Genomic DNA, 144,179 nt, shown 5'->3' on the forward strand with positions numbered 1-144,179 from the left:
AACTAAAGGCATAAAGTCAATTAATATCAATAATAAGGTAGTATTTTAAATTGTAACTGGATTGTGCACTGCTAAGTCTAACAAACCTGATGTACTTCATATTAAAATGTAAGACATAAATCAGCAATAAAAGTATTAATTGCACTGTCAATGACTGTGTTTCATTTTCCTGAGCATTCTGAAGAGACCAGAAGCCATTGCGGCTAAATGGAAGTTAGTGAAGGTGGTCCAAACACTATAGATTTGTGGAAGGGATCCAAGCAGCTATAAAGGGAAGAAGAGGTAGATGGAGAACTGCCAACCAATTAAATTGACATCTGCAGTGAAACTATTGGAATCTATTACACAGCATGTGATATTGGATATTTAGAATTTAAGAGCAACAATGAAGAGAATCAATATGTATCTCTGATAGATGTCTAACTCGATGTGCTATGAGTTGTTAGACCCCATCTACCACCCCCTGAGAAGAGAAACAGGAAGTGACTTTGCCATAGGAAATAACATTACTACAGGAAATGACATCAACAACCCAAAGAAACTCAAACATATAAATAGAAAACAGGAATTTTAAGCATTGTTTCGCATGGGGTCAACTGAAGATGTTACCTAGTAAGGTAACGAAACATCTGGAAAGGAACCTTCCAGCTCAGCGAGCAAACGTGCATCCATTGAGTAACGTGCTGGTTACCAAATCTGAGAAAGAAGATACTTACCACAAAAAACGTGCAATGGACATTCTCCAGATTAATCCCTCAGATGGGGAGATTTCCTGATGAGGAAACTTTGTCTATGTTCTCTACAGTTTCAAAGAATGAGTGGTAGGTCACATTGAAATTTGGAAAATTCACAAAACATATGACAAGTTGGAAATAAACAGTATGCTTCCCTTGCTGTCTAATTCACATTCAGGGTAAATAATGGCAAGATACGTGATTGACCACTTAAGACCGTAATAATGAGGAAATCCATCACTCTGTGAAAACTGCCTAAAACAGGGGCATAGAAACCCGCTGGCAGGCTAAGATTAGGGAGAATCCCAAAATATTCTGCAAGCAGAAAAGAATAACAAGCGAACAGGTAGGAGTCATTCACGACTTGCCGAGTTGCATTCAAATCAACTTCGTGTTAGGAGACAAAGGGTAGTGGTTGAAGGCTGTTAGTGTGACTGGAGACCAGTGTACAATGGTGTATCACAGGAATCAGTGCTGTGTCCCTTATTATTTGTGATTCGGAGGTGCTGGTGTTGGACTGGGGTGGTCAAATCTAAAAATCACATAACACCAGGTTATAGTCCAGCAGGTTTATTCAGAGGCACGAGCTTTCAAAGCGCAGAACACCTGATGAAGAAGCAGCATTTTGAAACTAGTGCCACCGAATAAACTGTTTGGACTATAACCTGGTGTTGTGTCATCATTAACCTTATTATTTGTGGTATTCATAAATGATGCAGTTGTGAATATAGACGGGGGTGGCGGGAGTGTGACAACGAAGGTTGTGTTTGGCACAAATATTGGCCGGGTGGTTCGCAGTGAGGAGAAATGCCTTACGTTACAGGAAGATGCAGATGGAATGGTCAGATGGGCAGAGCAATGGCAGATGGAATGTAACCCTGATAAATATGAGGTGATACACTTAGGAAGTAGGAGCCAAACAGAGGAGTACTTAATGAACAGCAGCACACGAGGAAGCTCAGAGTTTTTCCCTGAATGTGACTAAACAGGTGAATGCACAATTTGAGCAAACACAGGGGACGTAAACATAACCTTTATTCATCAAGGCATAGATTATAAGAGCTATGTGGAACTTTGGTTTGGCCAAGGTGGAATTCTGATTGTAGTTCTGGGAGCCACATTCCAGGAAGGATCTGATTGTAGTGGAGGGGGTTCAGTGGAGATTTACCAGGATGTTCCCTGGGATGGAGCATATCAGCTTTGGAGAAAGGCTGGATAAGCTCGGGCTGTTTAGTTTCGAGGAGAGAAGGCAGAGTGGGCCGTGATTCAGAAGGATAGGATTCCGAGGGACATGGACAGGGTAGATTGACAGCAGCTGATCCTTTTAGTCAAAGGACCAAGAGCAAAGGAGCACAATTTAAAGTGAAAGGTTTGAGATTTGGAGAGGAACTGTGGATGCTTTGTCACCCACTTCCTGAGAGAGGAGTTGTCATGGTAACTTCACAATCATTAGAAATTGCATGCCTGTGCAATTGAAATGCCATAAGATTCACAGCTACAGGCCTTGTGTCAGAAAGTGGGACTAATGTAGACCGTGCTGTATTTATGATGGAACAAAGTCTGTGCTTCTGTGTTTGTATGGCTGTGGAAAGTCAATCATTTGGTAGCTTAATCTAGGAATTGATGGGTTTCTGAAGAATATATTAACATGGGTTTTAAGGTTAAACTTGTAATGTCTTCTGAAAATATGTCAATGTCAAAATTATGGGGGGAAAGGTGCAGCTTTCTTACAGTTTGATAGCAGAGAATTGAGGACAGGGCAAAGGCAGAACTATGGAGCAAATACTTCAGTTATGTCTTCACAGAATAAATTAAAGCCAAAAAGAAAACTTCCCAATAATACTAGCCAACATTAGTCTGTAGAACAAAACGGATTAGAATGAAATTAGCAACCAAACAGTTTTAGAGGACGTACTGGAACTGAAGGTAATGAGCACAGACAAAGTCAACAGAGATTTATCAAATGGGAATCATATTTGAGAAAGTGACTTTGAGCATAATTATGGAGAAGCAATCAATGCAATATGATTGGATTTTCAGAAGGATTTTTGATCAAGCCCCAAGCCTATTATGCAAATTCAAATCCAATGGAGCTGGGTCTAATATGGTTTTAGAATGGGAGTGCTGGCAGGAAGCAGAGATTAGGATTGAAACGTTTTTCTATAGAGGATATAGCAAGATTGGGGCCTGGGGCCCAGCTATTCCTAACATACATCATATATTTGGTTAAGGGGATCAAATACAATATTTCCAAGTTTGCTGATGGCACGAAACAATATCGGATTGTGAGTCGGTGAGCAGGATGTCAAAACACTGCAAGGTGATTGAGACAAGTGGAGAGTCTGGGTAAATACGTGGCAGATGGAAAGCAATTGGGGGGTGAGGTGACGCAGGGGATATGTGATGTTGTGACCTTTGATGGGAAAAACAGAACGGGAGCCTATCATTTGAAAAGGGATTGGTTGAAAAATGTTGATCTATAAAGGAACTTAAGCTGCATTTTTGTTTCCTTCAGTGCAGCCCTCCAAGGTCAGTGCAGGGCAGTGAGATCTGAATCCAGAAGTCAATACTGGGAATGGCATTGGCATGCAGTGTATATAGACCCAACAAGTGTGGGCCAGTAACATTGAAAAGGATCTGGAACTCCCTGTGCACCAGTTACTGAAAGCAATATTGCAGGAGCAGAAAGCAGGGAGGCAGATATATCGTGTATTCACATTCATTTCAGGACGATTTGAATACAGGAGAAAAGATGTTTTACTGCAGCTGTACAGGGCCTTGGTGAAACCCCATCTTGAACACTGTGCATTACTGTGTGCAGTTTTGGTCTCCTTATCCTAATACAGGAGAAACCTGACATTGAGGGAGAGCAGCGAAAGATGATCAGACTGATCTCTGGGATGACTGGCTTGTTCTGGGAGCAGAGTCTGGGGCGGCTGTGCATGTATTCCATGGGCTTTGGAAACTTAGCGGAGATCTCTGTGAAATACATAAAACTCTGTCAGGACGATACACAATAGAAGCAGGAGTGATAATCCCCCTGGCTGGGACATCATAAACAAGGGGCCACAATATTAGATACAGAGGGGCGACTCTGCATTGAGATGAGAATAAATGTCCACACTCAGAGACGGTTGAACCTGGGGAATTCTCTCCCAGATCAGGCTGTGGAAACCAAGGCACTGAATATAAATAAGAATTTCTATACAGTAAAGGGATAGGGAGAGAGCATGTTTATGGTATGAAGATAGAGGATCAGATATCTTTACAGGTTGTTCCCCAATATCACTGCAATTGTGTTCCTGTGCAACACTGTGTAGCAGATAATCATGCAATATCAATAAAGGGGCCAATGGGGAAAAAGGAGTAAGGGGTGAATCACAAAATGTCAGTAACAAACAAAAATTAAAGTTCGCCTAACACACGCACTAGCACAGTGTAAGTAAACCCTTAAATCATATATTGCAATGAAATAGTGCTGTAAATGTAACACTTTCACATTACCGTCACTGACTGCAGCCCTGTACCTTCTACCAAGCTCTTCTCCAGAAAGCACGCAGGGCTGACTGACCACGTGATGCTGAGGCAGAATCTCAATTTTCCCCAAGACTCTCCCCCGCTTTGAAATAACATTATTTCTAAATATAGGCTAATATTCCCAGTTTCGGGCTCAGTTTCAAGGCTTGAAGAGCGAATTACATTCCCGTTTTAGCTGAACACATTGATTGTGCATTTTGCAGGCAGAGTGATCACGAAGCTGGGTTTTGTTGTTCAGCTGGTGCTGGGCAAAGAATCGCGTCACAGTGAATGGGAATTCACTTTATAGAAAAAAAAGTTGCACAATTCACGAATCGCATTGCAGCGAAATACGATTTAATAAACATTGCTATCAGAGAACTGCCTGTATATTGAATCGAGGAACAAAATTAATGGACTGAAGGGACTACAGCAGTTCTTATTTTATATTTCACAATGTTTAAACATATTAAGGGATGTGTACACTGTGTTGGGAAAACTGCATTGAGGAGATTTTCTCCATGAACTAGAGTGGGGGCAGTTCAATTGTTGAATGGTCTACTCCTTTCCCGATGTTTCTGTGCAGTCTATGGGAAAGCTCTATAAATGTTGTCACAAGCTCTCAGATGTGAGGTCTCTGCAGGGTCAACAGGTCTGTTTCCCGTTCCCTTTTCTGGTAACGAGACTGGGGCCGGATATTCTGTCCAGTTTTATCCTTTAAGACCTCGGAGCATTTTGATACAATAGCGTGTCTTGCTTGGCTGTTTCAGAGACCATAGAAGAGTTTATCACTTGTCTGTGTGTCTGGAGTCACATTTAGGCCAGACCAGGAAAGCACCGGAGATTCACTTCCTGAAAGTTCATTGGGGAAGGAGATCGAAGTTTACAATCATCATTGGATGCAAAGTCACTGTTACCATTACCAGATTCTAGACCTTGATATTTTAATAATTATTTTTAACTTCAACCAGCTGCCAGATCATTATGCTGTACTTAATTAATCATTCAGTGGCATTTCCGCAGCAGCACGATCACTACGTAGGAACCTACCGGAAACCATACTGCGCGGGTTATTTCTGTGCTGCTTGACAGCTCTGTCACAAAGAACTCCCACCAATTTGACTATCGTAAAGGGACTGAGGGAGTGTTAAATGGTCTGAATGTAATTATTCACCTATTAGGGGACGGGACATAGTTGAGTAATTTTCCGCATTGTCAGGGAGATGTCAGAGTTGGAGCTGGAATGAAACAGTTTCCGGAGGACACGGCTTGTTGTGCAACACAAATCTTCAGTCCTATTGCAGGAATGGGGACAGGACCCATTGCCTTTGTGGTATCTACTGTGTTCAGCTGTTTCTTCATGTCACGTGGAACGAATCAGATTGGTTGAAGGCTGGCATCTGCGATACTGTGGTTATCATGGCGAGGGTGAGGTGGATCATTCATTCAACATTTGTGGCGGAGGATGGTGCAGTTACATCCTTGTCTTTTTCGCTGATGTGCAGGGCTGTTCCATTATTTAGGATTGGGATATTTCTGAAGTCGTCTCCTCCAGTAAGTTTTTTTTAATAGTACACCGACATTATGTTTGGATGTGGCAGGACTGCAGAGCTTAGATGTGATCTGTTACTCTTGGGATCATTTTGGCATCTCCATCAGATGTTAGTTCTGCTGTTTGGAATGAAACCACTCAAGTGCGGTAGCTTTAATGATTTGTCATCTGCTTTAGGTACATCTGGTTCTGACCTTGGCATGCTCACCCACACTCGTCACTGAACCATCACTCGGCTTGATGGTAATGGTAGACTGATGGAATATTCTGGGGAAAATGTTGCAGATTATGTTTGAATATAATCCTGTTTCTGTTGCTGCTGTTGTCTACATCATCACATGATAGCCCAGTTTGAGCTGCAATACCTGCAAGTCAATTCTACTGACTGTTCACCCAGAGACCCAATCACCCATCAGCCGTGTACTCAGTGACCTCACCTGATTTCTGATGCGGTAGTACTTTCAATTTCATATTCACATTCTGTTAAGGGTTCTCATTGGTGTCATGCTTCCATTTTTGTTACATTGCTCAAATCCTTTAACATATTCATCTGAATATTTTCCTTGCAAAGTAAAGCCATCTTCTGCGTTTGCATTGAATGTGTTTCTCTCTGGTTTTCTCCCTGACCAAGATTAAGAGCTCGGTGGTGTCAGTGATGACAGCCGAATGGAGTTTCAGTGCCAATGAATGTGTGCACTTTGGGCTATCGTTCAATTCCCAGTGCACAGCGCACCGTGTTGGACAGGGCGTTTGAGCAGCTTTCACACACGTCATTGGAACTTGTTCAAAAGCAGAAATTGCTGAAGAAACCAAACAGCTCCAACAGCATCTTCTGTAGTGAATGTAGAGTTAATCTTTTGGGTCCAGTGACCCTCTACAAAGCTCGCAGTTTCTCCAGTAATTTTTGAATTTTTATTTCCAGTATCCATAGTTATTTGTTTAATTGAAAAGTTGAGCTGTGTCTATTCGTTTCTGGAGAAACTCAATAGGTCTGGCAGAATCTGCAGAGACAGAGAAACAGATTTAGTGTTCCAAATCCAGCGTGACTTGTTCAGAACTGAAAAGGGTTGGAAACTGGGCTTTTTAATCCCTTGCTGGAGTTGGGGGATGGTTGACTTGGAAAAGAGGGCGTGACAAAAGATAAAACCGCTATTAGAAGTGGTGAACGCGAAGATGATGCAAAATGGGTTTAAATTAATAGTGTGAAAGGGGGAAAGGGGTTCTCTCTAACTGAGTGTAAGATAAAGAAGACACATCCATACAAGTTCATAGGGAGAACAGGAGTTAGAATGTTGACCATGTGGTATTAAATAGATCTAGATCTATACGTTTTCACAGTTTACATCATCACTGCCTTCACACTAAGGAAGTTAGGTACTTGACCTCTTATTGACACTAGAAAGAGATTCATGCTGCCTTAGTTTTGTAACATAGAGCAAAACTAATTTGCAGTGCTTATTGTTAAATATTTGATCTTGAAGTTAATATCAGATGAATTGTACTAGGTTTAGGGGTGGCATTCTAAAAGTTTAATATATCATGGGAGGCATGGAGAGGGTGACTAGCCAAGGTCTTTTTCTGCAGGATCGGGGCGTTCAAACACAGATGCATAGCTTTAAGTTGAAAGGGGAAACTTAAAAGCGACAAAGGGGCAACATCTTTCACACGGGGGTAGTGTATGTATGGAATGAGCTGCCAGAGGAACAGTGGTAGATGCAAGTCCAGCTACAATATTTCAAATATATTTGACCAACATATGAATGGGAAACGTTTGGAGGCATATGGGCCAATTGCAAGCAGATGGGATTAGTTTAATTTGGAAAACCTAGCCAGCGTGGACAAGTTGGACCAAATGGTCTGTTTGTGCAGGATATGACTGTCTGAATCTAGAAAGTGAGGAAAATGTACGAAAAGATACGATGCAATAAATTGGCATGAAATATAAAACAAGCACCGTGAGCTTTTCCTTCTACCTTAAAAAAGCTTGAAGATGTGTGTGAGAGCTGAGGGAGAAGTGAAGTGAGGAAAGTACATTGAGGTCATTTGGAGGGTGTGACTGGAGAACTGGCCACAGGGAACAGGCAGATAATTTACACCAGTATTTTCGCATGAGGAAAGTACTGGCAGCTTGTTAATGGTACAAACAAAATGGTAATAGGAGGGAAGTTCTTGAACTGTCTCTATCAAAAGGAACAAGGTTTTTAGCTAACAGATAGGAATAAGGGTCGGCGGGTCAGCAGTATTCATAGTTAATTTTAAAAGAAGTGGTCACAGAGTGACTAGCGGTACTGTGTGAAATATTCCATAACTCTCTGTATTAGAAGTGTTGCAGCGAAAGAGGAGAACCTCCAATGTGGCACCTGTCTTCAAGAAATGAATGGGACAGAAAGTGGGAACCATTTAGCCTAACCATTATTGCTGGGAATCTTTGAGAGCCTCTTGGTAAGGAAGGGATTGCAGGGCATTTAGAAAAGCTTAACGCAGAGTTGGCATGGTTTTCTGAAAGGGGAGCTATTTTTATTCCGAGAATTTTTTTTGGAGATCCCTGAGAATGTCAAGATTACAGTCATGCGGGAAAAGCACAACAGGTCAGGCAGCATCCAAGGAGCAGGAAAAACGATCTTTTGGGCAGAAGCCCTTCACCAGGAAGCCCTGAGAATGTGACAAGCAGACTTGATAAAGGAAACTGGTCAACATGAGGCATTCCAGAAATTTTTCACAACGTATCACAAAATAATCGTTCTAACACAAGAGAGAGGCTCTTAGTATTATGTATAATATAGCATGGGACAATGGTTGGTAAACGTATATAAAACAGAGATTCATGATTAATGGATCTTTATCATAAAGACGTATTTATTGAATGACCACAAATATCAGTCTGATGGCATCAGTAATTTACAATCTATACTGATTGCCTAATGGTGGAACTGAGTGCAACTTACACCAGAGATTGTGGATGACACTGAGAACCAAAAGGCTGTCTGTTATTTAATGAAGAGAACTCCCAAAAAAAGGAGCAGTACAAAGGGATTGGAGTGTTCATTTGTATGAACCATAAAATCAGCATGCTGAAGCAGCAAGTAAGTAGGTTGGTTCATGAGGCGGGTACCTGTGATGAAAGGGTTGAATTATTGAGTGCATCCAAAATGGTGAGGCAATTATTCATTGTGTTTGAAATGAATGAGGGTGATATTACTGAAATGTACAAGGTACAGAGTGGGCTTGACAAGGTAGATGTTGAGAAGGTGTTTCCCTTGAGTCTCGAACTCGAGGAGGTATAGACCAAATATGAAACATCAATTTCAATCTGAGGTGAAAAATGATGTGTTCTCTCAGGTAGTGAATGTCTGGAATTCCCTAACCCAGACAGTTTTGGAAGGTTACAAGGAATTTTGTGGGAAAGTGGAGTTCAGCCATGAAGCCGATCAGCCATGTTCTTATTGAATGAGAGTACAGGCTTGAGAGGCCAAATAGCCGACTCCTGTTCCTACTTCTTACATTCTTATGTTATGCTTTTGGAAAGTAACTGGTTATTCTCCTGGAATCGTGTTGTACAATGTTGCATTCAGGGAGAGGAGAGCTTTTGTTTGAGTTAACCCTGGGTGGGGTGTGGAGGCTGTATTCACAGCAATTCCAGAGCAGAATTGACAGAGTGGGGAAGGCCGGATAAAGGCAATGGGGGCTGGGGGCATGGGGCTCATTTCCTGACACAGCCTGGAATTTACAAGTACATTACCGAAACTGTACCTAACCATCGGAATGGCCTTGACCTGCTCCTGTGTAGCAGGTCTGAAGGGCTGAATGGAACATCAGAACACAGGGCAGAGGGACACGGTGGAGCCATTCGGCCCTTTGACACTACTCCATCAGTAAACAAGGTCGTGGCTCATCTCATTGTGGTCCCAGCAACACAAATCTCTCCATGCACCATTATCCCTGATTCACCTGTCTATGGAAAATCAGACGATTCAGCCCTCCCAAACTTCTGGGAAAGAGAATTCCCACTTGAATGAAATCCCACTTTGTGAATTTCTCCTCACTCTGGTTCAGACGCAGGTGGGAGGGTGTCACCAGTTTCATTTTCTACTCCCACTCCTCCACTGCTCTCAACAAGTTTTAAATGTAACCAGTATCGTGATATGGCCAATGATAAAGGTCGTAGACTGTCAGGTTCAGTGATAGGAACAAGGCAGGCAGATTTTTTTCATCAGCCGCAGGTACCGAATAGGGCTAATGGAGCAGCATGGTGGATTAGTGGTTAGCACTACTGCCTCATATCAGCAATGAACTGAACTCAATTCCAACGTCATACGACCCTCTATGTGAGTTTGAATACTCTTCCCGTGTCTGTGTGGGTTACTTCCCAATTCGCCAATTTCCTCCCACAGTCCAAAGATGTTGATTTGCAGCTTAGAGTGATTGGCCATGCTAAATTACCCAGAATGACCAGGGATGTGTAGGTTACGTGAGTTAGTCAGGAGAAATTCAGGGTTACAAGGATTGGGTAGGGGGACAGGTCTTGGTGAGTAACTGTTCGGAGGGTTTGTGTGGACTCAATGGGCAGAGTGCCTTGCTTCCACACTGTAGGGATTCTATGACAAAGACATCAAGTTTGGACTATACAAACATTCAGTGGTTATCTGTCTGATCCACTCGCGTCAAGGTCTTGTATGTTTCAAGAAAATTACCTCTCATTGAAGAGTAACCTTTTAAAGCCGTCATAATGTAAACCCTTCATCTCTAGAATAAGTGAAGTGAAACATCTCTGAACTACTTCCAAAGTAACTATATCCTTTCTCAGATAAGGATACAAAACAAAACTAATCTTACACACTGAGTAGGTTTATATTTGTTTTCTCAATGTAGTGAGTCTTTGAAACACTCTTCCCCGCCGTGCATTGGAGGCAAAGATATCGAATATTTCTGATGCAACTTTCACGAATCATCAAGGAGCTAAGGATTATTGAAGAGTGGGCAGCAATGTGCTGTGTGGGGAAAATGTAGACAGTGGTACCAAATGCCACGGCTGCAGAACATCCAGGAATATAACGAAACTATAACATCGATAAAATATTAAGGGGAATCCGAGATGGCGGCAATCTGAAAGGTCTGCTTTGCTGCGCTCTGTATCACAGCACTAGCAATATGGTGGTCTAATTCACGCTACCCCAGTCATTTACTTAAACTTCAACACTAGAAAAGCGACAGAATTTGTACTAATCCCGGTTTGTCAAGTGGAAAAGACAATACAGGGGAAGGTTAGAGTAAGTTCCAACACGCGGTGCAACCATCAGAAGCATCGAACATGCGTGCAACCACAGCTGCAATCCCCCTCTGCTAGTTTGATGGACCCAGTTACTCACCAGGCCTTGTCACTGAAATGATTGAAGCCATGATTGAAGAAACGTTCAGCACTAGGCTAGACCTGCTTTCAGCTGTGCTCCAAAAACCAAGAGCAGCAAATTGACAGCCTTGGAAACAAATGGATGAGGTCGAGCACCAAACTGCAGATCGATACCTCTGTGGAACAGATCCTTCTCCTTGAAAAACAGGTCCATACCTTAACTGAACAAAGTGACGACCTCGAGAACAGGGGCTTTCTGGCCGAGACAAACGTGGTCAGACAGTGAGTATTTTTTTGAGAACTGGCTGCAGCGATTCCTTCATATCGAAGCTGAAGAGGGACGGATGAAGAGTGAGACAGTTCACCTGGTTACAGCGCACAGGTCAGACTCAGACTAACGGCCTCTCTCTGTCCTTGTGCGATTACATAGTTTTGGGGACAAACAAAGATTTATTGAAGCTTCCAGAACCCAGGGTAAAGATTCGAAAAAGGCTCCAGTTTTATGTTCTTTCAGGTCTTTTCAGCGGCAGTGATTCAGAAAAACAAATGATGACACGAAGAGAAAATTAAGGGAACTTGAGATTCAATATTCCTGAAGAAACCAAGCGGTGCTCTGTATTGCTTTTAATAGATCTTTCAAAAGATCCACTGGCTCTCCAGAGAAACTGAAAACTTTGTGGACACTCTAAAGTGGGCTTGATGCTTGAATGGATATCGATAATCATGTTTCTTTTGTTTAAAGAAAGTTTGTTGTGTGTTTCTTGTATTAGCCAGTATTAAATTACAGTCGGATGGGTAGAGTATACTCTTTTAACTTCTTCATTAATATTACTACTGATTTTTTTCTTGCTTTGCTTTTATATTGGGTGTGGATCAACCTGGTGGGAGTTATGATGGTGGTCATGATGACTGAGTGCCTACCTAAGGGCAGTTCAATCTCACATTTTTTGTGATTAATTGCTCTGAATGCAGTATTGGTAGTGGAGCACAAGATGAAGATTTGGGATGTGCAAGTGCCTCCAATGGGCAAGGGTGGTGGTAAATGCCCCTCCCGTGTGCCATTGGCAGTTTGCATCCTGTTTGTTTTTTTTTGGTTATGTATGAATTTAGTTTTGGAAGGATTTGCGAGCTTGTTAGTTGTAGTAATTTTAGGTTGTATGGCTTTCAGGCTCTGTGAGACGTTTTTCCATTGATGGTCAGCGATTTGGAATTCGAGTTCTTCCTCTCTGGGGTTCAAATGTTGTTTCAGTGTATTATGCCTAATGTTGTCCTTAGATGGTGTACCTGGAACATTAAGGGGAGCCATTCGCGAGTCAAGAGGAAAAAGGTATTTTCGAGTGTTAGAAAGGTGGATCGTGTCCTCTTGCAGGATATGCACCTTGATGACAAGGAACATATGACGTTACAGCAGGGTGAGTTTGATTGGTGTTATTTCTCGTCTTTTAATACCATGAGTAGGGGAGAAGCCATACTGGATAGGAAGAATTTCAGATATTTAAAATTTGTGTCAAATTTAGTGATATTTCAAATCTGGGGACTCTTCATCAGAACAGTTTTTTTTTGTTTCTGATCTCCAGTAGCTGTTTGTTTTAGTTCAGATCAGCAATTATCTTGCATGCTGCAGTATGAAGGATAACTTGAATAGGAAGGAGGGGAAGGGATGAGGACAGAAGTGCAGACAATGCGTCAGTCACAGCTTAAGGCACTGTCCACCAGAATGTGAATCGTAGGGTAAAGGTAAAGGAAGGCTTGTCGGAAGCACCCTACTGTAATTCTAAATCATCTGAACAGATGTGACAAATCCAGAGAAAGTGGGAGAAAGTATTCCTTCTCACAGCTAGTCATTGGGAGGCACAGTGGCTCGCACTGTTGCATCCCGGCACCAATGACCTGGGTTCGATACCACCCTTTGGTGACTCTCTGTGTTTGCACCTTCTCCCCATTTTTGTGTGGGGTTCCTATGGATGCTTGGTTTTCCTCACAGTCCAAGATTGCACAGGTTCTGTTCAGTGCCTCACTAAATTGCCCGCAGTATCCAGAGGTTTGCAAGTTAGGTGGATTGCCTGTGTGAAATGTAGAGTTATCGGGGTAATGTATGGGCGTGTTGGTGAGCTTGTTGTCTGGAATGTCAGTGTGGACTCGCTGGGCAAATGGCCTGTTTACACACTGCAGGGTTTCTATAGTTTCTATTTAGCTGTCTGCGTTTGGAAACACTTCCCAGGATCCTGCCGACAAGTGCTGACCCAATTTAGCTCACAAAAATATTACACCTTCCTTTTTTCTGATATGAACTCCAGCAGTCACTCCTCAGCCCTTTGGCACATTTTATCAGGGTCCCGTTTTACTCTGATTTGACCATCTTCACTGTCCACTACCTTATCAATTTTCGTGTTACTTGTAAACTCACTAACCATTCTTACTAATATTCATATCCAAATCATTTACATAAATGACAAAATCCATTAGATCCTTGTGGTACACTGCTGGTCATAGGCCTCCAGTCCAAATAAAATATCCCGCACCAGCATGACCTTCATCTCTTACCTTTGAGCGAATTATCTATAACTCTCCCTGTATTCCATGCGATCTAACCATGCTTAACAGTTTACCATGCGGAAACGTTTTGAATGCCTTATTAAAGTCCTAATTCTATTCCACATTTCTATGTTTATGCCTTCATCAATCTTATTCGTCACTTCTTCAATAAACTGAATCCAATTAGTGAGAAAGATTTCCCACACACAAAGTCATGTTGACTATCGCTAATCGGAATTTACCATTCCAAACACAGGTAAATCCTATCCCTCAGAATCCCCTCCAACAACTTACCGACCAATGACATCAGGCCCACCGGTCTATAGTTTCCTCACTTTTCCTTACCAATTGTTTTAAACAGTGGCATAACCTTACCTGTGTCTGTCCATGATAAAAATATCTCAGCCAGATATCAAACAATGGATTCCCTCACGTCCCATCAGATTCTGGGGTACAACTGATCAGGTCATAGAACACAGAACAGTGCAGCACAGTCCAGGCCCTTGAGCTGTTGATGTTGTGCCGGCAGTTTCTTCTACTCTAAGATCAGACTAACCTTTGTGCCCTTCATTGTACTAACTTCCAAGTGCCTATCCAAGAGTCATTTATAAGGTCAGAGGGAGTTAAGCACCGTAATGCATTTTAAGATAGCTGGCTCCTAATTTTCTGTAATATGGACACTTTGCAAGATATCACCATTCGTTTCCCAAGTTCTCTACCTTTCATATCCTACTCCACTGTAAATACTGATGCAAAATATTGATTTAATATCTTACCAATCTCTTGTAGCTACACACATAGGTCACTTTGCTGATCTTTAATGAACGATGCCCTCTCCCTAGTTACTCTTTTGACCACAATGTATTTGTAAAATCTCTTTGGATTGTCCTTTCCCTTATTTCGAAAGATATTTTGTGCCCCCAGTTTACCCTCCTGATTTCCCTCTTTAGTATAATCCTACAACTCTGGTTGTCCTCGATGGATTCACTCGATTCCTTCTACACATCTCACATGCTTCTGTCTTTTTCTTCAACAGAACCTCAATTCCCTCGCCATCGAGCATTCCCGACACCTACCAGCCTTGCATTGCTCATGAAACGAAATAAACTCTCTCTAGACTCTGTAATCTCATTTGTGAAGGCCTCCCACTTTCCTGCTAAGAGCTTCTCCCAAGTAGATTTTGAAATTGCCAATATAAAACGTTCAAAGTTGGCCTGATTTAATTTAGAACTTTACAATTTATGTCAGGACTGTTCTTCTCCATAAGTATTTAAAAACTGATGGTTACAGAATAACAGGCTCAAAAAGTAGAATGGCCTCCTCCTGTCCCTCTGGAACAGACTCAATAGGCTGAATGGCCTCCTCGTGTCGCTCTGCAACAGAATCAAGAGGCTGAATGGGTTCCTCCTGTACATTTGTAACGGACCCGAGAGGCTGAATAGTCTCCTCCTCCCCCTCTGCAACATACCCAAGAGGCTTTATGACCTCCCACTGTCCATCTGTAACAGGGTCAAGAGGCTGAATGGTCTCCTCCTGTCCCTCTGTAACAGATACATGGGGACAGAATTACCTTCTCCTGTTCTTGAGCAGTAGTCTCAATGCTCTGAATGATGTGACAAGGAGCAGCACTGCACAACGCCAATGGGTAATAAATAGTATACACTGGTTTATGGTCTCTGTAAGTGTCCCCACTAGTCACCTTATGCAGCTGTCCTGTTTGTTTACCACTATCTCCCTTTATAAACAATATGTAATAAAACAGCCCTGCAGTGTTCTTGACTACTCCCACATATATGGAAGAAAGAATAAGAAGATTGAAAGATTTATGGTCCACCCCTAAGCAACGCCCATATATTCCACCCAGACTGAGTAAATGTTCCTGAGCAAAAGTGACGTAAGGAAGGGGTTAACTGAGCCTGTTTGTTCAGTGACTGTGATTACCGCCAGTCTCCATGGATTGTAACTATCCCAGTGGAGGGGTTTCATGTTTTAATGATAAATGGGTTCCATTAAATGTGCTATTACACAGTACGAGTGGAAGCACCACCGACAGCATTAACAGGGGTCGGCAGCTCAAGAGATGCAGTGGGGAGCGATCAGAATCGGAGCACAAGTGTCTGGAATGTTCCAACAATGATTCAGAATCTGAGAATATTAGGCTCGAATGTCTCAAGAATGGACAGGAGTTTATCTTGGGATTTTTGGTTTCTTTCTACATATTATGATCGAATATCATTATCGAGGCGGATCAAATATGCACTTTACATTATTCAATATTTTTATTATCCAATCCTGGCTTTAGTTGGTGTCCCTGGTAAGTCTCAATGTTCAGTCATTAATTTTATAAATCATGATTGACTGTAAAACTGACCTTTCATTGATTCTAATATCATTGATATTAGAATCAATGAAAGGTCAGTTTTACAGTCAATTGTTCCTGCTGAGACTCTAAGTCCAGATACTCACTTTACAAATCACTACGAACTGCAGCAATGAACTTGTTAATTCACTCTCTCCCACCTTGTGTCTGGCACTGTCACTCAAGCGTCTCTATGTTGACCTGTCCAGTTTCAACTGTGAAACATGATTCATTGTATCACTGCCCTTGCTGTTTAAATATTGATAGCATTGATGTCACTATGTTCTGTTCTGGTCACAGACTGCATTTCGTTCCTCTGACTACATCCCACCCCCGGTCAATACTGAGGCTGAAATAGACAGATGACAAGTTGTGATTCATTTGGCCATGAACAATTCCTGACACCATACCCTGCCCATTACTAATTGTACCTGTTGACAACACCAGCATATGTTACACTGGCTGAACCCATCTGCTATTTGAACCATGAGCTGTGAAATACAGCCTAAAAGATGGCATTCATCTTTTGCTGACACTCACAGCTTCAATCCTGCAGAAACAAATCTGAGTCAATACTCCGTGGCTTGTAACTGAAATCACACAAAAATGCCCCGGCTGGGCAGATAGTCTGCTTTACTGAGCAATTCATTGGCACAGTCTGCATTGCTCTCGATGCAGGACAGATAGTCCGGTTTACTGAGCAAAGCACTGACATGGTCTGTACAGCGCCTGATGCCGGGCAGATAGCCCACCTTACTGAGCAATACACTTGTACGCTCTGCACAGCTCCCTATGCTGGGTAGATAGTTTAGCTTACTGAGCAATACACTGACATAGTCTGCACAGCTCCCCATGCTGGGCAGATGATTCAGTTTCCTGAGCAATACACTGGCACAGTCTGCACAGTTCCCAATGCTGGGTAGATAGTTTAGCTTACCGAGCAATACACTGAAATAGTCTACACAACTCTCCATGTTGGGCAGATAGTTCAGCAAAGTATGCTGTTAACTTGCTCTCTCTTTACGGATGCTGTCTAACTCACTGTGATGTCTAGCATGTGTTAGTTTCAGTACAGATTACAGCTTCTGCAGTAATTTGCTCCGACTAGCAGTAAAAACATTCTGCACTAGTTACACAGAGTGCTGGTGAGACTGTACCTGGAGCACTGTATACAATTTTGATGTCTTGATCTAAATAAAATATCGTGATCCAATATACTGAATGGACATACTCCAGATGAATCCCTCAGATAGCAAGGTTTTCTGCCGATGAAATTTGGCCTGAGATCAAGGCGGGAATCTGTTTGTGAATCTGGTGAACATTGATGGATTGATATATGAGAGCTTCATGTCTGTTTTACTTGGGAGAACGATGATGCAGAGACAGAATTCGAGAAGATGGACTGAGAAGCTCTTGAGCAGATTGATGTAAGATTTGTACAGGGCTTGATAGTTTTGACTGGTATAAAATTGGACACGTCCCTAGTTTCAGCTTAGTTACATCTCAGGCTGCTGTTTTACTCAAGGGATGAAAGGCACTGATGAAAATTTTTAAATACAATCTGGTCACAGGTATGATTCCGAGGACTGGAGAACACTCTTTATGGGAAGGGCTGGAGAGATTAACCAAGGAACTACAGACCACTGAGTATCAGATCAGTGTTCAAGAAACTATTGCAGAAAATAGGTGGTTGTCGAAGATCTTTTGTGTGTCAGTGCTGTGTCCCTTATTATTTGTGGTATTCATAAATTATATAGATGTGAACTGAAGGGGCATTGGGTGAATGTAATAATTAAGTTTGTGTCTGACACATAGATTCCTCGGGTGGTTGGCAGTGAGGAGGAAGGTATTGCGTTACAGGAAGATACAGATGTAATGGTCAGATGGGCAGATCAATGGCAGATGCAATATAATCCTGATAAATATGAGGTGATGCACTTTGAAGGAAAGAACCAGACAGAGAAGGACCCAATAAATAGCAGCAGACTCGAAGGTTCAGAGGGTGCTTCTCCACGCATCCCTGAATGTGACGGAGCTGGGTAATAGATTAGTTAAGAAGTAATTGGAGACAGCATGCATAGCCTTTACTAATCGATGCATAGATTACAAGAGCTATATAGAACTTTGGTTAGGCCAAAATTGAATACTGTGTGCAGTTCAGGGATCCACATTACAGGAAAGATGTGATTGCACTGAAAGTGGCGCAGAGGAGATTCAACAAGATGTTCTCTGGAATGGAGCATATCCGCTATGGAGAGAGGCTGGATAAGCTCGGGTTGGTTACTTTGGAGCAGAGAAGACTGAGGGGAACGTGATTCAGAAGAGAGAGATTACGAAGGGCATGGACAGGGTAGATAGACAGCAGCGGTTCCTGTAAGTCAGAGCGTCAAGACCAAATGAGCACACTTTTAAAGTGAAGGGTTTGAGGTTTAGAGAGGATTTCAGAATAGTTTTTCACCCAGAGGATGTTGGCGTCTGGAATGCATTTTTGAGAGGGCAGTTGTTTTGGGTCATCGCACAGCCGTTAAAAGCAACGTGGACAAGCACTTGAAGTGTCAAAACACTCACGTCTATGGGCCTGATGTATGAAAGTAGGACTAATGCAGATTGTACTGCATTTCTGAGTGTACAGAGATTGGTTCTGTGATTGAATGGCTGTGAAGATCAAACACTGAGCAGCCTAAGGCAAAAAATGATGGGTTTGTGATGCGTACATTAAGAAGAGTGAAATGTAAAATCTTCTCAACATACAGTATACCAAGGTGAAATGTTACAGAAGATCACTAAGGGAGGTGGCTAAGGTAACAATGAATACTCTGTTGATCCGCTTCCAAATGCTTGATCATTCTGGAACTGAATTTACAGATTTGACAGCAGGAAATGTAACCCCAGTATTTCTGATGGAGGCAGGGGAACAGAGTCTGCTTAGCAGCAAAAAATGCAATCAGGACAATACAAGAGTCTATTAGAAAGGACGCATTTTCAGGAAACTTAGAAAATTACATTAATGTAAAAGTAATGAACACAGATAAAGTCATTGCCGATTTATTAAAGGCCAATCATATTTGAGAAATTGATTGGGAAATAAATTATGGCGCAGCAATAGATGCACTGAATTTGGATTATCAGAAACACTTTTGATGAAGTCCCAACTCTAGTGTTGTGACAATGCTACTCCTTTAACAAGTTTATTCCATTCTTGTTTTATTTTACATGGATGTCTGAAAAGCAGCGGATCCACAAAGTCTGGGTTTGACTACTTGGGGATGCTATCAAGTCTAAAATAAAAGCACGCATAATGAGGAGCAAGGTATCGTAGGTCTGGTCATGTACAATGAGACAGGAATAAATAATTCACATAATACTGAAGGAGTGATCACAGTATGGTTGAATTTAGAATGCAGATGGAGAGTGTGAAGATAAAATCCAATAACAGGTTGCTGTGCTTCAGCAAGGGAGACTACAATAGAATGAGGGAGGAGTTGGCTAAAGACGCCTCAAAACAAATACTTCATGAAGGGAGAGTTGACAAGCAATGGAGAATTTTCAAAGGAGATTTTTAATTTCCGTGGCAAAAGTATATTCCAGTGAAAAGGAAAGACTCTAAGAAAATGGGTAATCTGTCAATTGTGTCTAAGGAAATGAGGGACGCTATCAAATTGAAAGAAAAGGAATGCGACGTGGCCAAGAACAGCAGAAACCTAATAGATTGGGGAAAACATTAAAGGTCAACAGAAAGCCACAAAATGAGCTATAAAGAAAAGTATGATAGAACACGAGAAGAAGAAAAAAACAAGTACAGAATATAAAGATCGATAGATGATGGTATATACCATAAATATATAAAATTTAAAAAAATGACTCATGTAAATGTTGGTCCTTCAGAGGATGGGAATGGTCATTTAGTCATAGGATATGACGAAATGGCCGAGACATTGAACAGGTGTTTTGTTTCTGTCATCATAGTAATTGCTAGTAATTGCCAAAGAGACGGAGGTCGGTGAGGACCTTGGAAACAATCATTATTATGGAAGAGATCGTGTTGCACAAGCTAACGGAGCTGAGGGTAGGCAAGTCTCCTGGCCGTGATGGAATACATTCCAGAGTTCTAGAAGAGATAGCGGGAGAAATAGTAAATGCAACTGTGGCAATTTGTTAAAATTTGCTGAACTCCAGGGTATTCCCAGCAGATTGGAAAACAGCAAATGTGACGCCCCTGTTTTAAAAAGGAGGTAAACAAAATATGGGGAATTATAGACCAGTTAGCTTTTCCTGTGTAGTGGGGAAACTGCTTGAGTGAATTATCAAGGAAGAAATAGCAAAGCATTTCGATAGAAATCGTCCCGTTGCACAGACGCAGCATGGGTTCATGAAGAATATGTCATGTTTAACAAGTCTTTTGGAAATCTATGGAGACAATACGAGCAAGGTGGACAACGAGACCCCAGTGGCTATGGTGTACCTAGATTTCCAAAAGGTCTTCAAAAAGTTGCCACACAAGAAGCTGCTGCATAACAAAAAGGTGCATGACGTTACGGATAAATTATCAGCATAGAGGATTGCTGGACTAACAGGAAGCAAATTGTAAGTGTAAGGGAGTGATATTCTGGCTGGCAATCAATACCTAGTGGTGTGCCTCAGGGATCGGTGTTGAGGCCACAATTATTCACAATTTATACAGATGATTTGGAGTTGGGGAGAACGTGTAGTTTGTCAATGTTTTCAGATGACACGAAGATACGTTTCACAGCAAAGCATGCAGAGGACTGTGAGACCACGTGGATGAACATAGATACTTTGAGTGAGTGGGTAAAGATCTGGGAGATGGAATACAATGCAAATAAATGTGATATCATCCATTTTGTTGGGAGTGCCAGTAAAAAGGATTATTACTTGAATGTTAAAACGTTGCAGCATGCTGATGTACAGATGGACCTGCGTGTCCATGCGCATGAATCACAGAAGGTTGGTCTGCAGGTACAGCAATTACTGAGGAAAGCAAATGGAACGTTGCCCTTCATTGCAAAACGGATTGAGGTTGTAAGCAGGGAGGTTATGTTGCAGCTGTCCAGGGAGCTGGTAAGGCCACACCTGGAGTACTGTATGCAGTTTTGGTCTCCTTACTTCAGGAAGAGTATACTGGCACTGCAGGGGGTGCAGAGGTGGTTTATTCGGGTGATTCCAGAGGTGAAGAGGTTGGCTTATGAAGTGTTACTTTGTAGACTGGAACTGTATTCATTGGAATTTAGAAGAATGAGGGGATGACCTCATAGAAACATATAAATATGAAGCAGTGAATATATAAGATAGAAGTAGAGAGGATGTTTACACTGGCAAGTGAACCTAGGACAAGAGGGAATGGCCTCAATCTTAGAGGCAGTAAATTTATGATTGAATTGAGAGGGAACTTTTCACCCAGAGGTTTGTAAACTCTGGCATTCCCTGCCCAGTTACGTAGTTGATACTACTTCAGTAAACGTTTTTAAAACTAAGGTAGACACTTTTTGAACAATAAAGTAAATAAGGAATACGGTGAGAGCGCGGGAAGTAGGTCAGAGACCACGAGTAGATCAGTCCTGATCTTATTGAATGTCAGAGGACCAGGCGGCCTATTCCTGTTCCAAATCCTTCTGTTCTTCTGTTCTTATGAAAGGGGAGTGGCCAGTTATCCGAGTTCAGCACCTCTTCTTTGGTTTATTTGGTCTGATTTTCCGCAGTCTGGCTGTTTACGTCAAGCAGGCAGCCAGTTGTGAAGCTCCCGGACCCAAAGAAGCAGGTCCATGTTTTTCCTCCCTCTCTCTGATATTTCCCCCGTAAGAAACTGGGTTTAATTATTTTTTTCCTTTCGGTTTTTCTATGGGGTGTTTATGGGGAATATCAAGTGCTTGGAACACCTTCATTAAGTTGGCATAATCTGTTGGGTTTTCGGATAGGTTAAGTTATGCTGTATTGTATCCGCTTCTGTTTGTGTCTCACTCAGTAATCTTGTAAAGAATTTCTGATTTGTTTAAAACTAAGTGATTTGACCAGCAGCATCACTCCTGGAATATCCGCCTTACACTTCCTTAAGTCCACGAGCAAACTTTGGGTCTGTGCTACTTCCTTCAAATGATTTGAGGAGGTCTGTCCAGGCCCATAACAGTGTGTAACAGGTAGATCTAATATACTGGCATGGGTTGAGAATTGGAGAGCTGACAGGAAAAAGAGAATCAGCATAAACCGTTCCAGATATTTTGCAGTAGAAAGCAATGACTAGCGGGATAATCCAGGAATTGCTGTTTCGGCCCCATCTATTCAGAAAACAGATCAAACATTTGTTCATGTACATTAAATGTAATCTTTCCAAATCTGCTGACGGTATCAAACTGAGATTGTGAGTGGGTGAGGAGGATATAAAAAATATTCAAGATTATTGAGACAAGTGGATGAAATGGTAAAATACGTGGCAGATGAAGAACAATGTGGATAGACGTAACATTGAGCATTTTGATTGGAAAAATAGGCAAAGAGGCTAGCATTCCAAAAGGAAATAATTTAGAAAAGTTGCTGCATGAAGATACTTATGTGTATACTTTTGTTGACTTCTTCGCCAAACTGGAAGGCCCATGCAGGGCAGTGAGTTCTTAAGCGAGAAGTCAATACTGGGATTGATATTGGCACACTGACCAGTATACATAAACCCACCAAGTGGGGAGCTGTATATTGAAAAAGATCTCGATCGCCTTGTGCACCAGTCACAGAAAGCAATACTGCTGCAACAGAAAACAGATAGGAAAATAAATAATGTGTTGACCTTCATTTCCGGGGTGTTTGACTCCAGGTGCGTCTTACTGCAGCTACACGGGCCCTTGGTGAGCTCCCATCTCGAACATGGTGCAGTATTGTGGGCAGTATTGGTCTCCTTACCTAATAAAGCACAAACCTGACATTGAGGGAGAGCAGTGAAGGATGACCAGACTGATCTCTGGGATGACAGGTTTGTTCTGGGAGCAGAGTTTGAGTTGACTGGGCCTGTATTCCATGGAGTTTAGGAAAATGGGTGGTGATCTCAGTGAAATATATAATACTCTGACAGGGTGAAACAGATTGTCAGCAGGAATGTGAATTCCACTGGTTGGGTTGTCTATAAAAAGGGTCACAGTATTAGGTACAGACAAGCCACTCTACATTGAGGTGAGAATAAATGTCTGCACTCGCAGACTGGTAAACGTGGGGAATTCTGTCCCACATAAGACCGTGGAGTCAAAGGAACTGAATATGAAAAAGGATATCTAGACACTAAAGGGGTGACGTTATAGCAGGAGGTTTGTGTGGAGATACAGGATCAGCCATTTTTGTATTGAATGGGAGATCAAAATTGACTGACCAAAGTTCCTACTTCATATTTTTCTGATATATGAACACTTCAAAGAATATACAGTATATAATGGTAGGGAAAAGTTAATTGAAGAGTTGTTTGGCCAAAGCCTAGAGTGGGGCAGGCTCAATGTGTTGAAAGGCCTACTCATTTCGCGATGTTTCTGTGGGAAAGCTCTGTTAATGTTGTCATAAGCTCTCAGATGTAAGGAAGGAGGTCTCTGCAGTGTGAACAGACTGTGCTTCCTATTCCCTTTTCCGATCCAGAGGCTGGTGCTGGATGTTATCTCATTTTTATCCTTTAATACCTCGGAGAAGTTTGATATAACGGCCTTGCAAGGCCGCTTCAGAGATCATTGAAGAGTTTACCACATGTCTGTGTGTCTGGAGTCACTTTTTGGCTGGACCAGGAAAACACAGGAGGTTCACTTCCTGAATGTACATTGGGGAAGGAAATTTACAATGGACATGCGCTTCAAGGTCAATATTACTGGCAACAGATTTTAGATCTCGATATTTTCTTAATTGTTTCTAACTTCCACCAGCTGCCAGAGCATTATTCTGGTCTGGATTAGTAATACAGTGACGTTTCCACAGCAACACCGTCTCCACATGGGGACCTATCGGACACAGCACTGTGCACGTTATTTCTGTGCTGATCGACAGCTCTGTCAAAGAATTCTTACTAATTTGATTATCGTGATGGGACTGAGGGGGTGGTAATTGGTCAGATTGTAATTATTCTCCTCTTAGGGGATGGGACAGTTATATGTAATTTTCAGCATTGCCAGGGAGATATCAGATTTGGAGCTGGAATGAAACAGCTTCCAGAGAGACATAGCTTGTTGTGCAGCACAAGTCTTCAGTTCTATTGCAGAAATGGGGTCAGGGCCCATTCCCTTTGTCGCATCTACTATGTTAAGCTGTTTCTCCATGTTACGTGCAGCGAATCGAAGTGTTTGAAGTCTGGCATCTGCGATTCTGTGGGGATCATCCAAGTAACACTTCTGGCTGAGGATGGCGTATACACTGCACTCTTGTCTTTTACACTGATATGCAGGAAGGTTCAATTTTTTTTCGCGGAATGGTAAAGCAATAGCCAAGTGGTGTTGCTGCTGACATCCCCAGTAATATTCTGGTGACCTGAGTTCGATTCCTGTTCATGAAGGATTTAAAATCTAATAAATGTTTGGGATTAAGAGTTTAACGATGATCATGAATCAATTGCCGATTGTGGGATAAACCGATTTGTTTCACAGATGTCCTTTAGGGAAAAAACTGCCATCCATACCTGCTCCAGCCCACATGTAACTCCAGAAATACAGCAATGTCATTGACTCTGAACAGTACTTTTGGCAATAAATGCTGACCTGGTCAGCGATGCCCTAATCCCAATGAACATTGTTTTCAAATAATATTTGTGGAGTCCTTTTCTTTCGTCACTTGTTCCATGGTTCAACTCCATTTCTGAATGGATGCAGCAGGACTACAGAGCTTCAATCTGATCTGTTTGCTTTGTAATCATGTTTCCCTCTCTATCAGATATTAGTCCTGCTGTTTGGAATGTAAGTACAGTAATCAGTGTGATAGCTTTAAATGGATTATCATCAGTTTTAGGTATGTATGGTTCTGACTCTGGTATATTCACCCACAATCGTCAATTAAACATCGATCTGATAATGGGAATAATAGACTGAAAGATTAGACTGGGCAAAACGTTCCAGATTGTAACTGAATACAATTGTCCCACTGTCCAGCTGTGATCTACAGTACCACATGAATTTCCAGATTTGAGCTGCAATTTCTGAAACGCAATTCAGTTGTCTGTCCCCCAGTTCACACCGAGACCCATTCATCAATCATCCAGTGACCTGCCCTGTTTACTGATGTCGTAATACTTCAAATTTAATATTCTCATTTCTCTGAGTCTCTGTCCATGGTGTCACAACACTTACTTGTCATGTTTCTGAAAACCTCGAAATATTTTCCGTGGGGCAGCACCGTGGTTCAGTAGTTACCGTTCCTGCCTCACAGTGGTGGGGACCTTGGTCCGATTCCATCCTCTGGCAACTGTCTTGCACATGTCAGTGTGAGTTTTTTTCCACGTGCTCCGGTTCCCTCCCACAATCCAAAAATGTGCAGGTTATTGGCCTTGCTAAACTGCTGATAGTGTTCAGGAATGTGCAGGTTAGGACCATTAGTCCGGGGTAAATAAAGTATAGGTGAATGGGTTTGGTTGGTTTAGTCTTCACAGGATCGGTGTGGACTTGTTGGGCCGAAGGGCCTGTTTCCACACTGTAACGATTCCAATTCTGATATTCATAGAACATAGAACAGTACAGCACAGAACATGCCCTTCATCCCACGATGTTGTGCTGACCACTGATCCACATGTATGCACGCTCAAATTTCTGTGACCATATGCATGCCCAGCAGTCTCTTAAATGTCCCCAATGACCTTGCTTCCACAACTGCTGCTGGCAACGCATTCCATACTCGCACAACTCTCTGTGTAAAGAACCCGCCTCTGACATCCCCTCTATACTTTCCTCCAACCAGATTAAAGCTATGACCCCTCGTGTTGGTCACCTCTGGCTATCAACTCTATCTATGCCTCTCATTATCTTGTACACCTCGATTAGATCCCCTCTCTTCCTTCTTTTTTCCAATGAAAAGAGTCCGAGCTCAGTCAAAATCTGTTCGTAAGATAAGCTCTCCATTCCAGGCAGCATCTTGGTAAACCTCCTCTAAACCCTCTCCAAAGCATCCACATCTTTCCTATAATAGGGCGACCAGAACTGGACACAGTATTCCAAGTGCGGTCTAATCAAAAGTTTTATAGAGCTGCAACAAGATCTCACGACTCTTAAACTGAATCCCCCTGTTAATGAAAGCCAAAACGCCATATGCTTTCTCAACAACCCTGTCCACTTAGGTCACCATTTTATGGCATCTATGTATCTGCACCCCAAATCCCTCTGTTCCTTCACACTGACAAGAATCCTGTCCTTAATCCTGTACTCAGCTTTCAAATTCGACCTTCCAAAATGCATCACCTCGCATTTAACCAGGTTGAACTCCATCTGTCACCCATCAGACCATCTCTGCATCCTGTCAATGTCCCGTTGCAGCCTACAACAGCCTTGTCAACGACACCTCCAACCTTAGTGTCATCTGCAAACTTGCCGACCCATCCTTCAATCCCATCATCCAAGACATTAATAAAAATTACAAACAATAGAGGTCCAAGGACAGAGCCCTGTGGAACACCACTCACCACAGACTTCCCGGCAGAATATTTTCCTTCTACTACCACTCGCTGTCTGCTGTTGGGCAGCCAATTCTGTATCTAGACAGCTATGTTCCACTGAATCCCATCCCTCCTGAATGAGCCTACCATGGGGAACCTTACCATCTGAATCTTTTCCGTCCAGTCGTGCAACTTTTGGTTTTAACATTGTAAGTGTTTCTCTCTGTTTCTCTCCATGGCCTTGATTAAGAACTTTGTAGTATCAATGATGCCAATCTTGTATAATTTCAGAACCAATGAATTGTACATCTTGCGTTATTGTTCACTTCCCAGTGTATGGTGCTCCGAATTGAACAGAGAGTTTGAGCAGTTTTGATACACGTCTTTTAAGCTGTTCGAAACCAGAAATTGCTGGAGAAACTCAGCCTTTCTGGCAGCATCTGTGAAGATAGAGAAACAGAGACCGTGTTTCAAGTCCAGCTTGACCATTGTTCAGTATTTAATCCCTAGACAAAAGTGGACGAGGGATGATGGGAAACAGAGCATGTGGAGGTGCAATGTCACAGAGGAGGGGCTTTTGAATGTGTTGAAAGAGAAGCAGATGTAAATTGGATGCATATTTAGGTGTGAATGGGAGAAATGCCTTCACTCTACTCTGCAGTATAAACAAGACGTAGACAAGTTCATAGGGAAGCCAAGAAGCAGAATTTATGAATAATGGAGAACAGCCATAATGGGTTCAGACTGTGAAGTTATGGAAATGAATGTTAACTCCTACGGGCTGTAACGTACAATCCGTACAGTGAGGTAGAACATAGAACATAGAACATAGAAAAATACAGCGCAGTACAGGCCCTTCGGCCCTCGATGTTGCACCGACCAAAATCTACCTAACCTACACTAGCCCAATAACCTCCATATGCTTATCCAATGCCCGCTTAAATGACCATAAAGAGGGAGAGTTCACCACTGCTACTGGCAGGGCATTCCATGCACTCACAACCCGCTGAGTAAAGAATCTACCTCTAACATTTGTCCTATACCTACCACCCCTTAATTTAAAGCTGTGTCCCCTAGTAAGAGCTGACTCCATTAACAGAAAAAGGTTCTCAGTGTCAACCCTATCTAAACCCCTAATCATCTTGTACACCTCTATCAAATCTCCCCTAAACCTTCTTTTCTCCAATGAGGACAGCCCCAAGTGCCTCAGCCTTTCCCCATTACGATCTTCCTACCATGCCAGGCAACATCCTGGTAAACCTCCTCTGCACTCGTTCCAATGCCTCCACATCCTTCCTATAAAGGTGTTTCTCGAGCTTGGGTTGTGCTCCATTGGAACATTGCAGCAGCTCAGGACCGAAATGTCAGCATGAGAGCAAGGAAGGTTAATGAAATGCGAAGCGTTGCGAAGGTCAGGGTTATTTCTCCGGAAAGAGTGGGAATATTCCTGAGTGCAGTCTCTGTTTGGTCTAACCAGTGCAAAGGAGACTGCCATTGTGAGCAGCAATGACAGGAGACTGGATTGAAAGAGCACAAGTGAAATGCTGCTTCACCTGTGAGGTGTGACTGAGTCAGTCTCCGCTGATCATATGTCCAATTTATATCTAAATTGAGGATTTCTGTCTCACATCTGGCCTGAGTCATGATGTGGGATTACACCCAGGGGAAGGTCAGTGGGTATGCATGGGCAGACATTCAAGCAGATATCCCATGCTACTCAGAAATTATGTTTCTGTTCAAAAAGAAGGACTCGAAAGAAGGTGAACCACCCGTGGTTCACAAAGTCTGTCAAGCATACTATTCAATCACAAATTAACGAGCCCAGATTTAGGACATTTATTTCAGGAACCAGAATCATATGCGAGGCATGAATTTCAATTGTGCTTCCTAAATTACATCTTGAAACCTCTGCCATTGCTGCTTCATCCTCTTCCCTGCTTGTCTCCCCTTCCTGATTGCAGGCTCTCGCTCTCCAATTGCAGAGCACATTCTCTCATATTATGGTCCCTACCCTCTGCCACTTAAGTTCTTTGACCAAGTCTACTTCCCCTGCAGCTCCGTTTGTGCTGCCTCATTGCCTCTGGTGGCAGTCTGGTTCGGCCTCTCCATTCATGCTGTTTTACCCCTCCCACTCACATCTCACTCCGGAAAGTTTCCTTCTTGGAGTAAACTTTATTCTAAAAGCCTCTTCCCCTTTGCACTGAATAATACAAACTTCAAACAGTATTCTCAGACTTCATCTCACTGTACTAAATGCAACTGCACGCTGACAGTGTGGCATAACAATTCCCTTACTGACATAGCTCTGGCCAGAGAAACCTTTTCACTGGAGAGATCATCATCCCCTTCAGACAAAGGAATTTATTTTCTTAACGTCTTATTGGCACTACTAAGAGTTTCATACTGCCTTAGTACTGTAACATAGAGAAAAACAAATCACCGCATGAAATTTGGGCCGAGTGTTGTTTACCTGTCATTTTTTGAATATTGTTTCAAATTTGAAGTGCTTATTAGTGAATGCTTGTTTTTGAAGTTAGTATCAAATGGAATGTAGGACGTTGAGAGGTGGCATTCTGGAAGTTAATAAAATCATAGGAGGCATGGATAGGGCGAACTGCCAATGTTTTTTTCCACACTACCGGGGAGACCAACCATATAGGATACAGCTCTAAGGTGAAAAGGGGATGATTTCACAGGGACAAAATGGCAACTTTTTCACGCAGAGGAGGTGTGTGTATGGAATGAGCTGTCAGATGCGCTGATAGATTCAAGTACAGCGACGACACTGAAAAGATATTTGGACAAACATATGAATGGGAAGCGTTTAGAAGCATGCAGACCAAATGCAATCAGATGAAACTAGTTTAAGGTGAAAAACCTGGTCAGCATGGACAGTTTGAATGAAATGTGTGTGCACAATATGACTGTATGAATCGAGAAAGCGAGGGGAAAAGTAAGAAATAGACGGAAAAGGGATGAAAAGATATGATGTAAATAAATTGGCAAGAAATATAAAAACAAGCATCACAAGTTTTTCTCAGTGTATATAAAAAGTTGAAGATGAGTGCGTGACTTTTGTTAGAAAGAAAGTCAGGAAAGTCTATTGAGGACATTCGGAGGGTGTGACTGGGGAAGTGGCTACAGGGAACAGGTAGATAATAATACAAAGAATTTGACATCAATCCTCACAGGAGAAAGTACTGTAGTATTTCAAAATCATCAAGAAAATGGTAATAGGAGGGTTCTCGAACTGTCTCTAACAAAAGTTACAAGTTTTTGTTATAACATATAAGACTAAGGATAGGCAGGTCAGCAGTAATTCATAATTGGCTTTAAAAGAAGTGGTTACAGAGTGACTGGTGCCACTGTGTGAAATATTCCATAACTCTCTGGATTACTGAAGTGTTCCAGCAAAACTCGTGAAGCTCCAATATGGTGCCTGTTTTCAAGGATAAAGCGAGACAGAAAGCAGGAACCATTTAGCCTAACTATTATTGCTGAGAATCTGCGACTGTATGTTATTAAGGAAGGAATTACAGGTCATTTAGAAAAGCTTCAGGTAGAGTCAGCATGGTTTTATGAAAGGGAAACTATATTTTGCCTTGTAAAAATCATGCAGTTTTTTGGAGATCCCTGAGAATGTACCAAGCGGCCTTGATAAAGGGGAACTGGTAGACATGAGGCTTTCCAGAGATTTTCCACAAGGTATCACAAAGTAATGGCTCTTCCACCAGACACAACTTCATAGTATGATGGATAATACATTAGCATGGGATGATGGATGGTTATCACATAGAAATTGGAGAGTCAGCGTTCATCGATCTTTATGATGAAGACATGTCTTCTGGTGTAGCACCAATATCAGTCGAATGGCTTCAGTTATTTTCGTGAAAGTCTGAGGGAGGGTGCATAGTGCAATACTCGTCCGAATTTGAGGATGACACTGACAACGAAAAGGCAGGCTGTTATTTGATGAAGAGAAGTCCCAACAAAGGAAGAGTTCAAAGGGATTGGAGTATTCCTGTGCATTAAACATAAAGTCAGCATGCTGTTGCAGAAAGTAACTAGATTGGCACATTAAGCGGCTTTCTAGGATGAAAAGATTCAATTATTGAGTACATCTAAAATGGTGAGGCAATTATTCATTGTGCTTGAAGTGAATGAGCGTGACATTACTGAAATGGGCAAGGTACAGAGGGGGCTTGACAAGGTATTTGTTGAGAATGTGATTCCACACCTGGGCAGAGTGTCTTAACCCGGGACATTGATACAGAATAAGGGATATCGATTTCAAACTGAGATGTAAAGAAATGTCATGTTTCAGAAGATAGTGAATGTCTGCCATTCCCGATCCCAGAGAGTTGTGGAAGCTAGGTCATTGAATGTATTTACAGAGGGGGTGGATTGTTTTTGGACACATAAGCGAGTTGAGACATACGAGGGGGCAGCAGGAAAGTGGAGTTGAGCAAGCCTGGAATCGAGAAGTACATTTTCGAAATAAGGCCGAACCATCGGAGTGACCTTGATCTGCAGATCCGAAGGGCTGAATGGAACATCAGAACATAGGGCTGAGGGGCATGAGTGGGCCAATAGGCCCTTTGACACTACTCCAGCAGTAAAGTAGGTCATGTTTCATCTCATTGTGGTCCCAGCTGCACTTTTCTCTCCATGCACCATTATCCCTGATTCATCTGTCTATGGAAAAGCAGGTGAAGCCACGATATAATATAAAGACTCAGCCATCACAATCTTCTGGGAAAGAGAATTCCCACTTGAATAAACGCCGACTTTATGAATTTTCCTCACCCCGGTTCTTACTGTGGTTGGAGTGTGACACTGTTACCTTTTCTAGTACCACTCCTCCACTTTTCGCAACAAATTTAAATGTGACCAGGTTGGTGATATGGCCGAGGACAAAGGTCTCAGACTGGGTCAGGTTCAGTGATAGGAACAAGTCACGCAGATTTCTTTAGTCAGCCACATACAACTAATAGAAATACCGGAGCAGCATGGTGGCTCTATGGTTAGCACTGCTGCCTCATACCAGCAAGGAGCTGAATTCAATTGCAAACTTCAATTCTCCCTGTGTCTGCTTGTGTTTCCTCCTGGTGATCCAGTTTCCTCCCACAATCAAAAGATGTGCAGTTTAGAGTTAATTGGCCATGCTCAATTGCCCATAGTGCTCAGAGATGTGTAAGTTAGGTGGTTTAGTCATGGAAAATGTAGGATTACATGGTGAGGTTAGGGGGACAGGACTGGGTGGGATGCCGTTCAGTGGGCCTGTGTGGACTCGATGGACAGAATGTCCTGCTTCCACACTGTAGACGTTCTATGACAATGACAAGTTTGGACTAGACAAACAACCAGTGAGTATCTACCTGATCCATACTCCTCAAGATCTTGTATATTTTAATAAGAACACCACTCATTCCAAGAATAATCTATTAAAACCTCTATAATATAAGCCCTTCATCCCTTGGAATACGTGAAGTGAAATATCTCTGAACCGCTTCCAACTTAATTATATCTTTGCTCAGGTAAGCAGACAAAACAAAACAACCTCAAATCCAGATGAGGTTATTTATTATTTTCTTAGTGCTGTGTGACTTTGGAAATCTCTTCCCACAGAGCATTGGAAGCAGAGATATTGAATATTTTTGAGGCACAGACAGAAGGTTGGTAGATAACAATGCAGTCAAGGATTATGGGGCAGGAATATGCAGTGTGGGGGAAATGCTGGCAGTAGTACAAAATGACACTGATCCAAAACACCCAGGAACATAATACAACACAAATAGTAACGTAGATACAAAACATAAATGCAAAAGTGATAGAATAGAGTTTCAAAGGACCATGGACTGCTCTGTCATGCGAGAGAGACCACTCGTGGTGGTTTAATCTGAGGGTCAGCACACCTAAGGTGTTGGGGTGAGGTTGAGAGAGCGTCTCTTTATGTGAACCTCTGTCAGTGTAGGGAATTGCACCTGCGCTGGTGTCCTCCCTCTGCATCACAAACCAGCCGTCCAGCTAAATAAGTGGGAGACGGTGTAACTGTTACAGACAGAAACAGCTACAGACAAAGGACAATAGAAACTTTCAAAACAAGGGGAAAATGTACAATTCAGATAACTTTCAATATAACGGCTGAGGATCAAAATGATCTCGGCTCAAAATTGTATTTTATAATGAGACAAGTGTTTAGAAGCTGTATTTGGCTAAATAAAATGATACAAGTGAAATAACCAGAATACTAATTGTTATTGCTTACCTATAATCATAAAATAAGTGTAGATTGTGGTCAGTCTGTGTAAAATGAGGTTATCATTACATAAAAATATACAACTGATGCCATATATTGTTTGGACTATCCGTCCGCGTGGAAAAAACCCTTGAACAGGCGCTTGAAGAAAACTGGGGTAAAAGTGCCTGAGTGTCGTCTGGTCAGTGACAGGAACCCAGGGGGTTGAATAACTGAAAGTTCCTGCAACATGGAGCTGAGAAAATCATCAAATAAGCCGCAATCTCATTATATGCTAGAGCACATTTGAAGGTTTAATTGGCCTTATGATGGATTTTAATTGTATGTGATTTGAATAACATAAATCTCTACTTCTTCCATTTATGTGTTACATACTGGTGCATTGACATTTTCCTGAAAACGGAAATTGCTTGGAACATTTTCTAGAACAGCACATAATCGGCATTCTCCAGAATATTCTATCACCGTGTGAGTGTATTGGAAAGTCGAGAGAGTAAGAGAGAAAGAGGAAAGGCGCTGCGTGTAGCAGTGAGAGTGATGGAGCATGAGCCTTGTTCGGGTATGTGCTATAACAGATATACAGTGTTTATAGTGCAGGGGTAAAGTGAAGAGAGAGAGTGAGAGAGAGAGAGAGAGAGAGAGAGAGAGAGAGAGAAGATGCTGCATGCAGTAATGAGAGTGTTGGAGCATGAGCCTACTTCGGGGGTAGATGCTATAACAGATTTCAATGAGTGTGCGGGAGCAGAGAGAAGACAGTGACCCTTATGCTGGCAGAATGGAGAAGGTTATTGATGCCTGTCCTGTATTGTTGGACATTTCTTCAGACCGCAGATCTTGCACGGAGCTGGGTGGTGAGCTCACACCACTGTGCAGGGCAGCTCCAAACTGAGAAAACTCAACCCGTATGCCAATTGGCCTTTCAAAGATGGTACCAGGGCCAGGTATCACAGAATATCCATGGGGCATCCAAGCGATGGTATTTACCTCCAGCCATGAAGGGTGGGAGAATTAGGCTGGCATTGAACGATAGGGATACCGTGGGGTGGGGTGGGTAGTTAAGGAGGTGAGTTCGATAAGATAGCACCAGGAAACTAACTCAGCCTCGCACAGATAATCCCTCGGTCACACTCAATGAAAATGGCACTGAGATAATTTATTGTTGAAGAATCTGCTGACTCACCTCCAGTTACAAAACTGAAGAACAAATGTTCACCCAAAACTCTCCATCATCCGAACTCACACCAATATGCCATTCACCCATCATTCCTGGGAATACTGGCTAACGTTACCGGCTGCTGTCAAAATATCTTCATTTCAGTATTCTGAATCCTGTGATCTTCCATGAAATTGTCTCTCAGTATCCCTTTTCCTTTTTTCCCCAAAATTATTTTGTTTGTTGATATTTAAATTGAGTCCCCCGCCATCTCTCTCTGACGGTGACGTTCACACCCACAGCACCCCCTTGTCATGGCACAATGGACATATGGGGCTGTAAATGGATAGGAGCTGCACATTCTATCACTTCCAGCATGTTTCGTCACTCTTGGCAGTGATCTAACACAGTGTTACTGAGCAATGTGCTGGGGTGATGAAAGCAGCTGCTTTGACAGTAACTGCTCCAGGTTTACTGATCCATTCACTGCACAGCTCCCCATATTGATCAGAATCCTTGTCCATGTCTATGGAGCAAACACTGGTGTGGGCTGCATATCACCCCATGCTGGACAGGACGTTTCGTCAGTGTTTCTGAATCAATACATTGGTGTGTACTGCACTGCTCCACGTATTGGACAGATAGATAGTGAACTGAAGAGACCTTCACAATATTCCATCCTGGACTGATTGCTGGGTTGTACTGAACCTGGTCTGCACAATGCTCCATGTTGAGCAGATATCTCGTCAGGACTGGATCTGTGAGGTGAATTAACCATGCGATATATTTCCTGATAGAGCTATCACTCTTCCAGCATGGTGCATTCTGCTGTCAAATCCGGTGTTTCTGCAACATGTTGTTCATTAAGTAATTAGCCAATTATGATGTGACTATCTGTCCTTTTTGTTATGGAACTGAGCAGACACATCTCAAATTATATGATGAAGGTAGTCTTGACCGGAATATTTTCTCATTTTAAAGATAAATGTGGGGTGCTGTGTTTCAGATGCAATTCGTTTGGTCAAAATATTCGACATTAAGCAAAACACAATTCATTCAAACACTGTCGACAAAACACACGAAAAAGCAAAATAATAGATTGTTTAACTACTAAACAATAATTGTTCCAATATGGTCACATCCTGTAAATACACACATTTCAAACAACAAATTCAGGAAACAGATTGTCTGACATGCAATTCTCCAATCCAGGAGGAAAGAACATCAAAAGACAAGTCTGAGAGAAATATCAGAGAGAGTGTAGCAGTTGGGAGAGATTTCCAGCCTTCCAATCCGGCTGATACCCCAGCAACAACTGGGGAAAGGTTAAACGAAGAATCCTGGTTCTGTGACAGCTTCATCGTCACTCCACAGGACCGGACCGCAGCTGCAAGGACCACTAGGAATGGAACACTGTTTGTGGCACTGTAGGAGCCTCTCAAAACTGCCTAGCCCCACCTAAGCCGTTAAAGGATGGTAAGATAAATGTCAAAGTTAAACATAAATAAATAAAAGGAAAGAATGCTACAGGCCTGGTTACCAGACACAGCCGCCCCTGGGAGCCAAGCAACTCCACCCTGCCAAAACATAGTAGGATCATCGAGCTAGTGAATAGAAAGCATCATCTCTCTGCCTCACCTCTAACTTTACAATTGGAGATGATACTATTAGACCAATAGTCAGCGATGTCAACATCCCAACCAGACCAAGTATTAATGTGACTTATAAGGATTGTAAGTGAAATGAGCTGTTTGTACACTGACTGTGATTGATACTATTGATACTCCATTGATACTAACTGGGTCATTGGAGGGTTTCCCTCTTCTATAATTAAGGGGTTTCCTTCAACCTGTTATTCCATAGTATCAGTGGCAGCGTCATCCTCAAGATGATTGGGTTACAGGGAGAGGGAGAGGAAGAGAATCTGAGAACAACAGACTGGAATATTCCAACAATGACTCAGAATCTGAGAGCATTAGACTGGAATGTTCCAACAATGGACAGTAGTTTATCCTTGGGTCTATACTTGCTTTCTCAGGATTGGGCATGTTTAGAGTTGAGGATACGAGCGTACTGATGATTATTCAGGCAGGTTACTATCCTATACTCGCTATTATTAGTGTTCCGGGTAAGCCTATTTCTGTCCATTCTATTAGCGATGGTGAAGGTTATTGCTATTTTTGTTATTTATATTTAACAAATACATAACCTGTTATCTTCAGTTTCAGTCACAAATTCCACTTTATTTCTATCAATTTACGAATCCTCACTCATAAACATTTAAAAAGGAACAAGACTGTTCAGACCCTTGAGTTTTCCTTTTGTCCTGAACTGTTTTATGTCTCTATGTTCTCTCTGTTATCAACGCTGCCTACAACCACCACTATAATATCCCCAGTCTCCAGCTCTGCCTCAGTGCTGTTTCAGAGTAAGCCATCATCTGCCCCCTTGTTAACTTCAAATTTTACGGCTCCAGTTCTTTTCTGACCACTTTTCCAGTTACAAATATTTTGACCACAAACTTGTTCTTGTCTCTCCAGTTATTTCATAATAGGGAAATCATTTCAGAATAATAATGTCACTAGCCGTGTTATGACTCTGAAGGCATTGTTTCAAATTCTACCAGAACCAATGATAGAACTTAAATTCAAATGGCAACAATCGGAATGAGACCTCATTTTACAGAGGGCAACCATTAACCATCAGGATTTCTTTTATTATTTCACTGAAAGCCTTTTGGTAAAGAAAACAAGTGTGACAAAAAACGTTGGCTCCATATTGTCTTGACAAATGGTCAGGAGAAAAACAGATAAAGTTTCGTATCTAGTGACCCTATATCACAACTGAAAGCAACTGGGAAGTAATGTTATTTTTAATAGGGATGGTCGGATGTGCGAGGGGAAGGTTAGTTGAAAGGATGTAGAAATGCCCAGCGAGAAAGAGAGAGAGAGAGAAAAATGAAAAACAAACATAGGGAACTGCTGATGATGAACCAGAAGGAAAATAACAGGAGCTTATTCTAAAATTTCCCTTTTTCCCATATTCCTGAATATCATGTCAACTTAGATATGTCTCTGTTTAAATTGAGTTATATTCCCTCTGTCTTTTTTCCCTGAGTGTGATGATCAACTCCATCGGCAACAATGGTGCCGCCCTTATAGTTGCTGAGATGCAAAGAAACGAAATGTTACATTGTCAACTGATTTTTTTGGAGAAGGGAATTGTAACAGTAGGGCTGTGCAGAGATGTAACTGTTTTGTTCTGCTAAGAAAAGAAACATTTTCAACACGGAATTGGTGCACCATGTGTGTGAAAATTTGACTTGCTGCTGTCATTACAGATAAAGGGATGTTCTGGGGACGCTTTTCACGAGTTTGCTTTATCAGATGCTGCATCCATTCAGAGAGACGCAAGGGTATGGTGACCCACTCTGGATGAGATATGAGCACGGCATTTACAAAGAGTTCTGGATCCATGGTAAACAAATGGAGTCGGGGTTACACAGAAGGGAAGTTCCGTCCACAGGGAAGGGCAGGGCACTGCATGATCCTGCCAGGAATTTCCAGGAACATTTGTCTAAGCTGGACCCAACCCAAGTATAAAATGTGAAACCAGCGTCTTTAAGAAATGAAGTGGTCACTGAGCTGTGTCCCCTCCTTCACACTCACACCAGGACTGTGCTGACACTCACCATGAAGGAACTGGATTGATTCTGGAACTTTCCAGGCAAGAGGTGGGTGACATATCCATCGCAATGAAGTGGATTGGATTGAGTCTGGAAATTTCCAGGCAGGAGTGAGTAACATATCCGAAGTGCAGTCCTCCGATATCCCACTAGCTGATCGAAGCCGCCTGCCTGCTGAGAGGAATACATTGGTTCTGCCTCCACAGAAAAAGGTGCAGAAACTAACTTCCAGAAATACTAGGGAACAGGATCCTTGGTGAAAATGAGGGGATGCACGAAATTAGAATAAATGAAGACTATGTCTTTGAAAACCTAATCGAATTGAATATTGGTATGTTGCTGGAACTGATGAGCTACATCGCCGAGTATTGAGGAAGTGGCAACAGAGCTAGTGAAAGAATTACTGACTATTCATCAAAGCTGGTGAGATTCTGGAAAGGATCCTGCAGACTGGAAATCAGCTATTGTAAACCTAAACATTTAAAACAGGACGGAGAGGGCAACCAGAAAATTAAATAGCTTGATGTCAGCTGTGAGATAAAAGATTTGTAACCTTTGAGAAGGAATGTGACAACCAGACACTTGGAAAATAATGATAAGATTTGGTAGAGTCAGCCTAGATTCAGGAAAGGGACAGGATCCTTGATAGACCTGCTGTAGTTGTGGAGATTGCCCGTTGTGTTATCGAAAATTGACAACCAGTGGGTGTAGATGATTTGATTTTTCAGAAAACGTTTGCCACGGCTGAATGCTGGTGAGTGGGGAATGTTAGAGTCCATGGGTAGATAGGGGTGGAACACACAGAATGGATCAAAAATTGGATAATGGGCAAAATGAAGAGTGTCATGTTTTCTCTGGGTGGAAGGCTGATGGGATATCAGAAGGATCCTCGCTTGGGCAATAGCTGTTCGCAAGGTACAACGTGATCGAATAGGAACAACAAATAAAATGATTTTCTTTTGAGTTTATTAAATGGTGAGATGTTAGGAAGTTCTGTTGTTGAAGAGGATCTGGATGTCCTTGGTTATAAGTCACTAACATAATTCAGCTTCGACAGAAAGTAATTATAACTGGAAATGATATATTGCCTTTCATGCAAAAGTCTTGAGTACCACAGTAAATATACCTTACTCAATGGTAGTGTTTTGTTGAAAGAGAATTTGGGGTATTATGTACAGACTGAGTCTACTTCAGAAATAATGATCGCCACGTCACCGAGACAGTGCAAACGAGTTTCACCAGACTGAACCCTGGCATGATGGTACCATCAGGAGAGATAATCTGTAACATAATAAACAGGCAAATATTCACATTCAAATCATTTTTATAAATAATGAAAAGCAGTGGATTCAGCACGTCTCCTTGTGGCACAACACTTGTCATAGGCCTCCAGTCTGAAAAACAGTCTTCTACCGCCCTGTGTCTCCTAGTTCACTCTCATTTTGTAGTCATTTGGCTAGCTTATCTTGGATCTATGTATGACTCAACCCTACTAACTTGTCTGCAATGGGGAAATCCTGTCGAATGCCTTGCTGAATCTAAATGGACAGCATCTACCATACTGCCATCACCAATCTTCTTTGTCACCTCTTCACAGAATGCAATCAACTTTGTTCGAAATGATTTCCCATGCACAAAGCGTTGTTAACTCTCCTTCATCAGTTGTTACATTTGCAAATACATGTAAATCCTGCCCCTCTCAATGCTCTCCAACAACGTGCCCACCAATGACGTCAGGCTCACTGATCTATAGTTCAGGGCATTATTCCCTTTCCTCATTCCATGCTTCCGCTGCTCATTGCAAATGTTAATGTTACCGGGTTGGTGATATGATCAATAATATAGGTCTCAGACTGTGTGAGGATTAGGAACAAGTCAAGCAGGATTCTTTAAACTGCTCAAATTAACAAGTCTATGACTGAAACAAAGTTACTCAAACTAGGATGGAAAGATGAATGACAAACAGTTTGACGATTGCAAATCTGTGCGCCTATGTTTCCCTCTCTAAAAATACTGACACGTGTACACATTTGATGACAAACAGAAAAATATAAACCCTGCAGAACGTTAACTTGAAAGAACTGTGCCCAAATATTAATTGAACTCATGGCGAAAGGAAACATAAGTGATTGTTCCAAATATCATTCAGCTTATATTGCCGTTTGCTCTTACAAGCCACTGGTAATAGGATCATTTCCTGGAACAGGTGGATTCAGCTGGATTGCCTTTACTTCAGGCCGTGGGGCGATTCCAGTGAATCTTCGACAGGAATTCTACATGAGTGGTATAGATGAATGGGGAGTTTTCAGCTCACACATATTGCTGGGAAGAGGAACACAGAGAGAGAGAGGGAAAGACAGGCTGTTCCTTCTCAGGAAGGATGAATTTTTTTCCGCTCTGAGTTGTATCACACAATAACGATATCCGGCCCCAAACTGGACCAAATGAAGTCTGTTTGAACAGTGTATGAACTATAGGACTCCAGCACATTCCCTCCTCCGTGTAGGTACATCACTGTTGCTGCTGGACACCCAGTCACTTCTTCCGGAACAAATAGCGCCACGAGATTTGAAGATGTGTTTATATGTTCCCGTATACTTTTATAATACAACTTGTAATATCCTCACAATATCTGCATTTCAATGAATGCATCTTATTCTTAAAATAGCTCCCAGTCTTATTGTCTCATAGAGGATAAAATATTCATCAGGTATTCACCAGCTCAAAACCTTATATGGTTAATAAGAACATTTCTCATTCTCAGGCCGAATCGTTTAATCATTCAATGCCTTCATCGCAAGGACGAGTAAAGAGACACACCTTTGAAAAATTTCAAAAGCAATTTGTTTTTCACTTCAGGGGAATTACAACCACAGACAGTACCTCAGATGTGGTCTCAGCAACGGGCCTGTACAGATGCAGTAAAACATCCTTAAGATCAGCCCCAATTCTCTTTTCAAGAAAAAGTATCATTTCATTTAATTTTCCAATCACGTGCTGCCTGTACAGACTAACTTCGTGTGATTTATGTGACAGGACACAAGAATCCCTTTGTACCACGCGGTTCTGCATTCTGCCTCCAGTTATATAATTTACGGTCGTTTTATGCTTCTTCCCAAACAGAAAATTCCCATCACCCACATTGTACTGTTTCTTTTTTTTGGCGAAGATTTATTCACTGTCCTCCCCTATCTGTATTCCATTGAAAACGTTCTGCTTCCACATGAAATCTTGCTGAATGACTATCCTGGTGTATGAGCAAACTGAGCTCCAAACCATTCAGCCCCTTCATCCAAATCATTGTAAACTGTTGCTGACCTCACGTTGATTGCTGAGGAATTCCACTATTTACAGCTTTTCAACCTGAAAATAAGTAATTATCTCGACTCTGTATTTCCTGGTAGCGGGCCAGGGCTCTCCTGGTCCTGTTTAACAGCTCAGAAAGGTTGCATGGCCTCCTGATGTACTGTGTAGCTGGTTGTCGATTTGATTCTGATCCCAGTGATCCTCCATTCCGACTACTTGTTGTCAGATGACCAGGTGGAGTTCGTTCTGTCAATGATCCTGATCCCTGAGGGTTTGAAATATGAGCACAGAATATAGACTAACATTTGGGGGAATCGTTATCCGGTCAAATTGGGAAAAATGCTGTCTTTCTGATGCAACGATAGAACCACCTGCAATGTCAGTCATGTGCCCAATTTTGAACTTCAGACACTGAGGAGACGGGAGAGTTGCTATTAGCCTGACAAACATGTGTCCCCTTAACAACAGAACCAATAATATCTATTATTATTTTCATTTTTGGCTGTTGTGTTTAAAATTGCTGTAGTCACTGCACATTAAAGTAAGCGATTGTCTTTGAGAGGTGACCTTATAGAGGTTTATAAAATCTCTATGGAGCATGGATAGGGTAAATAGGCAAGGTATTTTCCCTGAGGTAATTGAGTCCATAACTAGAGGGCATAGGTTTAGGGTGAGAGGGGACATATATAAAAGAGACCTAACGGCAACTCATTCATGCAGAGGGTGGTATGGAATGATCTGCCAGAGGAAGTGGTGGAGGCTGGTACAATTGAAACAGTTAAAAGGCATCTGGATAGGAATATGAATAGGAAGTGTTTGGAGGGATATGGCAGGTGGGACCAGATTGAGTTGGCATATGTGGTCAGCATGGGTGTGTTGGACCGAAAGATCTGCTTCCGGGCTGCACATCTCTCGGACTCGATGACTGTTTGGCCCAGTCTTCACTGTTTCCTGGGGATGAGAATACCACAGACAGCTCAACCCGAAGGAGATAAGAACATCCTTATTTCAATCTTAAATTGTATAAACTCGAAATTTAGAAGTGTATGAGCCTCAATGCAAGTCAGCTCCCATTTCAAAAACGAGGGCACAACCAATAGGAAATATATAGTTAATTCAGCCCTTGAAACCTATCCCACATTCCCATTGACTCTGTTCAGGGGAGTATTTATCAAATTCAGCCTCCACGCTTCTCTTGAGTAGACATTTGTCATAGTGTAAACCATAGAGCGTATGAAATTGGTGCAAAATTAGACTGTTTGCTCCATCAAGTCTGATTTGCTGTTCAATCATGGCTAACATGTTTCTCAAAAAGATTCTCCTGCCTTCTCACTGTAACCTTGATCCACTTATCAATTAAAACTCATCTATCTCTGTCTTAAAGACAGAACTGTGCCTCGCTTTCTATGTGTGTATGCGTGTGTGTGTGTGTGTTTCAGCTTATTGGAAGGAGGCAGAGGATGGTGGAAGATTTTTGTCTTTTGGACAGGAGGCCTGTGACCAGCGGCGTTCCACAGAGATTGGCATTGGATCCACTTTTGGTTGTCATTTATATTAGTGACTTAGATGAGAATTATGCAATGTATGTCAAGCAAGTTTACAGATGACACCAAGTTTAGTTATATAGTGGAAAGTGAAGAAGGTTACATAACATTACAAAGAGATTTTTTTTAATAGGATCAATGAATCATAGAAATGTACAGCACAGAAACTGACCCTTTCTTGCCAACCAGATGTCATAAATTAACATAGTTTCATTTTCCAGCATTTGTACCATATCCCTCTAAATCATTCCAATTCATGACCCCATCCAGATACGTTTTAAATGTTGTAATTGTACTATTCTCCACCACTTCGTCTGGCAGCTCACTGCATACATAAACCATTTGTGAAAATGGTCTCTTTAGGACCTATGTAAATCTTGGACATCTCACCTTAATTCTATGTCCACTAGTTGTGGACTTCCCTACATGGGGTAAAAACCCTGACTATTCACCCTATCCATGGTCTTCATGATTTTAGAAACGAATAGAATGCGCAAATGTGACTCCAATCAACCCGAATGGCTGTGTTTTCAGTAAACCTGGGCCCGCATTCTGAAATTCAATACTGACTCCTCTTCCTTCTTCATCACACCACAATTATAAAATTATTTTACCAACTTGTTCAGTCACATTATGAAACACCTCTATGGTATTTTTATCTAGACTGTTGGGCTCAGAGGTAGAGACATAACCACCACCTGTCAACAATCCCGAAAGCTGCAACATCATTCTCCTGTTTGTTTGTTCATCAGCCTGTTTTGAAATACTGTGATAGACCTTCTTGACAGGCAGGTCTTGAACCCAGACATTCTGGTCCAGAGTGAGAGACAATACCACACAAGTTCAGGTATTGGAATCTAACCCAGAGCTCTGGCTCGGAGGCATGGGCGTTACCCACTACACACGACTGAAACCATGCCCAGATTTTGGGTCACATTTTAAATGTCAGCTTTCAGCTCGGTGCGGTTTGCTTAACTTTATTGAATGACACAGTTAAAAGAATCACCTTGTTGAACAGATGAAAGATACTCACCTCAACTATAGGATGTTGAGTTTATGTGCTTTGCCTTCGAGATAAACTATGAAAATCTTTAATTGCTTGGCTATGATTTTCACCTTAAGTGGCTTTTATCTGTCATCAGCAATATGAGGGAAAGACATATACAGAGACACTCTGCACGAGAAAGGATCTGGAATAGATATTTATTACTGAACACCAGAGACGAAGAAAGAGCCTACTTTCTGGATCAAAAACACAATCATTCTTTCCCGCCTGTAACGTTTGACTGCCCTCTTTTTAAAACCACGGAATGATCCAAGTCAGCTGATTGCTGCCCAGCCTTTCTTCCCCAGTATTATCACTCACTGGGCTGAGGAGTGGCAGATGGAGTTTAGTTTCAATAAATCAATGTATCTCAATTTCGTAAAACAAACAATGAGAGAATATACACAATTAAATGTCTAGCCATTGGTAGCGTTGTAGAACAGAGATATCTAGGGGTTCTGATATGTTTCTTTGAAGTTTGCATCATGTGTAGGCAGGCTGGTTATGAAGGCGCTTCGTTTGCTGAACTTCATTGCTCAGAACTTTAAGTACAGGAGCTGGAACATTATCTTTAGGTTGTGCTAAACACACGTGAGGTCTCTCCTGAAGTACTGTGCGCAGTTCTGGTCAACAAGTTACATTGAGGTTATTATTAAACTGGTGATGGTTCAGACAAAGATTTACCAGGCTGTTTCTGGGAATGGAGTGTTGAAGTTATAAGGAGAGGCTCGATGGACTGGGACCTGTTCCACTGCAGCATAGACCTTGAGACCTTATGAACCTTATAGAGGTTTATAAAACAATGAAGGGTATAGATAATGTTGAATGGCAGGAGCCCTTTCCTTCGGATGGTGGATTTCAAGATAAGCGGGTCATTTTAAGATGACAGGAGAAAATTTTACTGAAGATAGAGTGTCATAGAGCTGTCCAGCATGGAAACACAGACTTTCTATCCAACTCGATCCTGCCAAACAGATGCCCTGCATTAAAGTAATTGCATTTTCCAGCATTGGGCCCATATCTCCCTAAACACTTCCTTTTCATGTGTCCATCCAGATGCCTTTTAACTATTGTAATTGTCCCTGCCTCCACAATGTGCTCTGGCAGCTCGTTACATATACAATAACCTTTCTTTGAAAACGTTGCCCCTTAGATCCCTTTTAAGTCTTTCCCCTCTGACCTTCAAACTATATTCTCTAGCTTTGGAAAGGGCTACCCTGGGAAAACGACCCGTGGTATTGACACTATCCAATCCATTTGTGAGTATATAAACCTCTATGATCACCACTCAATCACTGATGCTGCAGGGAAAATAACCCCGGCATATTCAGACTCTCCATAAATCTCAAAACATCCAACCCTGGCAATATCTTTATAAATATTTTCTGAATTCTTTCAGGTTTCACACATCCTTTTTCAAAGAGCGAGATCGTAATTGCAGGAAATATTAAATAGTGGCCTAACCAACGTCCTGTACAGCCGCAATATAACCTTCCAACTCTTACATTCAATGCACTGTCCAAAAACGACAAGCATATCAAACAACTTCTTTACTATCCTGCCTACCTGCGACTGCACTTTCAAAGTACTATGAAACTGCACTCCAAGGTCTCTTTGTTTCGCAACGTTCCCCACGATATCAACATTAAATGTACAAGCCAAACCCCGATTTTTCTTTCCAAACTGCAGCACTTCACATTTATCTAAATTAGACTCCATCTGCAACTCGTCAGCCCATTGGTCCGTCTGATCAAGTTCTCGTTATACTCTGAGGTAATCATTTTCTCTTTCCACTGCACCTTCAATTTTGGTGTCAAATATAAACTGACTGACCATATCTCCTGTGTTCACATCCAAATCATTTACGTAAATGATGAACAGCAGTGGAACCAGCATCAATCTTTGTGGCACACACTGGTCACGGGCCTCCAGTCTGAAAAACAACCCTGCACCACGACTATCTGTCTTCTACCATTGAGGCAGTTCTGTATCCAAATGGCTAGTTCTCCTTGTATTACATGACATCTCACATTGCGAACCAGTCGTTCATGGGGAACCTTGTCGATTGCCTTACTGAAGTCTATGTAGGTCACGTCCACTGCTCTGCCCTCATCAATGCTTTTTGTCACTTCTTCAAGAAAAAGTAATCCAGTTTGTAAAACATGATCGCACATGCACAAAGCCATGTTGACTTTCCTTTATCAGTCCTTGCCTTTCCAAATACATTTAAATCCTGTCGTTAGGATTCTCTCCAACAACTTGCCCACCACCGAAGTCAGGCTCACTGGTCTATTGTTCCCTCGCTTTTCCTTGCCAGTTTGTTTCATAATAGCGAGTAAAAAATGAGGTCTGCAGATGCTGGAGATCACAGCTGCAAATGTGTTGCTGGTCAAAGCACAGCAGGTTAGGCAGCATCTCAGGAATAGAGAATTCGACGTTTCGAACATAAGTTTCATAATAGCACCACGTTGGTCAGCCTCATTTCTTCCAGCAACTCAAATGGTCCAAGCGCAGGAACGTGGGACTAGTTTAGTTTGAGATTATCGTTAGCATTGAGTGTATGGGTTAATAGGTCTGTTTTCAAACCCCCTGTACAACTCTATGGTTCCATGGGTGCTTGCATGTCCAAGTATGCATCTGCGTATTTCTGTCCGCTTTTATTGATTTGTGTGTGTCTATATGAGTACCTACGTTTTTCCATCTCTCAGTGTGTTCTGCATTAGGATGTGTATGTATATTTGCATCTCTATCTCTGCATTTGTGTGCAATGGGAAATGTATTGTTTTGGGTGGATCATTGAATGGGGTTCAAAGCCTCCCTTCCTCCCTCCTTCTCCATCTCTCCCTCTTTTGCTGAAAGTGATGAAATGCCAAGATCTGATGTTGTGTTTTAGGAGTTTTCAATCCTTTCTTCCATGAAAGATTAATTGCAAGGGTAAGTCACGATCACTAAACAATGCATTTTACTGTGTGTGTGTGTGTGTGTGTGTGTGTGTGTGTGTGTGTGTGTGTGTGTGTGTGTGTGTGTGTGTGTGTGTGTGTGCGCGTGTGTGTGTGTGTGTGTGTGTGTGTGAGCAGCTGTGTGTGTATGTGTGTGTGTTTGTAAGTCTGTGTGAGCAGCTGTGTGTATGCATGCGCGATTGTGTGTGCATATCTTTGTGTGTCATTGTGTGTCTGTGTGTGTGTGCCTGTGTGTCTGTGTACATCTGTGCGTGTGCATGTGTGTGGGGAATTTGGGTGCCTGTGTATGGGTGGCTGTGAGCATCTGTGTATGCCTATGTGTGAGAGAGTCTGTGTGTGCGTGCGTGTGTGCCTGTGTGTTGGTTTGTATGTGTGTGTTTTCTATGTTGTGTATGTGAATGAGTGTGTGCCTCTGCCTGTGAGCTTGTGTGTGCATATCTGTCTGTGTGTATCTGTGTGCCGGCATATATATGTGTGTGTATTGTGTGTGTGTGTTTGTATCTGTGTGTATGTATGTGTATGTGTGTTTTTTGCATATGTCTTCGTGTGTGTTAGTGTGTATCTGTTTGAGTGTATATATCTGTTTGTGTGTGTCCATGTTAGCGTATGTGTGCATGTGTAGGGAATGTGGGTGTGTATGTTACTGTTTGAGTATGTCTGTCCGTGTATATGTGCGTCTGTGTGTGCCTGTGGGGGTGTATGTGACTGTTTGAGTATGTCTGTCCGTGTGTATGTGTGTCTGAGTGTGCCTGTGTGTGTGCCTTTATGTGAGCCTATGTGTGTGCGTGTGTGTGGGGAGTGTTGGTGTCTGTGTGTGGAGGGAGAGTGTGGATGTCTTTGCGGGTGGGAAGTGTGGCTGTCTGTGTGTTTGTGCGTGTGTCGGTATGTGTTTGTGTCTGTCTGTCTGTTTGTGTCTGTGTCTCTCTGTATATGCATTCCTGTGTCGGTGTTTGTGTGTGCGTGTGTCTGTGTTGAAAGAGTGTAGTGCTGAAAAAGCACGACCATTCAGGCATCATCCAAGGAGCAGGAGAGTGGAAATATCCAGCATAATACCTTCGTTAGGGATGAGGCTTGTTGGCAAAGGGAGCTGAGGGATAAATGGGAGGGGGTGGTGCTGGGGCAAGGTAGCTGGAAAGGCGATTGTTAAATGAAGTTGGGGTGATGGTGATATGTCAGACCGGAGGGTGGAATGGATAGGTGGGGATGAATATGGACAGGTAGTTCAGTTCAAGAAGGAGGTGTCGAGTTGGAGGGTTGGATCTGGAATAAGTTGAGGGAAGGGGAAATGAGGAAACTGGTGAAATATGTGGCTGTGTGTGCTTTGTGAGTGTGTGTGTATGTGTGTGTGTGCGCACACACTCATGTCGCTTGGCATGTATACGTCTCTGTGTGTCTGTGCACCTCTGTGTCTCTCTCAACTATGTGTGCTTGTGTGTGTGTGTGTGGGTGGATGTGGAGTAGCTGTGAGCATGTGTGTGTGTATATGTGTGTCTGTGTTGAAAGAATGTAATGCTGAAAAAGAACAACCGTTCAGGTAGCATCCAAAGGGCACTGAATGCATTTATTGACTGGGTGGATTGGCTTTTGACATATCAGCGAGTTTAGGGATGCAAGGGGTTAGCAGGAAAGTGGAGTTGGGCCCTGGAGTAGATCAGCCATGCTCTTACTGAATGATCGTGCAGGTTTGAGGGGCCGAATAGCCTACTCCTGCTCCCATTTCTTATGTTCTCATGTTATGCTTTTCAAAAGTAACTGATTATTTTCCTGAAAGTCATGTTGTACAATGCTGCATTCCAGGAGAGCAGACGATTTGTTTGGGTTTAAACTGAGTGGGGTCTGGGAGCTGAATTCCCAGTGAATCTGGGTCTGTAACATGACCCACATCTGGAGCAGAAGTTACAGAGAGGGGAAGCCTGAAATGAGGGATTGGGAGTGGCGGGGTCACTTCCTGACCCAGCCTGGATTTTCCAAGTACATTTCCGAAACTACATCTAATCGTCAGAGTGGTCTTGATCTGCTCCTGTGTAGCACTTCCGAAGGGCTGAATGGAACATCAGAATATAGTGCACTTGGTGAATATGAGAACAGACTATTGAAGATGTCAGGGCAAGTCGGGAGAGCAGAAAATAGTTTCAGCATCTGAGGTTTTTACAGGAGAAAGTGTAGGAGCTCCCTTCCTGGGAGGTGGTGGTGACGATGAGTTGTGAGCCCACCCTCCTGCACACCGAGACCTTGGGAATTCCACTTATACCAGCTCGACACAAAAGGGAGATGGCATCAGGGTCACGGCTTCTATGTTGTGCCGGTGGTAAACGGAGCTGCCGGTGGGTTTAAAGTGTGAATTGCACTTCTCTGAAATTTGGTCCTTATTAAGTTGGTGGGACGTGTATGTTTCAGAATCCCCACACAACGTCCCGGTCCTCTCTGGCTCGTACCAGAGTCCTCCATACATGGTGGGGGGAGGGGAGAAGGTAACGGATATCGGGCCCTCCACCACCCGGCTTGGCCCTTTCTGTCTTCTTCCAGGCTGTTTCTCCTGGAATAGGAGAAAGGGAGGGAGGGTGGGTGGGGGTGGGTGGCCCTGCTGTTAGTGCTGGTGTAGGTGGGGGACATGGTGAGGTATCCGGAGACGGTCATCCCACAGTGTTGTATCTATGCAGTGTTATTGGTGTGTGTGTGTGTGTGTGTGTGTGTGTGTGTGTGTGTGTGTGTGTGTGTGTGTGTGTGTGTGTGTGTGTGTGTGTGTGTGTGTGTGTGACAGAGAGATAGAGAGAGAGATGGGTTGGGGGGGTAAAGTGGATGGTGTGAGAAAGAGAGAGAGAGAGAGAGAAACTGTAAGCAGTAATGAGAGTGGTGGAGCATGAGCTTTGTTCGGGGAGTAGGTGCTATAGCAGAAATACTGTGAGTGTGAGGGAGCAGAGAGAATACAGTGACCCTAATCCTGACAGAATGGGGAAGGTTATTGATGTTTGTCCTGTATTGCTGGACATTTCTTCAGACTGCAGATACTGCACTGAGCTGGGTGGTGATCTCAGACCATGCTCTGTGGGTCTGATAGTATGGCATACTCTGGGAAATGAATGGTCCTCCTCTGCACTAGCCCATTCACCAGGACTTCCGTAACTCTGTTGACAAACCGTGGTGTAATTGCCTCTTATCTGCCATGTTCGGGGTAAACTGTGCAGGGCAGCTCCAAACAGAGAATCAGTGTGCCCATTGGCCTTTTGATGATGGCACCAGTGCCAGGGATCACGGAATATTTAGAGTCATGCAGGTATTGGTGAGTACCTCCAACCATGAAGGAAATTGAGCTGACATTGAATGAGAATGTTGCCATGGGGTGGGATAGATAGTTAATGAGGTGAGTTCGATGAGATATCACCAGCAAACTAGCTCAGTCTCATACAGACAATCCTTCTGTCATACTCAGTGAAAATGACACTGAGGCAAAATATTGTTAGATTCAGCCCAATGTGTCGAAGACTCTGCTGACCCTCCTCCCAGTTAAAAAGCTGCAGAACAAATGCTCATCCAATACTCTCCATCATGTGACATAACACCAATATCCAGTTTACCCATCATTCCTGGAAACATTGGCTCATGTTGCAGGATACTGTTGAAATGTCTGCATTTCAGCATTCTGGATCCTGGGAAAACATCCTTCCATGAAATTGTCTCTCAGTCTCACTCTCTCTATTCCCCAAATCCCTCCCATTTGTTGATACTTAAACTGACTGTCCCGCCATCTCTCTCTCTGGCAGTGATGTTCACACCCACAGCATCCCCTTGTCATGTCACAATGGAGATATGGAGCTGTAAATGGGTGGGAGCTGCACATCCTGTCACTTCCAGCATGGGCTGCAAGTTTCTCAACGCTGGGCAGTGATCTAACACAATGTTCTAATGTAGTGAACATTGCATTGGACTGATGGATACAGTTCCACACCCTGGTCGCATATCTCATCTGGGTTTATAGATCAAAGCACTACTGTGGCCTGTGTACCTTTCCACTCTGGGTAGATTGTCATTGTATTGCACAGTACACCAGCCCGGTTTGCACAGTGCTCCCTGCTGAACACATATCTCCCCTGGGTTTATAGAACAATGGACTGCTATAGTGTGCACAGTGTTCCACTGTGGACTGACTGCAGGGTGGTTTTCAGCAGTGCACTAGCCTGGTCTGCTCAGTGCTCCATGCTGAGCACGTATCTCCTCTGGGTTTATGGTTCGCTGAGGTGGATTTAGAATGTGGTATAACTAATACTTTCAGTTGATATGGTAATGCCTTTAATTTTGTTCTCATTCATGTGATTGGACCCTCCAACTGCAGATTCCTCCAGCCAGTCACATACTTCAGTCTACCTCCATCGTTCGCCAACATGTTGTCGATCTGTAATTATCTGGTTTCAATGTGAATAACTGTTCTGTCTATTTCCTGGTCGTTGGCATCGCTCACCCTGGAGCATCGGGATTCACCGCAATAAACCTCAGAGAGGTCACTCCTCAGAACCAACGCTCCAGGAAACATAGCCCCAGCCCATTCATACTCTCCGCATAGCTCAATATCACTCACCATCACCACCCTCCCCAAAACTGTCAATAAATCTGGAAATCTTTTCTGCACTCTTTCAACTTTAACAACATCTTTCCTACAGCAGTGAGAACAGAATGAAAAGCAGTATTACAGAACTGGCTGAAGCTAGCGTGCAGGCAAAAGTGAGTATTGCCGATGCGGGAGATTAAATTCAGGAGTGTGGTGCTGGAAAAACACAGCATGTCAGGCAACATCAGAGGAGCAGGAAAACCGATATTTGCGGCTAAAACCCGATTCCTGATGAAGGACTTTTGTCCAAAATGTCGAATTTTCCTGCTCCTCGGATGCTGCCAGCCCTGCTGTGCTTTTCCTGCACCACACTCTGAACCCAGCGTATATCCCACATGGCCTCTTTCTTCAAAGAGAGTAATTTTCCCTCCCACATGGTCGACGATGCCATCCAGAGCATCTCATCCACTTCCTGTACCTCTGCCTTCAACATATTCCCCTCCAACATCAATAGGGAAAGGACACCCTGTTCCTGACCTTCCATCCCACCAAGATACAACGCAGTATCCTCCCCCATTTGCGCTACCTACAAACAGACCCCACCACCAGGAATATATTTCCCTCCGCACCCCGATCTACATTCCATAAAGAACATTCCCAGTGCGGCTCCCTTGTCGGGTCCACGTCACCCACCAACTCACCCTCCATTCCTGGCATCTTCCCCTGCCATCGTAAAAATTGGGAAACCTGCATCCTCACCTCGGTCCGAGACCCCAATGGATCCCTCCACACCATTCGGAGTTTTACCTGCACTTCTACACACGTCGCCATTGCTCCTGATGTCTCTCTACACAGGGGAGACAGGACGCCAACGTGTGGAACACTTCAGAGAATATCTCTGGGACACCGGCACCAACCAACCCCACCACCCCGTGGCTGAACACTTGAACTCCCCCTCCCACTCCATCATGGACATGCAGGTCTTGGAGCTCCTCCGCCACTCAGCTTCTGCCTTGGGACCCTATAACCACATGGGATCAAAGTGGATTTCACCAGTTTTCTCATTTCTGCTTTACCATGTTATCCCAGATCCAATCTTCCAACTCAGCACCGCCCCTATCACCGTCTTCCTTCCCACCTATCTGCTCCACCCTCCACTCCGACATATCACCTCTAACCCCAACTTCATCTACCATCCACATTCTCAGCTATCTTCCCCAACCCCATCCCCTTCTCATTTATTTCTTAGCATCTTTGGGCGACTTTTCCAGAGGAAAAGCTTTTACAAGAAATGCCGATGCTACTTTGATGTTGCCTGACCTGCTGTGCTTTTCCAGCACCATATTCTCTACTTTGATCCCAGCATCTGCAATCCTCACTTTCTCCACTAAGTTAATGTATTCAGAAATTTCACCACCAGACATCTTTTGCAGGTGGCATGTTATTTTATCCCTGTCCCCTGTACAAACAGAGTGGGACATATATAGCCATGCAGTGCTCTGGCAATATTCCCACATACACGGAAAAAGTGAAAAAAAATAAAGATTTATAGTCCATCCGTCAGTAACCCTCATCCACTCCATTGAGACTGAGTAAATATTTCCTTTTATTGCGATATCAAATGTTGTAGAAGGAAGGGGTTAACTGAACCTCTTTGTTCAGTGACTGTGATTAATGTCAGTCTCCATGTTTTGTAATTATCCCAGTGGAAGGTATCTTCCAATGATAAATGGGCTCCATTCAATGTGTTATGCCATAGTATGAGCGGGAGCATCCCCGACAGCACTGGCAGGGATCAGCAGCTCCAGAGAAAGTGGGAGGAGAGATCAGAAACCGAGAATATTTGACTGGAATGTTCCAACAATGGATCAGAATCTGAGAATATTGGACTGAAGTGTTATAACAATGGACAGGAGTTTATCCGATGATGTTTGGTCTCTTTCAACATATTATGATTATTTTTCATTATCAGCATGGATCAGTTATGCTCTTCGCATTATTCAATATTTTCATCATCCTCTCCTGTCTATCATTGGTGTCCCTGGTAAGTCTCACCGTCCAGACTCTTTTTCTATAACCCAGTTATGACTGAATTACTGTTCTTTTATATAGTCTTCACTTCTTGCCACTTTTATTGTTCATGATGACACTCTGAATCCAGATATTCACTCTGCAAACCGCTACAAATGGCACCATTGAACTTGTTCAATTACTGCCTCCCTCCTTGCTTCTGGCAGTGTTACGCATGGGTCTCTACGTTGACCTGATCATGTTCAGATGTGAACCATTGTCTCTCAGGAGAAAGTGAGGACTGCAGATGCTGGAGATCAGAGCTGAAAAAGTGTTGCTGGAAAAGCGCAGCAGGTCAGGCAGCATCCAAAGAGCAGGAGAATCGACATTTCGGGCATGAGGCCTTCTTCCTGAAGAAGGGCTCATGCCCGAAACGTCGATTCTCCTGCTCTTTGGATGCTGCCTGACGCTCATTGTTTCTCACCCTTGTTATCTAAATATTGGGAGCGTGGAGATCATTGTCCTCTATTATCTTTACAAACTCCATTTCCTTCCTGGACAACCATCCCATCCTGGCCAATATCTTTCTTTCATTCATTTGTGGGACTTGGGTGTTGCTGACTGGCCAGCATTAATAGACCATTTCGATTTGCTCTTGAGAAGGTGATGGTGAGCTTTGTTCTTAAATTGCTGCTGTACACATGCTGTGGGATGGACCACAATGCCATTAGGGAGGGCAATCCAGGATTCTCACCCAACGATTGTGAAGGCACAGCGGTATATTTCCAAGTCAGGGTGGTAAGTGGCGTGGAGGGGAACATCCATGTTGTGGTTGAAACTGATGAATCACAACTCTGGTGATCTCTTTGGCCATGAGCTGATTTCTGACACCATTCCTTGACCATTATTAACTTTAACTACTCACTGCTCCAGAGTGTACTTCACTGGCTTAACCCATCTGCTGTTTGAAACTTGGGCTTTGCAATACAGATTTAATGATGACAACATTTGCTGCTGACACTCTTGAGTTGAAACCTGCAGAAACAAACATGATATTAAAGGTTTGCAGTTCTCCTCATGCTAGGCAGATAATCCAGATTACTGAGCAATGCACTAGCGTGGCCTACTCAGCTCTCCATGTTGGTCTGTTATCTTGTCCCAGCTAATATTGTTTGAAGTGTTCTGTGAAACCGATTCAGAACTTGATGAAACAAACCATTTCAGCTGATCTGAAAATACCTTTATTCAATGTTCTCATTCTTATAATTTCGTACTCTAAAGGTTTCATCCTCTATTTAGTCCCACTGCCCTTTCTTTTTCTCCATATTTCTGCAACATTTTCCCAGTTAATTAACTGTTTCCATATTTAATGTGAATCTCTCTGTCCCTCTGTATATTTCCTTGGACTTGATTTTTGGTTGAAAATGTGTTGCTGGAAAAGCGCAGCAGGTCAGGCAGCATCCAAGGAGCAGGAGAATCGACGTTTCGGGCATGAGCCTTTTTTCAGGAAATTCATGCCCGAATCGTCGATTCTTCTGCTCCTTGGATGTCGCCTGACCTGCTGCGCTTTTCCAGCAACACATTTTCAGCTCTGATCTCCACCATATGCAGTCTTCACTTTCTCCTTGTTTTTTGTTTCCCGAATGTATGGAGTGCTGGCATTGTGAAGCGCAGAAACAATGAATTGGTATGTGTCAGGCTGCTGTTCACTTCCCAGTGTGTCCCATGTGTTGCTCCATGGACAAGGGGGTGGGTTGGTGTGTCGGGCTGTTGTTCACTTTCCCGGTGTGTCCCATGTGCTGCTCCATGTTGGATTGGGGTTTCAGCAGCTTTGAATCTACGCCTGTCCACTGAAATAGTGACTTGTGTGTTTGTCCCTTTGAACTGATCGAGCAAGACTGAATGGCCTTGGGCGTGTCTTTTTGACAAGGAATGTATTTATGGGATGTTAGTACATTGCAATAGTTCATTAGTAGAAGGTACTGTATCTATTACTCTGATAAGATTTCCAGTAGTTAAGTTATTCTATATTCCTCTTCTTTTTGTATATGTTATTATTAGAGTGTTTAAATAAAAGGTGTGTTGCTTTAAGCTGTGTGGTTTGACTAGCCTCATCACATCTGTAACACTCATTTCTCATCTACCTTTACGATAAGACAAGGTTAGCGTCCAGGCTCCCATCTTAAAGTATTTTAAAGCAGTCTGATCTGGTCCATAGCAAACTTTGCAATCTTGTCTGGTTCGAAATCAACCATGCCAAATTGGGTTCAGAGTTAGAATCCCTACAGTATGGAAACAGGCCATTTGGCCCAACAAGTCCACACCAACCCTCTGTAAGAAAAGGAGAAATAATTACAGCTGTGCCTTGGCATTTAAATTTTGGTTGAAACACCACCAGAATTTTTTGGAAATGGCTGGAATTCAATAGTTGATGAGGCAGCTTGAACACAAAAAGGAATTGAAACCGTTTGAAATACGATTAAAAGTAGAATTAAAAGAAAAGGAGATATCTAAGAAAGACAGAAAAATAAAGAAGAAAAGTAGAAAGAGGGAGAGAGTCTCAACTTCAAAAGTTAACAATTTGACAGGAAAGTCGACTTAGAAAGCGGAGATGAAGGTAGATGGTACGCTGACACGGGAGGATAGTAAGGAGGAGGTAGCCAAAGGCCTGGTGGGGATCTGTTTAAAAACATCCAGTCATTGTCTACATTTGATGAGAGGGATGTAAAAGCCTTTTTAATTTAAGAAAGTGGCTAAACGAATGCACTGATCAGTGACCATATGAATTTAGTTGATCCAAAAAAAGCTAGTAGGTATAAGGAGTGAGGGATTTGCATCCCAATCGGAGGAGGTATCTGGCCAGTATGAGAGGGTGAAGAAAGCAATCTGAAGTGTATATGAGCTTATGCCAGAAGCCCACAGACAGCATTTTAGGAATCTCAAGTAGCATCCCTGGTTAAACGTACATTGAGTTTGAAAGAATCAAACAAAGTAATTTTGAAAGGTGGGTAAGGGTATTAAAAAGACAACAATCCATTAAACTCTTAGAGAGATTCTTACTTTGGAGTAGTTCAAAAATTCACTTCCTGCAGTCGTGAGAACTCGTGTGGAAGAGCAGAGAGTTACAATGGATAGATTAGAAGCTGAAATGGCTGATGATGTTAAGTTGATATATGAGTCAACGTTTGGCTTCTGAAGGCATTAAGAAGAATATGAAAGATCTTCTTAAAACATAAACCTGTGAGAGTAAGGTTTACTAGTGTAGTCAGGAGTAGCAGGTAAAGAGGTTACAGCATTGAGAGGTACAGAAGCATGTAATTCTTTTATGCTGAGACATGAGGAGACTTGTCATTGAGAAGGATTTTTGGAGAGATGAGATTTGCTCCTTTATGTAATGTGTGGTTGGAGTGTCCAGTGAAACCATCAACAGAAATATTCCACAATTGGGAAAGAGGCCTTGAGCTTGGCCTTACAACATTCCAGCATTTAACTTATAAATAACGTGTCTGAGACAAATCCTTATATTGATCACAACACCTAAACATTTTTGGAGAAATTTAAGGAGAAAACTTCCAGTCTGTTCAGACAGCACTTAGTATTGATGCCATCCAATTTGGAAGTTATACAGGTGACTGGACGAGAAACCGCACTTGCTGATAAGGTGTCAAGACTTGGATGAAGAAAAACAGAGGCGTTCTGTGGCAGGAATAAACTGACTGAAATAGAATGGAGTTGTGAATGTTTGCATGCTTAGTATCAATACAATATAAATACATATTGTCGTCTACTGTAGCAGTAAGATAAAGGGGATTAAAATGATGCTATCTGTGAATATTGATGGGTCATTTTTTTCAAAGTGGAAGGTGTGACGATGCTGACACTTTAAAAATGTTATTCTCTTGTGGTTTTTTTTAAGGGAAGATTTAAATAGAGAAATGACGAACTGCTACCTGAATATGGCAGAAGTAAATAACTCAGGAGGCCTTTAGGTTTTATTAAAATGATGGGAACAATGGAAGGGCAGTGACAGCTCTCTCAGACCAGGTCTCTCGTTTTGTTTTTAGCTGCAGCAATCAGAAGCTGCTGGGGATCCCAGAAGGGTTCCAAGTTTCAATACATGATCCCCAGCTGCTATTCCCTCTGAAAACTCTCTTGAAGTTGCTTCCTCCTGGATTGGAGAACTGCACATAAGATTCTGAGCTTGAATGTACCTTTTTGTCAAGGGGCATGTTTATGGGATGTTCCTGTATTAGAACCGTTAATGAGTAGAAGGTACTGTGTCAATTGTTTGCGTAAGTGTTCCAGTAAAGTAGCTATCCCCAATTGTTCATCTCTTTGATTGTGGTTTAACTGGAGTGTTTGAATGGATTGCATTTTGCTTAATGTTGAACGGGTTGGCCAATCACAACACATCGGGAACATCCAATTCACATCTACGTTTAAAAAAAGAAAAAATATTTTGTGGTGGTCTGGCCTGGTGCATAACATTTGCAGCTGAGGGCTTCTCACTGTCTCCTGTTATTGAAAAGTTTGTGGAGATGCTGGGGATGGTTTGCTGGAGGTTGTGCTCTGAGCTGCCTCAGGCATTCAGGGATACCCGATGATTTTGTGATCCAACTCTGAATGGAGCATGGGGACTGTAGTTACAGCATCTGGGCCTGCAATATGAACAACAAATGGAACACAGGCTGCAGAGAGGGGAAGCTCTGAAACTACGGAGTGAGCGTGTGTCGGAAAAGGGATCTGCTGTATCCACTCCGGGTTTTCCAAGACCAGCTACCCAAGGGACACTTAACCCAGGAGCGGGGTGTGAGGGGTCCCTGACTGAACAAGGAGCTGGTCACAGAGCGGTGTCACCTCCGTCAACACGACCTGCGGCTTCATACCGGGGGAGGACGGTACTGCCAGTGGCTGTTAGTGTCACTGATTCATTCAGCTTCTATGGTCTGGAACGTTTCAGGCAGGAGTGCATGACATATTGGTCATCTCCCAGCATTTCAGCACCAATGTAACCGTTCTGTGATGGAGGATCTATGTGGTGGATGAGGTGAATGTTTTCTCCTCACTTTCTCCTCTCTTGTTTTCCCATTATAATGGGATTCCCGATGGTGTACATAGCTCTATAGGGTTCCATGTCAATGGGGAGAGGTAGAAGAACTGAAGCAACTTTCACTTCATTAATGTTGCAGTGTGCCCATGCACCATACATCATGTTGGTGAATACCCCTGTCCTGGCAGCAACCACAGCCTCTTCATTCAGAAACAGCCATTCCCATCGTACTCGGATGTCCATTTGGAAATAAAGGATGGAATCTCAGATAATGGCCGTCCCCTTCGTACACAGCTCAAAACATCCCCCCAACCACCACCACTCTGAACCACCCACCAAATGCATAAAAATATCCCGTTTGTACTGACAGCATAAATGCCACTGTGAGCATCAGATGAATCAACACTTCCCATGTCTGAACGGGCTAGAGTGAAAACTCCAGAACAAGCTGTTTCACTCAGCCCTGTAATCTCTCTCCATTACAGGGTAATACTGCCTTATAAACTTCCTGAAACAGATTGCAAGTTGTATATTCAGTTATATTCCATATGGTAAACTATTATGCATTGACTATACCTGTGTATATCAATTTTCAGACTCTCCACATTCTCTTAATAACTTACTGTCTTGCCAACTCAGTGTAATCACCAAACTTAGTAGCAGTATATCTGTTCAACTCCTCCTGATCATTAATATGGATTGTAAAGAACTGAGGACTCCACGCTGGTCGCAGTGTGACTTCACTGGCTACGCTCTGTCGAACAGTTTGAGACTGATATATCCGGAGTGCCTGCTTCCTGTTTGGTAACCAGTCCTCCCCCATTCCGGTGTAGCACAGTCGAAAGACTGAATAAGAACGAGGAGCATCAGTCAGCAATCCAGCCCGCGAGCCTGATCTGCCATTGAATACAATCATGGCTGATGTCAACGAGGCCTCAGTCCCATGTTCCTGGCCGCTCTCCTTACCCCATCATTTACTCAATGTCCCAGCACTCACTGCACTCCGAGACAGTGAATTACACAGAGTCACAACCCTTTGAGAGAAGTAATTTCTCTTCACCCCGTATTAAATCTGCTCTGTCAAATCCTAAAACTATGATCTCTTGTTCTAGTTTGCCCCACATGAGGAAATATCCACTCAATACCGACATTGTCAATCAACTTTAACATCCTCCAGACCGCAATGAGGTTTCCTCTCATTTATCTAAACTCCAGAGAGTATTGGTCTCAATTGCTCAAACGCTCTTCAAAAGACAAATTCATGTCTTGAATCAATCTAATGAACTTGTTCTGAACTGTCTTCATTGTAAGTACATCCCTCTGCAGTCAGGGCGCTAGAAGTGTACACAGAACGTCAGTTACAGTCTCACTGTCTCGCTGTCTCACAGCGCCTGAGACCCGGGTTCAATTCCCAACTCAGGCGACTGACTGTGTGGAGTTTGCACGGTCTCCCCGTGTCTGCGTGGGTTTCCTCCGGGTGCTCCGGTTTCCTCCCACATTCCAAAGATGTGCGGGTCAGGTGAATTAGCCATGCTAAATTGCCCGTAGTGTTAGGTAAGGGGTAAATGTAGGGGTATGGGTGGGTTGCGCTCCGGCGGGTCGGTGTGGACTTGTTGTGCCGAAGGGCCTGTTTCCACACTGTAAGTAATCTAATCTAATCACTAATACCTTGGAGAGTTACAGTAAGTCTTCCCTTCCTTTATATTCGATTCGGTTATAATTAAATGCTGAAATTGCACTTGCCTTTCTCATTCCCTGCTGTACCTGCATGTGGGTCTTCTGTGATATGCACAAATACAGCCCGATCCCTCTGCACAGAAGCACTCTGAAGTTGCTTTCCATTTTCACAACAAGTTCGATTCCTCTGATCGAAATGGAGAATCCCATACTGATCCACATTAAATTTTATCTGCAAATGTTGGCCCATTCATCTAATCTGTTCATGTCCATTTGTAAATTTTCTACATCTTCATTGCATCAACCTACTTTGCCACCTGTTTTAGTATCAGCTGAAAATGTTGCTGTCAAGTTTTCGATTCAATTTCCCTTAGTTCCCAACAGTTTGCTCACTAATTTTATTCACTACTGAAGATTATTATCCTAATTCCTACCCTTTCTGTAACTCAAAGTTCCCTTTCTAGTGTCCCAGTGGAACAGGCACAAAGCTTTAAAAGATCTGCTCACTCGCTGTGTAAGAGGCATGAGTGTCTGAATGGAATAATTCTGTTCCTGGTTTACACACTAAGTGGGCTGAATATCCACGTCGTGTTCCTGCATTAAATAGATGGAACATCCTCATTTACATATTCAAGACCTGCTTCTCCTCATTCTGATGATATGTCAGGAACTTGATGCTTGTGAAATCTTCCTGTTGCTGTGTAACTTTTTGAGGAGCTTCATATTCCTTCATAACAGGTTCACACTGAACAATCACCTCCTCCATCCCTGACATGGGATCAACGAAGCGATTGGTCTTCTCGTGTTCCCATATAACAGATACATGTGCGAATGAACCCTTCCTTTCCTCAACAAGTCTCAAATAATTTTATGCCCTTCTCTAATTCTCATGCTGAATGACCTCTTCCAGTCTCTTCCAATTCTTGTGTTAAGACTTGAGGAAGCTGAATGGGCTGATCCTGTTGCTGTATAAAAGGATACTGGTGCTGTACAGCCTGCTCTATTTCCCGTGTTATAAGATCGAGGAGCTGTTTGGCCTCCACCTGTAACTGTATATGAGGCTCGAGGGGCTGAATAGCCTCATTCTGTTCTGGTGTAACATGGACCAAAGCTGGAATATCCTTCTGCTATTCCTGTGTAACAGGCTGGTGAAGTGGAATGGATTCCTCCATTGACTGTATAAGTGTCTTCTGTTGCTGACTCCTTCCAGTGCTCTATGCAAAAATACGATCATCTTTCATTCTCATAAACTCCAATGGGTATTGGATCAACATGATCATCCTTTCCTTATAAGTTAGCACCTTCATGGAAACTATCAGTTGAGGGAACCATCTGTGAGCTGCTTCGAATATTTCTTCAGTGAGGAGACTAAATATGTACACCAGACTCCAGATGTGATCTCAGTAGGATACTGGAGAGCAGCAGCCACACTTTACGAGCCTGCTGTAAGGTTCCCACCCAGTTTACAGCAGTCTCAGTTGTCTGGGGGAACACACAGCATTGCTGAGAGACCATTTTCCTTCTCTTCTCCACCAGCATAACTGGAGATCTAGTGAAAATACCACAATGACACTAGAGAAGAACGAACAACGTGACGAGATTATTTCAACGTCCACAAAAGCCTCACAAAATGTCTCACCTGAATCTACCATTAATCTCCCCAGAGGCCACATCGCTCAGATTCCACAGAACCTGGTAAGGTGGAGCATAGGGACAGCAAGGAGAAGCAAACATTGATGGAAGTTATATATCAAAGTGAAAGCTGCAATACAGAGGTTGCGCATGGTATAAAACAGGGAAATATATCCGTAGGTTTGTGGGTACTATTGTGATAACCACAGCTGCAATCTGCAACTAAACTGTGTTAACCTATGTGAATGCTACTGCTGGGAAAAATGGATTTCATGGCCATGTTTGAGATGCTTTCCTTTAACAGTATTTTGAGAACTGAGGTAGAGGTCAGGCAGTTTTCGAATTTATGTTATGTGATCAGAAGAACTAATTAAAAACACTGCTGTAAAGGAGGTGCTGGGAATATTAATCATAATGCATTAAATTTTATAAGACGTCTGAATACAAAAGTTTTTTTTTGAGTCATGCAAGTGATGAATGTATGTGGGGCAAATTAGCTTCAGTGAATTGCAGAAGTACATGAAAAAGATTTACTGGCAGACAGACAATGGTTGTTGTTTAAATAAACACCTTAAAATGTACAATATGCACATGTCCACCACAGGGCAAACAGCAAAAGGACAAGGTGACTTAACAATATTAACAAAAGAAGTTAAATATTGCATTAGATCAAAGGAAGCAGCTCAGAAAAATGCCAGATATTGTGGTAAGGAATGGATTCAGAAATATTTGGGACCCAGTAAAAGAGGATCAATGAACTGATAAGAAAACCAAAAAGAGCAAGAATACAAACTAACAAGAAACATAAGGATGACCAAACGCTTATCTCGGTACTTGATGGGAAAGTGAAAGTAAAGACATGTGTGGATTGGGGAATATCCACACAAGATAATTTCTTGCAGAGAACTAGGAAATTGCAGAGAAATTTTATTAGAGGCAAGATTAACTGATGGAGAAACTCAGTTTGTGTTCTCCAGTGAATGCCACAATGAAAGTAGATCGCAGTGAAGCTTAGAAAGTTCACACAGAGCGACGGACTGACACAGCGGCAGGGATAATTCCTGCCAGGCAAGGTTAGGGAGAATTCCCGTACATTAATCAGAACAGAATAACCAGGAAAGAACTAGGGCCCTTAGAGACCAAGGGAGCACTCTGTGTGTGAAGCTGGAGAACATTGATCGATTATTACATGAGAGCTCCATATCGTTTTTATTTGGGAGAAGGAGATTACAGGGACAGAATTCAAAAAGATGGATTGGGAAGCTCTTGAACAGACTGATGTAAGATGCGAGCAGGGATCGGAGGATTTGGCTGGTATAAAACTGGACTGATTGCCAGGTCTGGGTGAGTTGACGACAGGCTGCTGTTGGAGACAAAGGACAAAAGGCCCTGAGTTAAATGCTTAAGTTGAATCTGGCCACAGGGAAGTTGGCGATGCCAGATGACTGGAGGACAACTACTGTGGACCCACTTTATGGGAAGGGTGGTGGAAATAGACTGGGGAATTGTAAACCAGTCAGTAGTAGATCAGTGTTAGGCCACGTATTGGAGAAAATAGGAAAGGAGAAAATTGATCATCATTTTGAGAGGCAAGGTTTGATCAGGGATAGTCAGCATGACATCATCAGGGGAAGCCATTCCAAATGAAATTTATTGTATAGTTTCGAGCATGGTGTTTATATGGTTTTCCAACAAGGCCATTGACAAGGCCCCATATGGGAAACAGATAAAAAAAATCATGATATCAAGGGTAACTTAGTGAGTTACATCAAACATTGTCTTAGTGGCAAGAGACAGAGGGTGGTGGCGGAAGGCTGTATGTGCAACTGGAGATCAGTGTTTGCTGGTGTACCACAGGGATCAGTGCTCTGTCCATTATTCTTTGTGGCATTCATAAATGATCTAGATGCGAAGCGTGGGGAGTGTGTGATAATTAGGATTGTGTTTGACACAAAGATTGGCCAGGTGGTTGGCAGTGAGGAAGATACTACAGGAAGATACGGATGGAATGGTCAAATGGCCAGATGGAAAGTAATCCTGATAAATATGAGGTGATATACTTTGGAAGAAGGAACCAAAAATAGGAGTATGCAATGAATGGCAGCACACTGGGAAGCTCAGAGGATGTCTCTCCACAGATCCCTGACTGTGAATGCACAGGTTAACAAGTTAGGGAAAAAGTGAGGACTGCAGGTGTTTGAGATCAGAATCACGAAGTGAACTTCTGGAAAAGCACAGTCGGTCAGGCAGCATCCAAGGAGCAGGAGAGTTGACGTTTCGAACATAGGCTTTTCATCTGGAATGATGGCCACATTCCTGATGAAGAGCTTATTCTCGAAACATCCACTTTCCTGCTTCTCGGATACTGACTGATCTGCTTTGCTTTTCCAGCAACACACTTTTTGACTGAGGTTAATAGGTTTGTTAAGAAGGCAGAGGGAACCGTAGGCACAATCTTCATTCCCCAACATATACATTGTCAGAGCTATACAAGTCTATGGTTAGACCAAGATGGAATATTGTGTGTAGGTCTTATTACAGGAAGGATGTGATTGTAGTGGAGGGGTGCAGAGGAGATTGACCGGGATGCTCCCTGGGGTGGAGCATAGCAGCTTTGGAGAGAGGCTGGGTAAGCTCGGGTTGTTTACTTTGGAGCAGAGAAGGCTGAGGGAGAGATGATTCAGTCGGATACGATTACAAGAGAGATGTTCAGAAAGATTTTTGCTGAAGTCCCAAGCCCTTTGTGCAAAATCAAATCTTGTGGGATTGTGGTGAATATTTGGACATGTTTTCAGAATGGATCAGCTGGCAGGAAAGAGTGAGTAAAAGTTTTTGATTTTGATTTTTATGACCAGGTGCATTTTACATTATCAGTACAACAAAATGCAGTGAAAAGCTTTCACGTGTTGCCACAAATTGGTGACAATTGAAGAAAATGGAATAAAGAGAGGATACAGCTTGAAGAGAGTTGATGAGTTGTGAAACAGCTCTTCACTATGGACCACCCCTGCAACCCAATCCCTCCAAGGCAGCTACATCACCATCTACACCAGACCCCAGCAACATTGAAGATGCTGATCCTCAGGCACCATCTTTGCCACTGGGCAGATACTCCGCTTTCACCGGCTCATTACCCCCTGTGCCAGACCATGCCAATGTCAGAGACATGTCTTGTACTGCTGGACCCACCTCACCGATGTTACCATGATAGCCTTCCACTATCTGCTTTATCATCACCAGTGCAGGATCCAATCATCAACATGTCTCTAATCCTCAGGCATCACTCTCTGCTGCTGGCCCCTATCATATCCACGTATCCTCTGCTGATGTAGCCGCTGCCAATTCCACGTACTGTGCTTGCTCCGGAAAGGTCAGTAAGGACACACACTCCTCCGCACTGGGCTCAGCTTGAGCTCCAAACCATGGGGCTAGTTGGAGGCCAGTAAGTTATAAAGAGAAAAGTGGAGGAGAAAATAAGAAAAAGGAAGCAGGTCAGAGTGTACAAGCTCCAGCAGAGGAGACCTAGGGCCGGAAACACAGGAATAAAAGGATCCTTTTATTGGAGATGAAGGTTCATGGAGTAGCTCAGGAATATTTCCTTGAGTCCCAGCTATTCCCAAACATCTCAAACATTTGGTTGATTTAAATCAATTGCAATATATCTCAGTCTGCTGTAGGAGAAATGCAATGAGGAGATTATCAGCCAAGATGAGAAAGGGGGAGGCTCACTGTGTTGAATAACCTACTCCTTTCCTGATGTTTCAGTGCAGTCTGTGGGAAAACACGGTAAATATTGTCACAAGCTCTCAGGTGTTCGGGAGAAGGTCTCTGCAGGGTCGACATGATTGTGTTTCCCATTCCCTTTTCTGATACAGAGGCTGGTGCCGGCTGTTTTGTCCGGTTTTATCCTTTAAGGTCTTGGAGCAATTTGATACAATTGAGTATCTTGCTTGGCCATTTAAAAGACCTTTGAAGAGTTGATCACATGACTGTGTGTCTGGAGTGACTTTTAGGCCAGACCACGAGAGCACGGGAGATTCACTTCCAGAAAGTACATTGGGGAAGCAAATTGGTGTTTAAAATCGACATTGTCTTCATGGTCACTCTTACTTACACCAGATTTCGGATCTCGACATTTTATTAATTGCTTTTGACTTCCGCCAGTTGCCAGAGCATTTGCTTGGTGTGGATTAGTAATCCAGTGACATTTTGCACAACAGCACCAGCTCCACAAGAGGACCCATTGGAAACCACACTGAGCAGGTAATTTTTGTGCTGTTTCACAGCGCTGTCAAAAAGAACTCCCACCCATCTGACTGTCGTAATTGAGTTGAGGAGATGATATTGGTCATACTGTAATTATTTTCCTCTTAAGGGACTTACCATAGTAATTTTCCACATTGCCAGATAGATGTCAGAAATAGAAATGGAATGAAACAGCTTCCCCAGGGACAGGGTTTGTTGTATATTGCCTACGTCGTATCTACTGTGTTCAGATGTTTCTTCGTGTCACATAGAGAAAATCAAATTGTTTGAAAACTGACATCTGTGATTCTGTGGGCATCCTGACGAGGTGAGTTGAATCATAAACTCAACACTTCTGGCTGAGTATGGTGTAGATACAAATCCTTGTTCTATTGCCCTCATGTGCAGAGCTGTCCCATTATTTAGCATGGTGAGATGTGTATGACACTCTTCTGCAGTGAGTTGATTAATCCATTTATGACTGGGTGTGGCAGGACTGCTGAGTTTTGATCTGATCTGTTAGTCTTGGGATCATTGCGCCCTCTCCATAAAATGTTAGTTCTGCTGTTTGGAATATAACCAGTCAATTGTGGGATCTATAACGGGTTGTCATCAGTTTTAGGTACACATGGTTCTGACCCTGGCATGTTTACCCACACTCGCCACGGAACCATAGATCAGCTTAATGGTAATGGTAGACTGAGGGATTATCTGGTGCAAAAAGTTACAGATTATAGTTTTATATAATTCTGCTTCTGCTGTTGCTGTGGTCTACAGCACCACATGGAATACACGGTTTGAGCTGCAATCTCTCTAATACAGTTCTGCTGCCTGTTCCCCAGTTCACACCGAGACTCATTCACCCAGCAGCCATGTGCTCAGTGGCCTACTCTGGTTTCTGATGTGGCACACTTCCAATTTTATATTCTCATTCTACTGAGGGTCTCTCCATGGTGTCACACTTACAGTTTGTCTCATTCCTCAACACACTATATTATATTCATCTGGATCCTTTCCCTTCCAGTATGTGCGACCTTCTGTGTTTAGAGTGAATACGTCTCCCTCTGTTTCTCTGCCTGACTAAGAGTAAGTGCTCTGTAGTGTCAGTGATGCCAGCCAAATGTAGTTTCAGAACCAATGAATATGTCCATCTTGTGTCGTCTTTCACTTCCCGGTATATGGTGCTCCAGGTTGGACAGGGGGTTTGAGCAACGTTGAGACACATCTTTGAAATGTGTTGAAAAACAGAAATTGCTGGGGAGGTTAAGCAGGTCTTGCAGCATTTGTGGAGTGAGAGTAGAGATAATCATTGGTTCCAGTGATCATTCTTCAAGGCTCGCAGACTCTTTTTTTGTTCTGGTTTCAGATTTCCGGTATCAACAGCTATTTGCTTTTTTGAAAATGTGTTTTGTTCACTTCTGGAGAAACAAAGCAGATCTGCAGCATCTACAGTGACAGAGAAACAGAGTTAGCGTTTCAAGTCCAGTGTGACACTTCTTCAGAACTGAAAAGGATTGGAAAAAGGGCTTTTTAATCTCTTGCCAGAGGTAGAGGAGGGGTGACCGAACAGACGGTGTGGAGGCTCAATCTCACTGACATATGGACTTTTGTTTGTGGTAAAAGAGAATCAACTGTAAAATGAGTATATATCAGATTGTGAGGAGTGGAGCAGGGTTCCTTAATTGAGTGCAAGACAAAAGATTCACAAACCGGGCAAATTCATTGGCAGACCAGGAGAAGGAATGTATGAAGATTTGAGAACAGCCATAATGGCATCAGGCTGTGAAATTATGGAATTGAATATTAAGTTCTATAGGCTGCAACGTACGAAAGTCTAATGTGACATGTAACTCGAGCTTGCGTTGTGCTTCACTGGAACATTGCAGCAGCCCAGGACCGAAATATTAGCATGAGAGCAAGGTAGGTTATTCAAATGGGAAACAATGAGAGGGTCAGGGCTCTTCCTACAGAAAGAGTGGGAGTGTTCCTCAATGCAGTCTCTCGTTGTTCTCCCCTGTGTAAATGAGACTGCATTGTGAATAGGGAAATGACAGGAGATTGGATTGAAAGAGTACAAGTGAAATGCTGCTTCACCGGGAAGGTGTGTATTGGGTTGTTAAGAAATGAGGAACGAGTCAGTGATCTTTTCAATATCTCAATGCATTTCTTCTTATATGTAGACTACATTGTTCCACAACTTGGAGACAGTAAGTACTATAGGTGCGAGAGGCCACAGTTAATAAAATTGGAGCTGGATAAACACAACAGACCAGACAGAATCAGAGGAGCCAAAAGGCAATATTTTGATCTTGGACCTTTTGTCAGGACTGGTGAGGGGGAGGGAAGCCCAGAAATGGAGTGATTGGATACAGAAGGATAAAGGGTAGGTATGATGGTGGTGTATACATGCAGGTATGAGGTTACTGTGACTGGTCAGTGGGAAGGGTAAAGCGGATATGTGAGTGATAAGATGTACAGGTGGGTCTGGTCAGGGAGAAGGGACATGGAGGAATTTTGATGCTGCTGCAGTCAATATTGAGGCCCTAGGGATATCACCTCCAAAGGTAAAACCTCAGGTGGTGTTCCTCTGACCGTGGACAGGCTAAGGATGGGCATGACCCCGGACGAGTTGGAGGGGAATTAAAATGGAAGGTAACTGGAAAGTCGGGTTGGTTGTTGCATGCAGGGCACTGGTGCTCCATATAGAACCTGATCCTGCCCCACCAAGAACGTCTCCAACTCCCGATGTGGTCTCCTCTCGATCAGGGAGACCAAAGGGTGACTCGGGAACATATTCATTGAGCATCTGCTCTCTGCACGCTTTAACAAACCCAACATTCCAGTTGCCATCCATTTCAATTACTCCCCCCACCCACCCCCCAGCTCATCCGGCCACAGGTCCATCCTTAGCCTCCTCCACTGTCAGAGTGAGGCCAAACAGAAACTAGGGAACACAACCTGATCTTTCAGCTGGAGAGCTTACAGTTCACTGGTCTCAATGTTGATTTCACTGGATTCGAAATCTCTCCACCCACAGCCTTATTCCATGTTCCCCTTCCCTGACCTGACCTAAGTTGTCCCTCTTCCTATTTGCATATCCGCTGCACCCTTCCCACTACTTGCATCCCCATCGTCATCCCACCTATCCTTCGCTCAGCCCCACGCTCCTCCCAGTATTTACTTGCCGGCTCCCCTTCCCCTGGCCCAATCCTGATGAAGTCTTTCAGCCTGAAATGTTGACATTCCTGTTCCTAGGATATGTCTGACCTGCTGTGCTTTTTCAGCTTCATATGTGTTGCTATATCCGCAGCAACAGATTTTATTGTGTTTTTTATACATTTTATTTTAGTCTGTTTACTGACAAGCTTATCTCAACATTCTCACTACCGGGTCAAGGAAACAGTCTCTTTGTCACTAATGCTCCTGTCTGCTTCGAAACGATTTCCTTTGTTTTAACCGTACTTTCAAGTCTTTTGTTAACAATAGCATTGTAAATGTAACTCTTGTTATGCTGTAGCTGAATCACACCACGTCCAATATACTTCAGAACTTTCTTGTTCTTATACTCCACGCATCTATTCAGAAACGTAAGGATCCATTAAGTCTTTCTATACATCAGTTTCAACTAGCCTGGCCATTTGTAATTTCCTGTCTCCTGTGTCCCTCTCTCCTTAAACAGGGTGGTTACATTCACCAATCCTCCCTCACTCCAAAATTACTTGAAAAATCACCAACAATGCCTCCATAATCACCTTCGGCATCCCTTTAGAACTACAGAGTGTTGTCCAACTGGTCTCGCTGATTCATCCAACTTCACCTTCCCCAGCTCCTTCTCTTTACTGGTGGTCACTATACTCACCTCTACCCGCTGACTGTCTTGAAGTTCTGACATTTTGCTGTTGTCTTCCACCGTAAAGACTGTTGCAATGTATTCGATTCCTCTGCCATTCCGTTGCTTCCCATAACTATTCAAGCTTCATTTTCCAACATTCCTTTGTTTGTTCTTTACTCCCTGCCTTCCTTTTTATATATCTAAAAATCTCTTTCAATGTTCTTTTGCATGATTAACAAGCGTAATATCATATTTCACCCTCTGCTCCCATTTGCAGTTATTAGATATCCGTGCTGGAATTTATAGGCTTCCTAATCGTCTAGATTCCCAATAATCTTCACCACATTGCACGCATTTTCTTTTACTTTTATTCTGTCCCTGAGTTCGTTATCACACACGGCTGCCTTGTCTTCCGCTGAATATCTTTCTTCTTACTTGTGATGAATTTCTGATATGCTACTGAATTATCTCCAGAAACTCCTGTCATTGCTGCTTCACCATATTGCTGTGCTCAGCTTCCCTTCCAACTAACCTGATGAAGGGCTCTGGCCCGAAACGTCGAATTTCCTGTTCCTGGAAGCTGCCTAACCTGCTGTGCTTTAACCAGCAACACATTCTCAGCAGCTTCCCTTCCAACTAACTCTAGGCAACGCCTTCCTCCTCTCCTTTTAGTTACATTACTCAATTATAAGCCATCTGATCCAAAAGTGAGCAATAGATGTAAACTGAAGGAGGGAGGTTTGAGACATGGGGCACGAAGAATGATTGGAGGATTTATTAACTAGATGGAAAGATACAGACAAAGAGAGAGAATATCGACGTGGAGATGTAAAAACAGAGAAGTCTACATGATTGATAGAATTAGATGTGCTTCCGTATTTGGTTTGACAATTCCTGTGTGCTTTGGTCCTTTGTACAGTGTATGTGCAACAGATTAATAAGTCGAAATCCTGGATTTGGTGCAAGAACCTTTATCTCCATCAATATGACAAGCATCACCTGTTGACAAAATCCAGTATATGTTTCCTGGTGGAAAATGGATTAACTGAAACAAGTTGGAACACCAGAAGCAGGAATTTATAACATCCATCCCGATAAGAATGAAAGATTAGATCAGGGAATGCCAGAAAGGGGCAGGAGCCAGACGGTACATTGAGAGAAGGGGAATATAACATCTCAGCTGAAGATTAAATAACATATTAATATTTTATAAATTTTGTACATCACATGCATCATGTTTATTAAGTATGTCTCTCTTGTCCATTTTGAATATGTTGCACACATATGAACAATCGTATCTATCTGCACACACACACACATCATTGTTTAGCCATTCCATCTGAAATGATTCTGTTTTGTTTACATTGTCACTTGCCATTCCTTCTTCTGAATATTTTCTGTTCCTTTCACCGCAATCTTTTTATTCTGTCCGTCAAGAAGACATTGGGGACTGGTGGGGATGTCACTTTACTCCTCATCAGTCTCCACAGCCACTGTCTTCTACTCCTTTCTGTTTCTTAACCCATGAAAAACACATACTATGTCTGACCCTTGAATCCCAATAAACAGGTCAATTTTAAACAGAACACTTACTTTTGCGCTAAGGCTACAAAACATCTCAAAAAGAAAAGGCATACAAATTGTGCAATAAGATGTTTGCATCATTATAAACAGATTATAGAATTGCAATGCTTAAACGATAAACAATTCACTGGTAAGAGCTGTGAGAGTAAAATCCAGGGAAATCTGTATTTCTTGTGTATGTTCGGGTCAGTTGTGCCCAGAAGCAGTTTTATATTGGAAGTTGTTGTGGTGAAAGAGACTTCAATGTAGTAACAACATCTCGATAGATGCTGTGTACTGATGATTATTCAGGTAGGTTACTACACCATCCTCGCTATTGTTGGTGTTCCTGGTGAGTCTATCTCTGCCCATTTACTAATTCTCTAACCTGTTGTGAATGTCCTCGTTTTCGCTGTAGTGCATATTTGGCAAAGATCCAAACTATTGTCTTCGCTTTCAATCACAATCTCCATTTCTATGCCATGAATCTCATATCCCTTGCTTACAAGCATCTGATGAGAAACGAAAGTGTTCATAACCACGATTATCCCATTTTATCATGAACTGATTTATATCTCAATATTCTGTCTACAACAAAACTTGTCCACTTCCACCTTCACAATATCCCCAGTCTTCGCTTCTGCCTCAGCACTGTTTCTGAATATACCATCATCCACACCTTTCCAGTTACAATTCTCTTCTGGCAACTCTTCTCCTTACACATATTTTGATCAAAAACGTTTTCTTACCTCGACCTGGATCTATGCCAGGTGCAAAGTGTGAAGTCAGCTTGATTCTAAAATGAGTTTCAGCATAACTTGTAAACTCACACAAGGGTGAGGACTATGCTGTTAGTGACCAGGAAGTGACAGTTCCATTGAACTGTCTTGATTATAGAACTTTCTGAGGGGAAGTGAGTGTCACGTTCATCATCTCCCAGTTGCAGTGCTCTGATGTATTCACACAGTGACAGTATACATCTCTGCTTCCTGCTGAGGGTAATAACTTCGCGCTGTGTCCACAATGGAAGGTACCGAAAATCAACTAGAAATATTATGGGAAAGATTGACTGATGAAAATAAGAACATGTGCATGATTAGAATTAATAAAGTGGACTTACTCAAAAACTAATTGAATTGAACTTTGGCATGTTACTGCACCAAATGAGCTCCAACCCAAAGTTTTCAGGGAAGTGGCAATACAGCTAGTGAAAGTGATGGAGAGTCATACAGAACAGAAACAGACCCTTTGGTCCAACCAGTCCATGCTGACTATTCCAATTCCAAACTAACTTAGTACCACCTGCCCGCGCTTGGCCAATATCCGTCCAAACCTTTCCTATGCACTGATCCAAATGTCTTTTAAACGTTGTCATGACAAGAAAGAAGTATTGATTACCCTTCAAAATTCTTCAGACTCTGGAAATTCTCGTTCCTGCAGACTGGAAAGTAGTTATTGTAATCCCAAATATTTAAAACCGGAGTGGGAGGGAAACTAAAAAAAAATGTGGGTACCTTGATGTCAGGACTGAGGAAAATATTAGAACGTTTTATGAGAAATTTTATAATTAGACACTTGGGAAATCATGGTGTGACTTGGCAGAGTCAGCTTAGATTTAGAAACCGGAAATTACCTTTGAGAAACCTGTGGAGTTTGTGTTAGTTGATGCATCCACAAAAGAGAACCAGTGGGAGTGGTGTATTTGAATTTGCAGAATATTTTTTGCATTGTTGCTAACAAGTGAACAAAGGAAGTTAGAGTACATTGATAAGTTGCAGACGGGGTGATCTGGATATACCACATGGATTGAGAATTGGTCTATGGAAACAATACAGAGTTTCTTGCACTTTTATGGACTGAAGGCAGTTACTCATGGGATATCACAAGTTTCAGTGTTTGAACCACAACAATTTGCAAGGCATAGAAATTATTTGGATGTAAGAAATAAACAGCATGCATTTCATTTTGTGTTGATTAAATGGTACAAGGTTGAGAAGTGTTGATTTTAAAAAGGACCTGAATGTCCTTGATCATGAGTCACCAAAAATCGCACCTCCAAGGGCATTAAGTATTGAGCACCTTGTACAGTATGCTGTCCTTCATTGTAATATGATTCAAGTGCATAAGTAAAGCCGTCTTCCTGTATTTGTAGGGCCTTGATGAGAGAGTATTTGGGGCACTGTGAACAGGTATGATCTCCTTTGTAAGGCACGATCTCATTAACACAGACACAGCTCCAACAAGTATCAGCAGTCTATTCCATGAGATGATGACACCATGAGGAGATGGTGATTGAACTGAGTATTTAATCTGTCATGGTAGGAGACAAAGAGGGATGATTATGTTGAAACTTGAGGGTTAGCAAAGATCGCATATTTCTAAAAGAGACACTGTTAGGGTGAGAAATAATTAATATATTAGATTTATTGTCACATGTGCCTAAGTCCAGTGAAAGCTTTATTTGCGAGCAGTACAGATAGATGACAGTAAGCATGGACATACAGATCGTAGGTTGAAAAATAAACTTGGACAGAGCAAGGCGTGCAGGTTACAATACGCAGGACATTCAAACAAACACGATCAACATGAACAAGATCATCATTATTTGGAGTTACAGAATCCATTCCTCAGTCTAATATAGCATCCCTAATACTCTATGTACCTGAATTAAGTTTCCCTCGATTAATGTGCTGCTGGGATGAGGTCCTACAAGAAAGGCTGTGGAAGGCCAATCACTGAGTACCTTAAAATAGGAATTGATAGGTTTCTGAAGAATATCTTAAGCTGTGGAAGGCCAATCACTGAGTACCTTAAAATAGGAATTGATAGGTTTCTGAAGAATATCTTAACAAAGTTTATCAGACAAAAATTGTAATATTTTCTGAAAATATGTCAATGGCAAAATTAAGAGAAAAAAATGTGCAGCTTTCCCACAGCTTAATACCAGATAATTGAGGACCGGGAAATAGCAGAACAATGGATCAAATGCTTCAGTTATGCCTTCACAGAGGAAAATAAAACAAGAAATAAAACTTCCTAGCAATACGAGGGAACTTTAGTCAAAAAGGGAATAGAATGAAATTATCAACTAAACAGTTTAGAGAAAGTATCGGACTGAAATTATTGGGCATTGACAAAGTCAAGAGAGATTTATGAAATGGGAATCATATTTGAGAAAGTGGCTTTTAGCAAAATTATGTAGAAGCTGTCAGTGCAGTACGAGTGGAATTTCAGAAAGAGTTTTGATAAAGCCCCAAGTCGATTGTTCAAATTCGAATCCTGTGGGAATGGGGCGAATACATGGTAGTTTTCGAAGGGCAGAGCTGGCAGGAAACAGTGAGTAGGAATAAAACAATGTTTTTATTTAAATGGTAGGCTAGGAGGATATAACAAGGATCGTGGCTTGGGCGCCAGCTATTGCCAATACACATCATATATTTGTTTGAGGTACTCAAATGCAATATTCCCAAGTTTGCTGACAACACGAAACAATGTCGTCTTGTGAGTGGGTGAGAAGGATGTAAAAAAGCTCCAAGGTGACTGCGACAAGTGAAATGACTGAACAAATACCTGACAGATGGAGAGCAATGGGAGAGATATGATGTTGTGTACTTTGATAGGAACAATAGAATGGCCCTATCAGTTGTAAAGGGAGTGGTTGAAAAATGTTGCTGTATAAAGCACCTTAAGCTGCATTTTTGTTTATTTCTGTGCAGCCCTCTGAGTCCATGTAAGGCAGTGAGTTCTGAATCCAGGAGTCAATACTGGGAATGGCATTGGCACGCTAGCCAGTGTATATAGACCCTGCAAGTGGGGAGCTGTAACATTGAAAGGAATCTGGATCTCACTGTACACCAGTCACTGAAAACAATATTGTTGTGGGATTTGAGTACAGGAGTAAGAGTATCTTACTGCAGCTGTACAGAGCCTTAGTGAGACACCATCTCGAACATTCTGCAGCATTGTGTGTAGTTTTGGTTTCTGTTCCTAATAGAGGACAAACCTGACATTGAGGGAGAGCAGTAAAGGATGACCAGACTGATCTCTGGGATGACAGACTTGTTGTGGGATCTGAGTTCACGGGGACTGGACTTGTGTTCCATGCGGTTTAGGAAAATGAGTGGAGATCTCAGTGAAGTATATAACACTCTGATCGGGCGAGACAGATTGGAAGCAGGGATGGTAATTCTCCTGGCTCGGATGTCTAAAGCAAGGGGCCACAGTATCAGGTACAGACAGGCCACTTTGCATTGAGATGAGAATAAATGTCTGCACTCTGAGACTGGCGAACCAGGGGTACTCTCTCCCAGATCAGGCTGTGGAAGTCATGGCGCTGAATATAAATAAGGATTTCTGGAAACTAAAGGGATAGGGACAGAGCAGGAGTACAGTGTGAAGATAGAAGATCAGCTATCAGTCCAGGTTGTTCTCCAATAACGTGGTAGCTGTGTTTCTGTGCAACACCGTGTTGTCGAAAATCGTGCAATATTAAAAATGGGTCTATGGTAAAAAGAGGGTAAGAGGCGAAGCCCGAAAACTTTAAGTAAAAAACAAAAATTAAATTTGGTCTAACGCACACACTAGCACAGTCTAAATAAATCTTTAAATCACATGCTGTAATGGAACAGTGCTGAAATGTAACACTTTCTCATTACGGTCACTCACTGAGCACTGGACCTTTCACCAGAAAGCACGTGGGGTTTGACTGACCACGTGATGCCGATGGGGAATTCCAGGTGTCCTCAAGATTCTCTCCACAGTTTGGAATAAAGTTCTTTCGAAATGTGGTCTACAATTTCCAGTTTCAGGCTCAGTTTCAAGTCTTCATGAGCACATTGCATTCCAGTTTTAGTTGAACACATTGTTTGTACATTTTGCTGAGAGAAGATGCTGAGGCAGAGTTTTGCTGTTCATCTGCTTCCCGGCAAGGAATCGCGTCACAGTGAATGCGAATTCACTTTACAGAAAAAGATACACGAATCACATTGCAGCCAAATTGTATTTAATCAACACGCGTTATCGGAGAACTGCCTGTATATTGAATGGAGGAGTAAAACTGATGGGCCGAAGGCATTACAGAAGTTCTATTTTTATATTTCACAATGTTTAAACATACTAAGGGATATGAATATTTTATGGGGAAAACGGCACTGAGGAGATGTTCGGCCATTAACGAGCACAGGGAAAGCTCAATGTGTTGCATGACCTACTCCTGTCACAATGTTTCTGTGCAGTCTGTGGGAAAGCTCTGCAAATATTGTCACAAGCTCTCAGCTGTTAGGAAGGAGATCTCTGCAGGCTAGATGGGATTGTATTTCCCATTCCCTTTTCTAAAAGCGAGGCTGGGGCCTGGTGTTCGTTATAGGTTCATCCTTTAAGACCTTAGAGCAGTTTGATATAATTAAGTGTCTTGCTTGGCCGATTGAGAGACCATTGAAGAGTGTATCACACGTCTGTGTGTCTGGAGTCACTTTTAGGCCAGACCAGGAAAGCATGGGAGATTCACTTCCTGAAAGTACATTGGGGAAGGAGATCGATATTTACAATTGATATTGCACACAAAATCACTATTACTGACACCACATTTTAGATCTTGACATTTTATTAATTGTTTTTAATTTCCACCAGCTGCCAGAGCATTAGCCTGGTCTGGATTAGTAATCCAGTGACATTTCCACAACAGCACCATCTCCACATGGGGACCTGTCGGAAACCACACTGAGCAGATTATTTCTGTGCTGCTTGACAACTCTGTCAAAAAGAACTCCCACCAAATTAACTGTCGTGATGGGACTGAAGGAATAGTAAATAGTCAGATTGCAGTTATCCTCCTCTTAGCGGATTGGACATAGTTGAGGAATTTTCCACATTGCCAGGGAGATGTCAGAGTTGGAGCTGGAATGACAGAGCTTCTCCAGGGACAGGACTTGTTGTGCAGCACAAGTCTTCAGTCCTATTGTAGGGATAGGGTCAGGGCCCATTGACTATGTCGTATCTATTGTGTTCAGCTGTTTTTTCATCTCACGTGCAGTGAATCGAATTGGTTTGTGACTGCCCTCTGTGATTCTGTGGGCATCATGGCGAGGGTGAGGTGGATAATCGACTCAACGCTTCTGGCTGAGGATGATGCAGATGCTGCATCTTTTACACTGACGTACAGGGCTGTTCCATTATTTAGGATGCGGATATTTGTGGAGTCCTCCCTTCCAGTAAGTTATTTAATGGTCCATCGACTTTTATGCATGGATTTGACAGGCTGACAGAGGTTAAATCTGATTTGTTGATCTTGGGATCATTTCTCCCTCTGCATCAGATGTTAGTCCTGCTGTTCATAGTGTAACCAGTCAAGTCTGTTCGCATTAATGGGATGTCATCAGGAATAGGTCCATGTGATTCCGACCCTGGCATAGAACATAGAAGGATACAGCGCAGTACAGGCCCTTCGGCCCTCGATGTTGCGCCGACCGAATCCTACCTAACCTATACTAGCCCAATAACTTCCAAATGCCTATCCAGTGCCCGCTTAAATGACCATAAAGAAGGAGAGTTCACCACTGATACGGGCAGGGCATTCCATGAACTCACAACCCGCTGTGTGAAGAATCTACCCCTAACATCTGTCCTATACCTACCACCCCTTAATTTAAAGCTATGTCCCCTAGTAACACCTGACTCCATTAGCGGTAAAAGGTTCTTAGTATCTACCCTATCTAAACCCCTAATCATCTTATACACTTCTATCAGATCTCCCCTAAACCTTCTCTTCTCCAATGAGAACAGCCCCAAGTGCCTCAGCCTTTCCTCATAAGATTTTCCTACCATTCCAGGCAACATCCTGGTAAACCTCCTCTGCACTCGTTCTAAAGCTTCCACATCCTTCCTATAGTATGGCGACCAAAACTGCACACAATACTCCAGATGAGGCCGCACCAGAGTCTTATACAACTGCAACATGACCTCAGGACTCCGGAACTCAATTCCTCTGCCAATAAAGCCCAGTACACCATATGCCTTCCTCACAGCACTATTTACCTGGGTGGCAACTTTCAGAGATCTGTGTACATGGACACCAAGATCCCTCTGCTCATCCACACTACCAAGTAGCCTACCATTAGCCCAGTAATCCATCATCTTGTTATTCCTACCAAAGTGAACGACTTCGCACTTAGCTACATTGAATTCCATTTGCCACATTTCCGCCCAGCTCTGCAACTTATCTATATCCCGCTGTAACCTACCACTTCCTTCCTCACTATCCACAACTCCACCGACTTTTGTGTCATCCGCAAACTTGCTTACCCAGCTTTCAAGTCCTTCCTCTAGATCATTTATAAAGATAACAAAAAGCAATGGTCCCAAAACAGATCCTTGTGGTACACCGCTAGTAACTGCGCTCCAAGATGAACATAATCCATCAACTACTACCCTCTGTCTCCTTCCAGCCAGCCAATTCCTAATCCAAACCTCTAATGTATCCTCAATGCCATACCTCCGAAGTTTTAGCATTAGCCTACCATGGGGAACCTTATCGAACGCCTTACTAAAATCCATATACACAACATCTACTGCTTTACCCTCATCCACTTCCTTGGTCACCTTCTCAAAGAACTCAATAAGGTTTGTGAGGCACGACCTGCCCTTCACAAAACCATGCTGGCTATCCCTGATCACGTTATTCCTACCCAGATGTTCATAAATCTTATCCCTTACCATTCTCTCTAAGACTTTGCCCACCACTGAAGTCAGACTCACTGGCCTATAGTTGCTAGGGCTATCCCTACTCCCTTTCTTGAACAATGGGACCACATTCGCTATCCTCCAGTCCTCTGGTACTATTCCTGTTGACAACGACGACATAAAAATCCAGGCCAATGGCTCTGCTATCTCCTCCCTAGCTTCCCATAGGATCCTGGGGTAAATGCCATCAGGCCCAGGAGACTTATCTATATTCATCCTTTCCAATATTCCCAAAACCTCTTCCCTGCATATTTCCAGGGCATCCATTCTAATTATTTGTGATTCCATATTCACATCAGCAACAGTGTCCTGTTCCTGAGTGAATACTGAGGAAAAGTACTGATTTAATGTCTCTCCAATCTCCTCCGCCTCCACACACAACTTCCCACTACTATCCTTGACTGGACCGATACCTACCCTAGTCATCCTTTTATTCTTGACATATCTATAGAAAGCCTTTGGGTTTTCCCTAATCCTACCAGCTAAAGACTTTTCATGTCCCCTTCTCGCTTCTCTTAGCTCCCTCTTTAGCTCCTTCCTGGCTACCTTATAACACTCAATCGCCCCTACTGAACCTTCACGCCTCATCTTTACATATGCCGCCTTCTTCCCTTTCACAAGGGACTCCAATTCCTTACTAAACCACGGCTGCCTCACAAGGCCCTTTACACCATGCCTGACTGGTACATACCTATCGAGGACACGCAGTAGCTGCTCCTTGAACACTCCCCACATCTCATTAGTGTTCTTCCCTTGAAGCCTGTTTTTCCAATCCACACATCCTAAGTCATGCCTCACTGCATCATAATTTCCCTGCCCCCAGCTATAGCTCTTGCCCTGCGGCACACGATTATCCCTCTCCATCACTAAAGTAAAAGTCACCGAATTGTGGTCACTGTCCCCGAAGTGCTCACCTACCTCCAAGTCTAACACCTGGCCTGGTTCATTACCTAGAACCAAATCCAATATAGCCTCCCCTCTTGTTGGCCTGTCGACATATTGTGTCAGGAAACCCTCCTGCACACATTGGACAAACACCGACCCATCTAATGAACTCGAGCTATAGCTCTCCCAGTCAATATCTGGGAAGTTAAAGTCCCCCATAACAACCACCCTGCTACCTTCACTCTTTTCCTGAATCATCCTCGCAATATTATCCTCTACTTCTCTAGGACTATTAGGAGGCCTGTAGAAAACACCTAACAGGGTGACCTCACCTTTCCTATTTCTAACCTCAGCCCAAACTACCTCAGATGGCAAGTCCTCTTCCATCGTCCATTCCACTGCTGTGATACTGTCTTTGACAAGTAATGCCACGCCTCCCCCTTTTTTACCCCCATGTCTGATCCTACTAAAACATTTGAACCCTGGAACGTGCAACAGCCATTCTTGTCCCTGTTCTACCCACGTCTCTGTAATGGCCACAACATCGAAGTCCCAGGTACCAACCCACGCTGCAAGTTCACCTACCTTATTCCTTATACTTCTGGCATTGAAGTATACACACTTCAATCCACCTTTCTGGTTACAGGCACCCTCCTTAGAGATCACTGCATTATTCCTAACCTCCCTACACTCAAGGTCCTGTACCCTAAAGCTACAGTCCTGGTTCCCATGCCCCTGCGGAGTTAGTTTAAACCCTCCCAAAGAGCACTAGCAAACCTCCCCCCAAGGATACTGGTGCCCCTCAGGTTCAAGTGTAGACCATCCTTTTTATAGAGGTCCCACCTTCCCCAGAAAGGACCCCAGTTATCCAGAAACCGGAATCCCTCCCTCCTGCACCATCCCTGTAGCCACGCATTTAACTGCTCTCTCTCCCTGTTCCTTGACTCTCTATCACGTGGCACGGGTAACAAACCAGAGACTACAACTCTGTTTGTTCTAACTCTGAGCTTCCAACCTAGCTCCCTGAAAGCCTGCCTTACATCCTCACCCTTCTTCCTACCTATATCGTTGGTGCCAACGTGGACCACGATCTGGGGCTGCTCCCCCTCCCCCTTAAGGACCCGGAAAACACGATCAGCAACATCACGTACCCTTGCACCTGGGAGGCAACATACCAAACGTGAGTCCCTGTCGCCCCCACAAAACCGTCTGTCTGTACCCCTCACTATCGAGTCCCCAAGAACAATTGCTCTACCTTTCTCCACCCTACCCTTCTGAGCAACGGGGCCAGGCTCCGTGCCAGAGGCCTGAACCTCGTTGCTTACCCCTGGTAAGTCATCCCCCCCACAAGTATCCAAAACGGTATACTTGTTCTTGAGGGGAATGACCGCAGGGGGTCCCTGCACGTTCACACTCATCACTGAACCATGGATGGTGATGGTGGACTGATGGATTATCCTGAGGAAAAAGTTACAGATTGTCATTGAAAACAATTCTGCTTCTCCTGCTGCTGTGATCTACAGCATCAGATGATAACCCAGTTTAAGCCTCAATATTTACAATTCAATTCTACTGACTGTTTCCCATTTCACACGGAGACCAATTCACCCATCAGCCCTGTATGCAGTGACCTACTTTGGTTTCTGATGTGGAAATACTTCCATTTTCATATTCTCATTCTGCTGGAAGTCTTTCCTTGGTGCCACGCCTCCAAATTGTTGCATAAACTCAATCCATTTAAGGCACTAATCCGAATCTTCTCCTTTCCAAAGTGCCATGTTCTGTGTTCGAAGTGAATGTGTTTCCCTCTGTTTTTCTCCATGACCATGATGCAGAGCTCTGTAGTGTCAGTGATGCCAAACTTATGCAATTTCAGAATCAACGAACTTCTGCACCATGCGTTCAGTTCCCAGTGTACGGCGCTCCATGGTGGACAAGATGTTTGGGCATCTTTGACATACATCATTGGAAATTGTTCAAAAACAGAAATTGCTGAAGAAATTTCTAAAGATGTTGCAGCATTTTCTGGAGTGAATGCTGAGTTAAACTTTCAGGTCCAGTGAACCTTCTATAAAGCTCCCAGTATCTCCACATTTTTATACTCGTATTTCCAGTATCCATAGTCATTTGTTTAATTGAAAATTTGTTCTGTGCTTATTCATTTCTGGAGAAACTCAGCAGGTCTGTCAGCATCTGCAGAGACATAGAAACAGAGTTAGCGCTTCCAGTCCAGTGTGACACTTCTTCAAAACTGAATACAATTGCAAAATGGTCTTTTAATCCCTTGCAGAAGAGGGGGATGGGTTGCAGGGAAAAGAGAGTGTAACAAAAGATAAACGAGCTTTTAGCAGTGTGAATGAGAAGATTCTGTAAAACGGGTTTAAATTAAGTTGTGAATGGGGGAAAGGTGTTCTCTCTATTGATTGCAAGATAAAGAAGACACAACCACACCCGGTCATAGGGAGGCCAGGAGGGAGAATGTTGACTATGAGGTATTATATAGGTCTGGCCGCAGATACATTTTCACTATAGTGTTCATCACACCCTTCAGACAAAGAAATTCAGATGCTTGACTTCTTACTGGCACTAGTAAGCGTTTCATGCCGCCTCAGTATTGTAACATGGAGAAAAACTAATAACAGTATGAAGTTTGGGCTGAGTATTAGTTATCTGTCATGTTGAAGATAGTTCCAAATTTGAAGTGCTTATCTTTAAATGCTTGTTCTTGAAGTTAGTATCAGATAGAGTGTAGAAGGTTGCAGGCTGACATTGTAGAAATTTATAAAATCATGAGAGGAATGGATAGGGTGAATAGCCAAGATCTTTTCCACGGGCTGGGGGAGTTCAGGCATAGAGGGAATGGGTTTAAGGTGTAAGAGGGAAGATTTAAAAGGGACGAAGGGACAACGTTTCTACACAAAGTGTGGTGTGTGTATGGAATGGGTTGCCAGAGGAAGAATGGTAGATGTGTATACAGCTGCGACACTTAAAACTCATTTGGACAAACATATGACTGGGAAAAACTTGGAGGCATATGGGCCAAATGAAAGCAGATGGGACTCGTATAGTTTGGAAAACTTGCCCAGCATGGACATTTAGAAAAGCTTCACACAGAGTCAGTGTGGGTTTGTGAACGGGAAATTATATTTTGCCCTGTAAATTCATGTAAAGTATTTCTGGAGATGCCTGAAAATGTAACAAGCGGACTTGATAAAGGGGATCTGGTAGACACGAGGCTTTCCAGAGCTTTTACACAAGGTATTACAAAATAAATTTTCTTACACAAAACGGAAGTCCTAGGACGTCGGATCTTGTATTAACATGGGTTGATAACTGGTTAACACAGAAATCGAAGAGTCAGGATTAATGGATCTTTATGATAAAGGAATCTGCTGGAGGACCACAAATATCAGTCCAATGGCATCAGTTATTTACACTCTATACTGACAGCCTGAAGGAGGGAGCTGAGTGCAATATACATCCGAGTTTGTGGATGACACTGAGAATCAAAAGGCAGGTTGTTATTTAATGGAGAGGACTTCCAGAAAAGGAGCAGTACAAAGAGATTGGAGTATTCCTGTGTATGAAACAAAAATTCAACATGTTGATACAGCAAGTAACTAGTTTGGTACATTAGGCAGCTTCCTGGGATGAAAGGATTTCGTTATTGAGAATCTCTAAAATGGTGAGGCAATCATCCATTGGGGTTTAAATGAATGAGAAGTGATACTGCTGAAACATACAAGACACAGAAGGGGCTTGAGAAGGTAGATGTTGAGAAGCTGTCTCCATTCCTGGGCAGACTGTCGCACTCGAGGATATAGATACCGAATCAGGAGTATTGATTTCAACCTGAGATGCAAACCGATGTCTTCTCTCCGAAGGTATTGAATGGCTGGAATTCCCTGACCCAGAGAGGTATGGAGGGATACAAGGCGTCGGCAAGAAAGTGGAGCTGAGCCCTGGATTAGATCAGCCATGTTTTTATTAAATTACAGGGCTAGCTTGAGAGGCCGATTGACCTACTCCTGTTCCTATTTATTAATTTCACATGCTGTGCTTTTGGAAAGTAATGGGTTATTTTCCTGGAAATCGTGTTGTAAAATGTTGCATTCAGGGAGAGCAGAGGATTTGTTGTTTTAACCCTGGGTGGGGTATGGGGGGGTGTATTCCCAGCATATCTGGGGCTGCAATGTGTCCCACATTTGGAGCAGACGTTACACAGAGGGGAAGCCTGAAAACAGGGATTGGGTGGTGGTGGGGGCACTTTCTGGCCCAGCCTACATTTTCCAAGTACATTTCCACAACTGCACCTAACCATGGGAGTGGCCTCGATCTGCCCCTGTGTAGCAGTTCCGAAGGGCTGAATGGAACATCAGAACACAGGGATGAGAGACACGAGGGGGCCATTCAGCCCTTTGGCACTACTCCACCAGTAAGTAAGGTCGTGGCACATCTCATTGTGGTCCCAGTTGCGCTTTGCTCTCCATGCACCATTATCCCTGAGTCACCTGTCTGTAGAAAATCAGACAAAGCCAGCTTCGGTATAATATAAATATCTGGCCATCCCAAACTTCTGGGAAAGAGAATTCCCACTGGAATGAAATATCACTTTATGAATTTCTCCTAATTCATGCTCTGAATGAGGATGGAGGGTGTCACTGTTTCCTTTTCTCGTCCCACTCCTCCACTGCTCACAACACATTTTAAATGTCACCAGGTTGGTGATCTGGCTGATGATAAAGTTCTCAGACTGGGTGAGGTTCAGTGATAGGAACAAGTCAGGGAGATTTCTTTAGTCAGCCACACGTAACTAATATAACTAACGGATGCACCACATGGTGGATCTGTGGTTAGCACTGTTACCTCCCATCGCTATGGAGTTAGGTTCAATTCCAACCTCGGACAACCCTCCATGTGGATTTTGAGCATTCTCCCCATGTCTGTGTGGGTTTCCTCCCAAAGTCCAAAGATATGCAGCTTAGAGTGGATTAGCCATGCTAAATTGCCCATAGTGCCCAGGGATGTGTACGTTAGGTAGGTTAGTGATGGGAAATGCAGGGGGGATAGAGTATGGGGGGGGGCAGTCCAGGGGGAATACAGTTCCGAGGGTCAATGTGGACATGATAGATGGAATGTCCTGCTTCCACAGTGTAGAGATTCTATAAAAATGACAAGAAGTTTGGATTATACAAACATCCAGTGGGTATCTATCTGATCCACTCTCCTCTCGGCTTTGTATTTTTCAATAACATCACCTTTCATTCCAAGAGTAACCTGTTAAAGCCTTCATAATATAAGACCCTCTTCCCTGGAATACATGAAGTGAAGCATCTCCGAACTGCTTCCAAATTAATTATATCCTTTCTCAGGTAAGGAGACAAAAATAATCTCACACTCACTTGAGGTTGATTTTTGTTTTCTCTATGGTGAGCGTATTTGGAACTCACTTCCCAGCAGAGCATTGGAGGCAGAGATATTGAATATTTTTGAGGCACAGACAGAAGGTTCATAAGCAACAACAGAGTCAATGATTATCGAGGAATGGGCAGCAATTCGTCAGTGTAGGGGAAAATGTAGACAGTGGTGCAAAATCACACTGCTCCAGAACATCCAGGAATTTAATGCAAACCGAAATGATAATATCGATAAAATGTTAAAGGGAAATCCAAGATGGCGGCAATCCAGAAGGTCTTCTTTGTTGGGCTCTGCATCACAGCACGGACAAAGTGGTTCCCGAACCTACTCTATTCCAGCAATTTACTTAAAATTCAACCCTAAAAGGGTGATAGAATCTTTACTAATCCCGTTTTATCAAGTGGAAATGACAGAATTTGGAAAAGGATGAGTAAGTCGTAACACACGGTGCACCCGTCAGAAGCATCGAGCATACCTGAGGCGATATCTGCAACCCACTCTGCTCGTTCCCTGGACCCAGTTACTCACCAGGTCTTGGTCACTGAGTTCATCAAGTTACGTAAAATGATCGAAGGCATGATTAAAGAAAAGTTCAGCCGCGGCTAGAACCACGACCACTCTCAGATGCGCTCCAAAAACTTGAGAAGCAACTTGACAGCTTTGGAAACAAAATGGACGATGTCAAGCGCCAAACTGCATGAGAGAGTCTGTGATCAATTCCTCACAAGAGAGGATCCTCATCGTTGAAAAACAGGTCCGTATCTTTACTGAACATGATGACGACATTGAGAACAGGGGCAGGATGAAGAATGTTCACATCGTCGGTCTGCTGGCCCAGACAGCAGGTGGTCAGCCAGTCAGTATTTTTCGAGAACTGGCTGCAGTGATTCCTTCACTTCGAAACTGAAGAGACACGGATGAAGACTGAGACAGTTCATGGGGTTACGGTGCACAGGTCAGGCTCAGACCAGCGTTCTCACCCTGTCCTCGTGTGGTTACATAGGTATGGGGATAAACAAAGACTAATGGAAGCTTCCAGAACCCAGGGGAAAGATCCAATGGCTTTAATTCACGGGCTCCAGGATTATGTCCTTTTGGGATTTTCAGTGGCGGTGATTCTGAAAACAAATCATTTGATGATATAGAACATAGAACATTACAGCGCAGCACAGGCCCTTCGGCCCTCGATGTTGCGCCGACCTGTCATACCAATCTGAGCCCATCTAACCTACACCATTCCATGTACGTCCATATGCCTGTCCAATGACGATTTAAATGCACTTAAAGATAGCGAATCTACTATCTTTGCAGGCAAAACATTCCATACCCTTACTCCTCTCTGAGTAAAAACACTACCTCTGACATCTGTCCTATATCTATCACCCCTCAATTTAAAGTTATGCCCCCTCATGATCACCGTCATCATTCTTGGACAAAGGCTTACCCTATCTCAACCTCTGTTTATCTTATATGTCGTTATTAAGTCACCTCTCAACCTTCTGCTCTCTAACGAAAACAGCCTCAAGTCCCTCAGCCTTTTCTCGTAAGACCTTCCTTCCAAACCTGGCAATATCCTTGTAAATCTCCTCTGCACCCTTTCCAAAGCTTCCACATCCTTCTTATAATGTGGTGACCAGAAATGTATCCAATACTCCTTTGCGGCCGCCTAGATTTTTGTACAGCTGTAGCATAACTTCATGGTTCCGGAACTTGATCCCTCTATTAATAAAAGCTAAAATACTGTATGCCTTCTTAACAACCCTGTCAACCTCGTTGGCAACTTTCAAGGATCTGTGTACCTGGACACCAGAATCTCTCTGCTCATCGACACTACCAAAAATCTTACCATTCGCCCAGTACTTTGCATTCCTGTTACTCCGATCAAGGTGAATCACCACACACTTGTCCGCATTAAACTCCATTTGCCACCTCACAGCCCAGCTCTGCAGCTTATCTATGTCTCTCTGTAACCTCCAACATTTTTTCTCACTATCCACAACTCCTCCGACCTTAGTGTTTGCAAATTTACTCACCCAAGTTCTACGCCCTCATCCAGGTCGTTTATAAAAATGATGAACAGCAGTGGACCCAACACCGACCCTTGTGGTAAACCACTACTAACTGGACTCCAGGATGAACATTTCCCATCAACCATGACCCACTGACTTCTTTCAGCAAGCTAATTACGGATCCAAACTGCTATATCTCCCACAATCCCATTACTCCAAATTTGTACAATAGCCTACTATGGGGAACCTTATCGAACGTCGTGCTGAAATCCATATACACCACATAATCCGGTTTATTCTAATCTACCTGTTTGGTCACCTTCTCAAAGAACGCAATAAAGTTTGTGAGGCACGACCTCCCCTTCACAAAACCGTGCTGACTATCCCTAATCAATTTATTCTTTTCTAGATTATTATAAATCCTATTCCTTACAACCTTTCCCAACACTTTACCAACAACTGAAGTAAGGCTCACTGATCTATAAGTATGAGGATTGTCTCTACTCCCCTTCTTGAAGAAGGGAACCACATTTCCCATTCTCCAGTCTTGTGGCACTATTCCTGTGGACAATGACGATTTAAAGATCATTGCTAAAGGCTCGGCAATCTCCTCCCTCGCTTCCCAGAGGAACCTAGGATAAATCCCATCCGGCCCAGGGGACTTATCCACTTTCACACTCTGCAGTATTTCTAATATCTCCTCCTTGTGAACCTCAAACACACCTGGTCTGGTAGCCTATATCTCAGTATTCTCCTCGACAAGATTGTTATTTTCTTGAGTGAATATTGTTGAAAAAATATTCATTTAGTGCTTCCCCTATCTCCTCTGACTCAACACACCACTTTCCACTCCTATCCTTGATAGGCCCTATTCTTACTCTCGTCATTCTTTTATTTCTTAAATACCTACAGAAAGCCTTAGGGTTTACCCTGATCCTATCCGCCAACAACTTCCCATGTCTCCTCCTGGCTCTTCTATGCTCTCCCTTTAGGTCTTTCCTGGCTACCTTGTAACTCTCAAGTGCTCTAACTGAGCCTTCACATCTCTAACATAAGCCTTCTTCTTCCTCTTGACCAGAGATTCCATTTGCTTCACAAACCACGGCTTCACACTCTACAACTTCCTCCCTGCCTGACAGGTACATACTTATCTAGGACACACGGTAGCTTTTCCTTGAATAAGCTTCACATTTCTAATGTGCCTATCCCCTTCAGTAACCTTCTCGCTTCTATGCTTCCTAAATCATGCCTAATCGCATCGCAATTGCTTTTCCCTAGCTGTAACTCTTGCCCATTTTTATACATCTATCCCTTGCTATCACTAAAGAAAATATAGCAGAAATTGTGATCGCTATCACAAAAGTGCTCACCTACTTCCAAAACTAACACCTATCAAGAGAAGAGTAAGGGAACTCGGGAATCAGTATTCCCTCTGGTACCCAACGGTTCTCCGGATTGCATTTAATGGATCCATGAACTCGTCTGACTGTGCAGAGAAAGCGAAAACTTTGTGGATATTTTAAATTCCCCGATCGATTTTGTTCAGTTTTTTGGTTTTTTTATATGTTTAATGTTGAGAGCTTGTCAGTTGTAATAGTTTTAGATTGTGTAGTTTTTAAGCTCGATGAGACTTTGTTTATTAATCAGTAATTCGAGTTATTCCTCTCTCGAGTTCAAATGTTGCTACAGTTGTTGTGGATAATGATATGCTTAAATGGTGTACCTGGAACATTAAGGGGAGCCACTGGCCACTCAAGAGGAAAGATTTACTTTCTAGTCTTAAAAATAGAGAGGGTGGATGTTTTCTATTGCAGGAAATGCAGCTTGATGACAAGGAACATTTGACGTTACAACAGGGCGGGTTTGAATGTGTTTTTGTTTGCGTCTTTTAATACTAGGAGTACTGGATAAGAAGAATCTTCCATTTAAATTACTAGATTGTATTTGACACTCACGGGAGGATCATAATACCCCACGCCTTGAACTATGGTAAGTAATCCAATATTTTAAATGGTATTTGCGACCCACACCCCACCCCAGGCGCACACTCTAAAAATCCTGGTAGATGCATTTTCCAAATGCAGTTATCTTGCATCATGGCACGTTATCGTAGAAGGAGATTTCAACTGTCTTATGGACTCCACGGTGGGCAGAATGTCCAAATGTTCCCTCAATATCCTCGTTATAATGTTAGTAATTGGAAGATTTGTGTGCAGAACTAGAGCTGGTGGATGTCTGGAGGCACATCTACCTCACAAGTAGGGATTTTATTTTCTTTTTTATCCCACTGAACTGCCACACGAGGGTTTATATCTTCCCCATCCCTGCAACAATCTTAGATTAGGTGGCATACTGCACAATTGGGAATATTACCATTTCTGATCATACTTATTGATTAAGGTAAAGGGCAATATAACAGATTCGAGACACCAGCGAACGTATCCCTTTATTCTGAAAGCTAGTTAGTTCATTGAGTATTCATTAGCCATTAATTCAGATTCAAGCAGTAACCCATCTATTCTATGGGAAATTGCTAAGGCATATGCCAAGGGAATAATTATTCCTGAGGATGCAGCAGAATGGGGAGCAGGAACGCTGGTTTGATGCACAACTGAGGGCAGCCGAGAGGGCATACTGTGATAGACCATCAGTGTCTAAGCTGCAGTAGATCACAATGGTTCAGTCTACAGTGAATTCCACGCTCACACAGACAGCCAAGAAGGAACTTACTTTTGCAAAACAAAGGCTGTTTGAACATGATGATAAGCCAGGCAAGTATTTAGCCAGGAAAACGACCGCCCCTCTCAAGCCATTACTTCAATTAGGGAAGGTACTGGGATAATTACCATCAATTTTAAAAAAAGTCTCCTGTTCGAAGCATTTCAGACTTGCAATAATGAGGATAGATGGATTAAGATGGAGTCATTTTTCAAGAACCTGGGTTTTCCAGGAGTAACCCCTGAATAAGTGTTGTGCCTCAATGCACCATTGTCAGTGCAGGAGGGTGTGAAGCAGCTTCAGAAAGTAAAGCCATTCGTTCCTGACAGATTTCCTAGTGAATTTTATAAATAATTTGTAAACCTATTGTCAGGGCTGATGTTTGACATGTTCTGTCACTCATGCAGTCACAAACCCCTCCCGCCATCCTTAAGAGAGGCTCATATCTCTCTGATGTTGAAGAAAGGAAGACCCTGGAGGATTGTGCTTCTTACACACCAATCTCACTTTTAAATGTTGGTCTCAAAATCCTCTCTGAGACATTTGCATGACGGCTGGAATCTTTGCTGTGTTTCGTTGCCAAAGAGGACCAAGCAGGTTAAATAAAGGGCTGCAGATCTTCCGACATGTAAAGAGTTTAATCAATATGATCTAGAGTATCACCAACAATCTATCCAGGAATTATTAATCCCATTTGATGAGAGCAAGCATTTGATTGAGTTTAGTGGCCGATCTCTTCTGTACATTAGAACGGTTTGCTCTACGTAAAGTTTTTATCAGGTTGGTGAGGGTCCTTTACCGTGATCCTCTGGCTGCGGTTCTCACTAATGGTGTGCCAAACAGTAATATTAACATTTCTCCAGGCAGCCAACAAGATTGACACCTTTCACCATTATTGTTTACATTGGGGATTGAGCCACTGGCGGAGGCCATCCGTAGGGATGCCATCATATCTGCCCCAGAAGTGGAATAGAAGTAAGATTACATTGCATGCAGATGAGGGTCTTATGTTTTTTTGTCAAATTCCGCAATTTCGGTAGTCCATCTGATGCAATGCATTAATTCACTTGTTGCCTTTCTGGACGATAAGATTAATTTTACCAAGTTGGCGGCCATGCCTATGGGAGGTCTGAGGGAAATACCTGATAATGAGCGCAAATCCTGGTTTCCTTTTAAATGGTCACGGGGGTGGATTCCCTATTTCAGTATATTCATTACATCTGTCTTTGATCATTTATTTAATGTGAACTATGTCCATTTGTTTGACAAAATTAAACAAGACCTTCAAAGATGGAGGCATTTCCAATATCCTGGCTAGGTCGGATAGCTGTTATTAAAATGAATGTCCTTCCTCATTTCCTACACCCAATGCGAATGCTTTCTTTGATATTTCCCAAACAGATGACGCATGTGGGTGGCTAGGTGGCACAGTGGTTAACACTGCTGCCTCACAGTGCCAATGACCCGGGTTCACTTCCTGGCTCAGGCGACTGACTGCGTGGAGTTTGCACATTTTCCTCCGTGCCTGCGTGGGTTTCCTCCCACACTCTAAGGATGCACAGGTCAGGTGAGTTGGCCATGCTAAATTGCCCATAGTGTTGGATGAAAGGGTAAATGTAGGAGAATGGGTCAGGGTGAATGGCGTGTCGGTGTGGACTTGTTGAGCCAAAGGGCCTGTTTCCACACTGTAAGTAATTTAATCTAACATGTTTTTTTAGGAAAAGAATGACTGGTTTAGCTCTTTTATTTGGCACGAGAAGCGATTCTTTATCGAGCTAACAAAATTGTAACTGCCCCACAGACTGTGGGGAGTTGATTTCCCCGACTAAAAGCAATCAATAAAGTTTTTTCTCATCCTATTTGAGTGCCTGGGCCACTGAGGTCTCGGCATCAATATGGCTAGACGTTGAGCTCTCCCAGACAAAGTGAACCCTTATTAGTCTGTTGTTATTAGATAAAATGACAACGTTTGTGGAGTATTGTAATAAACTAATGATGATCAATACTGTTAAAGAATGGAGGACAATGCGTCAGATCGAGGGCAATCCAGCCAAAACCATGTTTCTTACCCCATAATTGGTATACCGCATTGCCAACCGGGGATAATGGATTCCAGGTTTAAACTGTGGGCAGGCAGAGGGGTACATTGCTTGGGTGATTTAGAATTATTAGAATCCCTACAGTATGGAAACAGGTCCTTGGACCCCACAAGTCCACTTCCAACCTCTGAAGTGTAACTCCCCCAGACCCATTTCCCTACCATGCTATATTTACCCTGATTAATTCCCCAACTTACAGATCCTGGAACACTATGAGCGATTTAGCAATGGCCAATTCATCTAACCTGCACATCATTGTGACTGTGGAAGGAAACCTACGCAGTCACAGTTGACAATATACTAACTCCACACAGTCAGTCACCCAGGACTGGAACCAAACCCGTCACCCTGGTACAGTGAGTCAGCAGTGCAAACCACTGAGCCACCACGTGTTACTTGAGGGAGAAACAATGATATCATTTGATCGAATAACTCGTGAGTATGGACTTGCTAGTGGAGACTTCTTCTGTTTTTTTTTTCAGATTAGAGATTTGATTAAAAAATTACTTTTAACAGACTCTTACAGATCTGATAGAGAGAATAGGATATTTATTGTAAAGAATACCCTCTCTGTCAGTACCCTTTATCATTAGTTGGAGAGTGTCCCGTCAGACAAGACTGTGCAGCTTCATGACGTCTGTGCGAGAGAGTTGGGGGTTTAGATCTCTTCGGAGACATGGGAGGATATTTGTGAAAATGCTCAAAGGATTTTGATCTATAATAGGCCCCATTCCATGCAGTTGAAAATTCTTCATAGGGTCTATCTGACACCAGATTTTCTCTCAAAATTCAAAGTGGGATTATCTTCAGCATGTCCTAAATGCAGAATGACTACAGGCACTCTTACTTATTGCATGTGGCCCTGCTGCAAGCTTCATATATATTGGAGCACTGTGTTCGGTGTGGTAGAGTGGGTCTCGGGGGCCGAATTGGAGATGGACCCGGTTTCTCTTTTCCTGGGCCTGCCCAGAGTATCTTACGCAGATGCACATTGGAAAAAAAATATATCCTTACTTTCTGTGCTAGGAATAATATTCTGTTGTGTTGATTGCCTGAAAACTCCCCGGGGCTGTTGGGTCTTTGTAAGATCATCATGGAGAATATCCGTTTGGACTTTCTCACCAGAATGGAGCACCAAAAACAGAGATTATTATAATTCATAGAGCCATAGAGGCATAGAGATGTAAAGCATGGAAACAGACCCTTCGGTCAAACCCATCCATGCCGATCACATATCCCAAACCAATCTAGTCCCACCTGCCAGCACCCAGCCCATACCCCTCCAAACCCTTCCTATTCATTTACCAATCCAAATTCCTCTTAAATGTTGCACTTGCATCAGCCTCGCCCACAACACCTGGCAGCTCATTCCATACACGCACCACCCTCTGTGTGAAATAGTTGTCCAATAGGTCTCTTTTATATCTTTCTCCTCTCACCCTAAACCTATGCCCTCTAGTTCTGGACTTCCCGACCCCAGGGAAAAGACTTTACCTATTTACCCTATCCATTCCACTCATAATTTTACAAACCTCTATAGTGTCACCACTCTGACTGGGACGCTCCAGGGAAAACAGCTCCAGCCTGTTCAGCCTCTTCCTACAGCTCAAATCCTCCAACCCTGGCAACATCCTTGTAAGTCTTTCCTGAGCCCTTTTAAGTTTCTGATAAGAAGGAGACCAGAATTGCACGCAATATTCCAACAGTGGCCTAACCAATGTCCTGTACAGCTGCAACATGACCTCCCAACTCCTGTACTCTATACTCTGACCAATAAAGGAAAGCATACCAAACGCTTTCTTTACTATCCTATCTACCTGCGACTCCACTTTCAAGGAGATATGAACCTGCACTCCAAGATCTTTTTGTTCAGAAACACTCCCTGCGACCTTACCATTTAGTGTATAAGTCCTGCTAAATTCCAAAAGTGCAGCACCTCATATTTATCTTAATTAAACTCCATCTGCCATTTCTCAGCCCATTTGACCATTTGGCCAAGATCCCATTGTAATCTGAGGTGACTCTCTTCGCTGCCCATTACACCTCCAATTTTGGTGTCATCTTCAAACTTACGAACTGTACCTCTTACGCTCACATCTAAATCATTTATGTCAATGACAAAAGTAGTGAATCCAGCACCGATCCTTCTGGCACTCCACTGGTCACAGGCCTCCATTCTGAAAAACAACCGTCCACCACCACCCTCTGTCTTCTACCTTTGAGCCAGTTCTGTATCCAAATGGCTAGTTCTCTCTGTATTCCATGAGATCTGACCTTGCTAATCAGTCTCCCATGGGGAACCTTATCACAACCCTTACTGAAGTCCAGATAGATCACATCTACCCCTCTGCCCTCATCAGTCCTCTGTGTTAGTTCCTCAAAAAACACAATCAAGTTTGTGAGACATCAGTTCTCATGCACAAAGCCATGTTGATTATCCCTAATCAGTCCTTGCCTTTCCAAATACATGTACACCCTGTCCCTCAGGATTCCCTCCAACAACTTGCCCACCACCAACATCAGGCTCACTGGTCTATAGTTCCCTGGCTTGTCCTAACCGCCCTTCTTAAACAGTGGCACCACGTTAGCCAATGTCCAGTCTTCCAGCACCTCACCTGTGACTATCCGTGTTACAAATATCTCAGCAAGAGTCCCAGCAATCACTTCTCTAGCTTCCCATCCAACACTTTCTCCTCTGTAATATGGACAATTTGCAAGGTGTCACCAAATATTTCCCTACATTTTACGACTTCCATATCCTTTTCCACAGTAAATATTGATGCAAAATACTCGTTTAATATCTCCCCCATACTTCCTGTGCTAGGAAGAATATTCGGTAGCTTTGGATGTCTGAAAACCCGCCAGGTCTGTTGGGTTGTTGTAAGCTCGTCATGGAGAATATCCCTTTGGACTCTCTCACCAGTGTGGTGCACCGAAAAGCAGATTTATATAAGATATGACAACCCTTTTTGGATTACCGCGATACAGGCTTATCTGCAACTTTAAAAAGAGCATTTATATAGCCATGACGATATTGTCTAATGAATCAAATATGAAGGATTATGAACATATGAATGTGTAATACTCTCGAAGAATGAGAGCTATCATTGTGTTATGCTGAGCCGAATTATTTATTGTTTATTTTTGTTTTTCTTCTGTCCGTTTATAGACTTTAACTTGTTTTGTATCTACAAGCACAAGGGTGTAATTTTGTTCAGTTATTTGAGTTGCTTTGTTATTGGTTTAATATAATAATAAAAATCTGTTCTTCAATACAACTTTTTGTTAAAAAAAATTAAAATGTTAACATTGATAGAATAGAGTCCCAAAGAACTTTCATTAGACAGACCACTCACCACATGGGTGATGGGGTGAGGTTGAGAGAGCATCCCCTTCATGGTAACCTCTGTCAGTGTGGGGAATTGAACCTGCGCTGGTGTCCTCCCTCTGCATCACAAACCAACCATCCAGCCAATTGAGTGGGAGACTGTGTAACTGTTACACGCAGAATCAGTCACAGACAAAGGGCAAGAGAAACTTTCATGACAAGGTAAAATGTATATTTGATGTAACGGTCATGATAACGGCTGAGGATCAAAACGTTCTCTGCTAGAAATTGCATTTTATATTGAGACAAGTGTTTGGAAGGTGTCTTTGGCTGAATACAATAAGGTGAGACAAGTGAAATCACAAGAATGACTAATTGTGATTGGGTATTGAATAACCATAAAATAAGTGCATGTTTTTGATTGGTCTGTGGAAAGCATGCTGACTGCTGCATGAATTTATAAAGCACATGAAATATTTTGTTCAGAGATTCCGTCCCCATATGAAATGCCTTCTGAACGCATGCTGGAAGAAAACCGGGGTAAAAAAAGACTTCTGAGAATCGTCTGCTCGGTAACAGGAAGCTGGCGGTTGAATGAATGAAATCTCCTGTGACATGGAGCTGAGAACATCATCAGATCACCACCGTACGTAATGAATGTTGGAACATGTTTGAAGCACTGAATGGCCACATGATGGATTTTAATTGTTTGTGATTTGAAAAACGTACATCTCTACTCCACCCTCGTACGTGTTACACACTGGGGCACAGCCGTTTTCCTGAAACTGGGATTAAGTTGGAACATTATCTAGAACATTCCATAGTTGGCTTTCTCCAGAATATTCTATAACTGTGTGGAGGGCCTTAGAAATGCAAGAGAGAAAGAGAGGAAAGGTCATGCATGCAGTAGTGAGAGTGGTGGAGCATGAGCCTTGTTCGTGGGTCGGTGCTACAACAGATATACAGTGAGTGCGAGGGAGCAGAGAGAATACGGTGATCCCTATCCTGACAAAGGGGGCAAGGTTATTGATGCATGTCCTGTATTGCTGGGCATTTCTTCAGACCGCAGATACTGCACTGAGCTGGGTGGTGAAGTCAGTCCACGCTCGGTGGGTCTGGTGGTGTGGCCCCTTCTGGGAAGAGAATGCCCCCCTCGGTACTAGCCCATCCACCGTGTCCTTCGTGCTGCTGTCAACAAACCATGGTGTAATTTCCCCTTAGCTGCCATGCTCGGGTAAACTGTGCAGGGCAGCTCCAAACTGAGAAAGGTCAACCGTGTGCCAATTGGCCTTTTAGAGATGACATCATTGCCAGGAATCACAGAATATCCAGGGGCATCCAGGCGACTGTGAGTAGCTGCACTCATGATGGGTGGTAGAATCGGGCTGGCATTGTATGAGAGGGACACTATGGAGTTGGATGGGTAATTAATGAGATGAGTTTGGTAAGATAGCACCAGGAAACTAGCTCGGCCACGTGCAGACAACCTCTCTGTCACACTTAGTGAAAATGTCACTGAGACAGTTTTTTGTTAGATTCAGCCCAGTGATGCGAAGACTCTGCTGTCCTCACTCCCAGTTACAAAGCTGCAGAACAAATGCTCATCCAAAACTCTCCATCGCCTGAACTCACAGCAATATCCCCTTCACTCATAATTCTTCATATTACTGACCTGTGTTGCATGATGCTATCGAAATGTCTTCATTTCAGCACTCTGACACCTGCGAACATATCCTTCCATGACATATTTTCTCAGTCTCCCCACTCTGTCTCCACCCCAAAACACACTCACTTACAGTCATACTGCACGAGAATGCCAGTACCAGTATGGCTGGCCATTTAGCCCAGCTGGTCCATGCCAACCAAAGTGTCCATCCACACTCACCCCATTTCCCTGCCCTTGCTCTGTATCCACACTCGCCCCATTTCCCTGCCCTTGCTCTGTATCCACACTCACCCCATTTCCCTGCCCTTGCTCTGTATCCACACTCACCCCATTTCCCTGCCCTTGCTCTGTATCCACACTCACCCCATTTCCCTGCCCTTGCTCTGTATCCACACTCACCCCATTTCCCTGCCCTTGCTCTGTATCCACACTCACCCCATTTCCCTGCCCTTGCTCTGTATCCACACTCACCCCATTTCCCTGCCCTTGCTCTGTATCCACACTCACCCCATTTCCCTGCCCTTGCTCTGTATCCCTCTAATCCTTTCCTATCTGTGTATTTGTCCAAATGCCTTTTCAATGTTGTTATTTTACGCACCTTTACCACTTCCACTGGCAGCTCAATCCATATGCGTACCACACTCTGTGTAAAAACGTTGCCCCTCAGGTTTTTATATATATTTTCCTTTCCAAACATTAATAGATGCCCTCTCATCCTCGATTACCCAACCTTGGAAAAAAATTTGAAGTATTCACCCCATGCACGTCGCTCATGATTTTATAAGAGTTACACTTCTATAAGAACCCTCTCAGTTTCCTACGCTGTAAGGAAATAAGTTCTAACCTGTCCAACCTCTGCCTATAACTCAGAGCCTTTAACTCAGGAAACATCTTTGTAAATTTCTTCTACACTCTTTCGCGTTCAATAATATCCTTTCCAGAGCAAGGTGAACAAAACTGAGCACAATACTCCAACTGCAGCCTTACCACCATCCTGTACAACTGCAACATAACATCCCAACGTATATACTCAATGCCCTGATGAAGGCCAGTGTACCCCAACAGCCTCCTTCACTGTCCTGTGTATCTGGGACTCAAATTTCAGACAACCATGCACCTGATCTCCAAACTCCTTTTGTTCTACTACATTCCTTAAGACCCTCTCAATCATCATTAAACTCGAACCTGAATTTGACTTTCCATAATGCAAGACCTCACATTTATCTATATTAAATGCCATTTGCTATTTCTCAGCCCACTTCCCCAGTTGACCAAGGCATTGCTGCAATTTCTGATAATGTTCCTCACTGTAAATGATGCCTTCTAATTTAGAGTCATCTGCAAACTTACTAACCTTGCGCTGTGCACTCTGGTCCAAATCATTGACATAGATAACAAACAGCAATGGGCCCATGACCAACCACTGAGGCACTCCACTCGCCACAGGCCTCGAGTCCGCCAAGCATACCTCCACCATAGCCATTTGCTTTATAACGTCAAGCCAATTGTGTCGCCAATTTGCCAGTTTACATTGGAGTCCAAGTGATCTAACCTTCCAGAGCGGCCTACCATGTGGAATCTTATCATAGGCCTTACTGAAATCCACATAGACTATGTCCACCACCCTACCCTAGTCAACCTTTCTGGTCACTTCCTCAAAAACTCTAACAAAATGTGAAAGGCATGATCTGCCACGCACAAAGCTATGCTGACTGCTCGAAGTCAAACTCTGTCTTTCCAAATGCACACATATCTTCTCTCTCAGAACCTTCTCAAGTGGTTTACCGAAAACAGATGTGAAGCATACTGGTCTATATTTCCCAGGCATTTATTTGCAGCCCTTCTTGAATAAGGGCATGTTTGTTACGGTCCAGCCTCCCGGGTCCTTGGCCCCTGAACTCTCTTCTCTCACCTCTTGCAGTGCTCTTGGAATTGTCTGGTCAGGACCAAGAGATTTATCTGACTTTAAGCATTCTAATATGTCCATTAGTACCATTAATGATATCGACTGTTCCAATATATGTCAATTAACGTCTCAAAGGTCACAGGTCTTCATGTCTTTCTTCATGATAAACACAGAGGGGGAATTGGGGAACTCAACCATCTCTTGAGGTTTTACACATGTATGCCCATTTTGGATTGTAAGACGTTCTATTCTCTCTCTGGTTGTTCTTTTTCTTTACTATACTGAATTTGGATTCACACCAATCTGCTCAGCCAAGGCTATCTCATACTCCCTTTTCACCTTGCTGATTTACTCCTTCAGTAAACACTTGTATCCCCTGTATACCTGCAGGGATTCCCTTGGTCCCAGCTGCCTGTACCTGAGCCACGCCTCCTTTTTTTCTGGTCAGAGCATCAATATCACTTGTCATCTAGAGTTCTCTGTTCCAGCCTCACTTTCCCTTCACCCTCACAGGAACATGTAGACCTTGACCTCGAACTATCTCACTTTTGAAGCCCGCCCTGTTGCCTGAGATCCTTTTACCTGCAAACAAACTACTCCAATCATCCCCTGCAATCCCCGGTCTAATTTCAACAAAATATGCCTTTCCCCAACTTAGAACTTGAATCCGTGGATCAATATGGTCCCTACCATAACTATTTTAACATAAATACAGCTCTAGTCACTTTTCGCAAAATTCTCCCCCACTTTACCTCCGTCACCTATCCTACCCCTACTTCCCAACAGTAGGTTGAGTTTGTCCCTTCCCCAGCAGGACCCTCTATATATTGCTTGTGGAAACTGTCCTGAACACACTTAACAAATTACGTTCTATCTAAGTTCTTAACTCTCTGGAAGTCCCAGTCTATGTTAGGAAAATTAAAATCACCTATTATGACAATTCTATTGCTCCTGCAAGTCCAGCCAGTCTCCCTGCATATTTGTTCCTCTAATTCCCATTGATTATGTAGAGGCTTATAGTTCAACCGCTATAACATCACCATCCCACTCTTACCTCTTTGCCCAGTTCACAAAACCTCATAGGATATTATCTCAGTTATTTCATCATTAAATACTAGAGTGATTTGCGTCTTTATCAGAATTATTGGTATTTAAATTGTTTCCATTTACATCTCTTCCTCGCAGTGATTTTCACATTCGCAGCACCCCTTATCAAGGTACAATGGAGATATGGAGCTGTAAATGGATGGGAACTGCACATCCTGTCATTTCCAAAATTGGCTGCAAGTTTCCCCACACTGGGCAGTGATCTAACACAGTGTTACCGAAAAATGCAATAGCCTGGGCTTATATATGAATGAACCAGTGCGGTCTGCACAACTCCCCACGCTGGATATTTAGTCCAGGATTATGGATCAAGCATTGGTGTGGGCTGCACAGAGTTCCATTCTGGGTATTGCTGGGTTGCATTCAGCTATTTACTAGCCGGACCTACACAGTGCTCCATCCTGAATATTTAATAGATGGGGTGGTTTTGTGAGTTGGATTGCAAATGTGAGAGAAGTAAACATCTGGCAATACCTTTATTTTGTGTTTTCATTCTTGTGATTGGACCTTTCAAATCCTGACTCATCCTGTTAGACCGATCCCTCTGGATAAGTCATGGTGAATGTTGTTGCAGCATCTGGGTCTGCAACATGACCAACAAATGGAGCAGAGGCTGCAGAGAGGGGCGTCTCCGTAAAATGGAATGAGGGAATCATAATCAGATCAGACGTGGTCTTCGTGAATGGTGGGGCAGGATTGAATGGACCACTAATGCAATTTATTCATATATTTCTGTTTGTTCCAAGAAAACTCCTCTTCTCTCCCAGTGTCCCATACTGGTGGGGACTGAGTCACCTCCTGCTGTTCTTGCATAACAGGATCCTCGGGCCTCACTAGTCTCCAGAGTTCCCTGTGCCCCAGTTTCGAGCTCTCAGTGACTCCCTCCTGCCCCTGTGTCCCAGTCTCAAGCAGTTGAATGACTGCGTTCTGTTCCTGTGTCCCAATCTTGGGCAGCTGAGTGACTGCCTCCTGATCCAAGGCTTGTGATAGTAGATGTCTCCCTCCTGCTACAAAGTAACAGGCTGCAATCGCTCGGTGCTCACGTGGTGCTCCTGTGGTATGGAGTTGAGGGCCTGAATGGCCTCTTCACATTCCTTACAGCTTCTCTTGACGAACAGCCTTTCTCCTGTTTCTGTAAAACACCATCAAAATCTGAATGATGTACTTTTGCATTTTACTCTCAGCAATTGAGCAAACAAGCTGACAGACAGAATTCAGAAGCTGAATTGCCTCCTCCTGTCCCGGCGTTACACACTCAAGAGACAATACAGTCTCAGAGATGTACAGCACGGAAAAGACCTTTCCATCTGATCGTCCATACCGACCAAATATACTAAATAAATCTCGTCCCCCTTGCCAGCACTTGGCCCATCTCCCTCTAAACACTTCCCATGCATGTATGCATCCAAATGCCTTTTTAAATGGTGTAACTGTACCTGGCTCCACCACCACTTTTGGCTGATCCATCCATACATACAGCAGTCTCTGTGTGAAAGTGTTGTCCCTCATGTACCTTTTTAAATCTTTCCCCTCTCACCTTAAACCTTTGTTTTCTAATTTTCAACTCGCCTATCCTGGGGAAAAGACATTGACTGTTTACCTTATCTATGCTCCTCACGATTTTATAATCGTCTTTAAGGTCCCATCTCAGCCTCAAAACTTGAAAATAGTCCCAGCCTATTCAAACTCTCCTTGTAACTCTAACCCTCCAACCCCTGCAACATTCTTTTAAATCTCTTCTATACCCTTTCAAGTTTGACAACATCTTTCCGACAGCAGGGTGACCAGCATTAAAGGCAATATTACAAAAGTGGCCAAACCAATGTCCTGTACAGATGTAACATGTCTTGCAAACGCTTAGACTCAAAGCACCAAGACCACCAAGTGCCTTTTTCACTGCACTGTCTACCTGTGACGGCACTTTCAAGGAACGGAGAACCTGCACCACAAGGTGACACAGTAGCTCAGTGGCTAGCATTGCTGCTTCAGACCGTAGCGATCTGGGTTTAATTCCATCCTTGAATGACTGCCTGTATGGAGTTTGCACATTCTCCCCGTGTCTGCGTGAGTTTCCTCCGGATGTTATGTTTTCCTCTGCAAGTATAAAGATATACAGATAATGGTAGATTGGCCATGCTAAAGTACCCAGGAATGTTTAGGCGAGGTGGATTAGCCATGGGAAATGCAGGATCAGAGGTTTAGGGGAGGGGTTTGTCCAGTGGGATACTGTTTAGAGGTTCGGTGTGGCCTCGATGGGCCAAATAGGCTGTTTCCCCACTGTAGGGATTCGATAATTTCGATGGAGTTCTCCCTGATTGGCAGATTTCGACAGGACCCTACCTACATGTCTTGCCCTGATTTCTCTTGCCAAAATGCAACACCTCACATTTAACTAAAATAAACTCCATCTGCCACTCCTCGGTTCACCTCAACAAGGTCCCATTATAATCTGACAGCTCATTCTTCACTGTCGACTACACCAACAAATTTGGTATTATCTACAAACTTACTGATCATACATCATATACTCAAATGCAAATGGTTTGTATTAGTGACAAAAGGCAGTGGACCCACTATTGATCTTTGCGGCACACCACTGGTCACAGGTCTCCAAGGTCATTGAACAAATATCCACTGTCACGCCCTGTCTCCGATATTCCAGAAAATTTTGGATCTAAATGGCGAGCTCTCCCTGGATCCTAGGCAGTCTGACCTTGCTAACCAGTCTACCATGTAGAACATTTTGGTTTTCTTACTGAATTCCGTAAAGACAACATCCACTGTCCTGTCTTTATCAATCATCTACATCACTTCCTCAAAACATTCCACCGAGTCAGTGAGACGTGATCTCCAATGTACAAAGCCCTCTTCTGTCCTTGTCTTTCCAAATGCATATCGATCCTTTTCCTCGAAATCTCCTCCAACAATTTAGTCACCATTAACATCAGGCTAATCGATCTATAGTTACCTGTTTTTTTCCTCACTTTCTTAAATAATGACACTACGTTAGCAGCCCTTCAGTCTTTTGGCACCTCACCTGTGGAAATCAATGTTACAAATGTATCAGCAAATAGCTGAGCAATCTCTTTCATAGCTTCCCCAAAGTATCTGGGATAGAACTGCTCAGGTTCCAGGGATTTGTTCACCTTTATATGTTTTAAAATATCCAACACCTCCTTGTAATATAGACCCTTTTCAAGATATCACCATATATTTCTTCATTTTTTCGCTCTTGTAACCTCCTCCACATTACATACTGAAGAGAAATACTTGTTTCATATCCCTCCAACCTCTGTATATGTGGTTCCATACATAGGTAGCCTTACTGATCTATAAGGGGCCATATTCTCTCCCGAGTTAATCTTTTGCCATAAAAGGATGTGTAGAATTTCTTCAATGCCTCATTAACCCTATTTCTAAAGCCATCCCTTGTCCTTATTTTTCTGACCCGATTTCCCCATTGACTATACACTTGCTGCCCTTATACACCTCTCGGGATTCACTTGATCTCAGCTGTGTTTACCCGACATATGCCTCCTTTCTTACCTTGACCAGAGCATCAATATATCTAGCCATCCAGCACTACCTGCACCCACCAGCTTTGCCCATCTCACCAATGGGAACACGTTGGCTCTGGACTCTCCGAAATCCAGTTTAATGGCCTTGCATTTTACAGCCATCCCTTTACCTGTGAATAGGTTATTGCAATCAGCCTTTCACAGGTCTCCATAACACTTTCAAAATTGGCCTTGTTCAAAGTTAGAACTTTAATATTTACAGTAGGTCTTTCCTATTCCAAAACTAATTTTAAACTAATATTTATGTGGAACAGACTTGAAAGTTAAATAAATACTTCCAGACCCTCTGGAACAGGCTCGAGAGGCTGAATGGCCTCCTCATGTCCCGGTGTAACAGACCCAAGACATTAAATGACACAGCAACCCATGGATTACGAACAGCTGGTAAACTGTATCTGATGGAGGTCATCCCTTCTCAGTTACAGAAACACAAACAACACAATGTACTCCAGAAGCCCTCTCAGTAACACCTCATACAGCTGCAGCGACACAGCTCTTTGTTTAGAATGATTGTGTTGGCAAAATGTGCCAATATTCCAGATTTCCACGTTTTCAAGTAGCAACAGGCTAATATGGGCTGAATGGTCTTCTCTTATCCCTCTGTAAGAGGCCCATTAGGACAGAATTGCTTCGGCCTGTCACTGAGCAGCAGTCTCAATGCTCTGTCTCAAGGTTATGAAAGGATTTGATAACAGGGCACTTAAAACCAGCAGTAGCCTCACACTGGTCAATAAGTACTGTACTTTGAGTTCAGGGATCTAAAAACTTACCCACCCGAGGTTTTTTATGCAGCCAATCTGTTATTTTATAATTGCCTCCTTTCATAAACAGAGCGGAACATATATAGACCCCTGTAGTGTCTTGTTAATACTCTCATATACAAGTTTTAAACAGATTTAAAAGGTTTAAAGATTTATGGTCCACCCCTCAGCAACCCTCATCCATTCCATCCAAACCCAGTAAATATTCCCTTTTATAGTGATATGAAAAGTGATGTGTGGAACTGGTTAACTGAGCCTGTTTGTTTAGTCATGATTTGGAGATGCCGGTGTTGGACTGAGGTGTACAAAGTTAAAAATCACACAGCACCAGGTTATAGTCCAATAGTTTTAATTGGAAGCCCATTAGCTCTTGGAGCGCCGCTCCTTCATCAGGTGATAGTGGAGGCCACACTTCTAAGGCACAGAATTTATAGCAAAAATTTACAGTGTGATGTAACTGAAATTATACAGTGAAAAATACCTTGATTGTCTTTTGAGTCTTTCATCTGTTCGAATACCATGATAGTTTCATTTCTTTCATGTGTAAATCACAAAACCTTTTTGTTTTAAAGTTGCATTCTCAGGTTAGCTGTAACATTGAGTGATAGCTAGACAATATGTTGAAGGTGTTAGCCCCCTGTGTTCTATGTCTATACCATGATGTTTAGATTGATTCTAATCTGAAAAGTGAGATAACATGAATTCATGCAGTTTTTGAGCAAAGTACAATGTAGCTCTGCAAGTACAAATTCACCCCACAAAATATATGTGTACATGTGGGTCTTTGTCTGTTTGTTTGTGTGTGTGTGTTTGTCTTGGTTGGGGGTTGTGAGTGTGAGAGGGAGTGTATAGGTGTGTGAGTGATGTAGAGTTTCTTAAGTCTGTGAGGGGTGCATGTGTGAGTGTGGGAGTGTGTGTGCGTGGCTGGGGTGGGGGGTTTGAGTATCAGTGAGAGAGAGTATATATGTGTGTGCATGAGTGCAGAGTGGTCCAAATCTCTGATCGGATGCCTGTCTGGGTGTCTGTAAGCGTATGTGTGAGTGTCTGTGTGCATGTGTGTCCGTATGCATGTGTGTGTATAGGAGTGTATGTGTGTGTGTGCGTGTGTGTGTGTGTGTGTGTTTGTGTGTGTGTGTGTATATACAGTGCAATGGTGGTCACCTGTAATGTGACGTGAACCCACTGTCCCGGCTGAGGCTCTCCCTATGTGTACTGAAAATAGCAATCAGCCTCTGCTCGGCCACTGTTCGCTGCTGCCTGTCCTGAAGTCCGCCTTGAATGATGGTCACCAGAAGGTCGGAGGTTGAATGTCCTGGACCACTGAAGTATTCCCCAACTGGAAGGGAACACTCCTGTCTGTTGATTGTTGTGCGGTGCCCATTCATCCGTTGTTGTAGCCTTTGCTCAGTTTCCCAGTGTTTGTTCAGTGACTGTGATTAATGCCAATCTCCATGGATTCTAATTGTCCCACTGGAGGGTTTCCATCTTTAATGATAAATGGGCGCCGTTCAATGTGTTATCCCATAACATGAGCGGGAGCATCACCGACAGCACTGACAGGGATCGGCAGATTTAGAGAGAGGGGGCGGAGAGATCAGAATCTGAGAACATTAGATTGGAATGTTCCAAAAATGTATCCGAATCTGGGAACATTAGACTGGCACGTTCCAAAAATAGATAGGAGTTTATCCGATTATGTTTGGTATCTTTCTGCATTTTATTGGTGGTCATTATCATCACGGATTTATTATGCTCTTCTCATTATTCAATATTTTTATGATCCTTTCCTGGCTATCGTTGGTGTTCCTGGTAAGTGTCACTGTCCAGATTTTTTTTTCTATAAACCGGTTATGACTGTATTACTGTTCCTTCATATAGTCTACACTTCTTGTCACTATTATTTTCCTGTTGAAACTCTCAATCCAGATATTCACTCTCCAGACCACTACTAACTGCATCAAGGAAGGTGTTCAATTACTGTCTCCCTCTCTGCTCTGGCAGTGTTACTCATGGGTCTCTATGTTGACCTACTCAGTTTCAGTGGAGAACTACAATTAATTGTATCATCGCCTTTGATATTTAAATATGAACAGCATGGAGGTCACTCTCCACTGTTCTGGTTACAACCTCCACTTCCATCCCATCCCTGGCTAATATCTGCTGCAGAAGCAGACAAGTCACAACTGTGGGAGATCCCTTAGACCATGAGCTGATTCCTGACACCATACCCTGACCATTTCTAACTTGAAAAACTCACCACCCCAGAATATATCTCACTGGTGTATTCCATCTGCTGTTTGAACCTTGAGCTATGAAATACCGTCTTAATGAAGTTAATAATCTGCTGCTGACACTCCCGGCATCAAACCTGCCAAAGGAAATCTGATTCTCACTCACGCCAAACTCCCATCCATCTGTCATTCATGTGCACGCCGATGTATATTGCTATTGTGTCTGGCAATGTCTTTATTTTAACATTCTCAAACACTTTATCTCATCTGTCCATGAAACTTCTCTCGTTCTCTCTCTGTAGATTAACAAAAAGCCTGCCAGTAGTTCGTATTTAAAATAATTTCTTCCATGTGCGTTCCTTCTCAAACAATGAGTTTCACATTCAACCACGCCAATCGCACACACACACACACGCACTGTCCCTCAGTTTCTGATGAACACATACACGCAGCAAACCTTCCCATTGTAGGCAGTAATCTGTTGCGAGTATAGTTAGCATATGATAGTAAAGTTTGCAATACTCTCCATGCTGGGCAGATAGTGCAGTTTACTGAGCAACACACTAGCATGGTCTGCACAGCTCTCCATGCTGGGCTGTCATCTTGTCCCAGTTTATGTTGTTTGTGGTGTTCTGTGAAGCAAATTCAGAATTTGATGTAACAAACTATTTCTGCTGATCTGACAATGTCTTTATTCAATGTTCTCATTCTTGTAATTTTACTCTCGAAGATCTCACTTCTCCAGTTAGTCCCACTGCCCAATAATTTTCCCCATATTTCCACAACCTCCTCCCAGTTAATTAACTATCTGTTTCTGTCTTTAATGTGAATCTCTCTGTCCCTCTGTATCTTTCCCTGGCCTTGGGTTTTTGCTCCCTAGTGTATTGAGTGCTGACATTGTGTAGCTCAGAAACAGTGAAATGGTGTGTGTCAGGCTGTTGTTCACTTCCCGGTATGTCCCATGTGATGGTCCATGGACAGGCGTGTTTCAGAAGATGTGAGACACATCCTTGTAACTTGGTCTGTGCCTGTGTTTGTCCCTCTCAGGTGATCTTGCGGTCAGGAACACGAGGAAGCCTCTTGAACAAAGGAACAGTCATTTAAATTATGTAGCAATGCTGTCACCTTTTTTAAAGAAAAGGTTATTTTCTCCTTTTTTCAGTAAGAGGTCTTAAAGGCCAAAGTGCCTACTGAAAATGGCTCAATGAAAAAACTTTTGAGGCTTTTATGGTTTTTTAATAAATAGCAGTAACAATGGCCAGCTGGCACAGACCAGGCTTTATAGTTTTTTTCCTTGCAGATGTCACAGTCACCAGGTGCTTGGGTCCCAGAAGGGTTGGAAGTTTTAATAAATTATCCCTAGCTGCTATTCTCTCTGAAACCTCACTTGATACTGTTTCCTCCTGGACTGGCGAACTGTATGCAAGAAAGTATGTCTGAATGCTCATTTTTGCCAAGGGGCGTGTTTAGGTGATGTTAGTATATTGGAAAAGTTCATTTGTAGCAGGGTCTGTGTCCATCATTCAGTTAAGGTTTCCAATAGCTAAGTTATTCTAAATTCCTCTTCATTTTGTATGGATTTTCATTAGAGTGTTTAAATATAGTGTGTTTTGCATAATGGTGAGTGGTTTGACGAGTGGAATCACATCTGGGACATCCAATTCCCATCTATCTTATTATTAAGGAAAAGGTGGCATTCAAGCTACTTTCTTAAAATAGTTTGAGACAGTTTGGTTGGTCTATAGCAAACTGGGGTCTCTTGTCTGGTTCTAAATCGGTAATTGGGTTTAGAATTACAATCCCTAAGGTGTGCAAACAGGTTATTTGATCCAACACGTCTACACCCGACCCACCAAGGATTAACCTACCCAGGCAAATTCCTCTAACCTATTATGACACATTTACCCCGACTAAGGCACCTAACCCACACATCCCTGAAAACTATGAACAACTAAGCATCGCCAATTTACCTGACATGCACATCTTTGGATTGTGGGAAGAAACCAGAGAATCCAGAATAAGCTCATGCAGACACTGGAGGCTATTGGGTTCCAATGTCGTGTATGATAGTTTTCAGTGTCTTTTGTTCCAGATGTTGAATTCGGTTGGTTTAACAGTGCTTTGTGTATAAAGATTCTTTCAGTCACTAAGAATTTTCTGTGTGTGGAAGAAGTAAAGTTTTACAAAAGTTAATGAAGACAAAGCTGTAGGAATTGGCAGACAAACTGGAGTTGGGGTTGTGTTTATCTGTGAGCAAATGAGAGATAATTACAGCTACAGCTCAGCAATTACATTTGGAGGATCTGTCATCAGACTCTTTAGAAATGGCTCGAATTCAATTTCAAATGAGGCACCTTGAACATGAGAAAGAATTGAAACAGTTTGAATTATGATGAAAAGTAGAAATAAAAGAAAAGGACATGAAGAAGAGAAAGAGAAAAAGAGAAGAAAAGCAGAGAGTTTCAACTTCAAAAGTTAGCAATTAGAGAGGAAAGTGGACATGGAAGTCGGTGATGAAGGTAGACTGTAGGCTGGATGAGGAGGTGAGTGAGGATGAGCAACCCTATAGCAGCCAAAGGTCTGATGGGGATCTGTTTAGATACATCCAGGCATTATCTAAATTTGATGAGAAGGACGGGGAAGCCTTTTTAATTTCATTTGAGAAAGTGGCTAAACAAATGCAGTGCCCAGTGACCATATGGATTTAGTTGATCCAAACAAAGCTGCTTGTATTTGCATCCTATCGGAGGAGGTATCTGAGGAGTATGAGGAGATGTAGAAAGCCATCTGAAGTGCATGTGAGCTCGTGCCAGAAGCCAACAGACAGCGTTTCAGGAATCTAAAATAGCATCCCTGGTTAAACGCACATTGACTTTGAAAGAATCAAAAATAATAATTTTGAAAGGTGGGTAAGGGTATTAAAAACAGAGCAAACCAATGACACTCTTAGAGAGATTCTTAATTTGGAGAAGCTCAACAATTCACTTCCTGCAGCCGTGAGAACTCGTGGGGAAGAGCAGAGAGTTATAATGCCAAGGTTAGAAGCTGAAATAGCTGCTGCTGATGATTTAGTTCTGAAACCAAAGTTTGGTTTCTGTGAGGGATTGAGAAGAATGTGCAAGATCTTCTTAAAACATATCCCTGTGAGAGTAAGGTTTATTGGCATAGGCCAAGAGAAGCCAGTAAAGAGGTTACAGCATTGAGAGGCATAGCAGCATGTAATTCTTTAATGCTGAAATATGAGGAGCTATGTCATTCAGAGGGAGTATTGGAGAGATGAGAAGTGCTCCATTATGTAACGTGTGGTTGAAGTGTCCAGTGGAAACATCAACAGGTTTATTCCACAATGGGGAAGGAGGCCTTGAGCTTGACGTTGGCGTTACAACATTTCAGCTTTTAAATTGTGAACAACATACCTGGGACATTTTTTTTATCACTGATCGTGACCTCTTAAAGTTTTTGGAGAGGTTTGGAGGGAATAATACCAGTCTGTTTCGATTGAGCTTATTATTGCTGCCATTCAATGTGAAATTATACAGTTGACAGGGCAAGAAAACCTAAGTTTTGACACGTTGTAGAGACTTGGATGAAAAAAGACAAAGACATTCTGTGGCAGGAGTAAAATGACTGAAATCGAATCTAGTTGTGAACATTTGTATGCTCAGAGTCAACGTAATATATATGCATTTCAGTCTGCTAATAGAGGAAGGTTAGAAGGTCTAAAATGAATCCATTTCTGTAGATTGATGGATCATTTTATTGATGGTGGAGTTGTGAGTATACTATCACTGTAAAAAGGTGATTTTCTCTTGGGTTATTTTTTTGAAGAGAAGGTTTAAAGACAGAGGTGCGGAGCTGCTGTCTGAAAACAGTTTAAGTAACTAACTGAGAAAGCCTTTAGGTTTCATTAAAATGGTGGTAACAATGGAAGGGCAGTGGCCAGCTCTCCCAGATCAGGTTTTCTCGTTTTGTTTTTAGCTGCAGCATTAAGAAGCTGCTGGGGATCCCAGAAGGGTTGGAAGTTTCAATACATGATCCCCAGCTGCTTTTCTCTCTGAGATCTCTGTTGATGTTGTTTCCTCCTGGACTGGAAAATTGCTGTAAGCATCTGAATACATTTGAATATATCTTTGTGCCAAGCGGTGTAAACCAAGATGGTACGGTAACTATTATTTGTGTAAGTGTTCCAACATATAAGCCATCCCTCATTTTTCTTTTCTTTGATTGTATTTTAACTAAAGTATTTGAATAGATTATATTTTGCTTCATGTCGAGTAGGTTGACCAGTCACAATATATCTAGAAAGCACGCTTCCCATCTATTCAAAATAAGGAAAGGTTTGAGTCTAAGCGGCCTTCTTAAAATATTTTGCGAGGATCTGGTCTGGTCCACAACACTTGTAGCCAAGGGGTTTCTGACTGACCCCTGTTATTAAAAATTTAGTGGAGTGGCTGGGGATGGTTTGCTGGAAGTTGTGCTGTAAGCTGCCTCAGACATTCAGGGAGACCTGAGGATTTCGTGACTCAACTGTCGATGGAGCATGGGGACTGTATTTACAGCATCTGAGCCTGCAACATAAACAATACATGAAGCAGAGGCTGCAGAGAGGGGAAGCTCTGAAACCACGGAGTGAGTGTGTGTGGGGAAAGGGATCTGCTGTATCCACCCCAAGTATTCCAGGATCAACTTCCCAAGCTACACTTAACCCAGGAGCAGATAGTGAGGGGACCCTGACTGAACAAGGAGCTGGGCACAAAGCGGTGTCATCTCCTTCAACACGTCCTGCCGCATCACACCAGGGGGAGGGTGCTGCTGCCAGTGGCTGTTAGGGTCACAGTTTCATTCAGCTTCTATGATCCATAACTTTCCAGGCAGGACTAGGTGACATATCCGTCATTTCCCAATATCTCTACATCAATGTCACCATTCGGTGATGGAGGATATATATGGTGGATGAGTTAAATACATTGTTTCTCCCATAGCAGGCAGCTGCTGGGTGTATCCAGTGGTATGGTGGGATTCCCGATAGTGTGCATGGCATCTGCAGAGAACCCATGTCAATGAGGAGAGGTAGAGGAACTGAAGGAGCTCTCTCTCTATTAATATTACAGTGTACCCATACACAGTACATCATGTTGGTGAATACCCACTGTCCTGGCAGCAGTCACGGCCTCCTCATTCAGAAGCAGTCAGCCATTCCCATCGTCATTGGGTCTCCACGTAGAAAGAAATGAATGTATCTTGGATAAAGGCCTCCCCTTGATGCACGTTTCAAAACACCATCCCCACCACCAATCAACATCAAAGTTGTCCATGTGTACGGAGAGCAATGGGGTCACTGGGAGTGTCTGGGAGTTGACGATCAGGGATGGAGCAAAACCTCCCATGTCTAAACGGGTCTGAGTGAACCCCCTAGTACACAGTATCATTAAGTCCTGTAATCCCTTTCCATTTCAGTAACATATTGCTTTCCGTTATTCCTATAAATGAAATGACATGTTATGTCATGTTAAATTCCACCTGCCAAACTATTATCCATTGCCTTTACCTCTCTGAATCTATTTGCAGACTCCCCACCCTCTCTTGATCTTTTAATCTCTTGCTTACCATAGTGACATCACCAAACTCAGCATCTGTATATCTGTTCCATCCCCCTGATCATTAATATAGACTGTAAATAGTTGAGAACCAAGTATTGGTTATTCTTTGACCCTACGGGTTACGTTCTGTCAAACTGATTGAGACTGATTTATCCTGCGCGCCTGCTTCCTGTATGATACCCAGTATTCCCCCATTCCTGAGCAACACAGTCGAAGAGTTGAATAAGAACAAGGAGCATCTGTGAGGCATCCAACCCCTCGATGAGGCTGATGTCAACACGGCCTCTGTTCCACTTTCCTGCCATCTCTCCATCCTAAAACTCTAGTCTCTTGTTGTAGATTGCGCCACATGAAAACAAAATCCACTCCATTTCTACACATTCAATTACTTTTAGCATTTTACAGACCTCAATGAGATCTCTTTTCATTCTTATAAACTGGAGAGTATAGGCCTAAACTGCTCAATTTCTCTTCATTAGACAAACACTTCAAATATGGAATCAATCTAATGAAGCTTTTCTGAATTGCCTCCAATGGAAATACCACATTCTGCAGGACACCCAAACTGTACTCCAGTTGCAGCCTCACTAATGCTTTGCTTAGCTACACCAACACTCCCTACCTTTCTACTCTATCCTTTCATAAATAAGCACTGAAATTATGCTGGCATTTCTCATTACTTGCAGTATCTGCAGGCAGGTTTTCTGTGATATGCAAGCAGACACCCAGATCCCTCTGCACCTAAGCACTTTGAACTTTCTCTCCATTTAGATAATAATTTGTCTTTCTATTATACTGGACAACTTGAATAGCCCCATATTTATTCACTTTAATTTTCCTTGCCAAATGTTGGCAAATTAACCAAACCTATCCATATAGTTTTAAATCTCTTGCATCATCATTCCGAAGTAATTTCCCACCAATGCTAGTGTCATCTGAAAATGTGACATTGTATTTTCTATCCCATCAACCGAGTGCAGTAATACCATCGATCGCAAATGGTTGAGGCATGAGTCCTGAAATCAATGGCAGCCCACAAACTGCATTTGCCAAAAGAAAATGACACATTTATTCCATCTGACTCCATTTTGTTGGTTAACCATTCCTCCATCCAAGCTAATTAATTACTCCTAAACTCATGTTGTCTGATCTTACCACTTACTCTTTGGAGAAGCGACATATCCGATGACTTCAGGAAGACCAGATATGTTCCATCTCCAGGATTTCCACGACCCACCTTGTTTGTGACATCTTCAAATAACTCAAGCAAACAATTCAGACACGGTTTAGCCTTCGTAAAACCATGTTGACTCTGATGGATTGTGGTTTAACTTTGCAAATGTCCTGAACAATGGACTCTTACAATTTGCCATAAATTATAATAGTTTATTGTCACACTTTAGTACCTAATGTATACCATTATTATAAGTTCTTCATTTTCGAAAACCTTTACATTTTCTTTGAATTCCTGTTTAATGGGCACAAGACTTGAAGAGATGTGCTCCAATTGCTGTGTAAGAGCCATGTGTCACTGAATGGACTCATCATCAAAATCGATGAGCTGATGTCTTTCTGGTGTTCCCATGTTGCCCGTCTCCAAGGTCAGAATGACCTCCTCCTGTTGATGCTTTAGAGGATTGGGAGATTATGGAATCTTCCCGTTGCTGTGTAACATTTTGAGGGGCTGATGGGTCTTCTCATAACAGGTGGAAATACTGAACGGTCTCCTCATGTATCCCGGAGATGGGAACAAGGGATTGATTGTTCTTCTCTTGTTCACATACTACAACAGACACGTGTCTACATTACCTCTTCATTTCTCATTAAAGAAGTCTCAGATAGTTTTTATCATTATCCAATTCCCTTGCAATAGACTCAGTGGGTCTGAATGGCCTCGTGTTATCCCAGTGTAACAATCTCCTGTCACTGTGTGACCTCTTCCAGTTCCTATGTTACAGACTTGAGGAGGCTGAATGGACTGATCCTGTTGTTGTTTAACAGGATGCTGGTGCAGCATGGCCTACTCGGGGTCCAGTGTTATAGGCTCGAGGGGCTGATTGGCCTCCTTCTGTAAATGTATATCAGGCTCAAGGGACTGAATGGTCTCGTCCTGTTTTGGTGTAACAGGGTCGAAGGCCTGAATATCCTCCTGTTGTTCCTGTGTAACAGGCTGGAGAACTGAATGGATTCCTCCACTATCTGTGTAATTGACTACTGGGTCAACCTGATCATCTTTTCGTTATAATCTAGCGCCTTCATTGCAGGAACCAGTTGAGGGAACCATCTCTGAACTGCTTCCAATATAACAACATCCTTTCTTCATAGAAGAGGCTAAACCTGTACACACTACTCCAGATGTGATCTCCCTGTACAGCAGCAGCAACACTTTACCAGCCTGCTGTAATGTTCCCACCCAGGTTAGAGCAGTCTCAGCTCTCTGGGAGAATACAGAGCATTGTTGGAAGATCATTGTCCTTCTCTACTCCATCAGCATAACGGGAGATCTGGAGAAATGAAAGTTTGCGAAGATCATAAATGATGTGGCGAGATGATCACTGCCATTAATCTCCCCAGAGCCCACATCGCTCAGATTCCACAGAATCTAGTAAGGTGGAGCGGAAAAACAGCAAGGAGGAGCAAACATTGATGGGAGTTATATATGTTAATGATATAGAAGATGGTATCAGCAATAACATTAGCAAATTTGCTGATGATACAAAGCTGGGTGGCAGGGTGAAATGTGATGAGGATGTTAGGAGATTACAGGGTGACCTGGACAAGTTAGGTGAGTGGGCAGATGCATGGCAGATGCAATTTAATGTGGATAAATGTATAGTTATCCACTTTGGTGGCAAGAACAGGAAGGCAGATGACTACCTCAATGGAATTAATTTAGGTAAAGGGGCAGTACAGAGATATCTGGGTGTTCTTGTACACCAGTCCATGAAGGCAAGCATGCAGGTACAACAGGTAGTGAAGAAGGCTAATAGCATGCTGGCCTTCATAACAAGAGGAATTGAGTATAGAAGCAAAGAGGTGCTTCTGCAGCTGTACAGGGCCCTGGTGAGACCACACCTGGAGTACTGTGTGCAGTTCTGGTCGCCAAATTTGAGGAAAGACATTCTGGCTATTGAGGGAGTGCAGCGTTGGTTCACGAGGTCATTTCCTGGAATGGCGGGAGTACCTTACACTGAAACACTGAAGCGACTGGGCTTGTATACCCTTGAGTTTAGAAGACTGAGAGGGGATATGATTGAGACGTATAAGATTATGAAAGGATTGGACACTCTGGCAGCAGGAAACATGTTTCCGCTGATGGGTGAGTGCCGAACCAGAGGACACAGCTTAAAAATACGGGGTAGACCATTTAGGACAGAGATGAGGAGAAACGTCTTCACCCAGAGAGTGGTGTCTGTGTGGAATGCTCTGCCCCAGAGGACAGTGGAGGCCCAGTCTCTGGATTCATTTAAGAAAGAGTTGGATAGAGCTCTCAAAGATAGTGGAATCAAGGGTTATGGAGATAAGGCAGGGAGCGGATACTGATTAAGGATGATCAACCATGATCATATTGAATGGCGGTGCAGTTTCGAAGGGCTGAATGGACTACTCCTGCACCTATTGTCTATTGTCTATTATCAAAGTGAAAGCTGCAATACAAATGCTGGACATGTTATAAAACAGGAAATGAGATATGCACATTTGTGGGTACTGCAGTAATGATATATGTTTAAATTACGTCTGAACTGTGTTAACCCAATTGAATGCTAATGCTGGGAAAAATGGATTTCATGACCACGTGTGAGATGGTTTACATGAACATTATGTTGATCACTGAGCTCGAGATCAGGTTATTTAGGAATTGGTGTTGAGTGATCAGAAGAGCTAATTGAAAATTTTGCCGGAAAGGACATTTTGGGAACAGTGACCACAATGTATTGGTTTTCTTTTATGCTGTTTGAGTACACGACAGTTTTTGTTGTATTTGAAGTAACCGTTACAAATCTGAGTCATGCAAGCCATCAAGGTGTGAGGAGAAAATGGGGACTACAGATGCTGGAGATCAGAGGCGAAGAGTGTGGTGATGGAAAAGCACAGCCAGGCAGCATACTAAGAGCAGATAAATCGATGTTTCGGGCATAAGCCCTTCATCAGGAATGAAGCTTATGGGCCAAGGGGGCTGAGAGATAAATGGGAAGGGGGTGTGACAGGGGGGAGGTAGCTGGGATTGCGATAGGTAGATGAAGGTGGGGTTTAAAGTGAAAGGTGATAAAAGGAGACAAAATGCCTCATCTACTGCATCCATTAAACCCACTGTGGTCTTCTCTACATTGGCGAGGCAGGAGGTCAACTTTGGATCATTTCAGAGAACATCTCTGGGACAGCCACATTGAACAACTCCATCGCCTTGTGGCTGAGCACTTTAACTCCCCTTCCCATTCTGCCAAGGACATGCGGGTACTGGGCCTGCTCCATCGCCAAATCCGAGCCACCAGAAGCCTGGAGGAAGAAAGCCTCCTCTTCTGCCTTGGGACCATCCAACTACAGGGGATCATAGTGGATTTCCCCATTTCCCCTAATCCCACCTTATCCCACTCCAACCTTCCAAGTCAGCACCGCCCTTTTGAATGTTCTGATGTATCCACCTTACTTCCTATCAATCTGGTCCACCCTCCTCTCCGACTATCACTTTCAACCCCACCCTTGTCTACCTATTAGATGAAAGGAGGCAGCTTAGAAAAATGCCAAGTGTTGTAGTAAGCCAGTGGATTCAGAGATATGTAGGACCCAGCAAAGGATGACCAAGAAACTGAGAAGAAAATCAAAAAGAGAAAAAGCGTGCAAATGAAAGAAAACATAAAAACTGCTAAAAAGCATCTATCAATGTATGAAAAAAAAGGTCAAATGTGGTGCAGTTGGTGTGCGTTCAGGATAAGTTATTGCAGAGAACAGAGAAATTGCAGGGAAAGCAAACAGTTTCTTTGGTGTCTACCTTCATGGAAGAATGTCCGCAAATTCTTCCAGAAATACCAAGTGACCATAGGACTTGTGTAAGTAAAATCTGAGATCTTCTTATCAGTGTTGGGATCATCTTTGAAAAGAAAGCTGGATTGAGTATTTATAAATCTGACAGATTAGATGTACTTCATACATGTATTTCAGAGGAAGCAGCAATACACACGTTGATTGCATTGCGGACTGAATATTTTAATTAGAATCTGACCATAGGGGAGGGGCCAGAGAACTGGAGAACTGCTAATACGATTCCACTTCACAGTAAGGATGGGCGAAGTAGTCCAGGGAACTATAGACGAGCGAGTATTAGATCACTGTTAAGGAAACTACTGGAGAAAAAAGGGAAGGAAAAAATCGAACTCCAATCAGAGTCGCAAGGTTTGATCAGGGATAATCATCATGACTTTATCAGAAGGAAGTCACATCTAATGGGTTTGATTGAATTAGTTTGAGGAGGTCGATTGTTTAGTTTTGTAGGAAGGTCTTTGACAAATTTCCACCTGGGACACTGAGAAATAGAGTAAAATCTCACAATATGAAGCAAAACTTGACAAGTTACAACGAAAACTGTCTTAGTGGCAGGAGACAGAGGGTGGTGGGAGAAGGCTGTTTGTGTGACTGGAGACCAGTGTCCCCTGGCGTACCAAGTAAGTGTATGTTTGACATAACGAATGGCTGAGTGGTTAGCAGTGAGGAGGAAGGCCTTAAGTTACAGGAAGATGCAAATTGAATTGTGAGATGGGCAGATCAATGGCAGATTGAATGTAACCCTGATAAATATGAGATGATGCACTTTGGGAGAAGGAAGCAGGCAGGGGAGGGCTCAATGAATGGCAACACACTGGGAACCTCAGAGTGTGCTTCTCCACACATCCCAGAATGTGGCTGGACAGGGTAATGGAGTAGTTAAGAATTGGACCTTGGATGTTATGTTTCCTAATCAGGGTGTAGATTATAAGAGCAATACAGGGCTTTGGTTCGGCCAAAATGGAATACTGTTTGTAGTTCTGGGAGTCACATTCCAGGAAGGATGTAATTGTACTGGAGAGGGTGCAGAGGTGATTCACCAGCATGCTCCCTGGGATGGAGCATATCAGCTTTGGAGAGAGGCTGGATAAGCTCGGGTTGTTTACTTTGGAGCAGAGAAAGCTGAGGGGTCCATGATTCAGAAGGATAAGATTATAAGCGACACGGACAGGGTGGATAGACAGCAACTGTTCCTTTTAGTCAGTGGGTCGAGAACAAAGGAGCAGACTTTTAAAGTGAAACGTTTGAGTTTCAGAGACGATTTAAACATATTTTTCAGCTCGAGGATGCTGTGTTCTGGGATTACTTCCTGAGAGGGGAATTATCACAGATAACCTCGCAATCATTAAAACGTACTTGGACGAGCACTTGGAAGTGTCATATCATTCCCGGCTAAGGGCCTGCTGTAGGAAAGTGGGACTAATAAAGATCGTGCTGTACTTGTGTTGGCACAGAGTCTATGCTCCTGTGAGTGTATGGTGTGGAAGTTATTGAGCAGTTTAAGGCGAGAAAAGATGAGTTTCTAAAGAGTATATTCACAAGGGTTATAAGAGTGAACTGTAATAACTTGATAAATCATGTCAATGGGAAAAATATGAGTAACATGTACAGTTTCCTTACAGTTTTAAACCATAGAGTGGAGAATGGGGAGCAGGGAAATGGCCGAACTATGAAGCCACTATTTCAGTTCTGTCTTCACAGAACTTTCTAACAATACAAGGAAAACCAAGTCTGGTGTGGGAAAATGATAGAGTACATGGAACATAGAACATAGTCAGGAAATGGTTTAGGAGAAATTATTGGGGTTGAAAGTAATGGTCATAGACAACACTAACATAGATTTATGAAATGGGAATTATGTTTGAGATACAGAATGGGAGACAAATGAAAGAGAAGCAATATATGTTAAACATTTTGATTTTTAGATAAATTTTGGTACAGCTCCAAGCCCAGTTTGCATAATCAAATCTGAGTGGATTGGGGCTAATGTATGGACATGTTTCTAGAATGGGATAGCTGGCAGGAAACAATGAATAGAAATAAACAGACTCGTCAAGCAACAGCCTGACATTGTCTTTAAGGTATGATTCTGTAAGGTATAAGTCCTTCCACATCTAGTCAAGAAACGTTGGGGTCAATTACACAATTCACTGGAGGAAGAGATTCCACAAATAACCCCTTCCTCCATGATGTAAGAGCCCAGCATTCAGTGTATAAGATAAGACTGATTCATTCGTAACAATCCTCAGTCAGAAATACTAAGTGGATGATCCATTTCAGACTATGTCCCATACTCCCCATCACCTTCCCCGGACATCTCCTGTCTCATCAGCAGGATGGATACAGCAGAAGTGGCGGCACATTGGGATACGGTTGGAATGGAATTGCTCTTGGAGTCCTTAACAATGACTCTGTATCCCATGAAGTCTCATGGCATTAGTTTACACATGGGAAAGGAAACCTCCTGCTGCTTACCATGTACCAGCCTCTTTCAACTGATGCGTCAGTACTCCTCCATGCTGAACAACACTTGGAGGAAGCACTCAGGGTCGCACGGATGCAAGATGTACTCTGGGTGGAGGATTTCTCAGCAACAGCATTACTGATCGCGCTGGCCTGGTACTAAAGGATATAACTGTGAGAGTGGCAAGTGGTGAAGGAACCATCAAGAGGAAAATATATACTGATCAGATCTAAGTTCTGCAGTCCTTCCACACCTTGTCGAGAAACGTTGGGGACAATTAAACAATTCACTAAAGGAAGAGATTCCACAAATAACCCCTTCCTCCATGATGGAAGAGCACAGCACTTCAGTGTATAAGATAAGGCTGATGCATTCGCAACAATCTTCAGTCAGAAGTGCTGAGTGGATGATCTATTTCAGCCTCCTGCAGTGATCCTCAGCAATTCAGTTACCAGTCATGAACCAATTCGATTCAGTCCACGCGATTTCCAGAAATGGGTGGAGATACTGGATACTACAAAGGGTACATACCCTGACAACATTCTGGCAATAGTACTGAAAACTTGTGCTCCATAACTTGCCACTCCCCCAGCCAAACTGTTTCAATACAGTTACAACAATGGCTTTCCCAGATTACATGAAAATTACCCCAAGTATCTCCTGTACATAAAAAGCAGAACAAATCTATTCGGGCCAATTACCACCCCATCAGTGTACTCTTGATCATCAGTAAAGTAGTGGAAGGTGTCAGTGCTTTTAAGCAGCACTTGCTAAGCAATACCCTGGTCAATGACGCCCAGTTTGGGCTCCCCACCCCCCCCCCCCCCCCCCCCACGGTCACTCAGCTCCTGATCTCATTACCTTAGTTCAAACATGGACAAAAGAGCTGAATTCCAGAGATGGTTTGAGAGTGACAGCCCTTTAAATCAAGGCAGTCTTCGACCAAGTGTGGTATCAAGGGGCCTTAGCAACACTGGAATCAATGGGTATCAGAGGCAAACTCTCCGCTGGTTAGAATCATACCTGACACGTAGGAAGATGGTCGTGGTTGAAAAAGGTCAGTCAACTCAGCTCCATGTCTGTAGGAGTCCTCGAGCAGTGACCGAAAACATCTTCAGGGCTGCTTCATCAATGACCTTCCCTCCATGTTAAGGTCAGGAGTGGGGATGTTCGCCAATGATTGTACAATGTTCTGCAACATTTGTGGCTCCTCAGATACTGAAGCAGTCCATGTCCAAATGCGACAAGATATGGACAGTATCCAGGCTGACAAGTGGCAAGTAATGTTCAGGCCTCACAAATGCCAGACCATGACCATCACCAATAAAATACAATCTAACCTGCCCCTTGGCATTCAATGGTGTTACTATCAGTGAATCCCCCAGTATCAAAGTCCTGATGGGTAATCATTGCTCAGAAACTCACTGGACTCGCCACATAAACACAGTAACTACAAGAGCAGGTCAGAAGCTAGGAATACTGCGGCGAGTAACTCACATCCTGACTTCCAAAAGTCTGTCCATCATCTAAGTCAGAAGTGCGATAGAAGACTCCCAATTTGCCTGGATGAGTGCAGCCCCAACAACACTCAAGAATCTTTATACTATCAGGACAAAGCAACCAGTTTGACTGTCCCTTCACCCACAATGCTCCACCATCAACCCTCAGCAGCAGCAGCAGCAGCAGTGCTTCACTATCTACATGCTGCAATGAAATGATTCACCAAAGATCCTCAGAGACCATCTTTCCAACTCACGACCACGTCTATTTAGAAATATTCTAAATATTTTGATGGATCATTTTATTGATGGTGGAGTTGTGAGTATACTATCACTGTAAAAAGGTGATTTTCCCTTGGGATTTTTTTTGGGATTGTGAGTGGGTGAGGAGGATGTAAAAACGCACCAAGAAGACTAAGACAAGTGGAGTGAAAGGGTAAATACGTGACAGATGGAGAACAATGTGGATAGAGGTGACAGTGTGCCCTTTGGTGGAAATGATAAACTGGAATCCTACAATTTGAAAAGGATTGGTTGAAACATGTTGATCTACAAAGGGACTTATGTTCCGTTTTATTGTTTTCTTCTGCATAAACCTCTGAGGCCCCTGCAGCGCAGTGAGTTCTGTAACCAGATGTCAATACTCGGAATGGCATTGGCACGCTGACCAGTGTATATACAACCAGCAAGTGGGAGCTATAACACGGAAAACGATCTTCATCTCCTTGTACACCAATCGCTGAAAGCAATATTGCAGAAACAGAAAGCAGTGAGGAAGATAAATGGTGTGTTGACCTTCATTTCAGGAGGATTTGAGTGGAGGAGTAAGAGTGTCTTACTGAAGCTGTACAGGGCCTTCGTGAGACCCCATCTCGAACATTGTGCAGCATTATGTGCAGTTTTGGTCTCCTCACCTAATAAAGGACAAACCTGACATTGAGGGAGAGCAGTGAAGGATGACCAGACTGGTCTCTGGGATGACAGGCTTGTTATGGGAACAGAGTTTGGGGCGACTGGGCCAGTATTCAATGGTGTTTAGGAAAATGAGTGGAGATCGCAGTGAAATATACAAAACTCTGACAGGGTGAGACAGATTGGAAGCAGACATGATTATTCCCCTGTCTGAGATGTCTAAATCAAGGGACCACAGTATTAGGTACAGGCAGGTCACACTGTATTGAGCTGAGAATAACTGGCTGCATTCAGACATTGGTGACCCTGGGGAATTCTCTCGCACCTGGAAACCAAGACACTGAATATAAGTAAGGATTTAGAGAAAGTAAAGGGATGGTGGGAGAGCAGGAGTACGGAATGGAAATGAAGGACGGACCATCATTACATTGAATTGGGCAGCAAACTCGGTGGACCAAACGTACTACTGCATTTCCTATTTTATAACTTCCCAAGGTTACTCACATTAACGGATATGTACATCATGCGGGGTAATTGCATTGAGGAGATTTTTTTTCCATAAACTAGAATGGGGGAGGCTCAATGTGTTGTATGACCTACTCCTTTCCCGCTGTTTCTGTGCAGTCTGTGGGAAAGCTCGGTAAATGTTGTCACAAGCTCTCAGATGTTAGGAAGGAGGTGTCTGCAGGGTCGACAGGACTGTGTTCCCATTCCCTTTTCCGACAATGAGGCTGAGACCGGATGTTCTGTCCGGTTTCATCCTTTCAGACCTCGGAGCAGTTTGATACAAGTGAGTGCCTTGCTTGGCAGTTTCAGAGACCATTGAAATGTTTATCACATGTCAGGGTCTTTGGAGTCTGTTTTAGCCCAGCCCAGGAAATCACAGGAGATTCACTTCCTAAAAGTACATTGGAGAAGGAAATTCTGTTTACAATCGATATTGGCTTCAAGGTCACTGTTACTGACCCCAGGTTTTAGATCTCGATATTTTATTAATTGTTTTTAACTTCCAACCGCTGCCAGAGCATTATCCTGGTCTGGATTAGTAATCCAGTGATATTTCCACAACAGCACCATCTCCACATGGGGACCTGTCGAAAACCACACTGAGCAGGGTATTTCTATGCTGCTTGACAGTTCTGTCAAAAAGAACTCCCAACAATTTGACGGTCGTGATGGGAATGAGGGAGTGATAATTGGTCAGATTGTAATTATTCTCCTCTTAGGGGACGGGACACAGCTGAGTAATTTTCCACATTGCCAGGGAGATGTCAGAGTTGGAGCTGGAATGAAACAGCTTCCCCAGGGACACGGCTTGTTGTGTAGCACAAGTCTTCAGTCCTATTGCAGGAATGGGGTCAGGACCCATTGCCTTTGTCGTATCTACTGTGTTCAGCTGTTTCTTCATATCACATGCAGCAAATCGAAATATTTGAAGACTGGCGTCTGTGATTTTGTGGGCATCATGATGAGGGTGAGCTGTATCATCGACTCAACACTTCTGGCAGAGGATGGTGCAGATAGAACATCCTTCTCTTTTACACTGATGTGCAGGTCTGTTCCATTATTTAGGATGGGGATGTTTGTGGAGCCCTCTCCTCCAGTCATTTGTTTAATCGTCCATCACCATTTATAACTGAATGTGGCAGGACTGCAGGGATTCGTTCAGATCTGTTGGTCAAGTCCGGTAGCTTTAATGAGTTAGCATCAGGTTAAGGTTCATGTGATTCTGACTCTGACATGTTCACCCACACTCGTCACTGAGCCATAGATGGTGTTTATTGTAATGACAGACTGAGGTGTTATCCTGGCAAAAAGTTACAGGTTGTGGCTGAATGCAGGTCTGCTTCTCCTGCTGCTGTGGTCTCCAGCACTACATGAATACAGTTTCCAGCTGCAATATCTGCAATGCAATTCTGCTGTCTGTTCCCCAATTCTCACTGAGACCCATTCACCCATCAGTCCTGTACTCAGTGACCTCACCTGGTTTCTGATGTGGTAATACTTCAATTTCAAACTCTCATTCTGCTGAGGGTCTGTCTCCCCGGGTCTTGCCTCCAATCTGACACATTCTGCAAAAGCATTTAACTGATGTTAATTCAAATGTTTAATTCACCTGAATCTTTTTCCTTGAGAAATGCCATCTTCTGTGTTTAAAGTGAATGTGTTTCCTCTGTTTCTCTCCCTGACAATGATTAAGAGCTCTGTAGTGTCAGTGATACCAGAGTTATGTAGTTTCAGAGCCAGTTAATTCTCTGGATTCCCAATCATCTTCACCACATTGTATGTTTCCTCTTTTGGTTTGATGCCTTGTCACTCTTGGCTGCCTTGTCCTCCCATGAGTATGTTTCATCAGCTTGGGGTTGCATTTCTGGTATTATCTTCCGAATTATCCCCAGAAACTCCTGCTATTGCTGCTCCATGGTCTTTCCTGCTCAGCTCCCCTTCCAATTAACTCTGGCCAGCTCCTCCCGCATGTCTTTGTAGTTACATTGCTTCATTATAAACACATTACATCTTGAAGAAAGCATTACGTATAAAATGAAAGAATGAGTTTGAGAGATGGGCCACGAAGATTGGTGGATTTCTTAACTAGATACAAAGGGAGAACGAGAGAGAGGATATAGATATGGAGATGTGGAAAATGAGAAAACTATATTATCGAAAGAAGTAGATGTACTTCCCTCAATCTTTTGGCAATTCCTGTGTGCTGTGGTCCTTTGTACAGTGCACGTACAGCAGAGCAATATGTTCAAACGCTGGGTCAGATGCCATAACTTTCCTCTCCAATAATATGACAGACACTAGTTTTGGAAAGAACCCAACAGGCCAACATATTTAATTCCTGGTAGAAAGGGGATTAACTGAAATAGGTTGGAAAGCAGAAACAAGAATTTCTAACACACATTCTGATAAAAATGAGAGACTAGAGTTGGGAATCCCAGAAAAGGGGGGACATTGAGAGAAAGGGAAGGTATCACTTCAGATGAGGATCAAATAATGTTTTAATGCTTAAAAAATTTTATTCATCATGTGCATCATTTTTTGTTAACTGTGTCTCAGTTGTTCATTCAGAATGCGTTATACACATATGAAGAGTGTTACTTATCTGAACACACACTGATTAAACAGTGTATATAAAATCGTTTTTTTTTCCATTTCCGACTGTCCTGTTGTCGTGCTAGCAGGATATATGAACACCAACTGGCTACCAAAAGACACGACCCACTATCATTAGTTTCCATTCATACAGAAAAAGAAGGACACCACGTTGACTGTGACAACACGCACTTCCTAGGACAAAGCCACGCACGAAAGTTCTTAGAAACATGACATTCTAGCGAGAAGTACATCAACAAACGCATCAATTTAGATCCTATCTACCTTGCCTTGAACAAAAAACTGGAAATGACATCATGCACCTTAAGAAACCAAGACCTAGAAATAGAAAGACGAGACTTACCACCAGTGCGTCACCAGAAACTCTCACTAATGATATCACCTAGTCATGGTGACAAAACATCTGAAAACAAACCATCAAGCTCAGCGAGTTAAAATACATACTTATTAATTGTTCTTTTTCTCTTAATAGTGGAATTTGCGACTACTTTGTCACTCGTGTTTTAACAGATTACGAGGTGAGGTGAGCTTTTCTGGGTGTGTGGTTTTAATTAACGAGGAGTTCAACAGCGACATCATAACAGTTTGAGGGCTTGTCGTATAGGATTTAGACAGATTTGAACAGCTTTGGCGTACAAAAGGTCCCAGCAGATTCCATCACTTGGCAGTTAGTGACGTAGATCTTCAAATAAAACAGGTGAGAAAATTCATTTAATTTTGTTTCCTTGTGGTTGCTTTTAATATGACTAAAGACGTTCTGAGGTTTGAAGGTGGTTCCCAAATTTGCCAAGCAAGTGTAGAAAGACAAAGGAAGGGCATACTCCTGGAATTAACATGTAGATTAGAATTAGGTTTCACCAGGTACAAAAGGAAAGCTGTCATCATAATGGAGTTGGTCAAGCTCTTTGGTCTATCAGAGAAGCAGGAAACTGCAGTCGAGTTCGAGAAACTTAAATTGCAAATATGACAACTGGAGTTAGAAGATAAAGAAAGAAACAGAAAGAGAGAGAAGATAGAGAAAGAGAAACAGAGGAAAAAGGAAGAGAAGGAGAATTTGAAATTCAGAAGTTTGGAATTAGATAAGAAAGTTAAATTAGCAGGATAAAGATGAAGGGAGAATGTAGGGATGTATACAACTATGTTAATACATTGCCATATTTCGGTGCGAAAAATGCCAAAACCACTTCTATTTCATTTGCAAAACTGGCTCGGCAGATGGCATGTCCAGTGAACCTGTAGCTAATGCTAGTTCAGACTAAGCTGGTGGGTACAGCTTGAAAGGTATGTGCCGTGCTGTCTCATGAGGGAGCAAGAGATTATGCAGATGCAAACAGGTTATTTTGAGTGCTTATGAATTCGTACAAGAAGAATATAGACAGCAGTTCAGAAATATAGAGACAGAACCAGGTCAGACTTATATTGAGTTTGAAAGAATTAAACACAGTCATTTTGATAGAAGGATGCAGGCTTTAAAAATGGATAAGACCTGTGAGGCTCGAAGGGAGGAGTTAAAAGACTCACTTCCAGAGATGGTAAGAATTCATGTGAATGAACAAAAAGTTCAAGAAGTGAGAAGCGTAGCAGAAAGGGCAGATGAGATGCTTTGGTGCATGAGATGAAATTTAGCTTCTGGGAGGATTTCATCTTGTGGGTGATAAAAATTGAGAGAATGGGAGATCCTGCACTGCAAAACATAGAGAAAGGCACACTGGCAATAGTTTACCACAGATGAAAAAACAGGTCCAAGGGGTTGAAAGGAAGTGAAAGGCCTCAGTTGTTCTGACAATAATGTAGTGGAACACATAAAAATTACAGTGCCGATGGTTTAAGAAGGGCACAGTGAAAAGGTGTTTTCACTGCAGTAAGCTGGGACACACAGTGCTGGGCATTGAAGGAAGACACTTTGGGAAAAGATGTGGTAAAAGAGTTTAAGCCAATGGTATTAGTGAACCTGTTAAAGGAGACCCGAAATGGAGCCGAGGAGCTGCAGGAGAGTGCACTGCCCAGGGGCTGGGTATGGAGGCAGTGCCTGGTCTGTATAAAGAATTTGCCTCCGTAGATAAACCTTACTAAGGAAAAACGGGGTGTGGGGGAAATACAAGTAGTTATAATTTTCCAAGATACGGGAGCTGCTCAGTCTCTAATAGTTGAGAACTGAGAGGCCGGAAAGGCACAACAGATCAGGCAGCATTCGAAGAGCAGGACAATCGACACATCAGGAATCAACTCATCGTCAGGAATGTGGCGGGGGGAACAGGGGGCTGAAAGAGAATTCGGAGGGTAGGAGATGGGCTGGTGGGAGGGACACTGGGAGGGCGATAGGAAGATATAAATGGGATTTATTGTGATATGTCGGAGGGGAGGGTGGAGTGGGTAGGTGGAAAGGAAGATGGACAGTTAGCACAGTTCAAGAGGGCAGTGCTAAGTTGGATCTGGGTTGAGGTTGGGGAGGGGAGATTTGGAAATTGGTGAAGTCAACGTTGATGCTGTATAGTTTGAGGGTTCCAGCTGTCCTACCACCTATCCACTTCACCCTCCTCTCCAACCTTTCACCATCAGTCATCACCTGCAATAACTGATCGCCTTCCAAGCACCCTTCCACCCAGCTCCACCCCTACCCTCCAATGTAATTCTCAGCTGCTTTCCCTCTCCCTTACCCCCCACTTTCCTGATGAAGGACGTATGCCTGAAATGTCAACTCCCCTGCCTCTCGGATGCTGCCGGCCTGCTGTGCTTTTCCAGCCCCACACTTTTCAACTCTGATCTCCAGCATCTGCAGTCCTCACTTTCCCTCCCCCTCTGATAGTAAGAGATGAAAGTATTTTCACTCTTTCTGGCATGTTACTCAACAGCGTGATAACTTGTGGAATGGGGACAGAAATTAAGCATTCCCTGTGTAACATCAGGTTGGAATGCCAAATCAAGGTTGGGGAAGTAACAGTGAGAATGAGTGACAGAGTGTCAGTTCCAGGAATACAGTTTGTTCATGGGAATGATTTAGCAGGATCCAAGGTGGGAGAGGCAGCCCTTGTGGTGGAGAAGCCAAAGTAAGACTAGGGAACTGGGGAATTAAAAGAAAAATACCCAGGGATTTTTCCAGACTGTGTAGTAACAAGATCCCACTCTCATAAGTTCCAACAGGAAGGAAAACCGAAAGATAAAAGCCAAAGGAGTTGATGTACGGAAGACTCAGGCTAAAGCATCTCTAGTGGCTGGAATGCACAAGGACGTGGTTATTTTTTGTTGTACATTTCATACCTGCCAAATGGTAGGTAAGTCCCAGGCAGTATAAACCAGCACCTTTATTGCCAAACCCTGTATTCGAATACACCTTTCATGTGGGTTATGATTAATTGTGGAGCTCCCCTTTCTGAAATAAAAGTGGAAACCAACATCCGCTGATCATAATGGACGTGTCTTCCCGATTTCCAGGGATAATTCCATTTTGGGGTGTGAAGGCAAAAAGGGAGGCAGAGGAGTTGGGAGCTATCTTTACTCACTGTGGGCTACGCTGTGTGATTCAGTCAGACCAAGGGTCTCATTTTACAGCTCAGCTGTTTGATGACGTCATGGATAGTTTTGGCATACAGCAGTTTGAATCAAGTGCGTCCAATCCCGAATCCCAGGGAGCCTTGGAAAGTTGGCATCAGATGCTGAAGACAATATTAACAGCGTACTGTTAGAATTACCGGAATTATTGGAATAAAGGCGTCTCGTTATATTGCTTGCCATAGAGATGCCCCAAATATATCTACTCATTTTCCTTCCTTTGAGTTAATATTCGTACATGAAGTGAGAGGCCCTTTGAAATGAATGAAATATAAATTGACAGGACCAAAGTCGGAGATCTCACACTTGGATTATGTATCTGAGGTGAGGGAGAGATTGTAGGTGAGTCAGCTAAACAGCCCCTGAAAAGGGCACAGTGTAGAGTGAAGCAAGTGGCAGATAAAAACACTGAAACTTTAACGATTTCCCGTGGGGATGACGTATCAGTATTGCCACCAGTGGTAGGAAATCCCTTCAAAGCCAGGTTTAGTGGCCCCTTTCAAATTAAAAAATGTTGAGTCAGTTAAACTATCTGGTAAAGATACCGAATATGACAAAAATGTTACAGAATGTCATGTGAATGAATAATGCTCCAGCCACATTTAAGACTCAGGAACAGAGTTGGGTCCAGATGAACAAATTGTGCAACTTATCTGTATGATGTAGTGATCTTCAGCAAGTGATTGAAAGCCCACATGTTACAGTTGCCAGAGCATGTTGAAGGATTACAAGAAGCAAACCTGGTAATAAACTTAAAGAAAACAGAATTCGCGAAGGCAGAGGTGATGTTCTTGGGACATTACATTGGACATGGAAGGTTGATCCAATGCAACACAAAGATAAAGGGCTTTGAGGAATTTCCACGACCATCCTCGAAGAAAGAGGTGTTCGATTTTTGGAACTGAGTGGATTCTATCGGAAGTTTGTTGCAAACTTCAGCAGCGTATTGGCACCACTGATGGATTTATGAAAGAAGGTCACAGAATGTGGTGGACAGAACAATGCCAGGAGGTATTTGAGAATGTTAAAGCAGGTTTAATCACCCCGCACCAGATTTAGCTACACCAAATATTTTGAAACCCTTTGAAAATTGTGCATGATGCTTGGGATATAGGGGTCGGAGATGTGTTGACACAGAAAGTTGATGATGGAATTGAGTGGCCAATTGGCTACTTGTCCAAAAAACTCAATATCCACCAGAAAAAAAATACAAAATTTCAATTCTAGAAAAAGAATGATTGAATTTCGTACTGGCCTGACAACATTTGAATGGTTACATGACAAATTGTCGCAGATGGTTGTAGACAACAACGACAATCCTTTCGTATTTTTGAAATATTTAAAGACCAGAATATGAGAATATTTCATTGAAGTCTCATGTTACCAAACTTTGAACTTAAAATACACATGCTGTGGATCCTAAAAATGTGATAGCAGATCTGTTATCGTGGATTTAAAGGAAAAAGTGCAGATAAGATTTGACTTATTCCAGTGCTATATACGTGGGTGGAATTAGTATGAATGGTATAACTGAGATTAATACTCCGTATTTCAGAATAATGCGGTTAAGAATCAGAGGAAAAAGCTTCATTTTCTTTTTCTAAACATGTGAAGTGTTTTGAAGCCGAAAGCATGTCTGGTCACTTTAAGAGAGAACGGGGTTTTGCTGAATAGAAAGTATAGCCATAGATGCCAGCTAAAGGTCAGACTGTTCCAAATGTAACAATTAGCTGGGAAATGGATACCTGAGTTTTGGTTGCTACTTTGACAACAATTCAAATACAACCAAAGAGTTTAAATAAGATTCAGGATACCCGAAGCCAGCAGAATGTGAATATTATTTTTTGGACACCTTGAAAGCAATCAAATTATGAGAATTATTGTATCATGGAGAATATGTAAACCCAGCATTTGAACACTAGAGGGAGAGCCACTGCAATCCAACAGCAGAGTAAATGCTGTAGAGAAGGAATGCTAACTGGCCAACTCAAATATTCTCTATCAAAGGTACATGTTCATGTAAAACCTACTTGCAGTAAAAAAATGACCCAGGGAGATCAGCAGCTGGAAGAGTGAAGACAGCGGGGAAGATAGAGACTGTGTGGTCTTCAGATTGCAATGTTTAATATGTGGGTTGTTGGAATAACATATTTTTACAGAGTTGGAGTCAGATAGTAAGTAGTTAAGAAACAGAGGGGCTTGTATTTGTGAATAGTTGTTAAGTATTCGCTATTAAAGTTAAGAAATTGACTTGTTCTTTTAAAAAAATAGTGGAATGTAGGAGATCTGTGTCGCTCATATTGTAACAGATTACGAGGTGAGGTGAGCTGTTCTGGGAGTTTGGTTTTAATTAACAGATGGGTTTGACTCTACGTTGTAAATGTCCATCCACGCTAACCCCATTTCCCTGCAGTTGGCCCATATCCTTCCAGTCCTTTCCTATCCACATATTTATCCAAATGCTTTTGAAATGTTGTTAATGTACCCCCCTCAATTACATCTGCTGGCAGCTCATCCACGTACCAGCCTGTGTGGAAAGAAGCGGCCCCTCAGGTTCTCTTTTATTCCTTCCCCTCTAACCTTAAACTCATCCCCTCTATTCTCGATTCTCTAAACCTTGGAAAAAGGCTGAGAGCATTCACCCTATCCGTATCCCTCATGATCTTATACAGCTCTATAAGGTCCCCCCTCAGTCTCCTACACTCTAAACAAAATGTCCTAGTTTGTTCAACCTCTCCCTATAACTCAGACCACTCGGTCCTGACAACATCCTTGTAAACTTCTTATGCACTTTCTCATTTGATAATATTCTCCCGATAACAAGGTGACAAAACTGATCACAATACTCCAAGTGCGGCCTTACCAAAGTCCTGTGTAATTGCAACATAAATTCGCAACTTCTATACTCAATGTCCTGCCTGATGAAGGCCAGTGTGCCAAAAGACTTCCTCGCTGCCCAGTCTACCTGTGACTCCACTCGCAGAGAACCGTGCACCTGAACCCAATGGTCATTCTTCCCACGACACACCTCCCATTCAACATGAAACTCCTACCTTGATTTAAGTTTTCAAAAGGCAAGACCTCACACATTTACACTACATTCCATTTTCCATTTCTCGGCCCACTTCCCCAACTGATTAAAATCCTGCTGCAATTTCTGATAAACTTCCTCACTGATCATGCTCCCACTTACTTTAGTGCCATCTGCAAACTTACTAATCATGCCTTGTACATTCTCAACCAAATCATAGATAACAAACAGCAATGTACCCAGCCTCCAGCCTGACAAGCATCCTTCCACTAAACCCCCTGCTTCCTACCATCAAGCCAACTGTGCATCCAATTGGCCTGTTCCCCCAGCATTCCATGCGATATAACCATCCAGAGCAGCCTGCCGTGTGGGACCTTATCAATGGCCTTACTGATATCCATAGAGACTATGGTTACCGCTCGGTCCTCATCAACCTTCCTGGTCACTTCATCAAAGGACTCTAACAAATTTGGGAAGCATGATCTCCCACTCACAAGTCTATGCTGACTGCTCCGAATCAAACCCTGTGTAAGTAATGGGTGCAGTCAATGGTGCGCTGTCCTTCATTGTAAGATGATTCGAGTACATAAGTAAAGCCATCTTCCTGCTGTTGTAGAGCCTTGCTGAGAGAGTATTTGGGGCACTCTCTACAGAATTGGTCACCTTTGTAAGGAATGATCTCCTTACCACAGACACGGGTGATGGTATCATGAGAATAGAGTGAAGAGGCTGAGTGTTTAATCTGTAGAACTGTGAGAGATTAAAACATAGGGATGCTGAAACACGAAGAATGGCAGAGATCACTTATTTTCAAACAGACATTGACAGGGAGAGAAATTCATACTTTACCCAGGATTGATTGGTTTGATTTATTGCCACGTGTACCTCAGTACAAGGAAACACTTTATTTATGAGCAGTGGAGGCAGATTATAGTAAGCATGGCCAGACAGATCATAGGGTGGAAATAGACTTGGACAGAGTAAGGCATAACGGTTACACTGAACAGGACGTGCACTGGACAAGATCAACATGAACAAGATCAGCATTATTTGAACTTAGAGAGTCCATTCATCAGTCCAACGTGTCTTTCCTAATAGTTTATATACCTACATTAACTCTCCCCACGTTATTGTGTAGTCGGCGTGTGAACCTGTACTGAACGTCAGGTTACTCACAATCCCCAACAGCAGCCACAATACCTTCCATCTGAAACAGGTAGCCATTCCCATCAGCTTCTGCTCTACACAGAGAACACCAGGCTGTCACCTCGGAGATGGAAGGTGCCTTCTTTAGACTTCACACATATGGCTTCCCTCCTCACCACGTGAAAACCAAATTAAAGTCCCACATGCGTATCATGAGCAACAGAGCCATGAGGAACAACGTGGAGCAGTCTGTCTGTGCAGCCTCTGCTCCAATTGTTTATCATGTTAGAGCATCAATTAGGAGACACCTCAGACTGCTGATACTGGAGATCAGACTAGAGAGTCGATTGTTGGAAACGTACAGCAGGTCAGGCAGCATCCGAGAAGCAGCAGAACCGACGTTTTGGGCATAAGACATCCATCAGGAATCAGTATCAATTACCTCATTCTGCCCCTGTGTAAGTGCATTGAGGTGGGAATGGCCTCCTATTGATCCTGTGTAAGTGACTCAAGGGACTGACTGGCTTCTTCCTCGTTCGACTGGACAAGGCCAAGGGCCTGATTGTGTTGCCCCTGGTCCCTGTTTGACAGCTCGATGTGCTGACTAGTGTGATGATGCTGTAGCTTTAAGAGGCTTTTTTATCCTGGTTTCTTTTAAGAGAGATATTGAACGATCGTTACGAAGCTGGTTAGTTAAGACCACTTGAGTAAACAGCGAGGGAAGCCTTAGGTTTATTTTAATGCAGTGAATGGGTGTGGCCAGCTCTCACAGATTAGGATCACTGGGTTTTAGTTTCTCAGTAATATCAAAAATTATGGGGGTCTCCACAGAGTTGGAAGTTTCACAGAATGTCTCCTGGCTGCTACACTCTCTGAATTTTCTCTAGATGCTGTTTTCTATTCCTCTATTTTCCTTTTGTGGTTATTGGAATTTCCTATGTTGGACTAGTTCATTAGTAATAGCTCCTAGTTCTATTATTCTGTTAAGCTGTCCAATAGAATTATGCTATTCTAAATTTCTCTTTCTTTGGTTTTGTTTCAACTTTTGTGTTCAAATAAATGGTATTTTGCTCACCACTGAGTAGTTTGACCAGTCACATTGCATCTGGAACAGACACTTTACATTTCCTTTAAAATAAGAAAACATTAGAGTTTAGGGTACTGCTTTCAAATATTTTCAATGGGCTCTGGAGTGGTCCATCACACTAGACTCCTTCTCTTCCTGAGTAATGGGTTGGAGGCACTGAATGGGCTGTCCCTGTTCTTCTCCAACAGTGTCAATGGGCTGAACGACTTCCTCATATTCCTGTGAAACCAGTGTGAGGTGCGGAATGATCTCTTGTTATACTGTGGCAATGGGCAGTGTCAGGCAGTGCTGTTACATGAATGTTACAGACACGTTAACAGCACAAGCCTCAATGGAGTCTGGTCTTCCTGCACATGGACACAGACCAGTTCAGGAGCTGACGGGGCATAAAATGTTCTGAACATTGTGGAATCTTCAGTGACCATCCCCACTTCGGATCTTATGTTGGGGAGGGTGGGGGCGGGGAGACATTGATGAAGCAGCTGAAGATGTTTGTGAAGAGGAAGCTTCCCTGAGGATCTCCCACAGAGGTGACCCAGGACTGAAATGGTGGACATCTTCCTTTGTGCCATGTTTGACTCCAAACACTGGAGAATTTTCTCTGATTCCCATTAAGTTCAGATTTGTTAAGCTCCTTGTTTTCAACAGAAGCCTTGATATCAGGGTCAATCATTTTTACCTGACCCCTTGTTTCAACCTCTTTTGTTCATATCATTAAACCATGGTATAGGAGCAGCAAGGGGTTTCTTCAAACAGGTGGCATTGAATGTCAGGATTTCTCTTCTCAACAGTATTCGGGGAGCCGGATGACTGAAAGTATTTGAAGAGGAGGTAGATGGATATTGACCTGACAGAGAGGTGAGGGCGATGAGGAATTGGGTTTGAAAGAGGATTTGAGACCAAGAGCAGATCAGCCATGATCTTAGTGAAGGGCAAGGCAGGTTTGGGGAGTGAATGACCTGCCCCTGTGTCTGATGTTCTCACATTCTGTTATTGGAAAGTTAGTGGGTGTTATTTTCATGGATGTTCTAGTATTGAATGTCGCCGTCAGGGAGACCAGAGGATTTTGTGAGCCATTGCTGGGTGAGGTATGGCGGCTATATTCATAGTGAATTTGGGTCTCAACTTGACCAACAAATGGAGCACAAGTTGCAGAGAGGGGAAGCTCTGTGAAGAGAGAGGAAACCTCTTTCATACCCAGCCTGGGTTTTACAATTACATTTCTCAAATCACATCAAACCATGTGGGACAGTCTTTAAGGGCCGAATGATCTCCTCTGTTTCTGTGCACCAGGTTTTAGAAGTAAGTAGCCTCTAAATGCTCCTGCGTAACAGGTTTAATGGGCTGAATGGAACACAGGAACACAGGATTGAGGGACAGGAGTGGGTCATTAGATACTTCGAAAATTCTCCACCAGACACTAAGATTGTGGCTGATCAGGTTGGGGTCTCAGCCCCACTTTCCTGTCTGTGTCCCATTATCCATGACTCACGTCTCTGTCAAATATTTAGCTAATGCAGCTTTCAATCAATGTGAACATAGAGGCACGATAAACTTCCAGTGAAGAGAATTCCCACTTGAAAGGTCCATTCAGAATTATTCGTCGTTCCTCTGATAGAATCAAAGCATCATGCAGAATGGAAACAGACCCGTTAGTCCAATCTGTTCACTCCGATCAGATATCAAATCTGATCCAGTTCCATTTGCCAGCATTTGGCCGATATCCCTCGTCTTTCAGATACTTTTTAAATGTGCGATTGTAACCGCCTTCACCACTTCCTCTGACAGCACTTTCTCAACACACACCACTCTGTGGGTGAAACATTTATCTTCAGTCCCTTCTAAATCATTCCCCCTCTCCCCTCCATCCTATACTCTCCTGTTCTGGACACCCCTATCCTGGGGAGCAGAGCGTGGCTGTTCAGAATATCCATGTCCCTGATGATTTTATAAACCTCCATAATGTGACTCCTCAACTTCTGACACTCCAGGGGGAAACACCCCAACCTAATCAACCTCTCCCTACAGCTCAAACCTCCTGTCCTGGGACATCTGTGTAAGTCATTTCTGCAGAAAACCGAGTTGTACGCAGTATTCCTAAAGTGGCCTCACCAACATCCTGTACAGATACAACATGCCACCACAACTCCTATACTCAATGCTCTGACTGATTAAGACAAATGTGCCAAATGTGTTCTGCACCAGTCTGTCTACCTGCGACTCCACTTTCAAGGAACAATGTACCTGCAGCCCTATGTCCGTTTGTTTCTCAACACTCCCCAGGACCTGAACATTAAGTGTATAACTTCTGCCCTGATTTGCGTTCACAAAACACAAAACCTCGTCTTTATCTAAATTAAACTTCACCTGTCACTCCTTGCCCCTTTGTCCCATCTATCTGTGATCTTGTTGTACTCTGAGATAATCTACTACACCACATTTCTGATATCGTCTGTAAACTTACTAACTATGGCCCCAATATTCACATCTAAATCCTTGACATAAATGATGAAATGCAGTGAACTCAGTCCTGATTCTTACAGCACACTGCTGCTCACAAGCCTCCAGTCTGAAAAATACCCCTCTTCCTTCAAGCCAATTGTGATTAGCTTCTTCTGTATCCCATGTGACTGAAACTTACTAATCTGTCTACCAATCAGAATGAAATATTAGCTACGAAGAAGGGAGGCTGAGTAGGTTAGGTTTATTTTCACTCGAAAAAAGAAGATGGGGGAAACTTATTGAGGTTTGCAAAATCATGAAGGGTATAGACATAGAACATAGAACATAGAAGGATACAGCGCAGTACAGGCCCTTCGGCCCTCGATGTTGCGCCGACCGAATCCTACCTAACCTATACTAGCCCAATAACTTCCAAATGCCTATCCAATGCCCGCTTAAATGACCATAAAGAAGGAGAGTTCACCACTGATACGGGCAGGGCATTCCATGAACTCACAACCCGCTGTGTGAAGAATCTACCCCTAACATCTGTCCTATACCTACCACCCCTTAATTTAAAGCTATGTCCCCTAGTAACACCTGACTCCATTAGCGGTAAAAGGTTCTTAGTATCTACCCTATCTAAACCCCTAATCATCTTATACACTTCTATCAGATCTCCCCTAAACCTTCTCTTCTCCAATGAGAACAGCCCCAAGTGCCTCAGCCTTTCCTCATAAGATTTTCCTACCATTCCAGGCAACATCCTGGTAAACCTCCTCTGCACTCGTTCTAAAGCTTCCACATCCTTCCTATAGTATGGCGACCAGAACTGCACACAATACTCCAGATGAGGCCGCACCAGAGTCTTATACAACTGCAACATGACCTCAGGACTCCGGAACTCAATTCCTCTGCCAATAAAGCCCAGTACACCATATGCCTTCCTCACAGCACTATTTACCTGGGTGGCAACTTTCAGAGATCTGTGTACATGGACACCAAGATCCCTCTGCTCATCCACACTACCAAGTAGCCTACCATTAGCCCAGTAATCCATCATCTTGTTATTCCTACCAAAGTGAACGACTTCGCACTTAGCTACATTGAATTCCATTTGCCACATTTCCGCCCAGCTCTGCAACTTATCTATATCCCGCTGTAACCTACCACTTCCTTCCTCACTATCCACAACTCCACCAACTTTTGTGTCATCCGCAAACTTGCTTACCCAGCTTTCAAGTCCTTCCTCTAGATCATTTATAAAGATAACAAAAAGCAATGGTCCCAAAACAGATCCTTGTGGTACACCGCTAGTAACTGCGCTCCAAGATGAACATAATCCATCAACTACTACCCTCTGTCTCCTTCCAGCCAGCCAATTCCTAATCCAAACCTCTAATGTATCCTCAATGCCATACCTCCGAAGTTTTAGCATTAGCCTACCATGGGGAACCTTATCGAACGCCTTACTAAAATCCATATACACAACATCTACTGCTTTACCCTCATCCACTTCCTTGGTCACCTTCTCAAAGAACTCAATAAGGTTTGTGAGGCACGACCTGCCCTTCACAAAACCATGCTGGCTATCCCTGATCACGTTATTCCTACCCAGATGTTCATAAATCTTATCCCTTACCATTCTCTCCAAGACTTTGCCCACCACTGAAGTCAGACTCACTGGCCTATAGTTGCTAGGGCTATCCCTACTCCCTTTCTTGAACAATGGGACCACATTCGCTATCCTCCAGTCCTCTGGTACTATTCCTGTTGACAACGATGACATAAAAATCCAGGCCAATGGCTCTGCTATCTCCTCCCTAGCTTCCCATAGGATCCTGGGGTAAATGCCATCAGGCCCAGGAGACTTATCTATATTCATCCTTTCCAATATTCCCAAAACCTCTTCCCTGCATATTTCCAGGGCATCCATTCTAATTATTTGTGATTCCATATTCACATCAGCAACAGTGTCCTGTTCCTGAGTGAATACTGATGAAAAGTACTGATTTAATGTCTCTCCAATCTCCTCCGCCTCCACACACAACTTCCCACTACTATCCTTGACTGGACCGATACCTACCCTAGTCATCCTTTTATTCTTGACATACCTATAGAAAGCCTTTGGGTTTTCCCTAATCCTACCAGCTAAAGACTTTTCATGTCCCCTTCTCGCTTTTCTTAACTCCCTCTTTAGCTCCTTCCTGGCTACCTTATAACTCTCAATCGCCCCTACTGAACCTTCACGCCTCATCTTTACATATGCCGCCTTCTTCCCTTTCACAAGGGACTCCAATTCCTTACTAAACCACGGCTGCCTCACAAGGCCCTTTACACCATGCCTGACTGGTACATACCTATCGAGGACACGCAGTAGCTGCTCCTTGAACACTCCCCACATCTCATTAGTGTTCTTCTCTTGAAGCCTGTTTTTCCAATCCACACATCCTAAGTCATGCCTCACTGCATCATAATTTCCCTGCCCCCAGCTATAGCTCTTGCCCTGCGGCACACGATTATCCCTCTCCATCACTAAAGTAAAAGTCACCGAGTTGTGGTCACTGTCCCCGAAGTGCTCACCTACCTCCAAGTCCAACACCTGGCCTGGTTCATTACCTAGAACCAAATCCAATATAGCCTCCCCTCTTGTTGGCCTGTCGACATATTGTGTCAGGAAACCCTCCTGCACACATTGTACAAACACCGACCCATCTAATGAACTCGAGCTATAGCTCTCCCAGTCAATATCTGGGAAGTTAAAGTCCCCCATAACAACCACCCTGCTACCTTCACTCTTTTCCTGAATCATCCTCGCAATATTATCCTCTACTTCTCTAGGACTATTAGGAGGCCTGTAGAAAACACCTAACAGGGTGACCTCACCTTTCCTATTTCTAACCTCAGCCCAAACTACCACAGATGGCAAGTCCTCTTCCATCGTCCATTCCACTGCTGTGATACTGTCTTTGACAAGTAATGCCACGCCTCCCCCTTTTTTACCCCCATGTCTGATCCTACTAAAACATTTGAACCCTGGAACGTGCAACAGCCATTCTTGTCCCTGTTCTACCCACGTCTCTGTAATGGCCACAACATCGAAGTCCCAGGTACCAACCCACGCTGCAAGTTCACCTACCTTATTCCTTATACTTCTGGCATTGAAGTATACACACTTCAATCCACCTTTCTGGTTACAGTCACCCTCCTTAGAGATCGCTAAGGTGGACAGGGTGGACAGAGACAAGCTTTTCCCAAGGGTGAAGGATTCAATAACGAGAGGTCGTGCTTTCAAAGTGAGAGGTGGAATATTTAAGGGGGATACACGTGGTAAGTACTTCACACAGAGGGTGGTGGGTGTTTGGAACGCGTTGCTAGCAGAGGTGGTAGAGGCAGGCACGACAGATTCATTTAAGGTGCGTCTAGACAGATGCATGAGTAGGTGGGGAGCAGAGGAGTAGGTGGGGAGCAGAGGGATATAGATGCTTAGGAATTGACCGACAGATTTAGACAGGACATTTGGATCGGCTCAGGCTTGGAGGGTGAAGGGCCTGTTCCTGGGCTGGAAATTTTCTTTGCTCTTTGTTCCTTAAATGAACACCTTGCTGAAGTCCATATAGACAATGTCAACCAAACTGCCCTTATCAATCTTCTTTGTCATCTCTTCAATAAACTCAACCAAATTAATGAGACATGATTTCCCATGCAGAAAGCCACGGTGTCTACCCTGATCAGCCCTTACCTTCCCAAATGTATGTAAATGCTATCCTCCAGGATCCCCTCCAACAACTTACCCATCACCGACATCTGGCTCACCGGTCTATAGTTCCCCAGCTTTTTGGGTCACTATTTCCTTTCTAGTCCCACTCCTGCACTGCTCACAACAAATGTTAAATGTAACCAGGTCGGTGATATAGCCGATGATATCGGTCTCAGACTGGGTCAGGGTAAGTTTTAGGAACAAGTCAGGTTAGTATCTTTAATCTGCTCAAATAGCACGTTTATGATCCAGAGCAATGTTACTCCAACTATGGTGGAAAGATGAATGGCAAACTATTTTTGTATTGCAAATATATAATCAATATTTCCCTTTCTATAAAACAAACACACACACACACACACACACACACACCCTCTGCAATTGTAACTTGAAAGAACTTTGTCCAGATATTATCCCATGTACATTGTCCAAACGATGTCTCCATCACATTCCCTGTCCCATGTCGGTGCATCATTGCTGCTGTCATTCACAGAGCCATACCCTGAGCAGAAAATGGTCTCGGTCGATTTGAAGATATGCTTTTATGTTCCTGCTTCATTAAGAAATAAAAATGTCTAATTTATTCAGAATACGTGTGTTAAAATGAATGCATTTTTTAAAGAAATACAGAAATTGCTGGAAAAGCTCGGCAGGTCTGTCAGCATCCAGATGCCTTTTACATGCTGTAGTTGTACCAGCCTCCACCACTTTCTCTGGCAGCTCATTCCATACGCACACCACCCTCTGTGTGAAAAGGTGCCCTTTAGGCCTCATCAAAACCTTTTCCCTCTCACTTTCCACCAATGCCATCGAGTTTTGGACGCCCCTAACCTGGGGAAAAACCCTGACTATTCAACCTATCCATGACCGTTCTGAATTTATAAACCTTTACTGCTGCGAAATGTGACTCCAATCTACACGAATGGCTGTACTTTCAGTCATCCTGGGCCTAAATTCTGAAATGCAACACTGACACCTCTTCCTTCTCCATCAAGTCACAATTCTAAAACCAGTTTAATCAGTTTGTTCAGATATATTAGGAGACACTTCTGTGGGATTTACACCTAGACCTTTGTGCCCGGAGGAAGGGACACTATCCTCACTGCCCAATACCCATAAAGCTGTAACATTATTCTCCTGTGTGTTTGTCCATCAGCCTGTTATGACATGCTGTGACATACCTCTGCAACAGGCAGGACATGAATCCACACCTTCTGGTCCAGAGCTAGGAACACTACCACACAAGTTCAGGAATTGGAATCAAACCCAGAGCTCTGGCTCAGAGACACGGACACTGCCCACTATACTACCATACCCAGATTTTGGGTCATATTTTAGTGCCCACTTCCAGCTCAGTGTGGATTGATTATAATCAGGTTACTATTACTGAATTACAAACAACACTTTGTATTATTAAACAAATGCAAGATATTTGTCTCAACTGTAGGATATTGAGTGTACTTGCTGAATATTGAAATTAACTATGACCATCTTTAATCGCTATTATCTGTAGTCTGCAATATTAGGGAAAGAAATCCCGCAGAAACACTCTGCCCAATGAAGGGTCTCAAATAGATGTTTATTACTGAACAGCAGAGGCGAAGGAAGGGATTAATTTCTGACCCCAAAACACCGATCAATCTTACCCACCTCTAACGTGTGTCTGCCCTCTTCCTAAAACCATGAAATGATACCAGGCCGCTGATTACTGTTCAGCCTCTCCTCCCCACTGACTGTGTCTGCAATCCGTCCCTCCTCCCTCTAACCACACAAGGCAAACCAAGCTCAGGGTCTTTGTGAAAATCAAGGCCGGAGTGTGCAGGCCTCCTGGAGAGGGGGAGGCATTTTAAAATTGAAGGGGGGGGAGGTGGCAGTCATATCACACACTGGGCTGAGGGGTGGCAGATGGAGGATAGTCTGGATTAATGCCAGGCATTGGATTTGGTAAATCAAACAACAACAGGACCTATACAATTAAAAGTAGGGTCTTTTGGTGGTGTTGTACTACAGAAACCTAGGCTGTCAGGTTTAATTCTTTACAATTTGCATCTGATACAGAAAGTGGCTAAGAAGGTGTTTAACACACTTGTCTTCATAGGTCAGACCTTTGAGTATCGGAATTGGGACGTCATGTTGTGGTTGTACAGGACATTGGTGAGACCTCTCCTGGAATGCTGTGTCCAGTCTGGATATCCTGCCCGCTCATTCCATAGGCACACCACCCTCTGGGTGAAAATGCTGCCCCTTAGGTCACTTTTAAATGTTACCCTCTCACCTTAAGCCTATGTCCTCTAGTTTTGGTCTCCCCCGTACCTTTAGCAAATACCTTGACTATTCACTTTGATATCATTGACCTTGATGTTATTAAGCTGGAGAGGGTTCAGAAGAGTTTAACCTGGATGTTGCTGGAAATGGAGGGATTGAGCTACAAGGGGAGGCTGAATCGGCTGGGACTTTTTTCACTGGAGAGTATGAGATGGAGGGGTAACTTTAAAGAGGTTTGTAAAATGATGAGGGGTACAGATTAGCTGTAGGGCTGATGTCTTTTCCCTAGAGTTGGGGATTCAAAACTGAGGGATATTTTGAGGCGTGAGGAAAAAGATTTACAAAAGTCAGGAGAGGTAATTATTTTAGACAGAAGCTGGCTTGTGTGTGGAATGAACTTCCAGAGGAACTGGTTAAAATAGGGGCAGTTACAATTTTTAAAGGACATTTAGATCAGTACATGGATAAGACATCAGTTTGGATGGTGCTGTGAGCAGCTGCCCTCTCACTCCCCCTCTCTGAGTGAATCTCTGTTGCTTTTCACCCTCTGCCAATGCCTGTGCAGTGGCGTGGAGAGGCCAGCAGAGGGAGGCATTGCATCACTTTCAGCACCACAGAGACTGCCAGACCTGCCCCACACAGAGACACACAGATACACACACAGCAATTGTTAGGACACGGCGTGAAGCTCATCTGATAACTTAAACTAAACTAAACATAAAGAAATGCTCAATTTACCTTGTAAACTGTTGAAATATGAGTGATAGAGAACTCCCAAAAAATATCAATGTATTTTTTTTTAACTCTGAAAGTGAACATTTTACATCAACTATTCACAACTGTGGGACCCTCTTTATCCTAACTGCTTATTACCCTACTCCAACTCTACAGCAATATACTGTTTCAATAAGATACTTATTAAAATTACATAAACGTAATTTCAAAACCACACAGCAGCTGTTGTTTCATCTGACCTCACACCAATCTCCCTTTTTCCCATCTTTCCTGGGAAGACTGGCTCATGTTACAGGATGTTATCGAAGTGTCTACGTTTCAGCATTCCGAAACCTGGGAACACATCCATCCATGACACTGTCTCTCAGTCTCCCCCTCTCTGTCTATACCCCAAACCCCTCCCATGTGGTGATATTTAAACTGATTCCCCCGCCATCTCTCTCTGGCAGTGATGTTCACACCCACAGCACCCCCCCGTCAGAGCACAATGGGGATATGGAGCTGGAAATGGGTGGGAGCTGCACATCCTGTCACTTCCAGCATGGGCTGCAAGTTTCCCCTCACTGGGCAGGGATCTAACACAGTGTTACTGAGCAATGCACTGGGGTGGGGTACACAGTCCTACATGCTGGGAGGGTAACTGCTCCTGGGTTACAGATCAATGCACTGGGGTGGGGTACACAGTCCTACATGCTGGGAGGGTAACTGCTCCTGGGTTACAGATGAATTCACGGGTGATCACTGCACGGGTCTCTGTGCTGGTCAGACTGTCTGGTTGCCGTTTATGGACAATACAATGATGTGGTCTGCACAGCTCCCTGTGCGGGACAGGTATGTAACCTGTGCACAGTACATCATGGTGGTGGGGTGTGTAGGGGTGAAAGGTGATGGACAGGTCACGGAGTTTCCCGGAAGTTTCCGTCCCCGACATTC

The sequence above is a fragment of the Hemiscyllium ocellatum genome, unplaced genomic scaffold (genome assembly GCF_020745735.1).
Source record: "Hemiscyllium ocellatum isolate sHemOce1 unplaced genomic scaffold, sHemOce1.pat.X.cur. scaffold_510_pat_ctg1, whole genome shotgun sequence".
Lineage (NCBI taxonomy): Eukaryota > Metazoa > Chordata > Chondrichthyes > Orectolobiformes > Hemiscylliidae > Hemiscyllium > Hemiscyllium ocellatum.